This window comes from Arachis ipaensis, chromosome B2 (assembly GCF_059453495.1).
Source record: "Arachis ipaensis isolate K30076 ecotype BB chromosome B2, ASM5945349v1, whole genome shotgun sequence".
NCBI classification, from domain to species: Eukaryota; Viridiplantae; Streptophyta; class Magnoliopsida; order Fabales; family Fabaceae; genus Arachis; species Arachis ipaensis.
The window spans coordinates 13,065,845-13,169,206 of NC_142437.1; the positions used below are offsets into that span (position 1 = coordinate 13,065,845).

The following is a 103,362-nucleotide window of genomic DNA, read 5'->3' on the forward strand; positions in this document are numbered from 1 at the left end:
ACCTCATAAGTAAGTCGGAAAGGCATTTTCCCGGTGGACGATTGCAGCGTAGTCCTATAAGACCATAAGACCAAAGCCAGCTCGTCTGCCCAGGAGCCCTTTTTCTGGTTGAGTCGCTTTTTCAATCCTTTGAAGATGATCTTGTTGGCTGCCTCTACCTGACCATTGCTCTGCGGATGTTCTACCGAAGAGAATTTCTGCTTGATTCCCAGACCGGACAGGAATTCACGAAATTTCTTATCTGCAAACTGCGTCCTGTTATCCGAGATCACAACCTCCAGAATTCCAAACCTGGATATTACCTACCTCCACATGAACTTTCGGCAGTTCGCAGATGATATACTGGCCAATAGCTCTGCTTCTACCCATTTGGTGTAATAATTGATAGCGACTATTATGTATTTAACTTGCCCGGGACCTACCGGGAACGGGCCAAAAACATCGACCCCGCATTGTGAGAAAGGTCGGGAGGCCAGCATTGAGATTAACTCTCCTGCTGGGGCCTTGTGGAAGTGGGCATTTTTTTTGGCATTTCCTGCATTTCTTTACGAATTCTTGTGCATCCGACATCATTGAGGGCCAATAATACCCTGCCCTGACGAGTTTCCTTGCCAATGCCTTGCCTTTGATGTAGTGGCCGCAACACCTCTCATGGACTTTGCTCAGGACGTACTCCGTTTGGTCGGGGCGTAGGCATTTCAACAGAGGTTGGTTGAGCCCTCGTTTGTACAGGGAGTTACATACTTGATTGCTTCCCTCCTTATCACTTTAGCTTCCTTCTCATCTTCAGGGAGTTCCTCGCCTTCTAAAAAGCGATGAATTGGCTCCATCCATGAGGGCGAGTTCATGACTTGGGTCACACACAGGGTTACTGATGTCTCCTTTACTAATCCTTGAATCAGGGATCGGTTCCCTGTGCTGAGTTTCATGCTTGCTAACTTTGACAGGAGGTCGGCTCTGGCCTTTCTCTCCCTGGGTACATGTTGCACTGTTACTTCTTCAAAACCCTTACATAAACTTTTCACTTTCTCCAGGAACTTTTGCAGTAAGGAGTTCCTGGCTTGGTAAGCTCCGTTGACATGAGAAGTCACGATTTGAGAATCACTTTTGACTTCATTCCTTAATGCGCCGACCTCTTTAGCTAGTTTCAATCCCCCTATCAAGGCTCCGTACTCTGCCTGGTTGTTAGAGACTGGGAATTCGAATTTTATTGATTGCTCATAAATCATTCCTTTTGAGCTTTTAGAATTATTCCTACTCCCCCGAATGCCTGGTTGGAGGCTCCGTTAACATGGAGCTTCTACAGTATCTTCGAGTTCTCAGGGGAATTCCCCGTCACTTCCACCAGAAAGTCTGCCATTACTTGGGTTTTGATCGTGTGTCTGGGCTCATAATGCAGGTCGTACTGAGATAATTCTATCGCCCATGTCATCATCCGGCCCACTAGGTCATGTTTCTGAAGGACTTAGCGAATGGCTTGGTCGGTTTTCAGTGTGACTGGATGCCCCTGGAAGTACGTGTAATACCCTAATTACCCTAAGTCATACCTTATGCCGTAAAGTAAAGGTTAATCAAAGGTTACGACAATTCTAAGGCTTATACAACATAATATATATATATATATATATATATATATATAGAGAGAGAGAGAGAGAGAGAGAAATAAATAATAATTCTAGAAGCCTGATGAAGAATTAAGCTCAAAACAATTACAAAAGCGCAAACATTCACACGAAGCCACAAACTTATGACACAAGGTATATATACAAGATAAGAAAGCATAAATAGATATATGAATATAATAGTTATAAGGAACTAGCCTTAACCTACGGAGTTTAGGCCGACTAGTTATATACAGACATATAGAGTTTTGAAAGTAAAACCAGCATATACAATATACCTCTCTCAAAGTAAGCCTCTGAGGCAAATATAATACAAAAGTGAGAGTACTAAACAAAAGAAATCAAAAGACAAAAGGTGATAGAAGATCTTCCACTCTGTCACCACCACGCAACTCATCGAGGTGGGTTACGACCTGCATATGAAAAACAACAACAAAGTATGGAATGAGAACCGGAGGTTCTCAGTATGGTAACAGTGCCCAGTAATGTAAGATATAAGACTTCGGGACACCAGAGGCAATTCTAGAGCTTCATATCAATCATGAGATTCAACTTAAAGCATAACTAAATTTAAAACCATCACTTTAAAAACCATAATGAAAATAAAGGAATCTAACTTAGGGATTTTTTAATCTAACATTTACACTGCTGTCCCACAGCCTTCGCCAGCCTAACCTCCATGCAATCCCATCTCCACCGCCTTCTGAACCTCCTCAATCCCAGCAGAAAACACAAGTAATAGCAATGTAAGTAAAACATAAGTATAATCATGTATATCAAGTAATTCAAGAAACAACTAAGCATGTTATACAATTAGGCAAATAATACAAGTCGACAAAGAAAGCAAACATATAAAATATGCACATGATGAATGCCTGTCCTATTTGGCTGTGAGACACATTCCCATGGGAATGTTGCCTTTCGATCATGAATATAGCTACGAGAACCCCCCCTACGGATATAGTGCCGGGCACACTCCTGTGATTCGAAAGGATGCGAGCGGGATACTCTACCAAAGACCTTACATCTCAATGTAAGCGGGATAAACCAACCGTCCTTACGCTGCCGCCACGACCTCGACAAGCGGGATTAACCAACCGTCCTTGCCAGGCACATAACGTATCAACAGTCTCAATATAAAATAGTATATCAGTGGTTTTCAGAAATCATTTTCAGTACTCAGTCCACTCCGAGTCCTAGACTCGTCTCAACATCATCAACCCGAAATTCACAAATTCATCATTTCAATCGTCATTACAGTACTCTGCCATCTCACTCAACTAATCCACCCTCAGTACTCCAGAAACCTAAGTCTCCGTCTTCTAAATTCATGTAAAATTTTACTAAAATAAGTCACTAACTTTTCCTTAGAATTATTAGAGCCTAAGTATTAGATAGTATTCCTAAACAGTACTTAAAGAATGTTTGGAAAGCTAGAGAACCTTGAGAACGAGAGAAAAATAATTTTTCAGCAAAACAGGGCCTGTGCATACACACGCCCAAGTGTGCATACGCACACTTCAGTTTTTGGACCACCATGTGTATGCATACACGAGTCACGTCGCGGGGTGCTGGACACAAACCATCACCTGCATATGGCGCAGGAGGCCGCGTACGCATTTTCTGCTGTTGGCCCATCTCGCGTACACATGCATAGGGCTGCGTACGCATGAGGGCCTGACAGAGATGCACGCCCACGTATGGGGGTGCTCACTTACACATGCCATCAATTTTAGATACCAAATTTTAAACATTCATAACTTCCTTTACAAAGATTCATTTTCATCAAAATTTATATCAAGTTAAAGATCATTAAATGAACTTTAATTTAAGACAAATTTCAACCAATTTTGAAAACTGAGGCTCAAGTTATGATCCGCCAAAATTTAGTAAAAATCAGTTTTACAAAATCCAACAAGATTCTCTAATTTTCAAAACTTTGAACCAAATCAACTCCAAACCACAACACCCATTAATTCACATCAGAACTTACCATTTCTATCTCAATTTACCATTCTTACCAAATTTTCACTTACAATACACTATCCTCATAATCCTCAACCCCAATCATCAAATTTTTCATAAAACCATTTATCAACTAACACACTTATTAAATATCATTCTATCATTACCAATCATCACAATTAACATCCTTCAACCTCAATCTCAATATTCAACATCATTTACCAAGAACAACTGCATAATTCATCATAATTATCAAAACTCATCAAATCATCACAAACATCAATAATCATAATCCGCTATCAATAATTCAAACCTATCCTATAGTCCACTAGCCTAGGTGTCAAGAAATATTACATATTACATAGAGAAAATCGAAACCATACCTTGGCTGATTCCCAATATGTGCTATACACCAAATTTGTGTCCAAATCAAGCCTCCAATCACCAACAATTAATCCAAAACTCCAATAATTCACAATTCATGCTAGACATACATAATTGATCATAAATCAACACCTAGGGTTTATCAAATTCACAAGGTAAAGAGTTTTCTTACCTTTGCCGATGGTGTTTGGGGAACAAACCACCAATAGTCCAATCTTAGATACCACTTAATCAATCAAAACACAAAAATTCACTCAAACCCAACACCTAAATTTTCGAATTTCTTAGGGCTTAAGAAAGGAGAAGAAATTTTGAAATCTTACCAACACAAGTTAGATGAAACTAACGGACTTGGAAAAAGCTTGGCGTAGCCACTGACGGCACGTGAATCGAAGTACCGTAGCTCGAGTTATGGCTACCAGAAGTGGAGGATGAATAATGACACTCTCCCTTTCTTCTCTCACTTCATGCAGCTATAATGTTAAGTTATGAAGGGTTATAAGGCTGAAATGGCCTCACTTAAGGGTATATATATGTTGGGCTTAGGCCCAACTTGGCCCCGGTTTAACTTGTTAGCGTTTTTGGCCCCTTTGACCCAACTTCGGGCCAAACCTTTAAAATTAGCGTCCGGGTTTCAACTTTAATTATTTTCCTAAGTTTTTCTACAGTTTTTACTGCTCTTACAAAGTACCAAATAGATTTAAGTCGGTACTCCTGGCTAATTTACTGGTACGCATTTTTACGCAATTTTTCGCAGAAAATTATATTTTCCAACTCAGACAAAATCTATTGAGTTCAAATATCATATTCAAATTTTCTAATTAATATTCTAAATTTTTGGATCCTATTTTGGGAAATTAATTTAATTAATTAAGCGGTTAATTAATCGCAGTTCTTATAGTACATCGTTAGCCTTCGAGATGAGATTAATAAAGCATAGGCCAGTTTCTCCAGCTTGGTGTATCTCAGCTTCGCCCGTTGGAGCACCTTACTGATGAAGTACACTAGTTACTGAGTCTTGTCTTCTTCTTGGATGAGAACAGCTGCCATGGCTTGCTCCATTATGGCCAAATACAGGAACAAGGTCTCCACCTGTTTCGGCTTCCCGAGGATAGAGGGTGCAGATAGGATTCTCTTAAAATGGTTGAATGCTTCCTCATAAGCCGGGGTTCACTCAAAAGTTATTCCCTTTTTCATCAAATTGAAAAAATGGAGTGCCTTTGCAACTGAGGCCCCTAGGAAACGAGACAAGGCTATGAGCCTTCTAGTTAATCTTTGTACATCTTTGACACAACCTGGACTTGTCATCCGAAGGACGGCTTCGCATTTGTCTGGGTTGGCCTCCACCCCCCTTTGTGTTATCATAAAGCCTAGGAACTTCTCGGATTCTATGCCGAATGCGCATTTGAGGTGGTTGAGTCTCATATTGTTTTTTCGAAGCGAGCTGAAGACGGTCTCGAGGTCCGTTACTAGGCTGTTTGGGTCGGATGTCTTGACCAGGACATCGTCGACGTATACCTCAACCGACTTGCCGATTAGATCCTTAAAAACCTTGCTTATTAGCCTTTGATAAGTAACTCCCGCATCTTCAATTCGAATGGCATGACCATGTAACAGTAGGTTTCATTTGGCATTATGGACGCCGTTTTTTCTTCGTTGGGACGGTGCATCGGTATCTGGTTGCATCCAGAGTATGCATCCATGAAACTCAGAAACTGGTACCCCACGACTGTATCTACCAGGGCATCGATATTCGGGAGGGGAAATAAGTCTTTCGGACACGCTTTGTTAAGATCCGAGTAGTCGACGCACATTCTCCATTTTCCGTTGGCCTTCCTAACGAGAACCACATTAGACAGCCACATCGAGTACTCTAGTTCCCTTATGAATCCTGCTTCTAATAGGCCGGCCTTTTGCATAGCCACCTCGTTAACTCTTTCCTGTGACATCTTCCTTTGTTGTTGTGCCACGGGCTTGGCATCTGGCTTCACGGCTAGATGTTGCGACAAGAACACGGGGTCCACACCTGGCATGTCGGCCGGAGTCTAATCAAATAAGTCGCCATTTGCTCTGATGGCCTTCATGAGGGATTCCTTTAATTCGTGGGGAAGGTTTCGGTTCATGAAGGTGAACTTATCCTCCGTGTCTCCCACCCAGAACTTCTCCAGGTCCCCTTGAGGTTCGCTTGTCGTCCACTCTGGCATCTAAGTCAGCCAAGAACACTCCAGAAGCCTCTTTTGATTTTTTCCTTAACGAGAGACTGGTATTGTCGCAAGCGACTGCCATTTCTAGATCCCCTCTGATGGAACCAATGGTTCCATCGTCAGACACAAACTCCATCATCAGGAACTTTGTGTATATGACAGCCGAGAATTCGTTAATGGTCTTTCTTCCTACAATAACATTGTAGGCTGTGGAATCCCTTAAGACAACAAACTCGGCTATCACCAATCTCTTTCTCTCTCCGGCCCCCACATAGATCGGGAGTGTGATAATCCCATCAGGTTTTATATAGTTGTTGCCAAGACCAACAATCCCATGTTGGTGGGTTTTCAGGTCGACCTCTATGAGACCCAAAGCATCAAACATGTTTCTGAACATGATGTTGGAGTTAGCTCTGGTATCAACGAGAATCCGCTTGACTAGTCCCGTCCTGATCATTGTCGTGATCACCATGGGTGGGTTTTCAAGGAGATCGTGGCACTATTGATCCTCTGGGCCAAAGGATATCTTGGGGGCTTCCTTGGATTGAGCCTTGGGATTTCCCGATGACACAGCCAGGATTTTGGCATTTTTTTTTGCTGCCGACTTCGATTTAGGTGGTGCATTTTGCCTGACCCCGACATTAATGACAACCGTCGGGGTGTTATCGGTGTCTTTGGGAGGCCCCTGCCTCAGCTTCACTGCTAGGCTACAATCTTCTTCGGCCTGCTCTCGCTCTCTTCTCTTTGGTTCTTGTATAAATGGTGAGAACTCAGTTAGCTTGCCCTCCCGAATTGCTTGTTCCAAAGCATCCTTCAGGTCGAAATAGTCTTGAGTTTTGTTGCCAAATCCTTTATGGTAATCACAGTAGAGGCTCTTGTTTTCTCCTGTCCTGTCCTTCAGTTGTCGAAGCTTCGACAGGATGCATTTATCTGCAATCTGTTGATAGACCTCTACTATAGGTGCTGTGAGAGGAGTGTAGTTTGTGAACTTGCCCACTCGGGGAATGGTCTTGAAGGGTTTCCCCAACGTCGCCTCCTTGGGTGCCTCTTTCGGTCTTTCGGAGTACCCGAGTTGACGAGTCGGCAGGTTGGTTGGCTACCGCTTGTTGGCTGCCACCACCTGACTAACCTCCTCATCATTAATGTATTCTCTGGCCACATTTTGGATCTCCTACATGGTTCAAACGGGCTTGGTGGTGAGGTGTTTCCTGAAGTCTTCATTCAGCAGGTCGTTTGTCAAGCATAAGCTTGCTACCAAATCCGTCAGGACGTCGATTTCTAGACATTCATCATTGAACCGATCAAGGAATTTTCTGGTCGACAGTTGACTCGCCGGACCGTTGCGTGACCCCCAACAGGTTGATCGGGTGCTTAGCTTTTACTATACGTGTGGTGAACTACTCTAGAAAGCAGCGAGAAATGTCCGTGAAAGCCGTGAAAGACTCTTGCGGGAGCGCGTTAAACCAGCGTATCGTGGGGACTGCCAGAGTTATTGGAAAAGCTCGGCACCTGACCGCATCGCCAACCCCTTCCAGGTTCATCCTGGCCTCGAAGGCCGTCAGATGTTCCTGGGGTCCTTCGTCCCATCGTACCCCATGTCTGTGTGCTTGTCGAAGTTCTTTGGCAGCTGGACCTTGAGGATCAAGGGATGAAAAGAGGTGGCACCCATGATGACGGGGTCGCGTCTTCTCCTTGCTGTATCTCATCTGGTCTCTCCGCGACCTTCCGACCTGTCGTGGGTAGAACGAGACCGGGTGTCGGCTCGCTCTCTCTCTCGTTGTTCCTCCTGGGCTTTTCTCCCGCCTGCCGATCTCCTAGAGGGGGAATGGGTGCGGGATAAGCTGGGGGGAAGGTCCTTACTATGCTTAGGACGATATCGGTCTCTCGCCGCTAGCTCTCTTTCTAGGTTTTGTACTCGATGGCAAAGTTCTTGCATGATCCTTGCACTGTTGTCACCCGTTCCGCCAAACGGGCGTCGCTTGGGAGATTCGGGGGTGGGGGGGTCGCTCCGGTGGGAGTGCGGTCCTGATGGTTCGCGATAGGAGGCTATAGAGCCTATCCTGCTCCTTAGACGGGGTCCCCCCTCCTCTTCTCTTTCTTCTCCAAGGAGAAAGTCGTCCATCCTCGTGCTAGGTTCCCACAGACGGCGCCAATGTTCGTTAGCTCGGGTTCTTCACGGATCGGGTTGAAGTGGTGTCTGAGCAGGTGCGAAGGGGAGTCGGGACCTGAGCACGAGCTGGAGGGCGGAGCTTGGCTGCAACGTTAGTTGGATGGCGGGTGGGGCCACCTGCAAGGACACTTCGATGCCAAAGTCAGTGTCCGTACTAGGAGGCGGTTAATTAGGGTTAGAAAGGATGACGTACCTAGGGGGAGGGGTAGGTCCTTCCCTTTTTATACCATGTACCCGGGTGGGTCCTTTGTGGTCAAGCCTATCCTTCTGGAAGCTTTCGCTAGTTGTCCAGGTTTCCTGGGGAATGGAAGGTGTTATGCGGGTCACCTCGCATGCAGAGCAGGCTGAGCCGATGGGTCAGTGATCCGTGGTTGGACCCGGACACCAAACGGGCTGGGCCGGAACAAAAATAATAAAAAATATTAATATTTAAATTAGACAAAACTCTTAGAAATGGAATGTTTCAAAGAGAAGATGGACGGTTTTAAATAATAAAGAAGATGGACGGTTTCAAAATAACATATGTGTTTTAACTAACTGATTAATAGACGTATCGCGTAATTTGAAACTGTCTATTCAAAATCAGCACATTATTTTTTTAGAAACCAATTTAAATTTAAGTTTTTTATTGTTAACACTATTAACACGTTTACTTCTTCTAACAGTTAACATGTTACCCTTTTTTCTAACTACCCACTATTACTTCTTCCATTCACTGACTTTCATCTACTAATAATTTTTTATTAGGATTTATATTAAATTAATTTAAATAATATTTCAAATTTTTAACTGAGATATAATTTTAATTGACAAAATTTTTAAATTTTTTATATACTCTCTTGAGTATATAAAAATAGTCATATAAAAAAATAATTTTTTTCTTTTTCTTCTTTTTTCCTTTCTCCTTTAAAAATTAAGTTTTATAATATATTTTTTTTTAAAAGTAAGTTTTAGGTTTAGTTTTATAACATTTAAAAAAATTATTTATTAGATAGTTATATCTTATATATTTTTATTATAAAATTAATTATAATTAAATTTATATTATAACTAATAAAAAATAATCTAAGTAACAAAGTAAGAAGAAAAAATAGTCATAAACTCCTTAGGAAGTGTGACTTTGGATCTCCAATAATGTTTCCAAAAAGCATATATATTTAAATGAATGAAACAAATTCTATAATTATTGTAGTCTTAGAGATATACATGCAGATATGTGTAAATTGTAATTTGCAAAAAGAAAAATCTAATTTTGTTTTCATTTAAGAGAGAATTATGACCAAAATAATCAACTCCGATTAATCATAAAAGATTTTATTTTAATTATTCATTGACATATTATCATTTCGAGAGATAAGGAAGATGTATTTAAGATAGGGGTAGTAAGTGAAAAAGTCTGACCCGTTCTGTCCCATTTCGCGCAGATGTGCAGTGAGGTAATTCTAAAATTCCATCTCGTCCTGTCTAATTGTAGGTTGGGGGATGGCGGGTTAAGCACGCCAAAACTCTTTTTTTAGAATAAATTACCATTTGTACCCATAAAAATTTAAAAAGCTGACAAATGTATCTACAGAAAAATGAAAGTGACTTTGTACCCATAAAAGATAGATTTTTACTGACAAATATATCCAAATCTTAAAAAATTATTCAAAATTTCCCATTTGCCCTTTAAATATAATCTAATTTTAATTTATAATTTTATTCCCCATCTTCTCTTCCCTAATTCCAAACCTTGCGTCCCTACCACCGCTCTCATTCCTTGCTACCACCATAGCCATCAACATCATCGACCCACCGTTCTCCCTTAGCGACGTTTCTGCCTCTTCCTCAACAGCCTCTTTCTCCTCTCATCGTCAACATCAACAACCCCATCCTTATTAAGGTTTTTTGAATCTTCCAAATTTCTAAAATTTTTCATCATTTCTCACTTTTCACTGGCGCCACTCACGAAGGGTGTAACCTTCCTCCGATCCCATCTTAGGCGCTGGAAGCACTGGTTCGTCCGAGACGAAAATGCTGTCGTCGTAGTAGACGTTGTCGTTACCATTTTTTGCTATATGCACCAGTTCGAAGGGAGACTGGGAGTAGCTTGGATCCAGATCACTGAACCCGAAGATGTCTGGTGAAGCAGACGGAGAAGTGTGGTCAACGACGGGGACATTGCCGCCGGAGAAGCTGGAGTAGCTGTCGTATCCGGAGAAGTTGTCTTCGTCGACGTGATTTTGGTGGTGATCGGAGTCGACGCTGAAGGTATCAAAAGCAGACATGTATTCTATCTCTATGTTGTTTTTGTTCTCTCTCTCTTCTGTACAAAGATAGGTGCTTCGTTTGCTTAGCTTAATTGAATAATTGTATTCAGAGAAAGAGAGAGATGCTGTTAAAAATTAGAACGTTTATTTGAGAAATAAATATTACCAACACGTTCATATCTGCGTTCCTTAATCGCGGGTCCTTTTCTCCTTCACTTTGATTTTTTGTGTTACTGATTTGTGGGATGCCTGATTTTTTTCAAAGTTTGAATTTTTTTTTCCATAATTGATGAAGAGGAGAATGAGTTTGGGGAGGAGATAGATGAAGACGAGGGGGACGATGATGATTTGTTGAGGTGCATGAGATTGAAGACAACGATAATGAAGATGGGGTTGAGTATAATGGCATCGGAAGTGGTGATGATGTTGATGGCTATGGTGGTAGCAAGCCAACAGGTTCAGGGTTGAGCCTATTGTGGGGGATGATGTGGAGGAATAGAGGGCAGTTTGAAAATTTTAAATAATTTTTTAGGATTTGGATAGATTTGTTTATAAAAATCTGTTTTTTTGGGTACAAAGTTAATTTCGTTTTTGTATGGATACATTTGTCAGCGTGTTAAACTTTCATGGGTACAAATAGTAATTTATTCCTTTTTTATTATTATTAACTACTAAATAATATATATACTTTCACAACCATATTAATAAATTTATAATTTCTAAAAAGTTATATTTTTTATATTTTCACAAACATTAAAGTCTTTGTAATTATAAATATCTAATAAACATAATTATAAACCAAGTTTTCATCCAAAACATAATTATAAATATTGTCTCCAAAGTAAAATAAACATAATCCAAAAAAACATAATTATAAATATTGTCTCCAAAGCAACATAAAAATAATCCAAAACACTCAATTTTTATCTTCATACTCTTGTAAGTTGGGTTGGGAGAAGTTGGATTTTGACAAAAAAATTACAAAAATACCCCGCCAAAAAAAACTAAGCCCGGCAGAAAAACCCACTATGCCCCGCCAAAGTCCGCGGTTTAAGCGGCGCGAATTTAGCGGACTTTTGCTCTTTGACAATCTTAATTTTCTAACTCGACTCGCCTTTTTTGACAGATTACGCAGATTGACCCGACGAATTCAAACCCGTTTGCCACCCCTAATCTAAGATTTGTCCAAAAACTAAAAAACGACTTTGTTAAAACTTAAAACTATCATTGGTTCGAGCATAACAATTTGAAGTAAACATGATTTAGAAAAAGAATAAGAAACACTAAGTTTTGTAATAATTAAATTTGCTACTATTGTCAACAACTAAATTGTGAAAGCAAGCAAGAGCTGAAATAGAAACGTTTTCATGATGCAATATTTTAAGGCATGAAAAATATTATTTATATATTAAATATTCTTAATATTTGTAAAAAAAATATGGTTGTTATTAATTAATTTTATATTTAAATTATTTTTTAATTAATAAAAAATATGTATTTAATTATTAAAAAATATTAATAATTAAAATTTATGAAGAAAAAGTTTACAGGTTTTACAGGTTATAGTCAATAATCCTAAGGAGCAGCAAAAATTTATGAAGAAACTTTACCAACCAATACACAGACAGGTACATGAGTTTCACAATTTCTATACATTAGATAATTATTTATTCTTAGCACTATTTAAACATATTAATGATCAATGTTCAAACGTTTTAAAGAGAGAAAAAAAAACACATCTACTGTATATTCACTTTTCTAGTCTTGTTCCATATAACATTTATATATAAATTGTAATATATTATATGCATTGTTTTTGTTCTTTTTCCGAGTTTTTAGCCATCCGTAACCATTAAAAAAAAATGACACGGATATACAAAATTATATTTTATTATGTTGAGAGATACTGAATAAATATATAAAAAAAATTTAAAGACACTAACAAAAAACCATAAATTTTTTATTTTATTATTTTTATTAATTTTTTATAATTATATTTTTAACATTATAATTTTTTATATCAAAAGATAAAAATAAATTAAACTTTTATTATTTATTTTTATATTTAATTTATCATTAAACAAAAATATAAAAATACTAATTTTATTTTATGTTTCTATATAATTTATGTTTTATTCTCAATCTTCTATTTTATTCTACTTTCAGAATCAAAAGCAGTCTAAAATTCGGGCTACTCCAAAATTTCAATTAATTATAAGAATTTGGTCATTCATTTCACCTTTGACTCTCCTAACTAAATTTATAATCCATTGATAAGTATATACTTTAAAAAAGATAGATTATTGAAAATAAAACTTACTTAAAAATTAAAATTATTTTATAAGTGAAAATTATTTTAAAAATAAATTTTATTATTATATTATTTTAAAATTTGTCATATATCAATGTATATTATACCATAAAAATCAATAACTAAATTAATTATTATATATTTATATATATATATATAATTTAATTTATTTTTAATATATACTTTATAATTTAACATGTACTTTACATTAATATGATTGATTATATAAAGTATTGCCTAATATATATAAAAAAATTTTAACAATGGATTTTTAAACATTTTAAAATAATTTAATTACTTAAATAAAATTATGGTGTAACTCTCATAGTAGAGATGACCTGGTTGGAATAGAGACTTGAGAAAATACCATATACAATAACTAAGCTGCTTTTACCAAAAATAAAGGATTGATCATGTTTAAATTATGTCGTCAAGAACTGCTTAGAAGGGTAAAATAGATTAAGTATAATATATGATGGTCAAGGTGGTATGATGCAGGAAAATACTAATTGTAACAAGGAATAGCACATCTTTTGAGAGTGCAATGGAGGTCTTCAATCTAAACCATCAAATTTTTTAATTACCCACTGACCCCGTTCAAGTAAGTATGTTGCATTAGTCCGCAACTTAATTTCTTCTGTATTTATTTTTTTTAATGTTAGATTTTACTACTTGAAATGTATTGAAGCTATAGAATAATTTATTTTTAATTTGATAAGTGAATTGTTTTATTCAAAAGATAAATTTTAATTAAAGTAATAAATCTTTTGATGTTTTGTAATAATGAAGTCCTAATTTTGATTTTACCGTTTCAAGAGTAAACTAATTAAAAGGGTAAAAAATGTAAATAAGCGAAGGGAACTGAGAAATTATGTAAATCTGGCAAACTGAAAATTGTTTTACGAATGAGCCAAAGCGCATTGTTATATAATTCGAATCAGGTTGATTCGAATTACAAAAGCACATAATTCGAACCAAGGTAACTCAAATATTGATGGAACAAGTGATGCATGTAATTCGAACCTAGTTGGTTCGAACTAGGATTGAGAGTAATTCGAATTAGGTGAGTTCGAATTACACGGTTGGACGCTTCAGCAAGTAATTCGAACCTAGTTGGTTCGAATTAGTCAAAGTTTGCCTCGAATAGTAATTCGAACTATGCTGTTAAAAAATTAATAATTTATTAAAAAAATTAATAATTTAAAAATTAAAAAAATATATATTTTATTCCATACAAAATAATTAAAAAATATATTTTATTCTATACAAAATAATTTTAAAAAATAGCTTAAAAGATGTTATGAGTACTATAAAAGTTTGTAATATTCTATTGATTTAGGTAAATACATGATGAAAATATTTTTTCTTTAATTTCTAAATTATTAGTGACTATGTGGAGTATTTCTTTAATGTCCTAAGTCATTAGGACATTACAAATTTTATAGTACTTCTAATATTTTTTAAGCCATTTTTTAAATTATTTTGGATAGAATAAAATATTTTTTTGTGGTATAATTTAAATAAATTTATTAAAAAATATTCATGATAATTTTTTAATAGAATTATTTAAATTATTTTTTTCAAAGATAAATATTATTTTATTAATATAAAATAAAAGTGTTTCCATAAGGAAGTACAAAAGAATTGGGTATTCCCATTTATCACCAACTGTGACGGAAAGACTAAGAGCTTAAAAGAAGAGTAAAGTAACAGTAAAGAAAATTAATAGCACCTATCAGGTATGGTTCACGAGTTCACGCACTAAATTGCTGGCTTCTTTCACTATCTCTGGTACCGGGCTTATTACCTTCTCAAAAACACACCGATTCCTCGCTTTCCAAGTGCTTCAACATAACGCCGCTATGAGGAGGATCTTTTGTCTACCGTCGAATTGAGCCGCTGCCTAGGATAAGACTCGTTGCCACCAATTGAAAAAGGTTTCTTCTTCTCTCATCCATAGGTCAGGGATTATTAAGCTTAGGCTCCATATTATTGAAGACAGGGGGCATTGGAACAAAGCATGATAAATTGATTCAGCCTTCAACATGCATCTTGGACAAGTGGCAAGAGTGGATGCGAACCAGCTGTGAACTTGTTGCAACACCGGAATCTTTTCATGAAGACTTTTCCATAGAAAAATCTTAATTTTATGTGGTAATTTCAACTCCCAAATGCTATTCCAGACTCTGTTGTGTATGTTCTAGGGCCTCAATGAAGTAGGAGAATGAAAGAATCCATAAGCAATTTTGTATCCTGACCCAACTTCATATATACCAGATTTTGTCCAGCACTAATTAACTTCATCCTCCTCCTCTGTTGGTTTGATTGAAAAAATTTTATTGCATATATCAACTGAAAAAATCGACTCAATCAGATTTCTATTCCAACTTCTATCAGGATTTAGTAACGCACTAACGTAATACACTTGCAGATTTTGCGGGATTATGAGTGCATTTTGAGGGACATTAAGGGGCACTGGTGGTGGGAGCCAGGGGTCATGGAAGATGCGAACATTAGTGCCAGAGCCTATTTTTCATAACAAGCCTTTCTCGATCACCTTGCATCCTTCAAGAACACTTCTCCAATCCCACGACGGTACGCTTCCTATCTCTGCATGTAGGAAATCTGTATATCTGAAATATTTAGCTTTGAGTATTCTTGATATAGTAGAATTAGGGTATTTCATTAGACGCCAACATTGCTTGCCCAATAAAGCCAAATTTTGCGCCCTTAGATCCTTGATCCCCAGCCCTCCATCTTTCTTCGGTCTCGTCATTGTGTCCCATTTAATCCAAACCATTCTTCGTTCTGCGCCTTTTTGACCCCACCAAAATTGCGAGAGCATGCTATGAATCTCAGTCAACAGCGTGTCCGGGAGCTTGAAACAAGAGAGTGTATAAATAGGAATCGCCTCCCCCACCGCTCTCAATAGCGTGTGCCTGCCACCTGATGACAATAGACTTCTTTTCCAACCCATAATCCTCTTCTGAACTTTATCCTTGATAGCTTCAAAGGTTGCTTTCTTTGATTTTTGAACTATAGAGGGCAGTCCCAAGTATTTATCTTGTGCTCCGATATGTTCAATATTTAGTGTCTGAGCAACTGCTAGTCATGTGTTCTGAGATGTGTTGTGACTGAAAAAGATAGCCGATTTATTCAAATTGACTTTTTGCCCACTGAAACCCTCATAGGTCTCTAGCAATTCTAAAATACTTTGGCTTGTATTAGGTGCGCTCTTGCAAAAAAAAATTGAATCATCAGCAAACAAAAGGTGATTAACTGTTTAGCATCTCCGATTAACTTGAACTCCTTGAATTAATCTGTTTTGCTCTGCCTTGTGTAGCAAGAAGGAAAGTCCTTCTGCACAAAAAAGAAAGAGATATGGAGACAGGGGATCACCCTGTCAGATGCCCCTATTTGGCCTAAAATAGCCAAAAGGTTGACCTTCCACAACAACAGAGTAAGAAACAGTCGTTACCAATTCCTTAGTCCAGTTAATCCATTTAGCATCAAACCCCAGCTTATCTATAATATACCATAAAAAATGCCATTCAACCCTATCATAAGCCTTGCTCATGTCTAGTTTAATAGCCATCTCATGCTCTACCCCACTTCTCTTATTTTTCAAATAGTGCATACATTCGTGAGCAATTAGAATATTATCTGAAATGAGTCTTCCTTTAAACGCACTCTGATTTGGACTTATAATTTTATTCATAATACCTTGTAATCGGTGCACCATAACTTTAGAAATAATTTTATACATAACTGAAGACAAACTGATCGGTCGTACCTGAGTCATGTCACTGGCATCTGGCACCTTTGGAATCAAACAAATTTGAGTATGATTGAAGCTTTTTAAAATTCTGCCACTGTGAAAGAAACTTCTCACTGTCTTAAAAACGTCACCTCCAACTATATCCCAGAAAAAGTGAAAAAACTTAGCTGTAAATCCGTCATCACTAGGAGCACTCTGAGCATGAACATTAAATGTAGCTCTTTTGACCTCGTGGCCTTTGGAGCCTACGATTCATGGAAGCTGTAACCTTAGGCTCCAAATCCTCTAAGTATGGATTCGGATCAGCCGCACAAGAAGAAGTAAAAATATCGCAAAAGTAGTCCTCAGCTACCTTTGCAATATCCTCCGGTCCTCCCCACTAATCTCCAAATTCTGTTCCTTCGCATCCTTGATTGAAAATTATTTAAATTATATGGTGAGATATTACATGATTCGAATTATGCATGTGGAAGTTCGAATCACTCTGATTCAAATTATATGGTGAGCAATTCGAATTCTATACAATACTCTTCTGCCCATTCTTGATAGCTAATGAATATTTTTTAATAAATTTATTTAAATTATACTACAAAAAAATATTTTATTCTATGCAAAATAATTTAAAAAATGCTTAAAAAATTTTAGAAGTACTATAAAAATATGTAATGTCCTAATGACTTAGGACATTAAAGAAATACTCTACATAGTCACTAATAATTTAGAAATTAAAGAAAAAATATTTTTATCATGTATTTACCAAAATCACTATAATATTACAAACTTTTATAGTACTCATAACATCTTTTAAGCCATTTTTTAAAATTATTTTGTATAGAATAAAATATATTTTTTAATTATTTTGTATGAAATAAAATATTTTCTTTCATTTCTAAATTATTATTGACTATGTAGAATATTTTATTTAAAATTTGAGTACATTCATGTATTTACCTAAGTTATTAGAACATTACAAATTTTTATAGTACTTCTAACATTTTTTAAGCCATTTTTTTAAATTATTTTGCATAGGATAAAATATTATTTGTAGTATAATTTAAAAAAATTTATTAAAAAAAATTATTAAAAAATATTCATGAGCTATTAAAAATGGACAGAAAAGTATTGTATGGAATTCGAATTGATAGCTCATTAATATTTTAAAAAAGTCTCGTAATTAAATATTTTGTTAGCTTTTTTTAACGTATGAAATAATATATATATTTTTTTAATTTTTAAATTATTAATTTTTTTTAATAATTTTTTTAATAAATTATTAATTTTTTAACAGCATAATTCGAATTACTATTCGAGGCAAACTTTGACTAATTCGAACCAACTAGATTCGAATTACTTGCTGAAGCGTCCAAACGTGTAATTCGAACTCACCTAGTTCGAATTACTCTCAATCCTAGTTCGAACCAACTAGGTTCGAATTACATGCATCACTTGTTCCATCAATATTCGAGCTACCTTAGTTCGAATTATGTGTTTTTGTAGTTTGAACCAACCTGGTTCAAATTATATAGTAATAATATGCTTTGACTCATTCGTGAAGCAATTTTCAATTTGGTGAATTTGCGTAATTTCTCAGCTCCCTTGGCTTATTTACGTTTTTTACCCTACTTAAAATGAACAAAACAAAGAGTGCGGATTAATGTGATTTGATAACATAGAAAAATCGACTAAATTTATTAGAGATTTCTCAAATTCAAAATTTATCATATGTGTTCCAAAATTTAGTTCAGCCACTATATTAATTTTTGGACTCTTTTTAGAATTGGGTAAACAAACAGAATGTTAAATTTATTCTGTCTTATCACGTTAGACTAAATAAAAATTTAACAGAAGAACCAAAAAAATATATTTAACTGAATTAGTGATTAGGTGCTACATTATTATTTTCTAATCAATAAGGAGTGTTATCTAGAGTAATGATTAGAGGATAAGGTAGGATTTTACTCTAAATTCTATTTTTTTTCAAAAATAGATGTATTTTATTTATTAACTGAAGCAAAATACAATGGGATTCATGTTAGGACATAGAACAAAAGAAAGAGAAAATTTTCAAAATTCACTAAAACGTGAATACAACATCAATCAAAACATGAATAAGAGAGAAACTAGATTAAAAAAAGGAAAGTGAATGCAGTACTAGGGATTGGAAGACCACTCATTCACAAGCTTCAAGCATGAATCCACCGTTACTTTTGGAGGGATCAATTCTTGTTCAAAGATCATGATGTTCCTGGATTTCCAAATTTCCTAGCACAACGTTGCTAACAACATCAACTGCAATGACCCACCATGTCGAGCTCTGAAGTGCTCAGATCTCTCTTACCAGACTGACAAAAAAAAAGATGAGTTGTTGTTGACAAAATCTATGGTGATGGGGCTTTTATTCCATACCTCTTTTGCTTTCTCACATAAGAATAGAGAATGATTAATGGATTCTGCATCTTGTTGGCAGCGGCGACATAATGGGAAAATGGAAGGGAGGCGCTGGTTGAGCAGATTACGGACAGGGAGCTTCTCGTGAATGCTTCTCCAGAGGAAAATCTTCAATTTTGGACATCTTCGACTAATTTGAATACCTGAGAGGATACCATTTTGCTCAGCCTTGTTCAGAAGATAGGAAAAACCTTCTGCACAAAATAGAAGAAGATAGAGAGATAGAGGGTCCCCTTGACGGATACCTCTATTTGGCTTGAAAAAGTCATAAGGTTGTCCTTCAACAACGACAGAGTAAGAAACGGTTGTCACCACCTCTTGTATCCAGCCAATCCATCTTGAATCAAAACCAAGCTTCTCTAGCATAAACCATAGGAATTGCCACTCAATTCTATCATATACTTTGTTCATATCAAGTTTCAACGCTATCTCATTCACCAAACCCCTCTTGTTAGTATTCAAGTAGTGCATGCATTCATGGGAATATAAGAATATTGTCAGAGATTAACCGGCCTTTCACAAAGGCGCTCTGAGTTGAACTAATCAAACAATTCATGAAACTCTGGAGCCGATGAACCAATACTTTAGAAATAAATTTGTAGACAACTGAAGAAAGACTTATAGGTCTAACCTAGGCCATTACCTTTGCATCTGGGATCTTAGGAATTAAGCAAATGTGGGTGTGGTTGAAACTTTTTAATATTCTACCACTAACAAAGAAACTCCGAATTGCTTTAAAAACACCTTCTGCTACAATATCCCAATAGAATTGAAAGAATTTAGAAGTAAATCCGTCATCACCTGGGGCACTATGGGGATGGACACTAAAAACTACTCTCTTAATTTCCTCCATTGAGACTGGACGCAACAATTTGCGATTTATGGCAGGGGTGACTTTAGCACCAAAACTTCAAATAGAGGGGCTGGATCAGCATTGTTATTTGAAGTAAATATTTCCTTAAAATATTCCTCGGCAACCGTAGCAATCTCTCCATGAGTGGTGGCATAGCTTCTATCATTCTTTTCTGATCTCCAGATTTTATTTCTCCGAATCTGATATTGGTAGGATTAATGGAAGAATTTAGTATTTTTGTCACCCTCATTCAACCATTTTATCATTGGTTTGCCTTTTCAATAGCTCTCTTTTTTGGAATACGCCATTTCAAGTTCCTTTTCCAGCTCATTCAGTTAGTTTCCGCCATTGATTCCTGCTTCTCTGAGGGCCTCAATCCTATAAAGAAGGTTCTCAATCTCCTTTTTAGAATTGGATTTGGATGACTGTTGCCAAAACACTAATTGATGACGACACATCTTCATTTTTTGTGCAAGAATAAATATTGCTGAACCCTCAAACCTGGAGCTCCAAGCAGCATCGATGACATTCCTTATTTCCTCCATTCCACACCAATGATCTTGGAATTTGAATCTTTTCTTGGACTTCTCCATTTGAGGATTAGTATCCAAGAAGAGTGGCACGTGATCAGACCCATTTTCCATCAATTTAATCACTGAAGCAGCAGGGTAGATTTTCAACCAGCCCCCTGGAGCGAGCATTCTATCCAATCTCTCGGCAATATCCTCCGAACCCCTTCTTTTATTTGATAATGTGAATGGTCTCCCTACCATGCCCAAGTCCATTAATCCATTTCCATCAATGAAATTAGAAAACTCAAACATAATAGCCTAGGATTTAAGGTCTCCTCCCATCTTCTCTTGTTGATTCACAATGGCATTAAAGTCTCCGAAAATAATGATATTTTCGGATAACTGTTAGTTGTTGAATAACTGTTAAGATCTCTTCGAATTGAGTTAGCCTTTCATGATCCAAACAGCTTAAGTGAACACCCACCAATTCCCATGAAGAGTTATTAGATGTGTCATTTACCTTTGTAGCTGTATAGTAATTTCCAACAACAATTACTTCGAGATCTAGGTCTTCTTTCCAAGCTAGAATTGTTCCTTTCGCTGTCCCAATTGGATTATTAATCTTCCATTCACAAATCTGCAGCTTCTCAATTTTCTTTCTACTATGCGGGATTGGTTTTTAGTTTCACAGATGAACACAATCTCGCGGAAGAGTGGGATTGACATATCCCTTTAAGATTCTGGACTGTCAGGGGTCTCCCCAAACCCCGACAGTTCCAGCTTAGTAGCTTCATGGGTCTTTGGGTGCCATTTGACGGCTGGTACCCTCCACCTCATTTTCAATTAACCGCTCTTCCTCTAAACACGTTTTTTTCCAACTTCCTTCATTCTCCTTTCCACTATTGTTTCTTTTATTGCCAACATAAGTCTTGATAATATTGTCTCTTATTCTTGCTATCTGCTTCAGTTTTACTTTCTTATTTTTGCATTCTGTTCTGTTTTCAGAAATAGCCACATATTCCTCAGTATTCATTTGAATAGATAGCTCTCTAAGAACATTTAGCGAATCAGCACCTGAATTAGTGTTAGCAATCTCCACTTCTGCATCTTTATCTTTCTGCACGTTAGAACTATTTGCCATTAATTGCTTGGAAGTTGGTTGCTGCTTCTTGTCTTTCATACTCAAACTTGAAAAGCTCTCTAGAAGTCACATTGGGGCTGATTTCTTCCTTGGTTGTGCAAGAGAATGACCATCAGCTCTAGTTTTTCTTGAATCATCATATTTTCTCCTTTCAACTCTCCTTCCAATAATGATTGACAATTTCTTGTCTCATGTCCAAGGGAGGCATAGTAATTGCAAAACACACCAATACATTCATACCTCAAACTCATCTCTAGAGGTTGTTGATTCGGCCCCATCAATTTTATGTTGTCTCTTAGCTTTTATCACCCTCCAGTTCCACCTTCGCTTTGATAATCCGAGATTTTTTATCTTTGACCTCGAAAAAATCAAGGTCGGAGATGAACCTAATTTACTCCCTAATTTACGTCCAACCTCCAGGGTTTTGAATTGTTTTGGCAAACCCCAGAATTGAACTCAAATAAGGATTGCAGAGATCATTATTTCTCGTGAGGCCTCGTCCTCCTCCCAATGCTTAACGTGTAGGATATAATTCTTAAAGAGCCATGGGGAGCCTCTTTCAATTCTCAGCATATCTGTTTCTTTCTCAAACAAAAATTGAAATAGATTCTTACCTTTGTTCACCACTCTGAATCTTTCAGGTCTACCCCAAATAGCATGCATGGCACCTTCCATTATTCCAACAGAAAAATGTCTTTTCGCAAAAATTCTTCTTGAAAGACTCTTCGTACATGCTTGTACTCCTTCCGAGATGTCTTCTTCATCAAGGATGACAATCTCTTCTTCTTCGCTCTCCTTCTCATGTCTAGGACGCTCAGGATCAGACCTAAGATCATCCATTCTGTTTGTTAATTAGAATTTTAATAGAGGGCACTAAAACCCTAGAAGAGCACTAGGAACCCTAATGAGCACTTTTAATATATCTTCTAAATTCTATTTTGGTGAACACAACTTTTTTATTTATTAATAATAATAAAAGTAAAAGTACATCAAAACAAATTACTATCATTTTGCAGACTTTACTTGTGCTAAAAATATCATACTTTACCTGTTGTTGTTGAAATTGAAAAAGTCTTCTTTTTTGTAATTAAAAAAAAAAGTAAGGAAGAAAATGAATCGGAACCAAAACTATTTTTTCCATTTCAAGTAAAGGAGATCCTTTTTAAGTAAAAGAGATTACAAAAATGATGTTAAAGAGATTACAAAAATGATGTTGGATCTCAGAAATTAATTGTATAAATTAGCTATACAAAATTGTAAGCTTTCCAAGACATTACAACACCAACATTGACATAGATTTAATTCATGTATTATATTATAGCTAAACTTATATATATATATATATATATATATATATATATATTTATTTATTTATTGACTAAATCCCATGCTTAAAGTTAAAAAAAACATACCAAAAGATATGTAAAAGACTCAACATATGCTAAATTTAAAAATTGTTGAGGGTAGATCTTATGCTAGCACCCTTCCCAACTGCAATGGAAGTTACCAGCCTAATCTATGGGTCTTCTTGAATCTTGATTGCGCATTGACTCCATTCAGGTAAGTAAATTGAAATTGATATCCAATGTTCTATGGAATCCATTGAATAATTAGTTTATAGTCTCTTGTTAAAGGGATTTAAATCCCCTGGCTGGGAGGAGCATAAATTACAAGAAACATGGTCCTATGAAGTTAAATTTTGAAGTGTAGAGGCAGGTTTCAATTTCAAGGTATAAACAGTTGGAAGTGTGTTGTTTCTATCAATTCGTCAACTTTACAAGGTTCAAGTATTGATATTAAACTCTCTAATCATTTTCAGAATACATAATTATCTCTCTCTCACACACAATTACATTATTTTGACTAAAAAGCTAAATCCTGGAGTCAAGTGGCCTAATGAAAAAGCATGTTTCAGATGAAACACCAAATTTTTTTTTGTAGAAACACCAAAAAACCAAATAGACTTCATGATTCTCGTTTGTTCACCATGGTGACGCTCCTTACGTTTTTTATAAAATGTATTAATAATTAATCAGTTAAACTAATTTTTATAGAAATAAATTTGTTAATCTTAAATATTTAATCATATTATTATGTGTATATAACAATTATTTACCCTTTTATAATATATGCTAGAATAAAAAATACATATTAAAAATATGTAAAATAAATATATAGAGTGATTTTTCTAGTGCAAAATAACTAACTTTATAAAATCTTTATCATTAAAAACTAATATAAATACATCACAAATGTAAAAGAAGGAAAAAAAGAAATAAAGAGCATAATTTGTTTATGAAAATATTACTTTTGCATTTATATAAGCAGAGGGGCTTTCTTGAAGAGTTTAGGATTCTATTTTTTGTGAGCTTTTTTTTTTAAATTTAGTTGAAATTATAAAAGTGGTGTAGTTTTCTCTGTAGATTACTACTATTGGAAGAGTTTTCTGTGTTATTAGAAATCTCTACCTCTGTTGGTGTGTTCAGTCCAATGTGCTTTTATCAATCTATTTAACATTGTTGTAACTTTCTTTTTCAAATAAAAATGTGATTTAAGCCCACCAACTTGATTTGTTCCCTTTCGTCTTTGGTAATATTTACGGGTATGCCCTTCATGGGTGGGGGGCTCTTTTACTTGGGCATTTTTCATCAATAAAAAAATTCATTATTTTCAAAAAAATTGAAAGAACATTATTTACTAAAATACGACTTTTATAATAATTTAATTTAATAAAAATAAATATATTCCTATTATTACTTTCGTATAATTAATTATATTTATTCAATTTAAAAAAATTCTCGTGTTTATTCAATTTTAAAAAAAAATTATATCCTGATAAACAATACTCTTCTATTTTCTTTTTGAAAATAATAATTTTTTTTGTTTAAAAACAGTCCCATTTAGTTGTGTTTTTGACACTGTGCGGGATTGGGTTGTTTTCACATTTAAATTTTAATTAATTAATTAAATTAAATAATTTCCTAAAATTAATCCCCATGTAACCTTTTATTTTAATAGACATTTCTCTATCTTCGTTTACCAGTGTATTCTTTTGGATTTAGTAGAACCGCATAAAATAACGAGCAGGCCCAAAGAGATAAGGCCCGAATACTTTTGAACTGGATTGGAAGGGGCCGCGCGAACGCAGGCCCCCACTGCCACAAATTATGACGTAGGCTCCACCACTTGGGTAGACCTTAGGCGGGCACCCTTCCGAAGTGCAATGGAAGTCACCAGCCTAGGCCATGGGCCTTCTTGATCGCCCATTGACCCCGTCCAGGTAAGTATATTGCAATTGTTGTACTCCCTTCTCTTTTATATGCCAATGCATCACCCGCACATTCTGATCCCCATGATGTGGGACTTTAGGATTATTCAGCAAGAACTTAACAACTCATGTTTATTCCTCCTCCCAGTTCGAGATACCCAATTCCCCACAATAAGCAATGTAAGTTACATTAGTAGATTAATACATTATATGAATCATGATTACTGTATCATTAAGAAAATACGTATGCTCTATGCTTTGTAAATTAAAGAAAATTGAACTCAGTTTCAATTAGTTGTTGAACTAATGAATCATATATAGTTTTGTTTCATAGCTCAGAAAATTTAGATTAATCAGTAGGTTTCTATGGCATAATCAATCCTGAATAATAAAGAAAACATATATAAAATTAAACTCATTATTTATACAAACTACACAGATATGAAGTGACACAACAAAAGGCAAAACATAATTAAAAAACCTCAGCACTCAAGTCTCTCAAGTCTCTGCAGACAAGACTCAAAAATCAGAGGTTGGTGATGGAAGAGAAACAAGAAACAATTACAAGAGAGAGTAAAAAGTGGGAGGGGAATTTAATGTTGCTTCCATCAGATGACCCACCATTTGTTCCTGGAACTCTCTTAGATCCTGCAACTACAACAATAGAATACACCAAACTAAAAAGTGTTATCATGCATTGAAACATCTTTTCTACTAACAATCTTAATTAAACTATTAATTCTGAGTTTACTATATCATGAAAAGGAGGGTAACATTTTTAAAGTTCCTTTACTACAATATTATACCTGAGGGAGAATCTGAACCTGAATATGAAGGTGCAATTGAGCCTTCAGGTGAATCAGCTGGAGATTCAGCTGGGGAACCAAATGGAGATCCCACCGGAGAACCCGAAGATGCTCCTCCATTAACACCTACAAAATTCATGCCATGACCAAATAAGTTATTAGCCTTATATTCTCTCTGTTGTCTTTTATCTGTCACTGTCACTTTTTGATACATCGCTGAATCAACGTATCAGCGATGTATAGAACTTGAATACTTAAGACAATACATTTTCGCATTAACATAATTTTTATTTTCTTACCTTTGCATTGGCTTACTGGTGGAGTTTGAACTTTGCAAGCACTAGGAAGAGACAAAGCAAGAGTTTGGTTAATGGGGATTCCCAAATTGGAACCTCCACCATTAAGGACAGAGCATAAGCACTGTGGGGAAGATTTAACCACACTTGAGAGTTGAGAGCAACATGAAGATGATGGTGTTGATGAGCTTCCCATTATGTAGTTCAAGCAAGGACTCAAGCTAGTTAATGTGCTTGTGCAACTTGATGATGATGATGATTGAGCTTTAGCTTCTTGGTTCCACATTGTGGCCCCCACAACAAGAACCATAATAACTAAGCTCAAAGAAGATCTTGCCATTACTTCCAATGTTAGAATACTAAGATTTCTCAATGCCTTGTTCTTGTGTATGTGTGTGGATTGAGAAACTAACTAGTTGATGATGTTTTGAGTGAGACTTGAACAAAGAGTTATATAGAAAGAGAAAAGATGTTTCAAGAAAATGAACAAGTAAATGTAGGTTGCCAACCCTTTCTAATTTGATGACATTATCATACATACAAAGGTTAATGTTGTCGTATAACTATAGCTAACGGACTGTTTTATTTCAATTTAATGTAATAAGAATGCTGTAGTAACGAGATATAGCTCAAATGGCATAGTTTCTATATCCTCACTTAGAGATTTAAAATTCGAGTCTTACTTCTAACTTTGAAAAAAATATAAAATAAAATAAGAGTTTTGCATTAACCATATCGTATTTTTTTGAAATTGTCTTCAAATTGTTTATTTTACTACACTTTCTAGCCTCACATATATTAATGTTTAAAACTTTATTTGGATCTAATTTTTAGTAGAAATGATTGTATAATTAAGAATTAATTAATCTGGTTCAAGATGGAATAACAATTAAGAGTATTTATCTCATTAAATACGCGTGTTTAGGGAACATCAAACTTCATAAAAATAAGTATAAAAAGATATTATAAAAAATATTTTGTATAAAACATTAAAATGGATAATTTTGTACCTTTATGTGAATTTATCTAACATTAAGTTGTTCTATTTTTAAAATTTGTGCACCTAGACAAAGTTAGATGCTTATTTGAAACATAAGAGAATAGTTTAGTATTAAAATATGCTAAAACAAAAAGATGCCAAATGAGAAGTGTATTGATTTTTTTTTCATACATTTGGTTTTGAAAAACGAAAATATGCATTCTAACCAACCATACCAAATACAGCAATTGGAATTAACAAAATATATTCCAATATACATGTTGGTTAAAGTAGTTGAACTCCTAAATCATCAAATTCAAATCTACCAATTCTTTTTCGTTGAGTCATTGCAATGTATAAATCATGTCCTTATCTTATGATCAAACCAATCAACATCCAAAGACACTTACCTACAATCAAATCATTCTTTAACCCACCAAAGACTAATATGGGACAACTCACATATGCTTTCCAAATCACTATGATATCAACCGTACTAATTATAATTATGGGTTCACTAAACTTGGTTAAGGGTCAAATTACTACACCATGCACAACATCAATGATAACCAATTTCACACCATGTGCAAACTTCATCACAGGAAGTTCAAGTAATGGATTAGCACCATCATCTTCATGTTGTGATTCACTAAGGTCTTTGATGAGTAATAGTATAGATTGTGCTTGCCTTGTGATATCAGCCAATGCTCCAATCCCATTACCTATTAACAGTGTTCTTGCCCTTTTTCTTCCACAAGCATGCAACATCAATGAACTTCCTTTACAGTGCAAAGGTGTGTCCTTATTCCTTAAAGTTTTGATTTTGGAGGGAGAGGCAAAGAAGGGCTTCAAAGTATAAAATTAATTTAATCCAATTTTCATACTAATCCCATAATTTCAATAGGGAGACAGTTATTTTGCAGCCGGCTAAATTTTTTAATTCTAAATTCTAAATCCTCAATTTTTTTTTAATTTTAAATTCTAAACTCTAAATTTTAAATCTTAAATATTATACCATAAATCCTAATCTTAAACCCTAAAACCTTAAACCTCCTAAAAACGATGGTTACAAAAACAATTTATAATAAAAAAATTAACTAAAGTTGCCTAATTAAAAATTAGTTTTCTATACTTATTCTAATTTGTTTCCTGTTATTTTCTTCAAAAATCAAAATTCACAAATATATCCCAAAAGGGGTTTGATAAGTGCTGGTTAAGTTTGGAATTTGGATAATTGGATGAAACTATCTAAACTCAACATTACCTTGTGTAATTGAGTTACATTACTCTATATTATCTTATAAGAGATGCCTATCTAAATTACCACATGATTGACAATTTCTCAAAGCTCAAACATAATTTAAAAAATAATAATATTTTTTCGTAATAATCTAAATTACTAATATTCCTATTACATAATAATGTGTCAAAACGTACCTTTTCCCATTGTTATTTTCTTAATGAAATATTTAAATAGCTAATGAAGTATTGTTATTGTACATTATTGCAGCTTCTGGCTCTCCTATACCAGCTCCAGGTAGTTACTTTGTTCAATTGCTATACTATTTTGTAATTTAGCATGTTTTCCGTTTTCACATTCTTCCTTATGATAAAATTCCATCTCTGTCTAAATCCCATATTGAGTTAAATTTCAATTTGGATAAACTGTTTTATATATAGAAAATATTTATTCGCAGGTCCAGCAATGCTTGGATCAAATGACCAATCACTTCCTCCAATAGCTGAATCCCCACTAAGCCCACAAGGTATTTATGAAATCCCTCAATTTGCTAATTAAAATTTAATATGACTAAGTTGTGTAAAAGACAATGATTTATTGCTCTTTGTTAATGTACTTACTTTCCATGAAAATTTTGGCAAAATAATGTGACATTAATTTATCTTATACTTGAGTGCAGCTTCTGAGGCACCCAATTTTGAGACTTCACAACCAACATTGGCACCACTAGAAGCAAAATCAAAACCATTGAAGAAGAATAAGAACTCAAGAAAACTCCATGAATACAGCTACCATTAATAATAATAATAATAATAATAATAATAATAAACAAATGGATTCCTGTTATTATTGTATTGTTTTATCTTGTTGGTCATCTTTGGCATTTGAAACTTGAAAGAAATAAAAAGTAGTTGCAATGTTTTAGCTTACCCTTAAGATAAATATTTCCAAGGACTCGTATGATATCAAACAAATTCAACTTTGCTGTGTTTCAGTAACAAGATCACTTTGATTCCTTTCATACAACATAGGTACAGAAATAGTTCTGTGATGGTACTCAAGCTGAAACACTCTTGAAAACTCTTCAATCAAGGAGTTGCGAGTAATACCAATTAGACCGCCATCATCATGCATAATAGAATGCAGATCATTTGTTCCGTTAGCAGCCATATTTGATGATTGAGCTTCTCTCAGTAACAACCCTTTAATGCTTCCAACCTCGCGGTTGCGTATGCCACATGGGATGATCCATTTGAAGGGAGTCAAATCTGTTGTGACATTAAGTGCTAAGCCATGGTATGTTATCCAATGAGACACTCTTATACCTACAGCTGCAACTTTCTCATTTCCTGGAGCAAATTTCAACAAATTTCAACGAGGAGTTAGGAGAACTTCAAAAAAGAAAACAATGGTTTTGGGCTAATCAATCCATCAACTAATTTATGTCGTGAGAGCTTAGGTATCAGGCAGTAGCATATAATTTATATATGTCCTTGTAGAAGCCATTCTATAAGCTGAAACCAAATTAAGCCAACCCGAGAGTTCATCTAACGTTGTATAATTGTAAAGCTAGACTAAAACTCATGAGAGTTTAGTCGTGAAGTCATAAACTTAATTGGAAATGTAAACTGGTATACTTGTAAGAGTTTACCAGTTAGCCAGAAAGATTGTAAACTTGGCTGCAATATCTAAAATGTTAAACATGACCAGGACTAATTTATCCAACCTATTTTGAATTGAATCGATAAAGCCAATGATCTTGAATATCAAGCTAATCTTTCATGATATATGAAATTATAATATTATATTCTTATGAACCTAAATTTGAGTGGTATTATTATCAAAAGTATACAAGTCTAAGGTTGCATAGTAGCAAAAAAAAGGAACTTAGACTTACCAACCCAGACACCAGTTAAACCTTCCACTCGAGAAGCTTGAATGGAAAATGTCGAAGAAAGAACACGAATGACAAGCTCTTCCAGTGTCCTGAGGTACCAATGTAGATCCATCTTGTGTCTTCTTAGATTGATAATAGGGTACAGAACTAGCTGGCCAGGACCATGGTATGTAACTTCACCACCTCGCTCAGTACGATAAACATTAAAGGGTGCATTGTTGATGTTGAAATTTAGGTTGTCCTTGGTACTGGCAGTACCCAATGTATACACAGAAGGGTGCTGCAGAACAATAAGGGTGTCACTGCAATCTCCTTCATTCTCAAGCTGAGCCTTCTTTTCCTTCACAATGTCTTTCTGCCAAGACCATGCCACTTCGTAAGGGACTTGCTCTTGGTGCAAATCAAAGAGCTCGCAGCTGCGCAATTTCCTTAACACTGTTGGTGAGAATTTTTCAAGTGTTAAATGTGTATAAACAGAATAGTAGTGCGACTTACAGCCTTGCTCCGTAAGATGTGAATTTGGATGGTTTCAGATATGAGAATTGGAATGACTTGGACAGGTTGGAGTGGGTGTGCAAAGGTAGAGAAGGACATGGAGGCGCTGATGAAGGGACTGTATTCAACAAATTCATGTCTGATTACGGGATACTGCGTGTTTGTGAGATGAAAATACCGGCGATATCAAAGACGGTGGCAACAAAGGACAATAGGAGGCGATCAATGTATCAAGTCCAATTTGAATTCATTACCTTTATATAATCATGGTCAGGAGTAACACTAAAATCCCATTTAGAAGCATAAACAACTGCCTGGTCTTCTGCAAATTCAGTTTCGTATATGACCTAAAAATTGACACAGATTAGCATTTATTCTCTAAAAATAAAAAAAATAATTAAAAAAAGATTCAATAGTATTCTAATTCTATCTTATGTAATCAACATAAATTGACAGCTTCAAGATTTACATATTTAAGTCAAACAGATCAATGCACATGTATCTAAACCACACAGACCCACAATTTTCTAATAGTATTTAAACTTTTGAAAAAAAATAATACAAGAGAGCAAGGTTCTGAAAACCGAACCGGTCATCGAACCGTTCTAATTACTAGTTTACTGGTTCACTGATTCAACAGGTTCAACCATGGTTCAACTGGAAAAACCGTTTTATAATAAAATAATAAATAAATTAAAAATTTAATACCCTAAAACATAACTGCAGTCATCAATAAACCTGTAGACAAAGTGGTTACCCTAGAAGAAGGGGGAACTGGTGGTAGCTCACTTATAGACTTGGGAGAATTGGTTAAAGATGCCTATATAATTTAAAAAAAAAAAAAAAGGGTTAGTAGACACCATATTGTGCTTCGCGACAAGGATGATTCATGGGTTCCCTGGTTATCCATGCTTTGCGACGAGGATCAAACACTTCAATGGTCGACACCATTGTGCTTCCATCAAAGCCACCAAGTGCATGCCTACAAGGGGAATGGATAAGTTCATAACGGTGCAAAATCAGTCACATAAGTTGTTACTAGCAAAGAAACTAGTGCAAGTCTTAATCTAAGAAATGCATAGCTGGCAAAATTCATATGCTGAATTAACTAACTTAACAATCGAAGCACAATTAAGCCCAAAGCATAGTTTTAATTGACTTAATTGAACACAAAAAAGCACAGCAGTGAACAGCAGAGCGCAAAAAAACACAGCACAGCAGCAAAGAAGACACAAACCAGAGTACAACATAGCATAGCAGCAGTGAGCAGAGCCATTCAATAATCAATATAATTTGATAATTTCTGAACTAAAAAAAATAACACGAACAGCATGCACTAGTAGTGAGCTTTGTGATACGATAAGAGTATTAAGCACCAACTTAAATTACAAGTATTCCTTTAGGGAATGAGCACAAAATTTATCATCAAGAAACTTTAACAAAATTTAACAACAGAAAAAAAGCAAGAACAAACCAGTAACAATTTATCGGGATCAATTTATCATCAATCAGTAAGCCAGTAACAGTTAATCAACCCAGGACAAACAAGAACAAGCCAGTAACAGAGTAAAAATTTATCATCAAGCAGTGAGCAAAGCCAGTCAACTAAGAGAAAGCACCGAGCACTGACTGAGCATCCGAGGCATTACCTTCGGCGAGGGAAGTGACCAGAGATTTGAGGGAGAGCGATGGACGACGGGAAGCTGGTGACGAACACTAGCGAGCTGGCGACGAACACGATAGACAGACGACGGCGGAGCAGGACCTGGAGACGCTGACGTTGGGGGAATGGAAGGGCCTTCGAGCACGACGAAACAGGAGGATTGGCGAACGACCACGACGAATCAAGCGGCGACGGTGAAATCAACGGCGGCGCGATGGAGGCTAGGGTTGTATTTTGGGGAGAAATAAAGAGAGTATGTACGAGACTGAGGAATCTGGAATGGGACTCGAGAGGGGGACGAGGGCTTCAGGTGAGGACCGAGGAGAACCTGGCTCTTCTTTTTTCAATAAAACGCAAAAATGATGCCGTTTCATAAAAATCGGCCCGGTCCCCGTTCGTCCGAGGCCGGTTCAGCAGTTTGCGTTTGATTTTTAGTATGGCGGTTTTTGATGTTGAACCAAACCGCATAAGCATTCGGTTCACTGCTGAATCGGTCCGGTCTAATTTTCAAAATCATAAGAGAGAGCATAATTGTTAGAATCAAATCGACGATCGATTCCGTCATATTACTGGACTACTGGTTCAATTGTTGGATCACCGATTGAACCAATTAATCCAGTCCTATTTAAATAAAAGTATAAAATAGTCAATCAACAAGTATTAAACTTATATTAGTAGGAAATAAATGCCTTCATTAACACTTTAACATCAATCAAATCTCAATTTCTAAAAATAACTTGCAGAAAAATACCAATTAGCATTAAACCTATATTAATACAATCATGCATTAGTAACAAATAAGAGTAACAATCAAGTATTAAATCTATATTAAAACAACAACAATCAAATATTAACAACAATTAAGTAATCCCAACTAGCATCTAATTCCTATTCTAAATCTACATTAAAAGTTTAAAATGACAACAATTTATATACAAATTTCAATTGGCATCAAATTCCAATTACTTTAAAATTTCTTTTCAAGTGTCATTTTATATAAATATAAATTCCAATAAACATCAATTTATCTATTCTAAATCTACTTAGAACAATAACAATCAAATTTTAAATTTGAATATCATTTTTTTTCTCTATTCCCTCATGTGTTTCTTTAATTTTTCATGCAAACTTCATTAAAACTGCTTTCTCTAGGATAGTTTTCGTCTAGTTTTCTTTATTTTGGACTTTAAGTCCTTATGTCTATAAAAAACAATCAAGTTTTAAAAATCAATATATCAATATATAATAACTAGGGCAAGTTACCAAAATAATTTGTTTGCCTTTTAATATTACAAGAATACAACATCTATACATTGAAGACGCAAATGCATCTTTCCTATTTCTATAGAAATCGCGATAGGGATATGGTAGATTATGATTTGGACGTAAACCACGGTAGTGATGTAGCGGTTTACGTTGCGTTGCGTGTGAGAAGAAAGCGCTACATCCCTCACTACACCTTGTGTATGAAAACTAGAACTGCTGGTTACTTTAACATCACATTCTTCTTTCCACGCCATAGCTAATCCTCCGGCAATACCATTTGGATTGATTATGTGCCATCTGCTAAATCCACACGACTTCAGCTTCGCTTCCACCAGACGAGTTTGGTTTTTTGTTTCGCATATAAAAACCAACTCGGAAGAGTGGGATTGAGTAATCCCTTTGAGGTTATGGATTGTTAGGGGTCTCCCCAAACTCCGACAATTCTATGTAAGGATCCTCATGGCGCTGGGATGCCATTGTACGGCTGCCACCCTCCACCTTCTCTTTTTCTGCTCGTCTTTCCTCTATACAGGCTTTTTTCTGATTAGGTTTATTTTTTCTACCTGCTGGTCCCCTTTTCACTCCACATGCATGCTGGTAGTTTTCATCTCTTTGTCTAGCAATTTGTTTAATCTTCAATTTCCTTTTCTCTTCTTCTTTAATCGCATCGCTCTTTTTCTGCTCTAACTCCATAGGTGTCTTCATTGGGTTAACATCATCCAATAGGATCAGGACTCCATCATTTTCCATACCCTGTTATGCCGCCTCTGGAGTATGATTCAGCACCCTTTTTCATCCCTCTTTTTCAGAGATTATGCTGTCTCTTTTACCTAATTTTTGGTTCCATTCATGCTTAGCTTAGCAAAGCTTTCTATTAATCATGTAGGAGATGGTTTCTTCCTTGGTTGCATAGTTTTTGAGTTAGAGTTTTTATTCTATGTAGTGTCATTGCTGCCCTCTGTGTCCACTATTTTTCCTACTTGATCAGCTTTAACCCACTTTCTTATCGGTCCTGTTTGGTCTAATTTGTCGTTGAGTCTATGATCAGCTTGTTACAATGCTTGGAATCATGTTTCAGTTGCGCACAATAGGTGCAGAATTTGCCCAGCTGCTCATATCTGCTTCCAATCTCTATCATTCTCTGTTTCGATCCAGCTAGCCTCAAGCTATCTGTAACCTTTCGTTCTCCATCAACTCGGATTCTTGCTTTCACAATTATGGATTCTTTTCCCCTGACATTAAAGAACCCCACATCAATAACCTTTTCAATCTTCTCTTCCAATTTTCTCCATACATCCAGCGTTTCAAATTCCTCTAGAAGACCCCAGAATTGAGACCATGCTGGAAAAAAATGGAGTCCTTCTTTTCATACCTTCTCATCTTCATTCCATCTTTGAAGGTGGAGCACATAATCTTTACAGAGCCAAGGTCCTCCTCTTTCCACTCTTATTGCATCTTGTTTCTCCTCGAAAAAGAATTAGAATATGTTGTTCCGCTTCACAACCGTACGAAGTGTAACACCCTAATTAGCCTAAGCTTTACCTTGCGTCGTAAAGCAAAGGTTAATCAAAGGTAACGACAGTTCTAAACTCATACATATAATATATAGAAGGAATTAGTATAATCTAGAAGCCTGATGAAGGCGATAACTCAAAAACAGAATTTGAAAAGCGCAAAACGTACTAATGAAGCTACTAACCTAAAGCACAAGAAATAATTACAACATAACAAAATATCATAAGAATCTAGCCACGGCTCGCGGAGTTTAAGCCAGCTAGCCATATTTAGACCATACTTGGAACCAAACAGTAAAATCAGCTTATACAAGTTTTGTTCTCTCAATATACAAGCCTCTAGGAAAATAAATATAAAAGTGAGAGATGTATAAACAAGATAAACAAAAGACTCCAAAAAGGTATTTGGATCCTCCGCTTCTGTCACCATCCAAGCAACTCACCGAGGTGGGTTACGACCTGCATTTGAAAAACACAACAGAAATATGGTATGAGAACCGGAGGTTCTCAGTATGGTCACAACGCCCAATGATGTAGGATATAAGACCCCGGAAAGCCAAAGGCAATCCTAGGCTTCATATCCATCACAGATTTATCTTAAAGCATACTAACACAATAAAACATAACTGACAACCGTAATATAAGAACAGGGTAATCTAACTTAGAGGATTACTAACTAAACTAGTCACCGCTGTCCCACAGCCTTCGCCAACCTACCCTCCGTGCGATCCCAATGTCACCGCCTACCTAACCTCCTCAAAAATCCAGACAAACACAGATAATACAAGTAAGGAAACCACAGGTAATATTCAAATATATAACAAGCAATTCAGGAAGCAATTAGGCATATTATACAATTAGGTAAACTCAAGTAAATAAAGCAAGCAAGCATATAGAAGATGCATATGATGAATGTCTGTCCTATTGGTTGTGATATCATATGTCGGTTAAAATGCCAAACCCGACAGAAAATCCGGTCGACAACTCCCAGATTAGTCTCTCTATTGCACATAAGGAGGAATAATTTCGAGGGATGAGTGCCCTACCACCTTCTCTTTTCAGAGGGAAACATTCCGAGGAAGCGTGCCCTACCACCTTTCTCTGGTTGCCGCATGATTCCGTGGGTTAGTGCCCTACCACTTTGCAATCAGAGAGAAGTCACATTTTCAGGAGGAATGATTCCGAGGGATGAGTGCCCTACCACCTTCTCCTTTCAGAGGGAAACATTCCGAGGGAGCGTGCCCTACCACCTTTCTCTGGTTGCGAGAAATATGAGTGAGAATCCCAGCTTCAACTCTCACATCCAAACATAGGCGGGAAACTGCCACAGCCCCTACGACGGATAACAAAACATATCATAAACTCAAATTCAATCTCAGAGGCTACTGCTCATAGCACACTTCCACTCATACTCGTCACAACCATCATCAATTCATAACTTTCCATTCCGAACTCACTAGTTCGTCAATTCCTCAATTCATATACCATTCTTCCTTCGCACTCCATCAAACCCATCCTCAATACACCAGAAACCTAAGCCTCCGTTCTCTAACTTTTCAAAATAATACCAAATCAATTCCCTAGGTTCTATCCCATGTTTAAATATCAAAAACTAGGCCCAAAAGTCTTAAAATGGTGTTATAGAAGCTTACAACCTTTGTTGGGAAAGTGAAACAGTTGAAAACAAAGTTTAAGTTTGAGGAACAGGGCATGTGCGTATGCACAGGGGTGTGCGTGCGCACAGGTACCAAAATTCACAATGTCTGTTCACTCGCACAACCTGTGCTAGCGCCCCCAACAGACTGATTTTTCCAATGTGTGCGTGCGCACAAGTCCGTGCGTATGCACAGGTCGCAAACCCTCATTGGTATGTGCGCGTACAAGCTGTGCGAGCGCTGCAAACAGAGAGCATTCCCCTGCGTGTGCGTACGCACAGGTCTATGCGTGTGCACAGGTTACAATTCTCGCAGGGTTGTGCGTGCGCATATACCAGAAATCTCAAAATTCTACAACTTTGCATAATTTCAAATTTTACCACCAATCTTTGAGTGATCATAACTTCTTCAACAAAATTCCAAAATTTACAAACTTTATATCGATTCGAAAAATTTTCAATAAACTTTAACTCTAAACCATTTTTGACAAATTTTGAAAACTGAGGCAAAAGTTATGATCAAACAAAGTTCACCAAAAAACCATTTTTTCCAAAATTTACAAAATCTCAATTTACCAACTTTCACCAACTACATCCAACCAAAACAATACCACACTTCCAATTCCAACACAATCTACCCCTTTTGGGTCACCATTCATTATTCACACTAGTTTTCCCCATCACAATTCATCATTCTCAATCTCAAATATCAAACATATAACATCACCAACAATTTTCTATCAATACATTCACCAATCATCATTCTATCATCAATTTCAATATCTATCTCCCATATCCAACTACCCACATCAATGTAGCCATTTATCAATCATTCCAAATCATCAATTACCATTTCAACAATCTCAACACCACATATTTTATATCAAATCACTTTTCAATCCACACAATCATTCATCCTCATCATATCATTATTAATCATCATGCATCAACCCTCAATGCCCAACAACCATTATTTACCAACATAACAATATTAATTCATCATACATCATCGACAACCACATAAATTCCAACCTATCCTATGGGGCACTAACCTAAGTGTCCATGAATATTATATACTACATAGAGGAAACCGAAACCATACCTTGGCCATTTCCAATACGAATCAAAACCCCAAAAGAGCACAAGTTGAGTTTCTAACCACAAGCAAGCCTCCAAAAGGACTCCAACAAGCTTCCAAAAGTTCCCAAACTCACAACAACAAGCTATATATGCATAAACCATCACAAATCAACCTAGGGCTCAAGATAAACATAATTTCACAAGAGTTTCAAGAGCTCTTACCTTATCCAACAGTTTTGGAAGCTAAAACCACAAACAATCAAGTGTTAGAGTGTACCTAAAACACCCAAGACACAAGATTTCACTCAAAACCAAACTCCAAAACTCGAAACTCACAAGGGCACGAAAACTGGGCAGGAAAACTCAAGAGACTCACCACAAGGCTTAGATAAAAACGACAAGTTCGGCGAGAGCTTCGCGTAGTCGCTGACAGCACGCGAATCGGAGCACCGTAGCTCGAGATATCGCGAGTTGAAGTGAGGAGTGAATATTGTTTCTTCTCTCTTCTCCCCTCTCCTTCTTACAGCTGGTGTGTGTGTGTTTATGGGTGTGTTGTGTTGAATGGGTTCATTAATGAACCTTTATATATGTTGGACTTGGGCCCAACTTGGGCCCGGTCCAACCCGTTAGCATTTTTAGCCCGTTCGGCCCAACTTTGGGCCAAACCTTTAACACTAACGCCCGGTTTTCCATTTCTAATATGTTTCTAGGGTTTTCGACTGTTTTCACTTTTTCTCGCGCAGCGCCGAGCAGACTTGAACCGGTTCAACCGGTTTAACAGCCGATTTGTGGTTTTTCACTGTTCTTCGCAGAGAACACATTTTCTGACTCGGAAAGACCTACTGAGTCCAAAAATCATATTTAAATTCCAAATTCTCATTCTAACTTTCTGGAACTTAATTTGGGTATTTAAATTATTTTATTCGTGAAAACTCCGGTTCTTACATCCTCCACTCCTTAAAAAGATTTTCGCCCTCGAAAATCGAATCACGCGATGTAATATATATATATATATATATATATATATATATATATATATATATATATATATATGGTTTAGGGTTTAGGGTTTAGGGTATAGGGTTTAGTAGAAAAATAAGAGAATTAATAACTGAATCTTCAGAACTAAACCCTAAACCCTAAACCCTAAACCCTATGCTTCTTGGTAATCATAATAGGTATAGTTTTGAGGTTCAAATTTCAAAGAGAAGCTTTTAGACTGATATGGGGGTAATTCCCATTCTTGTAGAGATAATATTTTCATGATTTTTATTTTTGAATAAACAGGTTGTTTGGTATTGGAGTCTCTATAATGTGTCAATTCAATAGATCCGGTGTCTACTAATATGAATTCATAGAATTTTTGGGTTTTTTTGTGGGTTAATAGGAATGTAATGGAAAGTGTTTGGGAAAATAGTCTTGTATAGGGTTTAAGGTTTAGGGTTTAGGGTTTATCGTCATTAAAAATTTGAAAATTCCCTTAAATCCTCCCCCTCCCTCCCGCCTCCCCCCTCAGCCCACTCCCACACCCCCACCCCTTAACCCTCCCCCTCCGCCCTCCCCCACTCCCTCCCGCCTCCCGCTTCCCCCCTCAGCCCACTCCCTCACCCCCACCCCTCAACCCTCCCCCTTCGCCCTCCTCCCTCCCTCACTCCCTCCCGCCTCCCCCCTCAGCCCACTCCCTCAACCCTCCCCCCTTCGCCCTCCTCCCTCCCTCACTCCCTCCCGCCTCCCCCCTCAGCCCACTCCCTCACCCCCACCCTTCCCCCCCTTCGCCCTCCCCCCTCCCTCACTCCCCCCTTCGCCCTCCCTCACTCCCTCCCGCCTCCCCCTCAGCCCACTCACGCACCCCCACCCCTCCGCCCTCCCTCACTCCCTCCCCCCTCCCCCCTCCCTCACTCCCTGCCGCCTCCCCCCCTCAGCCCACTCCCTCACCCCCACCCCTCAGCCCTCCCCCCTCCCTCACTCCCTGCCGCCTCCCCCCCTCAGCCCACTCCCCCCCCACCCCTCCCCCTTCTTGTAACATCCCTCACCCCACTCCCGTAACCCCCTCCCTCAGCAACAACAATAATCAAAACTCAGCAACAATAATCAAAACTCAGCAACAATTCACAAAAGATTCAGAAATTCTACAACAAAAATCCAGTTCACAGAAGAAGAAGAAGAAGAAGAAGAAGAAGAAGAAGAAGAAGAAGAAGAAGAAGAAGAAGAAGAAGAAGAAACAGAAGAAGTGGCGGATCACAGGCAGCAGGGCGGCGGTGCAGCGGTGCAGCGGTGGCGGTGGCAGCGAAGATCTGCGGCGAGGACCCTTCCCCTTCCCCCTCTTCTTCCCAAAACCCCCTCCCCCCTCTTCTCCCTTCGCGTTCCCTTCCCCCTTTCCCCGAGGAGCAGAGCAGTGAAGATCAGCGGCGACAGCAAAGAGCGGCGGCGCACGGCAACGAAGAGCGGCGGCGGTAATGAAGACCGGTGGCGGTGGCGAGGAGAGAAGAAGAAGAAGAAGATGAAGAAGGTGGTGGTGGTGCGGTGCAACAGGGCGACAAGGCGGCGGGTGGCGGTGCGGTGGTGCGGCGGTCCCCTTTCCTCCCCCCTTCACCCCCGCCCCCTTTCCTCGCCCCCCCTTTCTTTCTATCCCCACCCCCTTCTCTGATCTTTCCTTTCTTTTTTTATTTATTTTATATTTATTTTATTTTATAATTATATTTATTTTATTTTATAATTTTTTTAATGAGGAGTAGTTTGGTAATAAAAAAATAAAATTGGTAAAAAGGATGATTTTAAAGCGTTTTTGAACGTTGAGGATGATTTTAATAATGAAAAAAGGCCGGGGACGATTTTGATTTTCAGCCCAGACCTTAGGGACGATTTCAGTACTTAACCCCTGATGTGGGGGTAATTCCCATTCTTGTAGAGATAATATTTTCATGATTTTTATTTTTGAATAAACAGGTTGTTTGGTATCAGAGTCTCTATAATGTGTCAATTCAATAGATCCGGTGTCTACTAATATGAATTCATAGAATTTTTGGATTTTTTGTGGGTTAATAGGAATGTAATGGAAAGTGTTTGGGAAAATAGTCTTGTATAGGGTTTAAGGTTTAGGGTTTAGGGTTTAGGGTTTATCGTCATTAAAAATTTGAAAATTCCCTTAAATCAAATACCGATTTTGTAATATTTTTCAAAACCTTTAAAACAAGTTCAATCTAAATGAGTCCATTGTTAAAACCTTATCAAAAGAGTCAAAAACCTTTCAATTTGAATCCCTTTTTATAAGTTAAATTTACAACCCAAGACCACAAGTTAACAAAATCTTAGGACTCACTTTCCTTTTTAAATCGTCTCATTTGATCAAAAAGTTTCAGTCCTAGTTTCAAAACCAAATCATTCAAACCAGAGTTCCAAACCAAGTTTAAAAATCAATCTAAGCTTTAAAACTTTTTCAACACGAACGACAATAGTCTATACTATGAAGATAAGTTGAGATTTGGTCATCGGCTTCATAATTTCCTCAACCTTGTTGTTGTGATCTATCCGCCCCACGTGTTTCTCGGTGTGGACAATCTCTAACTAAATGTCCTGGTGCGCCACACTTGTAAAATAGTTTCATACCCAACTGGCATGGCTTATTCGGATGGTAATTCCCACACTCCTGACATTTCATATCAGGGGAGTAAGCTCTTGAATGCTTCCCCTCACCATTTCTCTTGAAGTGTTGTCCCCTTGGTCCAAGATAATCATCACGTTCCCTACTAGAGTTTCCTCCACGAGTGTCCCTTGACGAGGCTACCGTCTGTGCATATTCCTCAACAACTTTTGCCTTGTTCACCAGATCAGAGAAAATTCGAATCTCCAAAGGAGCCACAGTAGTCATGATGTTATCCTTCAAGCCCCTTTGATACTTGATGTACTTCCAACTTTCATAGGTCTCCGGGGCACCTTGACACACCCTAGAGAACCTACAGAGTTCTTCAAATCGGCTGGTGTAGTCCGCCACAGATAAGGAGCCTTGCTTTAGCTGCATAAGTTCTATCTCTTTCGCTTCCCTTGCAGACTCAGGAAAGTATTTCTTCTAGAAGGTCGTCTGGAATACATCCCAAGGAACATCTGCGTGCTGGAGCTGTAGCAAGCAACATTCTGCCTGCCACCAATGCTGGGCCTCTTCCCGAAGCTGATAAGCAGCAAACTCCACGTATTGGTTGTTCGGGACATGCTGTGCTTGCAGTGCGCACTCCATAGCTTGGAACCAGTTATCCGCTTCTGTGGGATTAGTTGAACCTCGAAAACTCGGAGGATGAACCTTGAGAAAAGTCGCCAAGGTCATCGGAGCACCTCCCATATTATCGCCGTTCCCTTCAGCATTGTCATTTGCATCTCCTTCCCCGTTTCCGTTTCCATTTCCCGCCGGTTGACCTAACCTCTGCACAGCTTGCAGAGTCGCAGCAGCATTAGCTTCCATAGTGTTCGCAAGGTTTTCCATGGCCGCCATGAATTCAGCATGGTTGTCAGCCGGTTGCTCATTCCTACTCTCTCGTGAACGTGCTCGACCTCGTCCGCGAGTGGCCATGTAAGGTTCCTGTCTACACCAAACAATCAATATCAATGTGATCAGTCTCGATATCAAAAGCCTAGTACTTCAATTATCCCAAACAGGCACTCACAAACAAGCATGCTATGCATATATCAATCAGATAACCTAATAGCATCAAAGAAAAGACACACAGAGTATGCAATGAAGCACAATCGGTCCATCCCTCAGGCTCACAAGGACGAACTGCTCTGATACCACTAAATGCAACACCTTAATTAGCCTAAGCTTTACCTCGCGTCGTAAAGCAAAGGTTAATCAAGGGTTACGACAATTCTAAGCTCATACATAAAATATATAGAAGGAATTAGTATAATCTAGAAGTCTGATGAAGGAGATAGCTCAAAAACAGAATTTGAAAAGCACAAAATGTACTAACGAAGCTACTAACCTAAAGCACAAGAAATAATTACAATATAACAAAATATCATAGTATAATATCATAAGAATCTAGCCACGACTCGCGGAGTTTAAGCCAGCTAGCCATATCCAGACCATACTTGGAACCAAACAGTAAAATCAGCTTATACAAGTTTTGTTCTCTCAATATACAAGCCTATAGGAAAAATAAAATACAAAAGTGAGAGATGTATAAACAAGATAAACAAAAGACTCCAAAAAGGTATCTGGATCCTCTGCTTCTGTCACCATCCAAGCAACTCACCGAGGTGGGTTGCGGCCTGTATCTGAAAAGCACAACAGAAATATGGTATGAGAACCGAAGGTTCTCAGTATGGTAACAGTGCCCAGTGATCTAAGATATAAGACCCCGGGACGCCAAAGGCAATCTTAGGCTTCATATCCGTCACATATTTATCTTAAAGCATACTAACACATTAAAACATAACTGACAACCGTAATATAAGAACAGGGTAATCTAACTTAGAGGATTACTAACTAAACTAGTCACCGCTGTCCCACAGCCTTTGCCAACCTACCTTCCATGCGATCCCATCGCCACTGCCTACCTGACCTCCTCAAAAATCCAGACAAACACAGATAATACAAGCAAGGAAACCACAGGTAATATTCAAATATATAACAAGTAATTCAGGAAGCAATTAGGCATATTATACAATTAGGCAAACTCAAGTAAAAAAAGCAAGCAAGCATATAGAAGATGCATATGATGAATGTCTGTCATATTGGCTGTGATATCACATGTCGGTTAAAATTCCAAACCCGACAGAAAATCCGGTCGACAACTCCCGGATTAGTCTCTCTATTGCGCATAAGGAGGAATAATTTCGAGGGATGAGTGCCCTACCACCTTCTCCTTTCAGAGGAAAACATTCCGAAGGAGCGTGCCCTACCACCTTCCTCTGGTTGCCGCATGATTCCGTGGGTTAGTGCCCTACTACCTTGCAATCAGAGAGAAGTCGCATTTTCAGGAGGAATGATTCCGAGGGATGAGTGCCCTACCACCTTCTCCTTTCAGAGGAACACATTCCGAGGGAGCGTGCCCTACCACTTTCCTTTGGTTGCGAGAAATATGAGTGAGAAACCCAGCTTCAACTCTCACATCCGAACGTAGACGGGAAACTGCCACAGCCCCTACGACGGATAACAAAACATATCATAAACTCAAATTCAATCTCAGAGGCCACTGCTCATAGCACACTTCCACTCATACTCGTCACAACCATCATCAATTCATAACTTTCCATTCCGAACTCACTAGTTCGTCAATTCCTCAATTCATATACCATTCTTCCTTCGCACTCCATCAAACCCATCCTTAATACACCAGAAACCTAAGCCTCCGTTTTCTAACTTTTTAAAATAATACCAAATCAATTCCCTTAGGTTCTATCCAATGTTTAAATATCAAAAACTAGGCCCAAGAGTCTTAAAATTGTGTTATAGAAGCTTACAACCTTATTGGGAAAGTGAAACAGTTGAAAACAAAGTTTAAGTTTGAGGAACAAGGCATGTGCATATGCACAGGGGTGTGCGTGTGCACGCCCCAAAGAAGTTTCAAAACGTGTGCGTGCGCACAGGGGGTGTGCGTACGCACAGGTACCAAAATTCACAATGTCTGTTCACTCGCACAACCTGTGCTAGCGCCCCCAACAGACTGACTTCCCCAACGTGTGCGTGCGCACAAGCTGTGCGAGCGCTGCAAAAAGAGAGCCTTCCCCTGCGTGTGCGTACGCATAGGTCTGTGCGTTCGCACATACCAGAAATCTCAAAATTCTACAACTTTGCAGAATTTCAGATTTTAACACCAATCTTTGAGTGATCATAACTTCTTCTACAAAATTCCAAATTTTACAAATTTTATATCGATTCGAAAAATTTTCAATAAACTTTAACTCTAAACCACTTTCGACAAATTTTGAAAATCGAGACAAAAGTTACGATCAAACAAAGTTCACCAAAAAACTTTTTTTTTTCAAAACTTACAAAATCCCAATTTACCAACTTTCACCAACTACATCCAACCAAAACAATACCACACTTCCAATTCCAACACAATCTACCCCTTTTGGGTCACCATTCATTATTCACACTAGTTTTTCCTATCACAATTCATCATTCTCAATCTCAAATATCAAACATATAACATCACCAACAATTTAACATATAACATCACCAACAATTTTTCTACCAATACATTCACCAATCATCATTCTCTTTCAATATCAATCTCCCATATCCAACTACCCACATCAATGTAGCCATTTATCAATCATTTTAAATCATCAATTACCATTTCAACAACCTTGACATCACATATTCCATATCAAACCACTTTTCAATCCACATCATCATTCATCCTCATCATATCATTATTAATCATCATCATATCGAACCACTTTTAAATATAGTTGTATTTAACCAAATATTAATTTGATACTAATTTTAACAAAAACCAAATAGACAAAATGGCACTCATAAACATAAAAAGTTAAAAAAAGGTTTGATTTTAAGGATTCATTGATCGTATTTATCCATATTATACTTATTTTAAATAAAATACTTATAAATTCTACTAACTTATTTTACTCTCTCTTTTTTTAATATTCAAAATTTTTAACGAATTAATTATTTATTTTTTATGAAATATAACATATTTTATTTTTTTAAAATAACAAAAATATAAATAAAATTAACTATCCTAACATTATTTCTCATTATCTTTTAAATAAGTGAGCCTAATAATATAACATACACAAAAAAATTCAATCATTAAATCAATAATATGTATTTATATATATTTTTTCATATTGAGTCACACATTTTTTCATATAGATATTCAATGACCATAATAATTAAAATCTGTTTATAATTATATAACAAATATTTTTTTATCAAATAATAAATACATAATTTTTTTACGCAATATCTAATTTTTGGTATATGAACAACATGATTAAACATTAATATAAGACACGTTAAAAAAAAACAAAAATAGAATAAACAAAAAACTCCTAACAAGGCACGGATGCATTTCAGCTGAAACCATATGGTTGAGGGTCTTTTTAAACTTGCAGGAGGAGTGGAGGACAAATTGAGAATTTCAACCTAAAGAAAACTTGATAAAGAAAGAAACGGTTGTACCAAGTACTCTAAATCTTGATGTCTATAATATATTTTATCAATAAATCTAAACTTTACGTTTTTTTAAATATTGTATCTCAATGGTAGCCACGATTGGAATTTCAGACTTTCAAAAAAGTGCATGACATAGCTGAAACTTTTCCTATAGTATAATCAATTTAACTCTTTGCACATCATGCGAATCTTAATCTAATTTCCTATATTAAATATATACTGCTAAATTGATTGGAACAGAAAACCTTCACATCCTTACAATGGGATAGGTAATAACTAATAACGTTCCTATAGTATATTATTAGTATCCAGTTATCCACAAAAACACGGAAACATAAAACTTGCAAAGAAAGAATTAAAAAAGAAGACTTAGAGCAAAGCCAATTAAAAAAGAATTAAAGTGCTGTGAATTTTTGGAAATTCCCGTGTTAATTGTTCACTACCCTGCAATCTTTGTTCTCTTATCTTTTCTGAAAATCCATTCATTTTGGGCTGTTGTTGTTGAGATCATATCATGGCTGGTGCACTTATTGGTGGAGCTTTTCTTTCTGGCTTCATTAACGTTGTTTTTGACAGGTTCCTTACAAAAGATTCGGTCAACCTGATCTTGGGCAAGAAGCTCGGCTCTGACTTGGTTGAGAGGCTGAAGATTTCTCTGCATGCTGCTGAAGCTCTGGTTGGTGATGCTGAGTACAAGCAACTGGACAACCCATCTGTGAAGGATTGGCTCAACTGTCTGAGGGATGCTGTTTACATGGCTGATGACTTGCTGAACGTTGTCCTCATGAAAGCTGCCACTCGAAAGGAGGTACGTTCTTTCTGGCCCATTAGCTTCCTCAACCCAGATAGGGACATGGTAGATAAGATGGAAGGGGTGGTTAGAAGGATAGAATTTCTTGAAAAACAAAAGGATTTCCTTGGTCTGAAAGTGATTCCCAAGGACAATAACTTGGCATGGAGAGCATCCACATCTCTGGTGGAGGGGAATATATATGACAGGGAGGATGATCAACAAGCCTTACTCAAAATAATAAGTGACAACAGTGAATCTCAGTTATATGTGATCCCTATTGTTGGCATGGGTGGGGTTGGTAAAACAACCTTAGCTAAATGGGTGTACAGTGTCATAGAGGGATTTGATCTGAAAGCATGGATTTGCATCTCTGAAACATTTGATGTTGCTGATATTACAAAGACAATCATAGAGGAAGTTACTAGAAGTCCTTGTACTCTTCAGAGTTTAAATTCACTTCAAATTGAATTGAAGAGAATCTTGTGGGAGAAGAAGTTTCTTATTGTTCTAGACGACGTCTGGAGCGATGATGCTGATAGCTGGAAGAAATTTAAAACTCCTTTCCATGGTGGGGCTAAGGGAAGTACAATGCTTCTAACAACTCGCATCAAAGAGGTTGCCTCAGTAGTTCAAACTTATCCCTCTTACTTTCTTAATGAGCTGTCGGAAGATTATTGTTGGCTAGTGTTTGCAGATAATTCATGTTTTCTAAAGTCAAACGAGAATTCAACACTAGAAGAAATTGGTAGAAAAATTGTCAACAAGTGTAAGGGGTTGCCATTAGCTGCAGAAACCCTCGGGCACTTGTTGCGAGGAAAGGAGGACGTTAAAGAATGGAATGTTGTTTTAACAAGTGACATCTGGGAATTTTCTATGCCGAGGGTGATCAATGCCGAGGGTAAAACTATTTTGGACTTTTCCTCAACTTTTGATCCTCTCATCGCAAATACATGTTTTAAAAAGAGAGATGAACATCTTATAACCTATAAGAGTGGCATGACAAGCTCTCAAATCGACTTCTTCTTGTTGAGGAGAATCGACCGAAAATTTTGCATTAACTGTAAAATTATCCTGGGAGAGAGTTTGACAACACAACATAGGGTGCTCGTCATGGATTTTCGCGTTGAGCAAAAGTTGAGGAAAAGACATCATACGAAGAACCCAAGGACGAGGTGGTGGCGGATGAAAGGTGAGGAACAAAGAAACTTCCTAAGACGGGTTGGAGAAGAGGCAAAGTGGGATGGGAATGGAAGCGTGGAAGAGATGTGGAGGGAGATGGCAGAAGTTATTAGAAGAACAGCAAAAGAAAGTTTTGGTGAATCTAAAGGAATAGGACCAAGAGACAAGGAGTCCTGGTGGTAGAATGTGAGTATACAAGAAAAGATAAAGATAAAAAGGGAATGCTTTAAAGAGTGGTCTTTATGCCGCAATGCAGATAACTGGGAAAAATATAAGGCGGCTAAGAAAGAGACAAAAGTGGTTGTAAGTGAAGCAAGAACAAGAGCATATGAAGGTCTCTACCAGTCTTTGGACACGAAAGAAGGAGAAAAAGGTATATATAGAATCGCAAAGAGCTGGGAAAGAAGAACGAGAGATTTGGATCAGGTTAAGTGCATAAAGGATAAAGATGGAGAGGTGTTGGCTCAAGAGGAGAAGATTAATAAAAGATGGAAGAACTACTTCTACGAGTTATTTAATGAGGGACAGAAGACTCTTCCGAGACTGAGTCGATTATGCACAATGGAAGAAGACCAAAACTTTGACTACTATTGAAGGATTCGAGACTTCGAAGTAAAAGAGGCTCTAAAGCAGATGAAAAATGGCAATGCAGTAGGACTTGATAATATCCCGATTGAGGTTTGGAAGGGTCTTGGAGAAAAAGGCATCAACTGGTTAACCAAGCTTTTTAATGAGATTTTAAGGTCAAAGAAGATGCCTGATGAGTGGAGAAAGAGCACCTTGATACCTATCTACAAGAATAAGGGGGATATACAAAGTTGCGAAAACTATAGAGGGATTAAGCTTATGAGTCATACTATGAAGTTATGGGAAAGGGTGATAGAACGGAGGTTGAGAAAAGAGACACAAGTAACAGAGAACCAATTTGGATTTATGCCAGGCAGATCTACCATTGAAGCGATATACCTATTAAGAAGGATGATGGAGAGGTATCGTAGTAATAAAAGGGATCTACATATGGTGTTTATTGATTTGGAAAAAGCGTATGATAGGGTACCAAGGGAGGTCTTATGGAAGGTTTTAGAAAAGAGGAGAGTAAGGATTGCATATATTCGGGTAATTAAAGACATGTATGATGGGGCCACAACTAGTGTGAAGACTCAAGGTGGTGTGACAGAGGAATTCCCTATTGGTATAGGATTACACCAGGGATCATCCTTAAGTTCATACCTTTTCACATTAGTCTTGGAAGTACTCACAGAGCACATCCAAGAGCCTGTGCCATGGTGCATGCTTTTTGCCGATGATATCGTCTTTATGGGAGAGTCAAGGGAAGACCTAAATAAGAAGTTGGAGTTATGGAGAGAATCTCTAGAAGTGTATGGTCTGCGCATAAGCCGTAGCAAGACGGAATATATGGAATGTAAGTTCAGTCTGAGAAGGGAAAACCCCAATATAGAGGTGAAGATTAGAGAAAATATCCTACGAAAAGTTAAAAGTTTTAAGTATCTTGGGTGTATCATACAGGATAATGGAGAGATTGAACAGGATATAAATCATAGGATCCAAGCAGGTTAGTCAAAATGGCGGAGTGCATCTGGTTTTATATGCGACAAAAAAGTGCCTTTAAAACTTAAAGGTAAATTCTATCGCACCGCTATAAAACCGGCTATGCTGTATGGTACGGAATGCTGGGCGGCTAAGGGGGAGCACGAACATAAGCTGAGTGTGGCAGAGATGAAGATGTTGAGATGGATGAGTGGTCATACAGGATTGGATAAAATAAGGAATGAAGATATAAGGGAGATAGTTGGAGTAGCACCCATTGTAGAAAAGATGGTTGAATCGCGTCTCAGGTGGTTTGGACATGTGAGAAGAAGATCGATAGAACATCCAGTCAGGAGGGTGGATGAGATGGAAGATGGACAAAGGGCGAAAGGCAGAGGAAGACCTAAGAAGACCATCCATGAGGTGGTCAAACGAGATCTACATGTAAACGGTCTCTCTGTAGACATGATACATGACAGAGCACAATGACGTCGTTTGATTCATGTAGCCGACCCCACTTAGTGAGACAAGGCTTTGTTGTTGTTATTTTGTTGTATACTTATTTTAAATAAAGTACTTATAAATTCTACTAACTTATTTTACTCTCTCTTTTTTTAATATTAAAAATTTCTAACAAATTAATTATTTATTTTTTATGAAATATAACATATTTTTATTTTTTTAAAATAACAGAAATATAAATAAAATTAACTATCCTAACATTATTTCTCATTATCTTTTAAATAAGTGAGCCTAATAATATAACATACACAAAAAAAAAATCAATCATTAAATCAATAATATGTATTTATATATATTTTTTCATATTGAGTCACACATTTTTTCCTATAGATATTCAATGACCATAATAATTAAAATCTGTTTATAATTATATAACAAATATTTTTTTTATCAAATACTAAATACATAATTTTTTCACGCAATATCTAATTTTTGTTTGGTATATGAACAACATAATTAAACATTAATATGAGACACATTAAAAAAACAAAAATAGAATAAACAAAAAACTCCTAACAACGCACGGGTGCACTTCAGCTGAAATCATATGGTTGAGGGTCTTTTTAAACTTGCAGGAGGAGTGGAGGACAAATTGAGAATTTCAACCTAAAGAAAACTTGATAAAGAAAGAAAGCGGTTGTACCAAGTACTCTAAATCTTGATGTCTATAATATATTTTATCAATAAATCTAAATTTTACGTTTTTTTAAATATTATATCTCAATGGTAGCCACGATTGGAATTTCAGACTTTCAAAAAAGTGCATGACATAGCTGAAACTTTTCCTATAGTATAATCAATTTAACTCTTTGCACATCATGCGAATCTTAATCTAATTTCCTATATTAAATATATACTGCTAAATTGATTGGAACAGAAAACCTTCACATCCTTACAATGGGATAGGTAATAACGTTCCTATAGTATATTATTGGTATCCAGTTATCCACAAAAACACGGAAACATAAAACTTGCAAAGAAAGAATTAAAAAAGAAGACTTAGAGCAAAGCCAATTAAAAAAGAATTAAAGTTCTGTGAATTTTCGGAAATTCCCGTGTTAATTGTTCACTACCCTGCAATCTTTGTTCTCTTATCTTTTCTGAAAATCCATTCATTTTGGGCTGTTGTTGTTGAGATCATATCATGGCTGGTGCACTTATTGGTGGAGCTTTTCTTTCTGGCTTCATTAACGTTGTTTTTGACAGGTTCCTTACAAAAGATTCGGTCAACCTGATCTTGGGCAAGAAGCTCGGCTCTGACTTGGTTGAGAGGCTGAAGATTTCTCTGCATGCTGCTGAAGCTCTGGTTGGTGATGCTGAGTACAAGCAACTGGACAACCCATCTGTGAAGGATTGGCTCAACTGTCTGAAGGATGCTGTTTACATGGCTGATGACTTGCTGAACGTTGTCCTCATGAAAGCCGCCACTCGAAAGGAGGTACGTTCTTTCTGGCCCATTAGCTTCCTCAACCCAGATAGGGACATGGTAGATAAGATGGAAGGGGTGGTTAGAAGGATAGAATTTCTTGAAAAACAAAAGGATTTCCTTGGTCTGAAAGTGATTCCCAAGGACAATAACTTGGCATGGAGAGCATCCACATCTCTGGTGGAGGGGAATATATATGGCAGGGAGGATGATCAACAAGCCTTACTCAAAATAATAAGTGATAACAGTGAATCTCAGTTATCTGTGATCCCTATTGTTGGCATGGGTGGGGTTGGTAAAACAACCTTAGCTAAATGGGTGTACAGTGTCATAGAGGGATTTGATCTGAAAGCATGGATTTGCATCTCTGAAACATTTGATGTTGCTGATATTATAAAGACAATCATAGAGGAAGTTACTAGAAGTCCTTGTACTCTTCAGAGTTTAAATTCGCTTCAACTTGAATTGAAGAGAATCTTGTGGGAGAAGAAGTTTCTTATTGTTCTAGACGACGTCTGGAACGATGATGCTGATAGCTGGAAGAAATTTAAAACTCCTTTCCATGGTGGGGCTAAGGGAAGTACAATGCTTCTAACAACTCGCATCAAAGAGGTTGCCTCAATAGTTCAAACCTATCCCTCTTACTTTCTTAATGAGCTGTCGGAAGATTATTGTTGGCTAGTGTTTGCAGATAATTCATGTTTTCTAAAGTCAAACGATAATTCAGCACTAGAAGAAATTGGTAGAAAAATTGTCAAGAAGTGTAAGGGGTTGCCATTAGCTGCAGAAACCCTCGGGCGCTTGTTGCGAGGAAAGGAGGATGTTAAAGAATGGAATGTTGTTTTAACAAGTGACATCTGGGAATTTTCTATGAAAAATAGTAAAATTGTTCCAGCATTGTTAATAAGCTACTTCCAGCTCCCTGCCTATTTAAAGCGTTGTTTTGTTTATTGTTCGTTGTATCCCAAAGATCACGAATTTGTCAAAGATGAACTAATCTTGTTGTGGATAGCAGAAGATCTTTTAAGGCCATTGAAGAAAGGAGAAACTCTAGAAGAAGTTGGTCGGGAGTGCTTTGATGAACTAGCTTCCAGACATTTTTTTAAACAGCATGATCATTTTTATAAGATGCATGACCTATTGCATGACTTAGCAATTTTTCTTGCTGGAGACTTCTATTGTAGATTAGAGCTTGGTAATGTAGAAGCTATGACTACTTTGACTCGTCATTTGTCCTTTGAAAGCTTGAGTCATCTGATCTCAGAAAATTTTGGTGCCATTGAATATTTGAGGACATTCATGCGAATTAATTTCTTTTCTCATTTAGACAACAATGATGGTGTAACATTTATCTTAATGTCAAAACTCAAATATTTGAGAGTTTTGTCATTTTCTTTATTCAAAGGACTTGATGTATTGCCTGATACAATAGGCGAATTGACTTACTTGCGTTACTTGAATCTCTCCAAGACAAGCATTAAGTCACTACCAGAATCATTGTGTGACCTGTACAATCTACAAACATTGAAGCTGGATGAGTGTTCTAGTTTGACTATGTTACCCAATGGCATGCATAGGCTTGTTAATTTGCGACATCTATGTATTTGGAGAACTTGTTTAAAAGAAATGCCAGGAGGAATGAGCAAATTGAAACAGTTGCACATTTTACACCACTTTATTATGGGCAAGCATGAAGACAATGGAATCCAAGAGTTGGGAGGCCTTTTAAATATTCATGGATCATTTGGGATTAAGAATTTGGAGAATGTTGTGGATGTCACACAAGCAAGGAGTGCAAGGATATTGGATAAGAAGCACATTGACCGCTTAGTGTTGAAATGGTCTTCAAGCGATGATATGGTTTCAAATACACAAACTGAAAGAGATATACTTGGCACCCTGCAACCACACAATGGGTTGAAAATATTGAAAATCAAGGGATACAGAGGTACAATATTTCCAAATTGGGTTGGACATTATTCATACCAAAATATGACTGGTGTATGTTTGGAGTCTTGTAACAATTGTTGCATGTTGCCTTCACTTGGACAGCTTCCATCTCTTAAGGCTTTGCGCATTGAAGGTTTTGGTAGGCTCAAGAGTGTTGGAATGGAGTTTTACAAGAATGAAGGAGATCATCATTCTTCTCCTATTGCACCGTTTCCTGCACTCAAGACATTGGAATTTTGGAGTATGCCATGTTGGGAGGTGTGGCACTTATCTGACTCAGAAACTTTTCCTCAACTCAAGAACCTTCAAATAACAAACTGTCCAATGCTAAAGGGAGATATGCTTAATCACTTATTCTTGAGAATAGTTTCTTCCTTTTTGGATGCTTCCAAAGTTCACAAACTAGATATATCGGAAGATCATGAAGGATGGTCTCGATTGGTGTCACTTAAGGGAGATACTTTATCAATTAAGGGATGTGAAACTGTGGTGGAGTCTGCATTTAAGGCAGTTAGCATCAACCACCTAACTTGCATACAAGAAATACGAATTTCACATTGTTCGTTTGCTGTATCCTTTCCTGGCAACTGTTTACATAAATCTTTGCAAAAGCTGACAATCTGGCATTGCGAAAAACTGGAATTCCCACAGCAACAGCAGCAGAAGTATGATTTGGTAGAGCTACAAATACACTCCAGCTGCGATTCACTGTCCTCATTGTCATTGGATGCCTTTCCAAATCTGAAGACTCTCAAGATATCAGGGTGTGAGAATCTGGAATCAGTTTCAATATCACAGCCACCACACACTGCTCTTCAACGTCTCTCCATCCATCAATGCCCCAAATTTATGTCATTTACAGGAGAAGGACTGGCTGAACCCAACTTGACTCATTTCGAAGTTAACTTGTGTGACAAGTTGGAGGCATTGCCGAGTGACATGAATTCTCTTCTCCCAAATTTAGATTCTGTCGACAGCCGGGAAATTTGTAGGCTGCCAGATGGTGGTTTGCCGCCTAACTTGAAGCAACTTATTGTCAACAAACAACTGAGGGGTCTATCGTCGATGGGCAACTTCAACACCCTCACTCATCTTACCATTCAGGGTTATGTTGGTGTGAGGTCATTCCCAGAGGTAGCTTCTCTGCCTCACCTTCCCTACCTTATCACTTTGCGTCTGTATTGGTTTCCAGATCTCGAGACATTGGAGTGCAACCAGCTTCTCTGCCTCAACTCCCTCCAGAAATTAAAAATTGGATGGTGTCCAAAGCTGGAGAATATGACAGGAGAAAAGCTGCCTCCTTCTCTCTCACTATTTAAAATTAAACACTGTCCTTTGTTGGGAGAACACTTCAAGAACAAGCATCAACAACTTTGGCCCAAAATTTCCCACATCCTTACCATTAAAGTTGATGATGAACAAATTTTCTGAATAGAGATTTCTAAGTAGGTAATTTCTCTAATCTTCATGTTTCTTATGGTATTTTATACATGCATAAATTTCCTTTTCCTTAAAGATACAAAAAAAAAAAAAAAACAAAGGAGTCCTCACTTTATTTAGGCAACATTAAGTAGTTGAACTGAAATACCAACAAGAAAGTTTGAATTTTTTCTTTCATTTATCAGGGGATCTTTCAGTTCGTAGGTGTACTTGGAGAGATATCCGTTGTTGCTCTGACAAAAGTAATTAATTAATTACTATATGTGATACTTATTAAGTATTAACATTCATATTTTTTTATAAAATTGCATTTAAAAAGGAAGATAAGAAGTACAACAAAATAAAAATTGGAAGACAAGGAATATCTCTTTTTTTTTTTCCTAATCCAACATTTAAGAATTGTTTTTTATGTATTAAACAAATGAATGAATCAAAATTACAGTTTTTACCATCTTTTGCAGGTAGTTTGTGCATAAATCAAGATGTAATCCTATACATTGGTTATATATTCTAAGTTCATTTAAGGTGGCAAGCTGGATTAATGTGTTGTGACCAGAAGCTGTGTTTTCTGATTTTGTCTTCATGCTAGTATCTAAACTAGAATGAGCAGGAAAGAAAACAAAGGAAAAGATGGAGAAAGTTGGAGTGACACCTATCAATGAAAAGTTTTTGTTGTTGGTATATTTTTCATTACTCTCTATAATTTTATTTGTTTTCTTTTTGACATAGAAACAAAATAAAATGATAGCTTGATTTGTGGAAAGAAAACCATTATAAAATGGTGTTTTTGTCTTTGATAATTCTTTATGAGAGTCAGCTTTTGTGTTGCAAGATTCTTGTAGGATAGTAAAAGGAATGAGCATGAGGTGTGTAAGCTTTCAAAATAAAAGGATCAAGTTATTGCTGTGTAATCTTTTTTAACCGTAGATTGATTCATTAGATAAAATTAATTGTAGATGCCTAGAATAAAGTATTTCTAATACTAAGAGAAAGTGTTCTGTAATAATAACTATTTCTTCCTTGTATTGTTTGTAAACAGAGATGTAACTGTGTCCATACAACATGCTATCTGAATTTTGGTGACATAGAAGAGTAAGTTGGGATTTTTGCCTTCAACTGCTTGATGGATTTGTACCTCTGAGTTCAACATTATTAGTTATTATGTTGTATGATGATAAACATTATTTTTGGAGTAGATTAAATGTGTGTCATTGCATTGATGTAACTGCATTTTTTTCCCTATTGTTTCAGAAATATTTATTGGATGACTTGGATATGCCTTGCACATTTCCAAGGTTGATAATTGAGATATTAGTGTCACTCTAAACAGATAAGTATTATTTCTCTAATTTAAAAATGTAGAAAACTGTATTATTACCTTGGTCGTGACTCATGCAGCAGTTGAAACCTTCCTCAACTTGCAGTTTTGTTGCATCTCTCAGACTTAAAGACACACAAATAAAAAACTCCAAATCACATCCAAAATCAAGGATAAAAACTAAAAAAATAAACATTAAATAAAGATCACATTAAAACTCAATAATGATGAAATGAGTATTTGTGCACAATATACAAAAATAATAAAATAAAAGAAGAAAGTGTAACAAAACATTTCTCTAAAAGAAGAAGAATAAGTGGTTTTTATTGACAGTTAATTAGGTACAAATATTTTACTTACCTCCTACTAGCTAAAAGAGACAACATAGTACCTTGAAATTGATTGGTCAATTCCTAATAATAAAGCTTGAATATTCATACACAGAAAGAAAAGCTAGCATATATCTCTTTGTTTCTATATACATATATATCCATCAAAACTCATAGGATAAATACAAGAAAAAAACAGAGGGAAAAAAATGTCTGAGAATGCAGCTCATCATGTGGTGATGCTTCCATGGTCTGCATTTGGCCACTTGATTCCATTTTTCCAACTCTATATAGCCATAGCCAAATCAGGAATTCATGTCTCCTTCATTTCAACGCCAAAGAAGATTCAAAGGCTTCCAAAACCACCTTCAGATTTATCTCATTTGCTACATTTGGTTGAAATTCCATTTCCATCATCAATAGAGTCAGTGGCGGATCTTAGGGGGGCCTAAGGTGGCCATGGTCCCCCCAAAATTTAAAAAAAAAAAAATAGTAAATAGTAATAATTAATAATATTAAATTTATTTTTATATAAAATATTAAAAAAAAATATAAGTTACAAAATTTTATAAATTAAAATAATTAAAAACTGCACTATGTATTAGATATTTGAATTATTGTTGCTCTTGTTAACAAATAGCCCATTCAAATAATTAATAAAAATGGTTCTATTATACTAGCCCAAGCACATACTATTAATTAAAGTAACACTAGTACATTTTTCAAATATTTGTTTCAAACCATGAGAGGCATCAGCGCCACTTTTCTCTCTCTTTTAGTGGTTTCCAAACTTTTGGTCTTCTACTCTTCTCATTCTAATTTTCTTTCCATACCAAAACAAGACATATAAAGAAAAACCATTGAAGAGAAGTGAACAGCAAAATATTAACCATTGAATGCACAACAAAGACTCAAAGAGGTATATTTCAATTTTTTAAAGTTAATAACAATGTCAAGTATTATTTATATTATTTATTTAAAATAATTAATTTATTTTTTTTATAATGGACAGTGTTCAAAGATTGAAGTGAGGGCAAAACTCAATAGAATTATTTTTGGGTGAGACTTGGAACAAAAAAATAATCAGGTAAATCAATAACTTTATTTTTGATTATTATATATTTGTGTTTCTAAAATTATTTGTTATTGCTCAATAGATTTAATATTTTTTTTAAAGAAAATAATATATATGCAATTATTTTTGTTTTTTTTTTTTTGTTAGATAGTTCAAGTTAAGTTAAAAATGTCAAAGATGAAAATAATTCACTCATTTTTCAAGAGAAAAGAGAGAATATATGATGAACAAAATTCAGCTTCAGATTCTTTGAGTAATGTTCAAAATATTATTGAACAACCTGTAACACAACTTGTTGAGCAAGATTAAAAAATATCAAAATCTTAAAGTATGTAGTCGAACATTGACTTTTATATAATATAATTACTTTTTTGATATATATGCTACAAATCATATTTTGTTAATTTTTTGTTATATTTTATATTTAATTGGTCCCCCTCTTATGAAATTTCTGGTTCCGCCACTGAATAGAGTCATCACATCTCTCTGGTGGTGAAGCTACTGTGGACATTCCATTTGATAAAATTCAGTACCTGAAGTTGGCATGGGATCACATGCAAAATCCAGTTAAGGAATTTGTGTCTAAGTGCAACCAGATTGGATCATTTTTTACTTTCATCCATACTGGATTGTAGTCTTGTAGAGATTGCACAAGAGCTTCATGTGAAACTCATGTACTACTCTGTTTACTCTGCTTCCACTATTGTGTTCTTTGGACCACCCGGTCCATTGAGAGCTCTAACATCGCCAGAAGTCCTAACATCACTAGGAGAATGGGTGAATTTTCCGTCTTTGGTGGCTTTTCAGCGAAATGAGGCCATTGCGTTCTATCAAGATGCTTACATAGAAAACGTGACCGAGTTAAGAGACGTTGATAGGCTTGCCAGTGTAATTGATGGTGCGAATGCTCTATCATTTCGCAGCTGCTATGAGATGGAAAGTGAGTATTTGAATCTATAGGTTTGCTTCCTATAGATTTGCTATAAGAGAAGACTTGTTGATGAGTCTTGGAGCAAGACATTCGAGTGGCTTGACGCATAAGCAACAAAATTGGTAGTCTTTGTTGGGTTTGGTAGTGAGTGTAAGTTGAGCAAAGAGCAAGTCGTTGAGATAGCTTATGGATTAGAGCTTTCTGAACTTCCATTTTTATGGACATTGAGAAAACCAAGCTGGGCAATTCATGATCATGATTCTCTACCTCTTGGATTTTGTGAAAGAACATCAAAGAGAGGAAAAGTTTGTTTTGGATGGGCACCACAAAAGGAAATTTTGTCACATAAATCTATTGGGGCTTCTTTGTTTCATTCTGGCTGGGGATCTATAATTGAGACTTCGATGTTTGGCCACACTCTTGTAGTGTTGCCATTCGTTGTCGATCAACCTCTTAATGCAAAGGCTTTGGTTGATAAGGGTCTTGCCATTGAAGTGAAAAGAAATAATGAAATGCCTTAGAGAAGCTATGGTATTGGAGGAAAGAGAGAAGCTCAGAATCAAGACAAGAGAAGTTGCTAAAGTTGTAGGAGATTTGAAGCTTCACCATGATTACATGGAAGCATTTGTCAAGTTTCTTAGGACATGATGAATCTGAGAATGGATCTTTTTATTAGCCCAAATGTTTCTTATATTGAGTGAGAGTAATGAATAAACTCTTGAGTAGTGTTTGATAAATGTTTTAAGATAGATGCAGGGATATTGAGATGATGGAGTCGCATAACAAAGTTAACAAACAAGCCCTTAATGTGGCATGGATGTATTTAAATGTGTGACTTAAGTAGTAGATCAACTGTGTAATGAATTACCTTCAGCTGTTGATTTTGTTCTATGGTTTGAGAAATAAATTCCGCAATATTATTAGTGATAAAAAATGGCTAAAAATTACATTTGAGCAAAGCATATCTAGAATTACTTCAGCTGTCATGTAATCCAACTTGCAACAGATAGGAAGTTTGGATGGTTACAAACTTGATATTGAATAGCAGTTTTCTTGATATTGAAGTGGTAATTAATGCATCACAAAACATTGTTTGATAGTTCATAAAATAAATATTTGTAGAAAATCTATCTATCTAGTAGAAAATCTAATCTAATCTAATCTTGGTTGAGAGGCTGAGGAATGCTCTCATGGATGCTGGAGCTCTTGCTGATGATGCAGAGCTCAAGCAACTGGATAACTATGATGTGAAGGAGTGGCTCAACTGTCTCCGAGATGCTCTTTACACTGCTGATGACTTGCTGGACCGCATCTGCAACTCAAAGATAGGCAGATGGTGAATGAGAGTAGGGTTGTATTTTGGGGAGAAATAAAGAGAATATGTAGGACACTGAGGAATCAGGAATGGGGCTCGAGAGGGGGGCCGAGGGATTCAGGTGATGACCGAGGAGAACCTGGCTCTTCTTTTTTCAATAAAACGCAAAACTGATGCGTTTCATAAAAATCGGCCGGTTTCCGGTTCAGTCCGAGGCCGGTTCAGAAGTTTGCCTCTGATTTTAGTATGGCGGTTTTTGATATTGAACTAAACCGCATAAGCATCCGGTTCACTGTTGGATTGGTTTGGTCTAATTTTCAACACCATAAGAAAGAGCATAATCTGATGATTGACTTGGTCAGACTATTGAACTATTGGTTCAACTATTAGGTCACTAGTTGAACCAGTTAACCCAATTCCATTTAAATAAAAATATAAAATAGTCAATCAACAAGTATTAAACCTATATATTAGTAAAATAAATGTCTTCATTAACATAGCAGATTTTTAAGGTTTTTGTGCAGATTTTATTAAAATTGTTTTCTCTAGGATAATTTTTGTCTAGTTTTTTTTTTTGGGCTTTAAGTTCCCATGTCTATAAATAAATTCAAATTTTAAAGATTAATATATTAATATATAATAACTAAAAACAGCAGAAGTCGAGAAGCAGAACCATCTCACAGTGTTTCAATAAAGAATGCGTTTTGTTGTTACAAATTTTTCAAAGTAGTGGGAGATAATACTCGCCGATCATGCATAATTTAAATGGAGAACAGCTGGCTCACACAGGGCCTTCTTGCAACTTACTAGAAGCAGGTGAATAGTTCCAGCAGCCAATGTTGGATGCCTGTTAATCGCCATGCCTTTTCATAATCAAGGTCTTCAAGTGTAGCAAGCTTCCTCAAACATATGCCTTCCATTGGATCCTTTTCACAATTTTGCGTCATTGTGTTTTTAGTAATATTCTAAAAATCGGATCGGTCAGTCCGACCGATCCAACCATGATCCGGACACCAATGCGGTTTGGCTCAACGTCGAAAATCGTTGTCCTCAAAATCGGATAAAACTGTTGAACCGGTTGATTCAGACCAAATCGGAACCTAACCAATACTCATGAAACAACATCGTTTTGCGCGCTGTTGAAAAACAGAACGTGCCAGGTTCTCCTTAGCCCTCAATCCTCATCTCAAGCCCTGGACGCCTCCTATTCCTCTTCCCTGCAGTCCCCCACCCCTAAAACACGACCCTAGGTCACAAAAGTCTCCTCCACCGCCGCAAGGAATGAGAATCAGCGCCGCCGGTTTAATGACCAGTCTGGTTTTTAGCAATATTTCTGAAAATTGAACCGAACTTATCGGTTCGACCGGGTTAATCGGAAACCTGGCCGGTTTCGGGTAATGTGCAGCGCAAAAAATTGGTCTGAAAACCGGTCGAAATGTGGTTAACCGGCTGAACCGACCATTTTTTTTTAAGATTTCCGGTTCGGCCATTAAACAAAACGGCGCCATTTTAATGTTTTTATAGAAAAAAATAAGGAAAACCCTACCCCTCTCTCTCGCAGCCACCCCCGAAACAGAGTCACTCAGTCTCACACCCCACCCCCACCTCTCTCTCTCGGCTCTCTTCTTGCCGTCGCACGAAGGTCTGCGTCTAGCTCGTGGCCTCGCCGTCACGAAGGGTTGCTCGTGTCGCGTTCCTTCGACGTCTCTCTGTCAGTCTCTCTCTCTGTCCGAGCTCTCTCTCGCTCTTTGTCCGAGGCTCCGAGCTCATTTTCCTTCCTCCACCGCCGTCACTTCCCATTCCTCCGAGCTCACGAAGGTTTTTTTTATTATTTATTTTTAATTTCAAGTTTGATTATTTGTTTTTGACTGATCAGGTAGCTTCAAATTCAATTAAATGGTTGCCATTATTTTCATCATTATCATATCACAGTTCTTGTTAGAATTTGACTGGGGATTGTTGATTTATCATAATTTTTATTATTTTTTTTCTTTTTTCCCCTCTGTTTTGATTGGAATTTCGTCTTTGGTCAGGTAATTTTGTAATTATTCAGGCACATCAAATTTTTATTTTTCTTTCTTCCCATTAAATTTTGGAAATTGGGAACAAACTCATCAGGTGATTTCTGTTCTGCTTCAGATCTTTCTGAGAAAAGATAAGAAAAAGAAAGGTGGCTTTGATTTATCTGAAACAAACCTTTTGTGTTGCTTTCGTTCTGTTTGTTTTTTTGCTCCAATGAATGCATACAGGTAGAAGAAACTGTGTGTTGTGTTGTCTTGACTTTGTGGTCAAAACACCCAAATTGCTGTGTGGTTCTGGTTTTGATTCAGTTATTAAGGACCTTTCTTATAACAAGAGAGAAAAATTGAAGATGAATTATGAAGTAGATTTGTTCCTAGACTACTTAATACTACTTATATGTAATACATGTTTGTGTGTGAGGTGTGAAGTGTGAACATGTGGATGCATTTTTCTGTCACTAAGGACACAAAAAGAGTGAGTAGTGGCATATTCTATAAGTGATGAGAAGCACACCATGAAATATCATAAGCTCTAATAATATTATTGTCGTGGGGTTGTTAAAGATGTTTTTGTGTTTTGTTCTTTCTTATTAAAAAAATGTCTTTGAACCCCAAATATGAGATCTGAGATAACCCCTTTTGTCCAGTTTTGTAAAGAAAGAAGATTACTAATTTCACACAATCTTCCAAAGGATTGAGTTCCTTGCAGCTGCATCACAAGACGAAAAGGCTGGTTTGATTGTGGACTTTTAATATTAAATTATGGATAATTTATTATTTGAAATTGTGAAATTTTGAATTTTATTAGTTTAGAAATTATTGAATTTAAATATTTGAAATTATATATAAAACAGAGCTTGCTAGGGTTTAAGCAACAGAAAAAGGGGAACACTGTCTCAGACAACAGATACAGAGAATCAAATCGAGAAGAAGAAGAAAAACCCTTTCACCATGGGAAGCAGGTTGGCTAGAAGGGTGGTGCAGTTTGCGAACCTTCCAATAAAGCTGCTACTGCCAACGAGCTTCACCAACATCCAAGAAATTGCACTCAAGACAATCCCATCCGCCACCAAGATCGAGATCAAGCGCGTCCTCGAGTCCCTCTACGGCTTCGAAGTCGAGAGGGTTCAAACCCTAAACATGGAAGGGAAGAAGAAGAAGCGTGGTGGCCTCCTCTTCGCAAAACCCGATTACAAGAAGGCTTACGTCACTCTCAAGACCCCTCTTTCAATTGACATGAATCTTTTCCCGCTCAAAATGGTTGAAGATGCCAGGAAGCGGATGAACAAGAAGAACGTGTCAAGTGTCGTTGAGGACGAAGAAGAGGAAGAGAGGAAGAGGCATTGGCTTGAAGGTGACCGGGCCGGATCGTCTGAGGCGGCACCTCGTGGGTATCGTGGTCACACGCTCTTTTGGGACCGCGGGATGGCCCGTAGGGTTCGTGGTTCAAGCCGTAGGCACCGTGATGAGGATCGTGATGGTGCTGCTAAGTTCCCCTGGAGCAACATGAGGGATGGTAGAGCTGCAAGGTAGGATAGTGAATTTTGTTGATGAATTATTGTTGTGCTTAATAAAATTATTGACTGATAATTTGAGAAGTGATTCTGGCACTATGCAGGGCTGCTATGTGTTTTTTTTTTTTTTAATATTTATATTTTTTTTTACATGTTTTATGATTGTGATGATAGTTCATGAAATGAAAAATTTTGACCTGGCATTTGAGGTGATAAGCTTGGATTTGAGTAGCAAAGCAAGCACAGCATAACTCCTGGTAGGGAGCAAGCTGTTATTTAATCAAAACTGAACTGAAAAGGATCCATAAGTTAGTAGCCAAAACAGAATTAGTTAGTGGTTAGTTAACAATTATGGCAGCTCAGCTGTGCACGATGATCAAGGGAATCAATCAATCAACCATGTCATTTTCTTTTCTGTTCTAACATTGGAATAACGGTATTATATATGTATTGTTGGTCCAGTTTCTATTGTGTACTTGTTGCCATGTGTTTCTGACTGTGTGGCCGTGTTAGGTGTGTGCAACTTTGCATCCAAAAATATGGTTGCCTGGTTTTGTAAGCCTAATGAATTAGCCATCTGATGTACCAAAAGTATTTGGGAGACAATAGAAAATCAGTTCAAAACAACCGAAAGTTACCTTATTTTGCATTTCTTAACTACTGCTTACTTTATCTTGCATTTCTTAATTACCATTGAAATAATTGAGTAATATTAGAGGTAATAAGTCTGTAATTATGGATGTTATATGCATGAAATTATAAATGTTAAGTTAAATAAAGTAATTTGGATCATTCTCTTCCCAGCATTACCATACCATCAGGGTAGTGGTCTTTTCCTCTAAAGCATAGACATGCCAAATTCTAGTAGGACATGTTCACTTAGGGCCTTTCTCTTTAGAAATAATGTTCCAATGTATATTTTGCCCCTCCTGAATGCGACTTCGAAATAAAGGATTGGCGCATCAAGATATATTTGTTAAGGTAGTTTGATGTCCACTTGCCATTTGTTGTGGAACCGCTTAGATTGTTACTGGTTTTATGAATCATTCATATAGAGAAGGTTCTTTCCTAATTTTGTTCAGTTCTTGAGCTAGGTTCTTATCCCAACGATAGGGAAAATTTGAGGATGAAGATTTCTATGAATGTAGACTCATCTGAAAGACCGTGCACTAATAGAATAAACTAAATGGCTACCCAAACTAACTTAGAAATCCTCACCTCTTAAACATTCCCTATTGTAGAGTGTATGAATGAAAAAATAAGCTACGACAGAAATTTATTACTAAAGCTATGCACAGAAGATAAGAACTATATCTACATGGCAGTAATTAAGGAACCTAATTGGTATTGAATTTTGAATGACTGAATTGATTTGAAGTTGAAATGGTACAACTTGTCATATTACACCCCTGTAAGAGAAAATTTCCATCTGAAATTTTCATCTTGCACCTCTTCAAACTTGGGTTGAGGAAGAGATGGTCCTTTGTGTTGATTTTGCTGGTTCATGTGGAAATCTTGATGGGGTTAACAATTGTGATTGGAACTATGTTTGGATATGGAAAGTGATTAACAAATGTGAACTATGTTATGCTAGGATATCTGTGATAAGCTTGGTTTTCTTGATGATTGAGCTTCCTTGGTTAGAAATAAGATCAATGGCTCATGTGGGTCGAGAAAGAGTGATCCAAGATATATAGCCTAGGGATACTTTTTGAGTTTTGAGTTATGGAAGAGGGTGTACAATGGGCTTTCGAAATGAGAACAAAGTGGTAGCTTGTAATGTAATTCTTCTCACACTGAGTATTCATTCCCTCAGTATAATGTTTATATTTGGTTTTTATCCTTTTGATTTTTCAAATACTTTTGTCAATACCTAAATTACTAAATTTAAAAATAAAAAGGTCTTATTTTTTTAATCTGTTTGAAATAATTACATCAAAATTTTATCTTCAAAGTCTTCTTTTTGCATTCTTCATCTCTTCTAGTGTCTTAGCTCGTGAACTTTCTAATGGTGAGTCTTCTCTTTGTTTCTTTCACTCAAATGGTACAAAATTCCAATGTTTCATTTTTGTTAATGACGGCGTAACGTAAAATGTTAGCTGCATTGTTAATGGTTTTATTTATTTTAGAATCAAATTTTGTTAAAAGATGTTATTTTAAATAATTTGATTATAATAAATAGAAGCTATTTACTTTTGAATTATCATATATTCAGTAAATGGTTAAACTTTTTATTTTTGGATTGAAATCACATAAAATTATACAAGGACTAAATCCATTTAGTTGTGATATAGTGGTAAGCTTATTGGAACCCTTAATCAACTGATGATGAGGGTTAAATGCCACATTGAACAATGGTCACCATTCTTATTTTTAGGTAGCGTTTGTTTTGAGGTACTGGAACAGAGATTGGGAGATTGAGATTTAGTATCATATTTGTTGGCTTAGAGATTGATATTAAAATTTTTATCTTTGTCTCCAAAATTTCAAAATTTCAGTATCTCTAAAAACTGGAGACACAAGAGACTGAAATTTTTAGAAACAGAGACTGAAACTTTAATAACATTTTATACCTAAAATACTCTCATTTCAATTAATTAATTTTAATTTTACCCTTTGTACAAATTAAATTAGAACTTCATTCTTGTTTCAATTTTTGTCTCTCATTTTGTACCAAACAGAATACTGAAATTTATTTCAGTCTCTGTCTCTAAGTCTCTATTTATCAATTTCAGTCTTTCAGTTTCTGTCTCTCTACCAAACACTACCTAAGGTTTTGAGAATCGGATTAAATGGTAAAATTAGATGTCTAAGTTTAAAAGTTCAATTAAAAATAAATTAGATGTAATAAAATAATCTTTTACGATATTTTAGATTAGTTCAAATATGCTTATATCATAAATGAAAAGAGATTAGTTATTGCTTTTGCAAGTAATATCTTAATTTTATTCGGAAAAAAACCCATTAATCTAACAAGAACTAACAATTTGTTTAAAAGAGCAGCTAAACAAATAATAATACTGTGAACGAAATTTTCATACTGGATAACAAACTGTTCGGTAGGTCGGGTTGATACTTTAGTTGGTAAAGGGGGGGGGGGAGTCGCCTGGTCTTAGGTTGCTGGATCGGAGGAGGTGTAACCGACTTCCCGAACTCTTCATGTGGAGAAGGGGGTGTCACCTGCAAAGATACTCCGACGCTCTAGTCAGTCAAGTGTGCAGGCAAAAAATGGGAGAATGATGTGTGACGCACCTTTGGGGAGGGGTAGGACCCTCCCCATATATACCATGTCAGAGGTGGGTCCCACAAGGGCAGACCCACCTTCCTCGAAGCTTCCTTCACACAGTTGTAGCGGAGCTGTCAGGGACGCGTGTCCGGGTGAGAGGTTGAGCAACTCTAGCCCGACCGTTCGGGTCGGGTGGTCCACGGGTCAGGTCGGCCCGTATGCTGTTTGGGTCAGGCCGTAACAGTGCCCCCAACGCGCCAGCGATAGACGTGAACGCTGTTGGTGGCGTGTTATGTTTTTCCTTGTGTCGTCGCCAGGTCGGCCGCTCGTGGAGAGGACGTGCCTCTTGCGCGCGTGTCTTTTCGTTGATGGGGATAACCGTTCGTCGCCTCGTTCTTCGCGCCGGGCATTTAATGTTCATAATGGGTTGTTTCAAACCCTGTGGGTAAAGACTCTTTTACCCCTGCCTTTCGCGCTTCATGTCAGTTTTTTAACCCTCTAGTCAGTTTCACACTCCATTTTCATTCCATTTCTTTGTTCATCTTCATTTCTATTCTCTTTGCATTCTCCTTCTTCCTTCCTGAATTCCCTACTGTGATCTTCGCGTTTTTGAGCATCCATCCCTTCCTGCTTTCCTCTCAATTATCACAGTCAATCAGGTAAGCATTCTTCTCCTTTCTCTGCTCTATGTGTGTTTTATCTTCATTATCATTTCTCCTATATGCATGTTGCTTGTTTGATTTGCATGCTAGATGAACATAGTGTCAAGTAGGTGTGTTAGGGGGTTACCATTCCAAGGTGTTAGCTTTTTAGGTTTTTACTTGGATTCTGCTTTAGCCATGCTTGATCTTAGTTATTGAATAGGCTAAATGTAATTTCTGGGCTTTTTCTGGGTTCGTATTCCGTTTTCTGCTTTTCAAATGGCGCTCCTTAACCGGATCTCCGTGGCGCCATCGCAGCTGCATCTGCATCTGAACAGTTGGGCTTCCATCCGCTGTTTCGAGATGGTGTGTGAATATCTAGAGTTGCCGGTGTCCGTTGACGTTTTTCTTTTTTTCTTCAACCTCACGAATCCTTCCAAGGAGGGGAAAGCGACGAAAGGGTTCATGTCCTTCCGATCTGCCCAGGGTCGGATGATCTTTGGCTTGTTCGAGGACTCTTATCATGGGTTTAAAGACAAGTATTTTAAGGTGCGTCTGGTCAAAGGTCGCCACCCCTTCTGGTTGTCGTTGGAGGGGGAACGCCTCATCCCGACGTACTGGAATTTCGGGGCGGGGTCCAACACCTTTATCAAGGTGACTTACAAGGGGATGTCCGCTGTGGACAGAAACGTTGCCGACGTGTTGTTGGCCGTTTTTGGGAGGAATCATGTGAATCCCCACCTTTTGATGGGTGTCCGGGAGGTCGCCAGAAATTATATTTGTGAGTAGTTTTGCGTTTCCTGTATTATTGTTGCTTCGATTGGTTATGCCGATTTCATGACTAACTTGTTTACTTATTTGTTGCAGTGGAGATGTCTGCTTCAGTGACAGGGCTTGAGGGTTTGTTCAAGACTTTCTTGGCGGACAGCGATGAGGAGAAGGCTGACGAGAAGGCTAACGGGAAGCCAGAGAACCCTCATGAGGACAAGAAGGATCAGGCTGTGCCTTCACCTCGTGACACCGAGATGTCAGACAAAAACTCTGGTGGGACGCGCGTTTCTCCTATTCGTGAGGAGACGGCCGGCAGCGGGCATTCGTCCTCCACTCAACAAGAGGATGATGACTTGAAGCTTATCCCCACCCCCAAAAGGCAGAGGGCATCCTCCAGCCCTGAAGGAGTTCTCACCGTGATGGAGAGGAATTTCGACACTGGGGCCTTCATAGACTCCCAGTTGCTCCCTGGCACGGAGGATCACTTCCTTGGCACCGAGCTTGCGGGGCAGGCGAGGTGGATGTACCGTACCCTTCTCCGCGGTGCCGCAATAGCTCGGAAGGCCGAGTTTGAGCTGTCGAGGATGCAGTCGCTGCGTAGGAAGCTCGATTCTGCTGCCAAGGCCAATAATGAGTTCAAAACTCAAGTTGAAATGCTTCGGGAGCAGCTGTCCAAGACGGGGGAGAAGCTTAAGGCTGCCGAGGAGAAAGCCGCGTCTGCCGAGGAGAAATTGAAGACCTCCGATGCCACCGTGTCCCGTCTAACCGAGCGGGAGATGACTTTGGAGAGCCAACTCAATGCCGCGCAAGGTTGGGTGGTCGCTTTGGAGAAGGAACGTGATGTGGCCGTCTCGTCGGCTAAGGCTGCTCAAGCTGAGGTCGAAGAGCTTAGGAAGAAACATAAAGAGATCGTGAAACAGGGAAAGAGCGCGATCCTGATGACTGAGGAGGCTCTCAAGGCCCAGGTGAAGATCGTGGCTCCTAATTTCGACACATCGGCGATTGGGGTCTTTAAGACAATCAAGGATGGCAAGATTGTTGACATGCCCAAAATGTGATTTCTTTGTACTTTTTGTATGGATCTGTGATTATGTTGTAGAACTTTGTGGAACTTAGTTTTGTTATACTTTAATAGTCACTTGGTCGACTTGTGATTATCATTTTTCTTCGCTTATCTGGTAGTATTTTTGTTTTGTTTTGTTACCGTTTTGCCGGCGTAGGCTTGTCGCTCGTGTTCGTTACCGTTATGTTGGTAACTCGGCGAAGCCAGGTCGTGGCTTTGCTATTGCCGTAGCCGTTTGTTATGGCTTTAACTTAGTTGGCTCCCGGGGTGGTCAGTCCCGGGGCACCGTGTCATTGTCCCGTTTACCATGCATTATAAGGAACATGTTGTCGTGGGACGCATAAATGGGAAAAAGTAAATGGGAAAGTAATTTTGACGAATAAATATTAATTTTGACAAGTAAACATTAGTCGACAGCTAAACAAGTCTATTGCTATGACAAGTATTCAAGAAAGTAAATCACTGAGCTCGTCAGATGGCCTAGTCGGCGTGTTTGAGCTAAGAATAGAACCTTCTTAGGTTACCTGCATTCCAGGTTCTCGGAATTTCCTTGCCATCGAGCTTCTCCAACTTGTAGTCGCCTTTGCCAATTACCTCTTTGACCCTGTAGGGGCCTTCCCAGTTTGACGCGAGCTTGCCTTCCCCCTGGGTCGGGAGACTGATGTCGTTGCGCTATAGGACGAGGTCATTTTGTTCAAACTCTCTCCTGAGCACTTTGGTGTTGTAGCGCAGGGCTATTCTTTGCTTAAGTGCTACTTCTGACAAATGGGTCATCTCCCTTGCCTCGTCTACTAGGTCCCTCTCTACAGCTTCTTCCATTCCGTTTAGAAGTAGTCGTGGGCTTGGCTCGCCGATCTCTACGGGTATCATTGCGTCCACCCCGTACGTCAGGCGGAAAGGGGTTTCTCCCGTGGAGGACTGCGCGGTTGTACGGTAAGACCAGAGGACTGACGCGAGTTCGTCGGCCCATGCACCTTTTTTATTATCCAGCCACTTCTTGAGGCCCAGCAAGACGACCTTATTTGCAGCCTCGACTTGCCCGTTCTTCTGGGGATGCTCCACCGAAGAAAATTTCTGTTTTATGCCCAGACCGATGAGGAACTCCACGAACTTTTTATCGGTGAACTGCGTCCCGTTATCCGAGATAATGACTTCCGGGATGCCGAATCGGGTTATCACCTGTCTCCACATGAACTTTCAACAATTGGATGAGGATATACTGGCCAGCGGTTCAGCCTCTATCCATTTGATGTAGTAGTCGATGGCAACTATGAGATATTTGACTTGCCTCGGACCAACCGGAAAAGGTCCCAAGAGGTCGACCCCCCATTGTGCGAAAGGTCGGGAGGACGTCAGTAAGCTCAGTTCGGTAGCCGGTGCTTTGTGGAAGTTGGCATTCTCTTGGCACTTGATACACTTCTTCACGAATTCATTGGAGTCTTCCATCATTGATGGCCAGTAATATCCAGCTCGGATGAGCTTTCTTGCTAGGGCTTTGCCCCCGATGTGGTGACCACAACACCCCTCGTGGACTTCCCTGAGTACGTAGTCCGTTTGGTCGGGATGCAGGCATTTCAGCAAGGGCTGGCTGAGTCCCTTTTTGAACAGTTGGCCTTGTATGATCGCATATTTGGCTGCCTCCCTTCTCAACGTTTTAGCTTCCTTCTTATCTTCAGGGAGTTTGCCGTTTTCTAAGTAATCAGTGTGGGTCCATCCAGGAGGGGCTTATCTTTGTCAGGTGGAGGGCAACTGCTGGTTCTTTTGTCATGCCTTGAATGAGGGACCAGTTACCGGCTCCCGGTTTCGTGCTCACTAGCTTGGATAGGAGGTCTGCCCATGTGTTCCTTTCCCTTGGAACGTGTTAGACCGCGACCTCCTCAAACTGTTTGCTCAACTCTTTGACCTTCTCCAAGTACTTTTGCAATAGCAAGTCTCTGGCTTGGTAGCTTTCATTGACTTGCGAGGTCACGACCTGTGAGTCGCTGCATACTTCCAGCCTCGTAGCCCAGACTTCCCGAGCTAAGATCAAGCCGCCTAGAAGGGCCTCATATTCCGCTTGGTTGTTCGATACGAGAAACTCGAACTTTATTGATTGTTCGTATATGACCCCGGCAGGACTTTCCAAGATGATCCCGGCACCCCCGGACGTTTGGTTGGAGGCCCCGTCCACATGGAGTCTCCACCGTATGCTCGCTTCCTCGGTTAGGTCCCCCGCTACTTCTACCAAGAAGTCTGCCATTGCTTGTGCCTTGATCGCATGTCAGGGCTCGTATCGCAAATCATACTGAGATAGCTTGATGGCCCAAGTCATCATTCTTCCCGCTAAGTCGGGTTTTTGGAGCACTTGTCGGATTCTCTGGTCCGTTCTCACGACCACTTGGTGACCCTGGAAGTATTGCCGTAGTCTTCGGGAGGAGGTTAGCAGTGCTAGAGCCAGCTTCTCTAGTTTGCTGTATCTTAGTTCTGCTCCTTGCAGTGCTCTACTCATGAAGTAAATTGGTTGTTGAACCTTCCCTTCTTCCCGCACCAAAACTGCCGCCAGCGCTTCATCCGTTATGGCCAGGTACAGGTAGAGTGGTTCTCCGACTTTGGGCTTTCCGAGCACGGGTGGTGTGGCGAGGATCTCTTTGAAATGTTTAAATGCTTCCTCACATGCCGGGATCCATTCAAACACTATCCCTTTTTTCATAAGATTGAAAAATGGCAGCGCCCTAGCGGCCGACGCCCCAAGGAAACGGGATAAGGCGGTGAGTCTACCCGACAACCTCTGAACATCCTTGACACAGCCCGGACTCTTCATTTGGAGTATTGTTTGGCACTTTTTTGGGTTGGCCTCGACCCCCTTTGGGTTATCATGAACCCTAGGAATTTTTCTGCTTCCATGGCAAAGGCGCATTTGAGTGGGTTGAGCCTCATGCCGTGTTGTCGGAGGGAGGCGAACACGTTTCCAAGGTCGCTTATGAGGTCCTCAGGCCGGGTGGTCTTTGCAAGGATATCATCTACATACACCTCCACCATTTTTCCTATGAGGTCACTGAATATCTTGTTCATTAGCTTTTGGTATGTTGCCCCAGTGTTCTTCAAGCCGAACGGCATTACCTTGTAACAATAAATTCCCCTGGTGTTATGAACACTATTTTCTCTTCGTCAGGCCGGTGCATCGGTATCTGATTATAGCCAGAATAGGCGTCCATAAAGCTCAGGTACCGATATCCCGCCGCTGTGTCGACGAGCGCATCAATGTTGGGCAGGGGGTAACAGTCCTTGGGGCATGCTTTGTTGAGATCAGAGTAATCCACACACATCCTCCATTTCCCATTGTGATTTTTCACTAGAACTACATTCGACAGCCACGTCGAGTAGTCGAGTTCTCGAATAAATCCTGCTTCGAGGAGGCTAGCCATCTGCCTGGCCACCTCCTCTGCTCGCTCTTGCGACATTTTTCTTCTCCTTTGAGCTACCGGTCTGGCTTCCGCCTTCACGGCCAAGTGATGTGACATGAGTTGGGGGTCTATCCCCGGCATGTCGGCTGGCGTGCATGTAAATAGGTCACCGTTGGCCCTTATCATTTCCATTAGAGGTTCCTTCAATTCGTGTGGGAGGTTTCTGTTCACGAAGGTGAACTTCTCCTCCGTTTCCCCAACTCTGAACCTCTCTAAGTTCCCTTCTGGCTCGGGTCTCTGCTTGTCGCTGACTCTAGCGTCCAAGTTCGCAAGGAACACCCCCGATGCCTCTTTAGATTTCTTTCTTAAGGAGAGGCTGGCATTGTCGCAAGCGACTGCCGTTTCCAAGTCTCCTTTTATGGATCACACGGATCCGTCATCAGCGATGAACTTCATTATCAACATTTTTGTACTGATCACTGCTCCGAGGTCGTTGATAGTCTTCCTCCCTAGGATGACATTGTAGGCCGTGGAGTCTCGTAGAACCATGAACTCGGCCATTACCGACCTTTGTCCCTGTCCTGATCCTACCGATATTGGTAGGGGAATTATTCCGTCTGGCTTGATGAAGTGGTCGCCCAAACCTACCACACCGTGCTGGTGCGTCTTTAGATCGGCATCTCGTAGGCCCAAGGCATCGAACACGTTGCGAAACATGATATTCGAGTCAGCCCCGGTGCCTATGAGGATTCGCTTGATGAGGCCGGTTCCCACCCTGGCCGTAATGACCATGGGAGGATTTTCCGCGGCCTCCTCGAACCATTGGTCCTTTGGACCGAATGAGATAGGTGGGAGCCTCTTGGAGCTTCGCACAGAGGATGAGGAGACCGCCAGGACCTTGGCGTCTTTCTTGTGTGCCGACCTCGACCTTGGAGGCGCGTCTCGTGCCGTTACCATGTTCACTATGGTAAGACCGTGCTCGTTGTCCTCCGGCTCGTGGCGTCGCTTCACCGCGCGGCTCTTGTCCTCTCCTTCGCAGTCGCGATCTCGCCTCCTTGGCTCCCTGATCAAATGGGAGAATTCGGCCAGTTTTTTTGTCCCGGATCGCTTGTTCCAGCGCGTCCTTCAGGTCGAAGCAATCCTGTGTTTTGTGTCCATAGCCTTTGTGATAATCACAATAGAGGCTTTTGTTTCCCCCGGTCCGGTCCTTCAGAGGTCGGGTTTTGACAAAATCCCCTTCTCGGCTATCTGTTGATAAACTTCTATGATGGGGACGGTGAGGGGGTGTAATTGGTGAATTTTCCGACTCGAGGGAACGGCCTGGGTGTCTTGCTCGGACCGCTGTCTCTGGCGTGTTCCTTCTGTCTTTCTCCGCTTCCGTGCTGCCGGGTTTGATTGTAGGAGGGCTGCCGTTTGTTGGCAGCCATGACCTGGCTGACCTCTTCATCGTTAATGTATTCCCTGGCTACACTTTGGATCTCCTGCATTGTCCACACCGGCTTCGTGGTGAGGTGCTTTCTGAAGTCCTCGTTTAGGAGTCCGTTCATCAGGCATAGGCTAGCGACCGAATCTGTCAGCCCGTCAATCTCCAAGCACTCGTCGTTGAACCAGTCTAGATATTTCTTGGTCAGTTCACCGGACCTCTGCGTCACCCCGAGCAGATTGATCGGGTGCTTTGCCTTTGCGATTCTGGTAGTAAATTGTGCTAGGAAGGCGTGGCTGATATCTGAAAACCTGGCCATCGAGCCCTGCGGGAGGCTGTTAAACCACCGAATTGCAGGTCCCGTGAGAGTGACCGGAAAAGCGCGGCACCTTACTTCGTCTCCCACTCACTCCAGGTTCATCCTGGCCTCGAAGGCCGTAAGGTGCTCCTGCGGGTCTTGGGTTCCGTCGTACCTCATCTCCGTTGGCTTGTCAAAGTGCTTTAGCAGCCGGACTTCGAGGATTGAACGATGAAATGGGGTTGCACCCATTATCACTGGTCCCCGCATTCTCCTCGTTCTTTCCTCGCCGTCTTCCCGTCAACTTTCTTTCCGATCTCGATCTGTGGTGCGCCTCCTCTCGTGCCGGGTGTAGATGATGGGGTCACGGCGTCTTCTTGGGCGTCCTTCCTCCCTGGCGCTCTCGGGCTCAGATCGTGGGCTAGCCGTTCGCCGGGAGTGGCTTCTCGGAGGGGAACGGGAGTAGCTTGATTCGGGAGTTCGTTGGCGATGTTCTCAATTTGCCAACCGGCGCTCTAGGTCCTGCATCCTGTGACGCAGTTCCTGCATTATTCTGGCGCTGTTGTTGCCAGTTCCCCCGAAGGGGTACCTTTCTTGAGATCGTGAGGTTCGTCGTGGAGGGGACCTCGTGCGCTCCCGGGAGGAAGCCACGGAGGCTTCTCCTCTGCGCTCGGTCTCGCGGCCTGTTCCTCCTGGGTCTAGTACAACATCCATTCAGGCGGTCTCCACAGACGGCGCCAATGTTCGGTAGGTCGGGTATCGGACGGTTCGGGTTGATACTTTGGTTGGTAAAAAGGGGGGGGGAGTCACCTGGTCTTGGGTTGCTGGATCGGAGGAGGTGTAATCGACTTCCCGAGCTCTTCGTGTGGAGAAGGGGGTGTCACCTGCAAAGACACTCCGACGCTCTAGTAAATCAAGTGTGCAGGCGAAAAATGGGAGAATGATGTGTGACGCACCTTGGGGGAGGGGTAGGACCCTCCCCATATATACCATGTCAGAGGTGGATCCCACAAGGGCAGACCCACCTTCTTCGAAACTTCCTTCACACAGCTGTAACGGAGCTGTCAGGGACGCATGTCCGAATGAGAGGTTGAGCAACTCTAGCCCGACCATTCGGGTCGAGTGGTCCACGGGTCGGATCGGATCGGCCCGTATGCTGTTTGGGCCAGGCCATAACACAAACTAAACTGGACACATTATCTTAAAATTGTTTTTAAGTTAAAGAATCCAGACATGAAGTTGATTTTATCATACAATTAATCATACATAAAATTAATACTTTTTATACTTGATAATTTAAAACATTTTAATTTCACATCTAACCAATACGATATTTGATTAATAATAAAAGATATTATATGGACACAAAAGAATTAACCATTAAATCAATCAATATATATTTATATATTTTTACATGTGATGATTTACACATTTTTAATATATTTTATATAAATAACTAAGTAGTAATTGAATTTTATTGCACATAAAGTAAGATTGGTTAAAAAAAAAACTCCATTGGACAAAAAGAATTCTCCATCATAGACTTTCTTGATATTTTAAAGTTTTTTATGTTTAATTTAAAATTTTAAAGATTGTATATTGATCATGAGTTCATGACAAATTTGTCTTTTATCCCCTAAAACAATTTCCAAAATATATTGCAAAGGTTGATGATTTAAAAGGTTCAACAAACAATAACCTCCAATGGACTATTCCATTCAGGCCTGCTACACATACAAGCAAAAACGAGTTACAAGCTTTACAAGTTTGGCCCAGCCCAAAAAGAATTCACGCGCATGAAGAGGGATTGAATGGAGCGTAACATTCACGCGCTCCCACTCAAAACGGTTACGTTCTCTTCAAGTAATGGCAGACTCTTCCACTTCTCAAAGCAATTCGAAGAAAATGCAACCCTTCCGTTTTCGAGCGAAAATCGAAAATCAAAATATACAACTCGTCGCTAACCTTCGAAACCTCCATCAACACACCATCAAACTCTCCATCAAGAATCTCCAGCGAAAACAAAGCAACAATACTCAAGGTACGTTACATGACGATTCCTGTATATTTTCCAGATTACGAACTAGGTTTTACTTTTCTTCTACGTTGTTGTTCTAGGGTTTACTGTTATTCTTGCTTCTTTATTACACTGTTCTTCTACGTTGTTGTTCTAGGTTCTCCTGTTATTCTTGTTGTTCTAGATCTTCTGGTAACTGATTTTGGGGGTATATTCCGTAGATTGGGGGTGTATATTGCTTGACCTTGTAATGTTGCTTGATATTGAAGTATGTTTGAGTGATACCTGACTGATATATATGGATGTATCTGAATCATATCTATGGGTGTATCTCACTGTTATCAATGGGTGTATCTGAATCATATCTATGGGTGTATCTTACTGTTATCAATGGGTGTATCTGAATCATATATATGGGTGTATCTTACTAATATCTTTGGGTGTATCTGACTCATATATATAGGTGTATCTTACTGATGTCTTTGGGTGTATTTTTCATTTCAGAGAAAATGGCAGCAAGAAACCCAAACAAAAGACCTTAAGTGTGCCACACATCTCCTAAGTGATAAATTCAGAAACATGACTGAGGAGAAGAAGGCGATTGTGAGGGATCTAGGATTCGGTGGGTTGATGCACATCCCACCACTAAGGGTGCATCACCAACTGTTAAGGGAGCTGGCAAACAACTTCAAACTTGGGGAGAACAGACTGGAAACAGGATATGGTTCTTTCAAAATAACCCCAAGAAAGATAGGTCATGCGCTTGGCATCAATGCAACAGGTAACTAGCTCAAAATTATAGGTGTATATTAAGTTGATGCTTGGGTGTATTTAAGGTTGATGCTTGGGTGTATTTGAACCGACTTTGATACTTTGTTGTTTTCCTTTTTGTAGGAAATCTGTTTCCTCAGAAAGTCGAGTATAAGAAACTTTCTGAGGATGACAAAATAATTTTTAGAAGATTCCAGGGTAAGACCCTCAAAAGTCTTACCGATGAGATGATGGATATCGGCGTTGGTAACGAAGAGGAACGCCTAATGTTCAAGAGGATTTTCATCCTCTATATACAGATGGCGTTCCTTTTGCCAACGACAATAAACAAAATCTCGCCTGTGCACCTGGCCCCAATTTTTGAGATGGACGGCATCTCGGAGCGAAACTGGGGGGGCCATGTTTTGACCTTCATCGTCAAGGGCATCACAGACTACAAGGAGAAAAAGAAGAAGGCAATTGATGGCTGTCTCTTTGCCCTGATGATAATATACTTTCATCTTTCAGAAAACAAAGGCAAGAAGAGGGCTAAAAGACCACCAAAACCATGGATTGCCAACTGGAGTAAGGAGCAGTTGGTCGAAAGAATGAATGCAGAAATAGAGGAAATTTTGGTAAGTTGAACATAATATGTTGTGTGTATATTTATTTATCTGAATGCTGCTAAATAAATTATCTGATGTTTCAGGGGATTGTAAACATGGCGCAAACAAGAGAGAAAATGAAAAAAAATAAAGAAAACAGAAAAAAAAAAGAAATCAAGAAAACAAAAAAAGGAAGGCAAGTTCAACATTGTCTTCGGAGGAAGAAACAACTACTGACAGTGACAGTTCTACCTCTGAGTCTGAGACTCAAGAAGACTCAGAGGATTCAGCAAGAAAACACCACAGCAAAAAGGGAAAAAAGTAAGTACCATACTTGGGTGTAATTTCTTTTTCGAGTTGAGTGTATTTTGTGGAACCATTTGGGTGTATTTTGTTGATCAAGTTGGGTGTATGTAGTTTATTAAGCTGGGTGTATTTCGCTTGCTGCGTTGGGTGTATATTGTCCATTCAGTTGGGTGTGTCTTGTGCATTCATTTGGGTGTATTTTATATCTTTAGTATGTTCTAAATAATGATTATTTGCCTTACAGAATGGACTCCAGAAAAAGAAAGAAGAGTCAAGAGGAGTCAGATTCTGATTCAGAATCTGAATCTGAATCAAGTGATGAGTAATATTCTGAAATTATTACTCCTTTCTTTTGGCTTCATTATAAAGATTTCATGTATTAACTGAAGTGTCTCTTATTAACTTATAGAAGCGAAAAATCATCACCGGCGGAGAAAGAAAAGAAAAAGAAAAAGACAAAAACAACACCAAAAAAGTAAGCACTTCTTTGGATAAATATTCTGTGATAAAATTACTTTTTTATTTCTGATTCATACTTTTTTTCCCACCCAGAACACAATCAAAAAAGAAAAAAGTTGTTGTTGAGCATTCATCCCTGAAGAAGATCAATACTTTGATGGGTACAGTACCTCGTTAGCTATATTACCATCTATCATCGTAATTCTTTTTGTTAACATCTTCTTTTATGAATGTAGTGAGAGATATGAAATATCAAGTGAAGAACTAGATGAATTGCTAAGGGGAAACGTTGAAAAATCTGCTGCAGAGGGGTATGTCTTGTTGGGGGTGTCTATTTCAAATTTTGGTGTGTTTTCTTTGCTAATAATTATTTCTTGTTTCGCAGGGAGAACCAAGCTGACCTGCGATCGACAGAAGGTCGCTAGGTCTCCTCTGAAACGTAAGAAGCTTTATTTAATAAAGTCTTGTTATCGTGATTTGGGTGTATTTTGTGGAACCATTTAGGTGAATTTTGTTGATCAAGTTGGGTGTATGTTGTTTATTAAGTTGGGATATTTCGTTTGTTGTGTTGGGTGTATATTGTCCATTCGATTGGTAGTATCTTGTGCATTCATTTGGGTGTATTTTATACATGTATCTTATTTTGTCTGAATAACATGAAATCTGTTTAGAATACCGGCTGTGAACTTGGGAAGTGATGATCCTTCCTCTCAAGGACGCACAGAACAGAGTAGTGTAAACCAGCCGTCACAGAGCATGTAATTTCTCTTTCAGATAACCGATACTTTTGTTCTTCTATTAACTTCTACTTCTAATTCTATATATATATTTTTTAGAAAAAAAGCCCTTTATTATTTTATTCAAGAAAAAAAAGGCAGGAAAAAAAAGTAAAAACTGCAAGTATGTAAGTTCTCAAAAAACAAAGCCTGTCTTCTTTTTGAATTGTTCGGGTGTATTTTTTGACTTTCTTTGGGTGTATTTTAGGTTGAGTCCGGCTGATTCGAATATGATGGTTGTGAGGGAACAGACACCGTCGGATGCGCTTGCAATGTGAGTTTTCCAAGAATATTTCAACCTTATAACCTTATTATTTTCAAAGGCGTTGTTAACCTTTCATTTTTCTTCTTGTTTAGAGTCCCGATTCAAGTTTTTGTGCCGGCGTCCCAAACAACCACTGTGCCGGAACTTCAAGAAACACCTGAGACAGATTTTGAACCAACCCCTCCGCTACAAATTGAAGGAACTACAGAAACGTAAGAAATAGTATTGGGTGTATATTTGTTTAGAGTTTGGGTGTATATTTGCTAACAGTTTGGGTGTATATTGTTCCTGATTAGTTTTTTTTTTACGCCATGATTAATTTTGTGTAACTGTGCAGCACTCCTGAACCCCCCTCCCCCAACAACTTCAAGAAACCACACCCACGCTTCCCCCAACTCCATCTAAAATGTAAGTTCATCAGACTAAAATCAATCTTTGCTTATGATCCGTATATTCTTACTCTTATAATACGTTATACATGATGACGCAGTCATCCAGCCGCAGAAGACGTTGCTGCCCTGATGATGATGGAACGGACAGCATCCTATGTTCCTAAAACAGATCCAGTGCCATCATTCAGCCTTGGCTTGACTTATTCAAGCCAGGAGGGAGCGTTAACGCAGGAGACAGAAAGGGCAAAATCTCCAGAAACTGCAAATTTGCTAGAACAATTAGACGATTTGGTACAAAAAATAGCAAGCAGTGCGGCGAAAGAAAAAAGTAAAAGTCCACAAATTCAAAGGGAGACTGGGGGAGAAAGTTCTGGGAAGTTTGAAACTCCTGAGGGAATAAATCAGATTACGGATGATATGAAAGAAAAGTGCTACATCTGGGGGACACGACTGAAGACTTACGCAGATGGCAGTACTGACGAGTATGACCACATCTGCACTCTGATGGCGCAAGATAATTACATTTTATTTAGAATGCACCTTGCATCGCTCCAGGCAGAAAGTTATATAGAATCTGAGGTAATATTAGAATAACATTAATGTTTTACACCAAAGTTTACTGCAATGTTTATTAACGTAAATTGATTTTGGCATATATTTCTAGATTGTATCTGCCATGTGCCACATCCTCAACTGGAAAAATGATAAAAGGTTTCAAGAACAAGTATACTGTCTGCCCCCCGATATTGTGGTAAGTTGTGTAGTCATTTGGGTGTATTTAAAGTATTTACTTGGATGTATTTTCAGTATTTCATTTTTTGTCTCGCAATTGTTGCAGAGCATGGCCCTTTCGAAGCACCCAAAGGGGGAATTCATATCACCGAAAACCAATAAAGAATTCAGGGTGGAAGACTACCCGAGTTTTATTCCCTTCATAGATGCAAAAAAAATAACTTCTCATCCATATGTAAGTTTTCATTTGCTAAATTTGTTAGTACCGTTCTTTACTTATATGCTAAATAAAATAACACACTGTTGAAATGTGGCAATCCTTCAGATTTTTGCACCTGTTTGCTACTTGGGCCATTGGTGGTTATGGGTGATTGATACAACAAAGTGGAGATGTCGTATACTTGACCCGCTACACAAGAAAGCTCCAAGCGATGAGAGAAAGCAGCTTAATAAATTCACTGTAAGTTGCCTCTGTGTTCTTTACTTTAATAGATAGGTCTATTTCAGTTCAATATAAGGTGTATGTATGTTTTGCTTTGGGTGTAATTATGTTCTCTTTTGGGTGTAATTTCTTTGTCGGGTTGGGTGTATTTTGTGTGTATGTTGTTTATCAAGTTGGGTGTATGTTGTTTATCAAGTTGGGTGTATTTTGTTAGTTGTGTTGGGTGTATATTGTCCATTCAGTTGGTTGTATCTTGTGCATTCATTCGGGTGTATTACTGATTTGTTTTGGTGTTTAAGGGATATGTATTTTCAAGATTGAGAGCATATGCTGGCGGGGAACCTCTGCAGAAAGACGAGAAGGAGAAGGAAATTAAAGCATCATATGTTAAAATATCAGGCCAAAAATCAAGGTATAAATTTGTGACTCTGAACATTAAACTTTTCTAAATGAGATTTGTAATTTATTTTCTTCGTTTTCAGCTATGACTGCGGTATCTACGTTATGAAGTGGCTTGAGTTAATTGAGCCAGAAAACATTAAAAAGGGGAAGTATGAATGGGATAATTGGAAACAGGTAACTGTCTTTAGAACTATATAACCCTGTATTACTTTACTGAATTAATATTGCTGTTTAAACAAAATATACTTTTTAATTGTAGGAGGAGGTGGACCACTATAGAGTGGAGTATGCTTCACGGATACTATTCAGTGAGATGAATAAAGAGAGAGATCAGGCAATTAGAGAGAGTAATGCTATAAGGCTGTCGAAGCCATCCTCTGTATTATTGAGTCTGTTTTGTCAGATAAATTCTGCTGATATAGAAACTGCGTAATCCAACTGCTGGGTAGTTTGTAAATTGAACAAATGCTGTAAATATTTGCCATTTATCAACAACTTCTATTCCATGTATATTTTTTTCCATAATTAAACTATCTGTGCTATTAAACTGTCTGTGCTGTATTCAAAAGCTGTATTACAGGTGGTAAAATATGAAGGAAAAAATCAAGGCATATATAAACGCAAATTATAAACTTTTACACCCAACGCAAGTGTAATAATACACCCAAGATTGCATAAAATATACACCAAAACTATCTGTGCTGTTAAACTGTCTGTGCTGTCTTCAAAATGTATGAATTACAGGTACTAAAATATGAAGAAAAATATCAAATCAAATATACACCCATAACCTGCGAATTTTTACACCCAAATAAAGTTGAACATACAACCTGAAATCTATCCTCCCTGATGCTTTGAGACTAAAACCCTGAACCCTAAACACTTAAAACCTAAACCCTTACCCCTAACCTGTAAACCCTAAAACACAAATATTATATATATGTATCTATATGTAAATTGTGAATTAACAAAAATACACCCAAAAGCACAGTGCTTCTACACCCATATTCTGAAAAACTATACACCCAAAGAGTTATCCCCTGCTGCTGGTACCCTGAACTGATAATTCATAACATGTCCTTGATATTGGCTGGAATTTGAATGCACCACTGATGCAGCATCAAACAGGTTTATCTGAATATAACACTCACATATTAGCTAAACTATTAACGAGAAAAATAAACTCAATCGCCACAAATTTAAAGAACATTACTTTTACCTCGCTTAAAACTTTCGTCTTCTTCTTCTTTGTGACATTTGCGATCTGTTTGTCCAACTTTGAACCTAGCCTATTTTTTGGACGTCCTCTTGTTCGAATCCTTGGCGGGCTTTGAAGCTCGTTAACGGATTCCAAGTTGGCGTCTTCATGGGATAAAGAAAATGTCCCCTTCCTTTTGGCTTTTAAAGATTCCATCTCAGCCATGACGTTATCGTACGCACGGTGCAGAATTGCAGTCAGCTCCTCTGATTCGGATGCAAATTCGCAAATATTTTGCGAACGAAAAACCAATTGGTCAAACCTCTTGCTTCTTAGCTCCATCAGTGGCTCTTCGTGGCTGCTCTTAATGTGTGTGTGTCGCCTCTTTACCTTCTTGCTCCATCGTTCCAGTATATATCTAGGTGACACTTGGCTTACTTGTTCGAAGCTTAACACGCTTAGTGCGTGACGACACAGTATCCCTCTCGACTCGAATAATAAGCATTGGCATTTTACCTCGGCTGCAACTGAGTCGTAAGTAACCACAAACTTGTTGAATATTGATCTGGAAACTTGTTCTCCGACTTTGTATACTGAATAGCCTAGAGCGGAATTCGTTAATCTGGTGATGCAATTCGCCTTTCCTCTAAATTGCGCTTGGACTTCCCTAAAATTTTGATGAGTGTACGCATCTTGAAACTGAGCTTCAATGGAGGATTTGGTTACACACAGTATGACCGTATGAAAATCTGCAGCATCTGATTCTCTCTCTGCTTGCTCCCTGCTTTCGAGGCAATTATCGTATTGTTTGACGAACTGAATAAGCGAGCTGTTCCGGGTGATATACTTGTTAAAAAATGAATGCATGCTCTCGCTCCTTTGTGTGCTTCTTATCCCTGCCCAGAAGTGGTGATCCAGATAGATAGGAACCCATATGTGACGGTCTTCGTACAGATCTGCAGAATACACCCAAACACAGACTATAAATACACCCGAGAGAACATGCAATTTACACCTCTGCTGCAGATTTTAAAAAGACATTACCTGAAAGCCACTTGTTGTCCGCAAGACCAAAATTCAGCAGAAAATCATTCCAATTCCTATCGAATGAGTCTTTGCTATGAGAGTTCCAAACAACTTGGCTCATTTCTTGTTCAATATCGGCATGTCCCTTGTACCCATTTAATTTGCTTGGAATCTTCTTCATGATGTGCCAAAAACACCAACGGTGAATTGTTGTTGGCATACAGGCCTCTAAAGCCCTTTTCATTGATGCGCACTGATCGGTGAGAAACCCTTTCGGAGCGTTTCCTCCCATGCAACGAAGCCAGCATTGAAATAACCATTTGAATGATTCAATTTCTTCGTTCTTCATCAAAGAGCATCCGAGAAGTGTTGATTGACCGTGGTGATTCACCCCGACAAAAGAACCACAGACCAAATTATACCTGAAACAAATTACCATAGTGCAGAATGCAAAATCATTAAATACACCCCAACAGATTCTTCGTATACACCCAAAGAAACAGCCAATATACACCTCTGCTGCGAATTCGTAAAAATACATTAATTTAGCATCATAAACAGGGGCAGTTTGTTACCTGTTTGTATTGTAGGTGGTGTCGAATGAAATGACGTCTCCAAAATACTCAAAGGCAGCTCTGCTTCTTGCATCGGCCCAAAAAGCCAGCTTAATAGATTGATCCTCCTCGAGTTCGAGCTCAAAAAAGAAATTCTGATTCTTCTCTTTCATTCTTAACAAATATTTCCCGAATTCCTTTGCATCTTCTTGTTCGGAAATGTTCCGCACTTCCCTGGTAATGTAATTCCTCACGTCCTTTTCGATAAAATTTAACTCGCGGTGACCCCCGGCAGCCGCAACAAATGATTGGTAGGTTCTGCTTGGTCTGATACCGGCCTCCTCGTTATTCTCTATTGTACGACGAATGGACATGCTTAGTTCCCTGTGCTGTTTGAGCATCTCTGCTTTACTTGGACAGCAGGGGTGTGAATGATCCAGCACAACCTTTGAAATGATCCAAGCACCGACATCCTTCAATGTGTGTATATAAATTCTTGCAGGACAGTTTAGACCGGCTGTTGGATTGGTCTTCTCGGTCGGAGATATTTTAGATTTCCATTTTCCCTCTCTACTACATGTAATCAGTTGATTCTTAATCTCGTTTCCCTTCCTATTTGTGCACCGAACTCTTGTAGAGAAACCTGCAGCCTTGGCGTAGTTCTTGTAAAATTTTCCAGCATCTTCAAGGGTGGTAAAGGTCATTCCAACCTTCGGAACAAGCTCGTCATCAACAACCGAGAGAGGCTGCACATTACACCATGTCAAAAACTGTAAATACACCCATAGATATAATTCAAATACACCCATAGATATGATTCAAATACACCCAATCATGTCTAATATGATATACCCGAACCGCAACATCTCAACTAAAATGACAATAAAGTCATAAACTGTAAATACACATGTTGCAGAATACACCATGTCAAAAACTAAAAACACACCCAATCATGTCTGATATAATACACCTGAACAACAACAACTCAATTAAAATAACAAAAAACCAGTAAAGTGTAAATACACCCACACTTCTAGCAAAAATACACCCAAAAAAGACCTGATCTACACCCGAGCGTCTGCTATAAATTCTAGATAATTAATCAAAACTAATACATTGAATCGACAGATTCATGTTAACGTGTTAGTTTCACAGTCGATGTTCAACAATTTTTCAACTACACAATGCTATACAAATTACTGCAAGAAAATTCATACTAATCCTATGTAAATCAAACCTCAGGAACTTCGTTAGATTCAAATTCATAATCCACTTCGCCTGGATTCAGCTGACAATCTGAGGTTGAATGATCCATTATCTTCAAAACGAGTTCAAACTTTGATTTCAGAAAATAACAAATCAAAATAGAAAACAAAGCTCGAGTTGCACAGAGAGAGGAAAGTAACGTAAACGAAGAACATACCAGTGAGAAAAGGAGAGAAAAAGAACGATGGAGAAGAAGGAGGGAAGACGCGCGAGAAGAAGAACAAGCAAATCTCCAAATAATGAAAACGAAGAAGGAAACAAATCTTTTAAATTTGGTAGTTAGATATACACGGGATCTTATATAGCGCGTGTATACAACGTATGTGTAGCAGCGCATTTTTTTGTTTTATTGCTTAATGAACTTGTAAAGCATACAAGCCATTGGCTTGTATGCAGAGCTTTTCTTTATTCCATTAACATCGAATAAAATTGAAAAGAATGATTACAATACTCCTTCGGTTGGATACTATTCTAGAAACCCTCATTGGGATAGTAATCCTATTCTTTCTATGTTATTTTTTTTATCCAAGCATTCTAAAATTGAGCCAAAATTTTTTCAAGACACTAATAAATACTCTTATTGGCGTTATGCTATAAAATTTGAACTTATTGTGCTGAATTTGAATCAAACTTGGTCTATTATAGATTATTTTTTTAGTGTAAAACCCATTGACTATAGATAGGTATATCAGATCAAGCGTTACCCTGATAGTTATGTGAAATGTTATAAGACTCGTTTCGTAGTAAAATAATTTATTCAAATAGAAAAGATAGATTTTTTGAAGATTTTTTTCCAATAGTGAAGCCAGCTTCAATGAAGAGGTGGCCTATTCATCAGTTAAATGTTAACAATACTTTTTTATACAAAAATTTATCTGAAGATGTATACATGACCTTGCTTCCTGGATCTAGTAATCCAAAAAAATTTTGTAAACAGTTGAAATTACTGTATATTTTGTGACAATCAAATTGTATGTGTTATGAAAAATGATCCAAACTTTTACTTTCTTGTGGATACCAGCATTCTCTCTGATTACAGTCTTTTTTGTTAAATTTATTGGTGCTGAAATTTCTATCTTATCGGTGTATGTTAATGATATTCTTCTCACTGGCAACTCTATTTCTGAAAGAAATGCCATTAAATCTATTTTAAATCAGCATTTCAAAATTAAATATTTGGGTATTCTTAAATATTTTTTGGATATTGAAATTGCTCATTCTACTCAAGAAATTTATTTATCTCAAAAAAATACTGTGTTGATTTATTAAAAGATTCTGGTTTGTTGGATGCTAAATCAACATCTATTTTCATAAACAATTCTACAAAATTGTATCAGGATAGTAGCCCTTTGCTTTCTGATCCCTTAATTTATTGTCGTCCTATTGACCACCTTCTCTACCTTACTATTACCCGGTCTGACATTACATATGCTACGCTATAGCTTAGCCAATTCATGGCTTTTCCTACTGAATCCTATTTTCGTGCAGTAAACCGGGTTTTGAGATACTTGAAGTCTAATCCAGGCGGAAGCCTTTTTTTTCGTGGCTCCTCTGTTCATATATGTGGATTCAGTGATTCTGACTGAGCGGGTTGTCCATACTCGTCGTTCTTTAACTGATTATTGCTTCTTTTTGGGGAAGTCTTTGATCTTTTAAAAAAATAAAGAAACAATCTATTGTCTTCAACAAAAGCAAAATATAGGGATCTTGCAAACACCACCTGTAAACTCCAATGGTTGATAAATTTGCTGCATTTTCTTTAAATTCCAACTGATCGCACTCCTGTTCTTTACCGCGATAATCAGAGCACTCTACACATTGCGACAAATCCTATTTTTCATGAGCAAATTAAGCATGTTGAAGTTGATTATCACGTGGTCTGTCAAAAGGTTCAAGCTGAAATGATGAAATTTCTTTCTGTCTCTTTAGGACAATTAGCTGACATCTTTACTAACCTATTATCCTCTCATCTCTTTTTTCAAAACTAGAAGTTTTAGACATTTTTCATCTTCTAACTTGTGGGGGGCATATTAGAGTAATAATAAAGTAGTTGTGAATTAGTAAAGGTTAGTAGTTAGTAGATGAATATTTATAAAATTAGTTGGTAATATCCATATAAATAACGTGATTCTTATATCATGTAAAATAACAACTTTAATACATATTTATTATTTTTTTAATTCTATCTCTATTTTCTTGTTAGTTACCAATATCGTGTTCTATCTACACTACCCCAAATTCAAAGCAACAATTACTATACTCTTCCCTTTGGCTACAATCCAAATCACTACTCATAATGGAATCATCATCATGTGTCACCAAAAATTTCAAATGGTGGTTACTAAGCTAACTTTGCTGGCTATCAACCCTCAGCTTTTCAAGATATTGGTAAGGCAGAATACTTCTCTAAACATTAATTCTATATATTTTTCTTTCCCTAACTTAATTAACTATATATATTGTTTACCGAGTTAATAGTCAAAATCGTCCCTAAAAGATACCCCAATCTCCATTTTTGTCCTCGAAAGATAAAATTAATCAAAAGCGTCCCCGAAAGTTACTCACGTTGATCGAGTTCGTCCTTCCGTCATCTTAGTTGCTGAGGTGTCTAACGTTTGCTGAGCTGGAACGTTAAGTGCCAACGTGGCACACTCCAAAACGACGTAGTTTCAGTCCTCCATCCGCAAATCAATGGAACGACGACATTTATAGTCCAGAGTGGGATATTCAAACGTTCTTCCCATCACCTCCTCTCATAACAACCCTCTTCGACTTTCGCTCCAAAACCCCTCGTCTTCTCTCTACCCTGGGACTCTCTGCCCTGAGACACTTGCCTTTGATCAGAACCTCGTTGTGTAGTTGATGATTTTTGTACGTCTCGACACTTGTGGAGGAGTTGGCGCTACTACATTGAAAAGTTGGAGGAAGGAAGAGTAATTGCCATAGGGTAAGATTTAATTTTTTTGACTGTTTTTGTTGATTTTGCAATGTTGGTGTGCATTGGTTTATGTTGACGTAGTTCTAAGAATCATTTAGTGAGAATAGGGTTCGGATTAGGAAGAACATGTTCTGTAAGCGGTTGCTGTTAGGGGTTTCCTGGTTATTATGCCGTGGGTTATTCTGGTGTTTGGTCTTAATTGAGGGTTTGCGATGATTATGATTATGTTGTTTGCTCTGTGTTTACATGCAGTTGTTAGGCTAAAGTTGTTTCATATTTTGTTGTTGACTAAAATTATTTGATTTTTGCTTTTGTAGATGGAGGGTCCTCCTATGACGTTTGTATTTCACCATAGTGGGAAGTTTAAAAAAGATGATGGTGAAAATCTGTACTATGAGCCGGATCACACAGAGGTGTTAATGGGAGTTGAAGGTGATACACTTGATGTGTTCTTCGTGAAGGGTTACTATAAGGACTTGGGATATGCTGAGGCCAGGGAATGTTGGTGGAAATCTCCAGGAGTTCTCCTTGAATCTGAGCTGAGGAGGCTGGCCACAGATCATTATTTGATTGCAATGGTCAAGTTGAGCACTTATCAAGGAATTTCACCCCTGGTTCAGCAAAGCAAACTAGAAGCCATGACAAAGTTATCTAGTCACTGAGCTCCCCAATGGTGTGGGAATGATAAAGAGAAACTGTTTGAAGTTCATGGCTGGCCCACAAACATGGTTGTGGACTTGGAAAAGCATACTTGCAGTTGTAGGTTCTGGCAACTCACAGGTAAATCAACCAAACCCTTTCATTCCTTCCCTTAGCCTCACTTAGTTAGAGTTGTTTTTAATTTTTTCATTACATTTGTACATGCTGGCTACAGGGATGCCATATATGCATGCAATTTCAGCCATTGAGGATAAAAATGGTAAGAAGACTGAAGAGTACTGCCATGAATGGTTGACAATGGAGGCGTATAAAAGGACATACTATTTCAATATTAACCCGGTGAAAGGACAAGATCTGTGGGAGAAAACATCATCACCTGCTCCTGTTCCACCCCCAATTAAGCCAAAACCTAGCAGGCCTACCAAGAAGAGAAGAAAAGACAAGGGAGAACAGCCAGTTGGGTCAAGTACCAAGATGAAGAGGAAGTACAACCCAATCAGATGCACGTATTGTGGTGAAGTTGGCCACAACAAGAGAAGTTGTGCAAATAAGAAAAAAGAGGATGCTGAGGAACAAACTAGGCAAATGCAACTTCAGCTTGCTCTTGTTAAAGAGCCTGCTCCCCCTACAGATGAAGCAAACACCAACAACGAAGTTTAATCCCATTCTCTCCCTCCTCCACCAGTCCTGCCACAACCTGATGTGGAAGTCAGCCAACCAGAAGGAACCCTACCAATGCAAAATACCCAACCGTCTGTACAAGACCCTCAGGTTATTTACTTATTGCTTTATCTTCTAGACCAATTGCATTTATTTACTTGAAAAATAATGGTTCTGCAACTGGCCTATGCAGGATGCAAAAAGAGGCAGGCCACCCAAATTACATGTCATTAAAAGCAAGGCAAGATTGAATGCTTCTACCAAGTCACCTGTGGCCATATCTACTGAGACATTGAAAGAAACAACTTCTGTAACTGCAAAGAAGATGCAAACCTTCATGACATTCGTGCCTACCCCAGGTTTCAAGCGTCCAAGAAAGAAACAATAATATCTTTAGCTAGGAAATATATTTTGTATGTAGTTCAACTTTGCTTTTGGGAACAGGGCTGTGTAAACTGGTTGTGTGATCAGGATCATTTTAGTTAGGCCTATTATGTTTTTTTGGTTTAAGTGAACAATGCTATGGAACTTTTGCTTTGGATTGATCTGATAACTTCTGGATCCTTGATTACCCATGTGGTGTGTCTACTAAGACAATATAATATTTATGATGTTTGTTATGGATTATAATGATCTTGACTATTCTGATGTTTACAATTTTTTGGTGAATAAATACTTAGGGTTCAAACATCATCATCATGTATTTTCAGTGAAACCCATCATACTCAAACAACAAGATTATGTTGGATTAAACACAATCAAACCCTACTTTCATTCATAAGTCACATCATCATTACATATTATCAACTAATTCAGTCTCAAAACTCTAACAACACCTCTAAAACACAACAACATAACACTCCATCTGTGGCTTTACTTGGAGATTGATGTGAACAATAGCAAAAGACAGTAGCCACAACCATTGCAACTGAGACATACATTATTAGCATCTTCATTGCTCTAACTTCACCCTCCAAGCTACCCAATCTCCATGACACATTCAGTCTCCATTCATCATAGTCACCACTAACCTCTGTATCAATTTCTGCCCCTGCTGCATACCCATCATCATTAACCCACCTAAAGAAGTTGCAGTGGCTTTCCTTCTGAATATTTTCAAAAAAAAAATCAATTTCAACTGCACAGCAAAATAGACATAGGAAAATTGAAAACAAACTTAATTTATCCTAACTCACCGGGTATCTTGCACAAGTGTGAGATAACCTATCTGGATTCTCTCTTGTACCAGACTTTTTAATTGTCGTCTTCAATCCACAAAAGCATGTCTGGTCATTGATCTTCCTCCTCTGTTGCATGGAAGAGTTGGAACCATACTACCGATAGACTGAGATGGCAGGTCACCGCTGCGGCTTCCACTCATCATCACAGGGACTCAACAAACATACAGGGCCATCTAGGAGAATCACGCACATTTATGCTTCAGATTGGGGTTGGGTTATGGTTGTATGATTAGGACTAATTTAACCTAAATAAGCAAACATATCTTATCAGCATTAACGGTAGCCTTGCTGGAGTGTGCCACGCTGGCACTTAACGTTCCAGCTCAGCAAACGTTAGACACCTCAGTAACTGAGATGACGGAAGGACGATCTCGATCAACGTGAGTAACTTTCGGAGACGCTTTTGATTAATTTTATCTTTCGAAAATGAAAATGGAGATCGGGGTATCTTTTAGGAACGATTTTGACTATTAACTCATTGCTTGTTCTTTCACGTATGCGCATAGAATCCCTTCCATTATGGGCCGAGTGGCGGCGGGCGCGGAAGGAAGAAATAATAAATGCATTAAGGACTTAGAATTAGATATAGGATGCTAGCTTCCAACACGATGACTTCAGCTTCATGGTTGAACAAACTCTCCCTTAAGGTGCATTCCTGGTGAGTAAGCCGAGTTTACCATAAGATAAAATAACTTAAAGTGGAGTATGGTTGTCCAAAACAGTATCTTGGCCTCATGTTTGGCTATTGTGACAGTTACCAAACAAAAGTTTAAAATACTTTTTTGTTCTTTTTTTTTCAATTATTTGACCAATAAAATAATTATGTTAGATATATACTAAAATCAGCTATTAATATAAAATACATATTAAAATATAAAATATAAATTAAAAATAAGTTAAACAACACATATATTTATATACAAATACATAATAACTGAATTTAATGACTGATTTTGATGTGCATATATTACTTTTTTAGAACTTAATTTGTTTTTCAAATCAATTAGAAAACTTACATATAACAATGAAAAATGAACTATATATCTTTAGTATATATGGCATGATATTATATTTCTTTCAAACTTCCGCCTAATTGTGTATTATTTATTATAGTAGATATTATAATTTTTATATTTATATATATAAAAAAAGTCCTGAAATATGTTTTTAAACATTCTCATATTATAAAATAAAAAAGAACCAAGGCATTTTCAAAATTTTAACCCAAATTAAAGAGACATCACCCACAATAATAATAATAATAATAATAATAATAATAATAATAATAATAATAATGCATGATTATATATATCTTAAGATTTCTTTCACAGAAGAACATCTTTTTGAGTAATTACATGAATTTTTATATAAGTATTTTTTTTATGTCGTAAATGGATTGAAATTTTTATTTCAAGAGAAAAAAATTGAATTTTTTTAATTTGATCCTGGAAATTCGAATATCATAAAATAATATACCATAAAAATTTAAGTAGTTGATGATAGGTAAAAATACAACAAATAATTATATATCATATATAAATAAATATGATATGAAATCAAGAATATGAAATCAAGTAGTTGATTTCATTATTTTTTTATTATTGTTTAGGACATTTGAAGTGGAAAATAACAAGTTTATTTTTTTATTTTAAAAATAACAAAAAAATTATTATTAAAAGGTGGAGTGCTTTTATTCTGTTTTAAATTAGTTGAACCCTAATTTTACAACATTCTTTAGAGATGTCAACAAGAATAAAAAATTAAAACCATATCTAAATTTAAGAATTAGAAAAAAAACCTTTATAAAAGAAAATTTTAAACGAGTATACATACTATAGTGTCTATATATAGTTGTTTAATTTACTAAAAAAAATAAAAATTAATATTTAATATAAAAAATATAAAAATAAATAATTTTTAAATATTTAAAACATATTCGGCAAATTCAATACCAAACTTATAATAAACACAAAAAAAATTGTCAATTAAATGATACTGACATATTATTCACCGAAACTGCGTCCAAAAGAAAGAGGAAAAAAGTTGCAGTGTGAAAATTAAATGTGATTAAATTGTTGTATAGTATTCTGGCAAACTGACACCTTGTTTAACAAGCAAAACCAATCAGAGACCTAATTGTGACATCACCATTAACATATAAACATAAACATGATGCTTAATTAATCAAGACCATAACATTCTCTTCACCTGTGCCACATCATTGTCCCATTATGGGTAAAGCCTAGTAGCTTAGATAGCTATATATATATATAGCTACGTACATATATACGCCTTGCTTACGTACATTGATCTATACTATGCATACACACACCCATTATATCTATTTTGGACTTTTTCTGTTTTCATGCTATTTCTACTGAACACACACATTTTACTAACTTGGGTGAAACATGTGAAATCTCAGAAATTAATAACCACTCATCACATGTCTAACAACACTCTATGCACAACCTAAATTGGAGGGTTTATAACCTAAAAAAAAGTGCTATTTTTGTTAAACTATTTTTTATTTTTTATTATTTTGGATAATTTAAGAGATAAAGAATTTTGTAATGATATACTTTTTGTTTTGATGAGAAATATGTAGTTCTTCTAGGCTACATTTGTTTACAGAGACAGGACACTAAAACAGAGATACAGAGACATAAAATCGTGTTTGACAGAGAAGACATAAACAGAAACAATGCGTCCAAAGATACTGAATTAATGTATTTTGTATCCATCCTGATAAGAAGGATACAGAGACACTAATAAGAAATACAATTTATTTTTTATTTTTTCTTTCATTATTCTTGTTAATTTTTTATAATTATATTTTTTATTATTATATTTTTCATCTCAAATTTTTTAAATGAAAAAAATGAGAATAAATTGAATTTTCATAATTAGTTCTAGTTTATCACCAAACAGAATATAAAAATATAAAATTTTATATCTCTGTCCTTTATATTTTATTTTTAATATCTTGTCTTATTCTATTCTTAGAAACAAATGCAATCATAATAATAAAGGCCTACTTAAGTAGGATAAAAAAAATTTAGGATATGTGCAAATTTCATTTGTAATATATATAACTAAGTTTGTTACTATCTAATTTTTAGATTGAGTAAAATGAGGCGATGACTACGTTAAGAATATTTGTTACTATCAAATATATTAAATTATTTAATAATTTTTAATTATTAACTTCGTAGGAAGACAATTTTACGAAATTTTACGTGAGTCTTTGGCCATTATGTCATACAATGACAGAACTAGTTTTGTTTAAGAAGGGGTCAAATTAGTTGATATGAAGGGGGCTAGGGTAAGTGAAGAAAACATATTAAAAGGAAGACTGATTTTATCCTATAAACATTATACTACATAACTACATATTTATAATAAATAGAAAAAATATCGGATACAAGATAAAAGATATTTTTTGTCTTTAAAATTTATCAAAATTTTTAAAATATTTTTAAATTTTATTTTATTTTAATTTTGTACTAAAAATTTTTAATTTATATTAAATATATCATTCACAGCTAAATTTTTAAAAAATTTTAGACTAATTTAACAATAATACATGACAAATATATATGGTGGAGCACCATTTTGAGTAGTAGTGTATGTGTTGTGTACTGTCTAGTGTGGCATAGTAGACACAAAATTCAATTGTAAGGTACTCAAAATTCGTGAAAAAATCTGCAAAGAATGGCGCTTTTGGTTTGTTATTAATAAAGTTGGCATTAGCATGAGGCATTATTATTATTGTTATTATTATTGGGAATGAATGAGTAGTGAGTATCCGTCATCAGAGTGAAGAGCTTTATTATTTAATTTTGATGCCTTCCAACAAAGGCAATGAACTTTTATCATAGCTTATATACATAGCATAGAGAATAAATAATTAATTATTAATAAACCTCTCTTTGCATTCTGAAACTTTCAAGTAAGCGTGCGTCAATATTGTCAGAATTCATCAGAATTTCCCTCTCCTTCTATCTATGCATATATATATAATATGATACTGAATTACTTTGGACCAGTAAAGAGAATTTAAGCATCACCATCATCATCATTTACCACTTACCACAATAACCAATTGATCACGTCAACCGTGATGTCAAAATTTCAGCTATGTTAAATAAAAAAAATTAAGCAAAATAAAAAAAAATTGCTTGATGAAACGTGTTATATATATTAGATGTATAAATATGTCTAAATATATTAATTCTTTGAGGAAGTATAGAGAACCAATAGAATATCTGTACAATGTATACAATGAAGGTTTAGGAATATCCGATTCAGTATTAGAGATATAATCATTAGTGTTACTTTTTCCTATCCGTTTAAACTTTTGGGATGAGTGGTTTTATGACATGATATCAAAACTCTAGATTCGAAAGATCAAGAGTTTAATTTTTGGTGAATTCCAAAATTAGCTTAAGTTCTTGAGATGAGGACATGAGATGTTTATTATCCTGCTACCCTGATGGTTATTCATTTTTTTAACTCATAGCCCATTGTACAAATATTTCATTGTCCCCGCTTTCTTTTAACAAGTTAACATTCAAAAAGCGATAAATATTTTAAAATTAAATGAAAAGAATATTATATATAGTTCTCTTGACTATTCTTTAAAGACGTAATTTGATAAATATATAATTATTTATGTTATTTTTTCGTATCAATTTAAATTTTTGAGAGATTAAGAGTGGTATCGTGATAGAATTAATTAATTAATTATAGTATTAATAATGAAAAAAATAAACTAGGACAAAACTGAGCATTTTAATTAGATTTTTCTATCAAGTATCAAATTGTTGTTAATTAATTACAAATAATGAAAATTTATCATAATACAAGAAGCTACACACATAATCATAACAAAGCTTGCTAAGTCAATTTCAATAGTGCCCCACCACTGTACCATAAGACATAAGTATTGTTATCGATCAAGTCCAATGCTAATGGAAATCAAATTTCTGCAGGTAGTAGTAACCCTTTTTCTTTTTCTTTTTTTTAATTTATTTAATCTTTTAATTGTGATATCATCACTTGTCAATTTGGCTATGATTATTATTATTATTATGTGGTCCACAACAAAAAGTCCAAACTAGCTTATTAAATTAGCTCTAACCGATGCATTTTGAAGTCCACAAAACCCTCGCATGCATTACGTATAATAACCAATGAGAAGAGAAAGACACAATATTATATATATACACGTTTATCATTATTGTTTTTCTTAATCATGTCGCTGTTACAGTCCAATTCAGGCCTTTTCTTTTTATTATATGCTTTTGTATATATTCTCTCTTGATGATGATCTATCTGTTTTTCTTTTAATTTATTTTTCACTTATATATTATATATTTTTTATTTTGCTAGTTGAATTTTTTAATAAGTGTGCTACTTTTAAATATTAAAATTTGTTAATTCCTCACTAATGAAAAATTGTTAATTTATTAACTGGAATTTTACATGATTATTAATGATCACATAATAATTAATTATATTCAACTAGCAAAAGACTAGACTAACTTAATCAAAAGAAATATTATACTACATTTTAAGTATACAATGACACAAACAGGTACTGTTCATATCCTGACCCAAAAGTCTAAGTCAGGTCCAACTAAGTTCAAAGGCTTAATCTAAAAGGTTGGCTTCTACCACTTGCCCGATCTTCTCAAAGATGTTGGGATCGACGAAGACAGGCAACTCACACTTATCCGAGTGAGTAAATGCCTCTCCAAATCTCTCACCCACTTTTAGAAGAGAGATCTCAACAACCCTAAGATAAAGGGATAGTTATCCACCATCAGAAGTGGAACTACTTTAGCAGTGGTTATTGGTTCGTCCCCTATAAATACACTGATGCACTCAGGTAAATTTAAGTTCCAATACACTTAAACCTGCTAAGACCCTTGCTGACTTAGGCATCAGAGTATTTTGCAGGTATCACCCCCAATTTTTCACGAACAACTCAGACGACGGCTATAAGACGTGGGACAAGTCGGAGTATACTCCATTGAGGATTTGGGCCTCACTTACAAGCCCAAAAGCAACCCAATTTCAAGTAACCCTCGGAACTGGTACCATGTAGTTTATGGATTTTCATATTTTTCTAGTGAATTTTGTCTAGAGATGATGAGACAACGAAATTTGTGATAAGAATTGTGGAAGTTGAAAATTCCAGCAAAGATTAAGATTTTTTTTCTAAAGGGGCTTCCATGAAAAGCTTTTAGTGTTACAAAAGTTTTATCATCGCATCTCATCGATTCAGCCCACCTGCCGAAAATACTTACAATTCCTAGAAATAATCAATAATTATATCTTTCATTGTGAGAAATCAAAGGAGATTTGGTCAAAAATAGATTTACCGACCGCTAGAAGGGACATCGAAGATAGATTCTGATTTTTATATTGAGTGGAACTTGAGAATGGAGTATTGCGTACCCAACCCAATATCTTCTCTCAAAGGATGATGATGGTGATTTTGAGCTGGTCCTTATGGATGGAATATAATGCTAGGAACATGTTCATCTTTGATAATGTATCAACTAGTGTGGAAGAAATAATGTCGTCGGCTTTAAAACTGCAGAAGGAGCTTCAACAAATTTCCAATTCCTAATTGATGAGCACTTTACTTTATTTCTCTTATTAAATTATTATATGATATTACGTCTATAGTAGAACGTTAATTTTTTTTTGTCCCATATATAAACACCTATATATTTTTTTCATTTCACGAATAGAATTATCTGACTTTTAAAAAAAAATATACCATTATTGTACTATATATGTGATTATCTGCTATAATGTCATCAAATTGTTTATTCTAAACTAAATAATAAAAATACATGCATGATGATTATATATCTTAATTTTTATTTCACAGAAGAACATCGTTTTGAGTAATTACATGAGTTTTTATATAAGTATTTTTTTTATGTCGTAAATAATGGATTGAAATTTTTATTTCAAGAGTAAAAAAAATGAATTTTTTTAATTTAGTCATAAAAATTCGAATATCAAAAAATAATATATCATAAAAATTTAAGTTGATGATAGGTAGAAATACAACAAATAATTATATATCTTATTACATATATAAATATGATATATATGAAATCAAGAATATGAAATATTGCTCTTTCTCTATTTGCATGATCTCATGAATATAAAATTGTGTTTTAAGTTTTAACACACAAGCATGGGAATAGGGATGGGATGCTGATGAAATGATCAGGTGTCTCAGTGGAGCTAGCTAATTATATAAATTATTCATCATAACCCAATAATTTGCAAATAAAACCAATTATTAATGAAGGATATATATTTTCATTCATATTGATGTTTATATATTGTGTTTTAATTTCTGCTAGTAATGATTTTTCCGTCCATTTGATTTGTCATAAAATTATATATTTCAAAAGTTTAAGTTGATAGTTAGGTAAAAGAATATAAATAGTTATATCTAACTAATACGCTCTTTAATTTATGTGATAGTCTCTTTTAGGATTAAATTATGTTTTTTTTTAAAAAAAAAATAGTTTGTCTTAAGCTAAAGTTCTTTCAAGATCGAATTCTAGTTTAGTCATAAAATCTTTGATACCATTATTGTCTAGTTGCACATTTTGAGATGTGTACGTAAGAAAGTATTTTATGCATAGATGCTTTTAAATTAGAAATATTACTTTAATTAAAAGTAAAACATAATCACACAAAGTATTAATAACTAGTACTTTCAAAAAACTTAAAATACATATTCAAAAAACTTAAAATACCTTTAGTCGATATATAATAATGGGCTTAGACAATATACTTTTAGAACTTGCACTTTGAGTAATTTGTTTCCTCTAGCTAATTTCCCACATGTATGCATCCATGAAATTACTTTTAGAAACGAAAAATATTGTGTTTTATACTTTTATTTGTTCAACAAGGAGATAGAAGACAAATTAAAACATATGCATGTGAATAATAAGACAAAATATAGTTGGAATAGGAAACTATATACATACATACATGCATGAATAATAAGGCAACACAAGGTGTATATATAGATTGAAAACAAGGCAGAGAACCATGATCAATTTGGCAAAATAGTGAGGGTATATATGGTACTACGTACTCTAAAGTGTGGCCAAAAGCCTTAATATATATAGGGCTTTGACTTTGACTAGGGCAAAAGATGATGGAGGCAGCAAGAAATTAATTAGGTTATGATATCATTGCCTATGGAGTAGTGGGTATATATGAAGTATGATGAATAACATGATTCATCAAATTCAATTAATTACTAGCATGAGAAGTGCAACTTCCTCCTCTTTGGTTAGTATATTTTGTACATGCCAGTATCATATTGCAAAACAACCTAATTTTGGTGAAAGAATATTATTATAGGACACTATTCATATATATTATACATATGATTTTTTTTTCCCAACTATACGGAATACAATAATAAATTGGGTAGTGTTTGTACATAAATAATATGTAACACAGTTGATATAACATAGACATGCATAGACTTAATATATAAAGTCGCTTGATACATTATTCTCAACATTCACTATTTTTTTTTTCACCAACAATGTCTTGATTTGTACAACTTATTAATCTACCTTGTATATATAACATTCATATTTATGACTTTCAATAATTCATCACTATATATTCCAATCCTCTCAATTAATCTTTAAGCTGTAAAAGTTTTAGAAAAGGTCTAGTAACCAATTGTACGTGCAGCCAACTTAAACAATTTTTGTTAAAAATTTTGATTTTAAAATTCAAAAAATTAAGATTAGGTTGAGAAACATGTGCCACCGCCCAACATTAATTTTTATTTTGACCCCACTCTAATCACTCTTTTCCAAAGCTGCAACCTCCATCCACAATTCCTATTCCTCTCCTTACATCCTCTTTGTGTCCTACCTCACCTTTATGTGTCTCCCTCTATGATGTAATATTTTACCACACAAAATTTTATGCTTAAGACGTAAATTAGAGGTGGCGAGGCGCTACGACCTCTAAAAGTAAAATACATACATATCTAACAAAGATAATATAGCTAGGAGTCTTGAAAGAAAAAGATATGAATAAAACAAAACTGAAGATGTATCACTCACGGAAAATAATAAGACAAGAAGCTTATACAGAAAATCAAAATACAGATATATAACTAGAGCTCCAAAAGAGAGTTACATAGTGACAGCGTTCTCCCTCCTCCTTTGCGTCTGCGAGTAGCCCTTGTGGCCTCTCCGTCCAATGCGTGTGCCACTCGCCCATGTGTCCTACACCTTTACTGTGTCTGCCAGTCGCCCTTGTGTCCTCCCTCTCCGCGGCGTCTCTTGGCAGCGTGTTCCATCTTCGCCCAGCCCAATTGCACGCGACGATCCCTATAACACGACTCGCAGCGCCCTCTCCCTCGTAGGGCTAGCAATATGTACCCTACCCGCGGGTAGCCAACCCGACCCCACCCGATCGGGTAGGGTTGCCAACCCGATCCGCAGCGGGTAGGGTAGGGTGCGGGTAGGGTTTTCGTGCGGGTCGGGTAGGGTGCGGGTTGAGCCTCAACCCTACCCGACCAACCTGCACTCTATATATGTTTATGTTATATACTTATATAAAAATATTTTTTAAGTATATGTTGAATCAAAGACCTCTTACTAAATGCAAAAGATCCTTAACCACTAAAAGAAAATCATTAATTGATAACTTAATATTTTTTTTTTTACATAAAAATCAATTCTATTTTAAATTATCATCGAGTTATATAATAATGTTGTATATTTTTTGTAACCCACGGATAGGGTCGGGTACCTGCGGATTAAGAGCGGGTAGGGTTAGGGTTGAGATATTCTCAACCCGCGGGTAGAGTAGGGTTGAGTTTATATAAAAATCTCAACCCGCGGGTAAGATTAGGATTAGATCCAAACCCTACCCTACCCTACCCATTGCCACTCCTACTCCCTCGCGAACATAGCTTTGTCGATCACCGCCGCAACCCTTCCCTCGCAAACATAGTGCCATTGATCACCACCGCAATCCTCCCTTCCCGGATGCAGCAACCTCCGTCTTAGGCATCGTGCATGCGTCGATCACCGCCAGATGTTTAGAATTTTAGAATTGTTAAAACAACTTTAGATTGTTTTAAATATTGAATTTTTTTTATTTAGATTTTGAATGTTTTTTCTTCAGAATTTTTAAAATAAATTTTAGAATTTCTAAAATAATTTTAAATATATTTTTTAAAATTTTAGATCTTTCTTTTTTTTAGGTTTTGATTGTTTCTCAAGATAGTTTGAACGAATTCACATTTTTTTAAAAAAATATATAAAAAATACTAATTGACTTGCATGCCTAATTAATTATCTAACAAGATTAAAAGTTTTATTTGGTTAGTGTCTTAAAAGTACATTTTGGAAGTATAATAATAAAATTTTTATTGTTTAATATACTTAAAATAAAAAAATATATATTTTTTGTAAAATATTTTTTATAATATTTTAAAAATGTATCTTTAAGTATAAAAATATTTACTTTTGTAGCTGTTAAAATATTATAATTCATAATAGCATTTAATTAATAACCTTTTTGGTATTTTTTTTTTTTACACAAGTACCAAAGAATACATCTAATTATTGTGAGTTATTGAAGATGTTGTAATTGTTAAATTAAGCTTTACTATGACAGTTTATTCTTTGATAGATAAAGAGAATAATAGTGTAACTAATTGTAACTTTTCATGATTTCAAGTTCCAAGTAATTCAACAAATAGGGACATATATACATTTTCTTTTTCAGGCTACTAATGTTAGTTGGAAAAAAGCAGCCATAACCAAAACAGCTAACTAATATAGTATCTTTATTTGGGGTCCTTTTCTCAAGTGGATTTCCCATAATATAATGCTAGATACTCCGATAGATGTTTGTCACATCATTCATCAAGAATTCCTTAATACTTATTACTTTTTTTTTAATCGAAAATATAATAGATATTCAGAAATTATTTTTAATATGAATATGAAAAGATATTTTGGTTGAATATTAATATTTAAAATGTATTACGGTATTATGGATATGCAAAAAAGATATTCAAAATGTTGATACATGTCTAACATACACCTTTTGTGTTGTAAGGATGATGACACGTGTTTAATACGCACCCTACGTGTTGTCAGAATAATGACACGTGTCCAATATACAACACACACCCCTACGTGTTGACTCTTTACCTGTAAAATTCACCCACTTATAATTACATCAAATAATTTATTTTCAACAAAAACACCGCTATATTTTCATAACAAAAAAATTAGCCATAGGCATCTAGTATAATTTATTATACCACTTTTAGATAAAATTAAACAATAAATTATTTAAATTTATGAATATTATTTTAGACAATATATAAATCATTTAAAAAATAATATATAAAATTGTTACATACTTATATTTATACATTATTCAGTAATAACACTTGCTTCACAATGCCTTAAAACATATTTAGAGTATAAAAATAATAATTATATAATTCACTAAAAATATTAAATGAAATGTATTTTAAATTTTTTAGTGTCTCCTAAAAGCATTATAGTAAATAGAGTAAAAATATATAGAAGGTTTTGAATATTTTAATACATTTTATGCATAAAAATATTTAAGAATTTATATTTGATTTACAATTTTTATTACAACTTTTTACTTGTAGTAGTATCTAAGATACTTATTAGCATCCTAAAAATTAAAAAGGCTTATTAAGGTGATTAATAGAAATGTCTTTCACGAAAAAGCTAAAAATTTGAAATATTCAATACATTTCAAAAAAGTTAAAAGAAATTAAAATTTTCTATTAGTACGAAGTAACATTACAAAGTATCCTTATTATAAGCAAAATCCAAATAGATTAAAAATGTCTTAATACTACAGTGAAATTTTTTTGATAGAATAAAATAAGGGTATAATGAAAATGTTGCCCTTATATGTTAAATATTTTATAAATTCAATACATTACAAATAATTTTATTTTCTTATTTAATGTTTTTAATACATTCTTTAACTAAATTCAATGATTAAAAAAAAAGGAGAAGGCCGAGATGGTTGTTGGTCAATTAATAAGTCTAATAATGAGATTGCATAATCCATTAAATGGTCCATGTTTTAGGTTTTGACAACTTAAATGAGAACCATTATTAATTAATTAATATATGTCCGAAAATTTATGCCCTGAAAAGATAAACATAGGTCGATCAGCATTGCACTTTGGTACGTCACTTTTTTCTATTACATCGCTATAAAACAATTATGCTACTCTTTATTAGGTTATGGTGCCTTTTATCATCCCTTTTTAACATGATAAATAAATAAATAAATAATAATACTACACATTCAAAATTTTTTATGAATTAATTTTAATTAAATTAAATAATAATTATTTTTGTTATATTAGATTAATTTAATTAATAAAAAAATTTAAATGTGTAATATTATTTATAAATAAATATTCAAAAACCTATCACAATACCAAAAACGAGCGAGAAATTCAAAAATAAAAATAA

General features: G+C 36.9%; 6 protein-coding genes, 1 non-coding gene and 2 pseudogenes across 14 annotated transcripts; 6 read left to right on the forward strand and 3 right to left on the reverse strand.

Annotated features, from left to right (window-relative positions):
- Positions 1–24,764: 24,764 nt before the first annotated feature.
- LOC148573071 (U1 spliceosomal RNA) lies at positions 24,765–24,925 on the reverse strand. The gene has a single exon (XR_015905475.1). It is a non-coding gene; the product is annotated as a U1 spliceosomal RNA (small nuclear RNA).
- A 362-nt stretch (positions 24,926–25,287) lies between these two features.
- On the reverse strand, positions 25,288–26,431 carry LOC107624938 (non-specific lipid transfer protein GPI-anchored 15). 2 transcript variants are annotated; one of them, XM_021115487.2, is made up of 3 exons: positions 26,011–26,431; positions 25,730–25,837; positions 25,288–25,559 (listed from the first exon to the last, which is right to left on the reverse strand). In XM_021115487.2, exons 1-3 carry the CDS (start codon positions 26,345–26,347, stop codon positions 25,432–25,434), a joined length of 573 nt encoding a protein of 190 aa, XP_020971146.1. In that variant the 5' UTR covers positions 26,348–26,431; the 3' UTR covers positions 25,288–25,431. The 2 variants fall into 2 exon arrangements, with proteins under 2 accessions (XP_020971146.1, XP_016182912.1); XM_016327426.3 differs by having other exon boundaries at positions 25,712–25,837.
- A 938-nt stretch (positions 26,432–27,369) lies between these two features.
- Positions 27,370–29,135, forward strand: LOC107624937 (non-specific lipid transfer protein GPI-anchored 16). Its single transcript, XM_016327425.3, has 4 exons — positions 27,370–27,780; positions 28,497–28,523; positions 28,684–28,752; positions 28,906–29,135. Exons 1-4 carry the CDS (start codon positions 27,435–27,437, stop codon positions 29,022–29,024), a joined length of 561 nt encoding a protein of 186 aa, XP_016182911.3. The 5' UTR covers positions 27,370–27,434; the 3' UTR covers positions 29,025–29,135.
- On the reverse strand, positions 29,021–59,897 carry LOC107624936 (octanoyltransferase LIP2p, chloroplastic). 3 transcript variants are annotated; one of them, XM_016327422.3, is made up of 7 exons: positions 59,838–59,897; positions 32,268–32,546; positions 31,479–31,600; positions 30,873–30,965; positions 30,619–30,771; positions 30,124–30,539; positions 29,021–29,575 (listed from the first exon to the last, which is right to left on the reverse strand). In XM_016327422.3, the coding sequence occupies exons 5-7, from the start codon at positions 30,753–30,755 to the stop codon at positions 29,202–29,204; spliced, it is 927 nt and encodes a 308-aa protein (XP_016182908.1). In that variant the 5' UTR covers positions 30,756–30,771; positions 30,873–30,965; positions 31,479–31,600; positions 32,268–32,546; positions 59,838–59,897; the 3' UTR covers positions 29,021–29,201. The 3 variants fall into 3 exon arrangements, with proteins under 3 accessions (XP_016182908.1, XP_088361521.1, XP_016182910.1); XM_088505395.1 differs by having other exon boundaries at positions 31,376–31,600; XM_016327424.3 differs by lacking the exon at positions 59,838–59,897 and having other exon boundaries at positions 31,376–31,600; positions 32,268–32,608.
- LOC107626848 (putative disease resistance protein RGA3 pseudogene) lies at positions 47,014–50,883 on the forward strand (annotated as a pseudogene).
- On the forward strand, positions 50,958–56,120 carry LOC107624935 (putative disease resistance RPP13-like protein 1). Of its 4 annotated transcripts, XM_088506337.1 has the most exons (5): positions 50,958–54,798; positions 54,979–55,035; positions 55,255–55,471; positions 55,833–55,885; positions 56,045–56,120. In XM_088506337.1, exon 1 carries the CDS (start codon positions 51,122–51,124, stop codon positions 54,782–54,784), a length of 3,663 nt encoding a protein of 1,220 aa, XP_088362463.1. In that variant the 5' UTR covers positions 50,958–51,121; the 3' UTR covers positions 54,785–54,798; positions 54,979–55,035; positions 55,255–55,471; positions 55,833–55,885; positions 56,045–56,120. The 4 variants fall into 4 exon arrangements, with proteins under 4 accessions (XP_088362463.1, XP_088362460.1, XP_088362461.1 ...); XM_088506334.1 differs by lacking the exon at positions 54,979–55,035 and having other exon boundaries at positions 50,958–54,802; XM_088506335.1 differs by lacking the exon at positions 54,979–55,035.
- Positions 56,266–59,353, forward strand: LOC107626846 (putative UDP-rhamnose:rhamnosyltransferase 1; annotated as a pseudogene).
- Positions 59,898–61,305: 1,408 nt separating the features above from the next.
- LOC107624934 (Ribosomal protein L23/L15e family protein) lies at positions 61,306–63,406 on the forward strand. Of its 2 annotated transcripts, XM_021115499.2 has the most exons (3): positions 61,311–61,579; positions 62,430–62,511; positions 62,637–63,406. In XM_021115499.2, exon 3 carries the CDS (start codon positions 62,734–62,736, stop codon positions 63,313–63,315), a length of 582 nt encoding a protein of 193 aa, XP_020971158.1. In that variant the 5' UTR covers positions 61,311–61,579; positions 62,430–62,511; positions 62,637–62,733; the 3' UTR covers positions 63,316–63,406. The 2 variants fall into 2 exon arrangements, with proteins under 2 accessions (XP_016182905.1, XP_020971158.1); XM_016327419.3 differs by lacking the exon at positions 62,430–62,511 and having other exon boundaries at positions 61,306–61,579.
- A 4,426-nt stretch (positions 63,407–67,832) lies between these two features.
- On the forward strand, positions 67,833–68,992 carry LOC148573072 (uncharacterized). Its single transcript, XM_088504157.1, has 2 exons — positions 67,833–67,944; positions 68,031–68,992. The coding sequence occupies exons 1-2, from the start codon at positions 67,833–67,835 to the stop codon at positions 68,990–68,992; spliced, it is 1,074 nt and encodes a 357-aa protein (XP_088360283.1).
- The last annotated feature ends 34,370 nt before the right edge of the window (positions 68,993–103,362 follow it).

Excerpts from the sequence above, each read along its gene's own strand:
- LOC107624938 (XM_016327426.3), bottom strand. The coding sequence starts at position 26,347 with ATGGCAAGATCTTCTTTGAGCTTAGTTATTATGGTTCTTGTTGTGGGG. Across the intron at positions 25,838-26,010 it reads ACCAGTAAGCCAATGCAAAG|GTGTTAATGGAGGAGCATCT; the intron begins GTAAGAAAATAA and ends TGAATTTTGTAG. Across the intron at positions 25,560-25,711 it reads AGGTTCAGATTCTCCCTCAG|TTGCAGGATCTAAGAGAGTT; the intron begins GTATAATATTGT and ends CTATTGTTGTAG.
- LOC107624937 (XM_016327425.3), top strand. The coding sequence starts at position 27,435 with ATGGGACAACTCACATATGCTTTCCAAATCACTATGATATCAACCGTA. Across the intron at positions 27,781-28,496 it reads ACTTCCTTTACAGTGCAAAG|CTTCTGGCTCTCCTATACCA; the intron begins GTGTGTCCTTAT and ends ACATTATTGCAG. Across the intron at positions 28,524-28,683 it reads CTCTCCTATACCAGCTCCAG|GTCCAGCAATGCTTGGATCA; the intron begins GTAGTTACTTTG and ends ATTTATTCGCAG.
- LOC107624936 (XM_016327422.3), bottom strand. The coding sequence starts at position 30,755 with ATGAATTTGTTGAATACAGTCCCTTCATCAGCGCCTCCATGTCCTTCT. Across the intron at positions 30,540-30,618 it reads ACATCTTACGGAGCAAGGCT|CTGCGAGCTCTTTGATTTGC; the intron begins GTAAGTCGCACT and ends GAAATTGCGCAG. Across the intron at positions 29,576-30,123 it reads TTTAACTGGTGTCTGGGTTG|GAAATGAGAAAGTTGCAGCT; the intron begins GTAAGTCTAAGT and ends AATTTGCTCCAG.
- LOC107624935 (XM_088506334.1), top strand. The coding sequence starts at position 51,122 with ATGGCTGGTGCACTTATTGGTGGAGCTTTTCTTTCTGGCTTCATTAAC.
- LOC107624934 (XM_016327419.3), top strand. The coding sequence starts at position 62,734 with ATGGGAAGCAGGTTGGCTAGAAGGGTGGTGCAGTTTGCGAACCTTCCA.
- LOC148573072 (XM_088504157.1), top strand. The coding sequence starts at position 67,833 with ATGTCCGCTGTGGACAGAAACGTTGCCGACGTGTTGTTGGCCGTTTTT. Across the intron at positions 67,945-68,030 it reads GGTCGCCAGAAATTATATTT|TGGAGATGTCTGCTTCAGTG; the intron begins GTGAGTAGTTTT and ends TATTTGTTGCAG.